This window comes from Neopsephotus bourkii, unplaced genomic scaffold (assembly GCF_033783945.1).
Source record: "Neopsephotus bourkii isolate Nb327-2 ecotype Australia unplaced genomic scaffold, CSIRO-AGI_Nbou_v1 NB_940, whole genome shotgun sequence".
Taxonomy (NCBI): Eukaryota; Metazoa; Chordata; class Aves; order Psittaciformes; family Psittacidae; genus Neopsephotus; species Neopsephotus bourkii.
Genome location: NW_026901434.1, coordinates 3,058,365 through 3,202,543, shown reverse-complemented (window position 1 = coordinate 3,202,543; position 144,179 = coordinate 3,058,365). Strand labels below are relative to the sequence as shown.

Here is a 144,179-nt window from a genome sequence, read left to right as displayed (position 1 = left end):
ATTTGCAGTTCTGCAGCTCAGCTATTGGAGGATTCAGTAGCTGTTCAAATACCAGTAATCTCTTGGGACCCAGGCCAGGGAAGACTTCATCTAGCTTGTGTGGGAGTAGGATGCACAGCACTCCCCAGAATGCGTCCTGAAGCTTCTCTGCTTAATTCTCCTCCTGTATAACAGAGATAATACATTTCTATTCCATAAGAAGTATGGAATTAATACCTGCCCTTCAGGGATCCCTATAGTGTCAGTTCTTTAAAATCTGCTTTACAATTTGTCCTGAGCAACCAGGACATGCAGTAAACTGGGGATGGTAATAGAGTCATTCAGCCTCAGTGGATAATGCATGGGGTTTCTCTTCTGTAATGCCTCTTTTCTAGTTCAAGGAAAAGGTTGATGTTCTATTGACTTTGTAAGTGCTTAATGAAATACCTTCTTTCACCAGGAAGATTGCATAAGAACAGTTTTGTAATGAAGTGTTAATAAAATATTTAAAATGAAACATGACACAAATACTAAAGAATACAAGGTTTAACAAACAGGTTCTAGTTACTAGATGTAATTTGACATTATCAGTTCTAGCTGCCTGGCTGACATGTGCCAGCAACAGGGATAGCAGGGACAAATAGGAGCCCCAGCATCAGTTCCCACAGCACAGCCCAGTGACTTGGTCTCAGGTAACTTTCAGCAGATCTCAGGACATGAACTGAGCCCCCATCCTCATGGCTAGTGGTACTGTGAGGGAGGGTAATGTGGAAAACACAACTGGAACTGCATCTCAGATTAAAACTCTCTAATGCACACCATAAAGAGCAAGCGCTGGGCTCCAGAAGGTTGATGTGTATTGAAGGAATCTCTGCAGCTTAGAGAGGCACTGCTGTTTCCTGTTGCTGCTGTTCGATGGAGTACAGGAGACTTTAAGTGGCGCTGGATGGGACTCGAGCTTTGAGTGCTACTTCATGATCTGAATATATCAATTTCCTTTGAGAAACAAAAACGGGAAGATTGGTGTTGCAGAGAGTGGAAATGTACTCTGATGGGGCAGTTTTCTGTGTTGCTATGGTGAGAGTATGTCCTGCTGTGCTCTGTTGTAACAGCCTTAGAAATACAATGGCTGAAGTCTATTCCAGTGCAGATTTATGAGGATGCTGGATCACTTATTTGAGCGTATTCTTCTGCTCCCAACACTGTAGTCAGTTTTTGTCAATAAATGTTCTGTAACTGTTCCTGTATTTTACTCCAGAAACAGACCTTTAAATGCAATAAACATGGAAATGGGATAAGCTTCTTTTCTTTAAAAAGGGGGTTTTGTTGGTTTTTGTTTGTTTTTTTCCTGTATTTTCTTTGACTTTCCCTCCAGATCTGAAGTTCTGGTTCTAGCCTTGCCACTTGAAATAGTTTGGGTCTTCTATGCCTGTTTTATCACTCCAGCTCACCTTCATTTCATTTGCTGGGAGATGATGGCAGTGTCAAACAGAACAAGGTTTAGGCAAAGTACAGGTACTCACATAAAGTTCCTCCCCCACCAGATTTTTCCTTCCATTTTTTTATGTCAGCAGTCAGAGTTGTGCATCACATACCAAACCAGATCAGACTGAAAACATTATTTTTATCTACTGTGTTTGAAAAAAATACTGGTTTTCAGCCAAATTAGTCCCTTCATCTGGCTTATTAGCCTCATGTGATGTGGAGATGGTGAGAAACAGTCTGGTGACAGAGCAGACTTCAGTCAATATGAAGTCATCAAGCAACAAGAGATAAGTTAAGTGGTTTAAGTCATTCTTCTCTTCTGTAAGAAAAGTATTAGCTAAGTCCTTCACCTTTAAGTTGTCTTTTGGAGAGGAAACAAAAGGGAAGAAGATAGGGAAGGAGGGGGGGGTTTTAGACATCGGCTTTCCCTAAGGAGATGCAGAAGAAAAGTCATAAATAATTCCAGTACAACCTGCAGAACAAATGAGGCATGCTAAAAGCTCAGTTCAAACCTATTTTTAATTCCCTTAGGAACAGGGAATTAAAATTACCACCCAGGTAGTGCGCAGCTTTAGTAGCCTGTGTCAGTCAGTACACGGTCTTCCAGCCCCATGGATTATTGCCACTGCCATCAAGGCAGTTCCTTGTCTTTATTAATACCCTTGTGTGAAACAGAAGCGGAGGTGTCTGCTCTGAGGGGAGGTGCTGGAGGCTTAGTGCCCAACAGCCTGCGGGACCTGGAGGGAATTTCTGGGCTTTATCGTGGTCTGGAGGGCTGGTTTGGTTTTCTTGGCTGGCTTAGCTCTGTCAGAGGTTTGGAGAGGTTTGTCCTTGACCACTCCTCGCAGGACAAGTTTGGTGGCTTAGTGTTTATGATGAGTAAAACCTGGCTCGAAGGTACTTGTGACGTGTTCTCAGGGGCACCCATTTGGTCTTGTTAAATAAACTACTTTTAGATTTGTGGTTTTCCTATACCCCTATAATCTCCATAGTGAGGCAGCAGTGGGATCGGCTAGTTGATACATTCCTCTGCTTCTCATGAATTCACTCGATTCCTTTTCTGAAGTCATGCTTTGCTGCTGTCACCTCTTTTTGCTTTTTCCTTTTTTCCCCAAACTGAACTGTTCTTGTCCACATGGCACAGCATGTTCCCTATATAATGGTTTCTTCATTTTGGGGAGAACCATCAGGATGTATCTCTTTAAAAAGGTGTGTTTCTACTTATTTCTGTCATTTAAAGATCACTGTACCAGGTCCTTACCTGCAAATCAGTGGAAACAGGTTATAAAAATACATATGGGGTGAGAAATGTCTAAATTTCCTTGACTGGAGCAGGCTGAATGTCTTGGTTCACAGTGTGCCACAGCTAGCAGTCATAGGGACGTTAGGAATGAGGATGCTGGAGGAGAAGATACACATGTACATGTCTGAGTACACAGATGCTGAAATATTGGGGGTAGAAAGCTAGTTAACCTGTTTAAATAGTAATATATTCCTATAAATATAGCCTAGAAGCATCACATAGAGTTGAGAAGGGAAGATATGTACTCCTGGTGTTCATTTTGAGGGCTTCATACTGCACGTAGGATTGTTTATAGCTGTTTTATCTGAATTCATGACAGTTAGATTATCCCTTGGTTTTATTGCAGTGAAGAATACTTTTAGTATTCAGAGAACCATAGTTCAGCAACTGTAATCAAATAATTACAGATGCCATTAGCTGAGTTATTGCACCGATCTGGGTGTATTTCAATAGATAATAAATGAATAAAATTAGCACTTAACTTCTGGAGTCTTCCACACAGAAACGAAAATGAAATGAAAGTGCTACTCAAAACTTCCTTCATTAAGAAACTGTGGCCTTGATTAACAGGATCTGAAAATCCAAACATTTAGAACTCATTTTCCTAAATTTCTACCCCCAATGGCATTCACAAGAGGACATCCCATTAAAAATAGAACAGAAACCCCACATTTACACAAACTATGTGTAGGAGGGGAGATGGGAGCAGCGATGCCACCTCCTCCGGCTGCACTCCTGGAGCAAGGAACATGCTGAGCAGTTATCTGTGTCAGACATTTGGATGGCAAGCATGGTTGTACAAGTAGGAAGTAAAAGGAGTAAGGTCTCTGTAAGCAGTTCCTCTCCACCCTTAAAGGTTGTTTGTGAAAGAAGTGGCTCATGAGAGGGGTCAGAAAGACAGGGTGTCAAAAATGTTGGGAAAGAACAACAAAGGGAAAGAAACAAATGGATGCCCAAGTGCCTGCTAGAGTTCCCCTCCAGTGTCTCAGACAAAGACAGAAGGCTCAGGTCTGGACTTGATGATGGTTACCCCTCATGATGACCTTTGTTCTTTAAGATTCAGTGTCTTTGCACCCCATGGTGAATATCGTATAGTTTACAGTAAATGACTCCTTAATGTGTAGCCACTGACAGTGGGGATTTGTGCTGCCCTGTATTTCAAACAGCTTTAAACTCATATTTCTCAAATAGATTTGAGAACAATGGTATAATGGGAACCTGGTCTAGTGGAAGGTGCCCCTGCCCATCGCAGGGGCTTGGAACTGAATGAGCTTTAAGGTCCCTTCCAACCCAAACCACTTTGTTATTCTACCAACTAGATGCAAGCCCCACAGCTGCAGAGCAGCTGAATCTCTTTAGGTGCTTCCACCAGAAACTGCTGGGATGTTGTGTCTCACCTTACCCAGTTCCCGCCCCCCTTCTCTCAGTGTACCCTTCATCCATACACACAATAAAGAGGCAAAGTGTGGCATCCACAGGGGACATGAGCTGGGACATAACCCTGGAGCTGGAGCAGATCAGGAGCATCTTCTCCATCCATTCCTACCTGCAATGCTGATGCAGGGCTGCTGTTCTCTGCCCAGAGCCTGATGCAGCCATTCTGGCAGGGAATGTTTGCACATGGGAAAAAACGCACCTGAGCACTCAAAGGAGGCTGAAACAGCAAAGAATCTCACTCTTGTGAGTACAAGGGAACTGAGATAAAAGGGTTAAAATAACTAGGGGAATCACTGCCAGCACTGCAGTGGGCTGAATGCTTTTGACTGAGGAATTCTCTTAAGTTCCCACTACAAAGCCTGCATGAGTAGGGCAAAGGAGGCTGACAGCTGTCTCAAGCAGCAAGGCAAGTACCGAGTGCATCCTCCCTGATGCACATATACAGAGCAGTGGCTTATGGACTTTTTGAGTCCAAGGTTTCATCCATTTCCAGTAATAACTGTCTGTTAATGAATACTGTCCCTTTATAAATAAAACCAAAATTCTTGGGAAATTGCATACTGTGGGATCATTTTCAGCAAACCAGACTGTAAGTAGCATTTTACCTGTCTGGCCCAGGAATGAGTGGCTCTGGCTATCCAGACGGTTACTGTTGTACTGAGGCATAACTCAACACTCCCCAGTATAAAACTGCAGTGGAAGTTCTCTGCTCTGTGATAAGCAGAAAATAAGGCAGATTTTCATAATAGCATTTCAAGTAAGCATGGGAAAATAAATTGGAATTCTAAGTAAAGGCTTTTGTTGAAGCACTACCCTATTTCTGGGTTTAAATCCTTTCTCATTCTCGGCCCCAGCCTTGGATACAGTTCCTCACTTTCTATGCTGTGTGTTCTGTGTGCTATTAAGGGAATGTTATGTTCCACTTGAGAGGTGATAAAATGAAAATCATATAAATACTCAGGGAAAAGCTCCTTGAGATGCTTCAAGACTTAAAGGGCTATGAATTTGCAAGCTCTATTAGCATCATCTCCTTTTATGGCATACATTTGTATCAAAATATGGTATTCTCACACTCAGATTTGACACATGGATTCCTTCCAACAGGAATAGAGAGATGCCATCAGTCATCTGTATTTAAAATCCAAACAGAGGAAGTTGCATATAGCAACTGACATTAGGTGATGAGAGGGAGGATGCCAGTGATCCCTATTGATATCCTTGATGTGTGACCCTCAGTGAGTCCCTAAACCTTTCTGCGCCTCAGCCTGTGATGCTGAGACACAATTAGCATGTGGACTTTATCAGCAAGGATGTTGTGCAAGTTACTTAATGAATGCTTGCAAAATTATTTGTGGCACTTGAATGAAAGAGGCTGTGTATTTGCCACGCGCTGCTGCATTGTATAACTGTATATGTTGCGGGAAGTGTATGGCAAGCCACCTGCTGAATAGCCCATGAACAAATGATCTTTTTAGCCTGTTACACTGAAGCCTAAGTGTGGATCCTCTGCTTTTCTGGGCTTCCTTGTGTAAAACCTGGTGGTAGAAGCCTGCTACTGAGTGCTAAGCAGGTTTTCATAGTGGTGTCTTCTGACTTGGAATTACTATTTAGAAGCCGAGAAAAATCTGTCAAAGTCGGTAACTTCCATCTCAACAGCAGGGAGAAAATACCACATTTCAAGCATGTTCCCATCAGGACTGAGACCTTGCCACTGAAGATGTCTTCGTCCCATAGGAGTGCAGTCCTTGCATGTATGGTCAGTCCCCTATACTGCTCACACATACAGCTGGGAGGTCAGACCCATGGATGTCTGTTATCGCACAGTACTGAGCCCTTCTGAATGAACATGTATGACAGTGATGAGACTGGTTGCTGCATCTCACTCATCCCGTATCACTTGCCTCTCTCTGCCACCTCTGACTTCAGGGCTGATGCCCTCCCTGATTTCCTGACCCCTGACGTACACCACACACAGCTCCAGCCAATGACTTGTCCTGCCTGTGTAAAGAAAACAACTCTTTCTTGATGTTTGCACTAGAATTCGCCAACTGCAGCAGTGCAGAGAGGAACCACTTCAGCAGTCACTTTTACCACCAGTGTTTCTCCCACACAGATGCCTTTTTGCAGAGTCCTTCTGTTTTAAAACTTCACTGCATGTGTCAGGTGGCTTCGACATTTAACTAAAAGCACAAATGTATTTACTGTTAAAGGAAGTCTGCAGGACCTGGTCCAAGGAGTGGCCCATATTAAGGAGATGAATTCTTACTGATTTGCCCTTTTCCTCCAGCAACATACTGGTTTTATTGCAACTTTCTACTCATCTTTAGAATCTTGCTTGTCCACCTGCAGAGGAGAGGCTGTGTGCATCTCACCCCATGCATGCAGGAGTGCTGGTCACGGCACTGTCACCCCCAGTAGCAGCACTGGGAGCCAACAGCAGGCTCAGTGCTGGGCTTTGTTCTCCCAGTAAATGGGAAATCCTCTATGGGGTCTTTATGTAGTTGTTTTCCTTTGGAAAAGCACTGCAGGATCTGTGCATGTGTGTAACCTGTTTATATTGGATGACTACAGTGGTCATTTCACACGTGTGTCAATCAGGCTTGAAGAAGGGTTTGAGTCTGGCAAGGACAGAAAAGAGCTGGAGCCTGTGCAGAACAGGTATGGCTGCTCTGGCATTGATGGGGTCCTGCAAAGGCTACATTCATGGGTGCATGCTGTGTGAATAGGGGAATCATAGAATCACAGGATGGTCTGGGTTGGAAGGGACCTTAAGGCTCATCCAGTTCCAACCCCCTGCCATGGGCAGGGACACCTTCCACTAGAGCAGGTTGCTCCAAGCCCCATCCAACCTGGCCTTGAACACTGCCAGGGATGGGGCAGCCACAGCTTCCTTTGCCCTGTTACTACATGCCCTTGTCAAAAGTCCCTCTCTAGATTTGGGCAAACATTTAAAACCCATAGAGCATGATTACAGTTGCTATGGATATCCAAGCTAATCTGCTCTGAAAAGGTGTTCTGAACTCTCTTTCGATCACTAGGGAAAAATACTTCATCCACAGCCCCTGGATCCCGGAGAGGCTCCCTGGGCGCAGTGCAGCAGTCATTCATGGTGGCAGGACTGGGTGGCGGAGGAGGACAAGCAGCTGGGCATAGCACCTACATATTTCAGCTCTTCTTCCCTTTAAAAACTAACAGGAAAACTTCCCAGCAGTGCCCCACTGGAACAGAAGGAGAGCAGGAAGTGACTTGTTGGTGCTGGAATATTCACTGCCACCTGAGCAGGCGCGACATGGGAAAACACAGATGTCAGGAGCTGAACCCCAAGGCTTCTTCACAAGCACTGCTTTGTGTTCACAGAGACATTGATGCACTGGAGTGCTGGGTGCATATTTGTTTAGTTTCTTGTATTTCACCTTCCTTTCTCACTGTAGTAGATGAGAATTACCACAGAGCTCAGTTCTGCCTCTTCAGGACAATGAACACTACACAAACACCCCTCAGCTTAGGGTTTAAAAACACTATTTAAAGATTAGCATGCAGTTCATTCTGTTCCATGTGGAGGTATGTGCCCATTCATTCTGAATGTGAATATGAAGTCCATGGATTCCACGTAAGCTGCTTCATTCCTCAGTGTGGATTTCACTGGGATGGAAGGAATAAAGCTGCTGCCCACCCCTGGACACACGCTGATTTTGGAGAGGATTGGCGTTAGTGTGTGAGTTGCTGTAGCTATCTTACCTGTCTGTTTTCTTTAAGGAACTACTTGTGAGCTTATTTGAAAAAGCAGCCCTTAATAATAAGCCCAGGGTGCCTGTGATTGTAGGTGATCTGTTTCTGTAATTAATGCTTTATTTTTCTATAGGATTTGGGGGAAAAAAAATCCTGAAAGAGATTTTTACACAAATCAGCCAGTTTCTTAGGCACATGCCAATTTAGGTGACAAGAAACCTGGGGAGTGACGTTTTACAAGGGCCTGTAGTGACAGAACAAGGGGAATAGCTTTAACCTGACAGAGGGGAGACTGAGATGAGATTTCAGGAAGCTCTTCCCTGTGAGGGTGCTGAGGCGCTGGCACAGGTGCCCAGAGAAGCTGTGGCTGCCCCATCCCTGGCAGTGTTCAAGGCCAGGTTGGACAGGGTTTGGAGCAACCTGCTCTAGTGGAAGGTGTCCCTGCCTGTGGCAGGGGGTTGGAACTGAATGAGCTGTAAGGTCCATTCCAACCCAAACCAGTCTGGAATTCTGTGATAATCTATAAATTCTTATTATTTGTAGCACTGCAGTTTAAAACAACCGTGACTCCAGCATGACCGTTTTGAGCTGTGTGTTAGAGAATGTGCTGTCAAAAATCAAGTCTTTGACTTTTTCTGTGAGCAAATGTGTGCCTTGGGCAGTTTGCCATCCGCCTGGTGAGCTCAGAAGCAGGTCCCAGGGAAGTACCGCACAATTTGGTGTGCTTTGCAGGTGATGGAGCTGAAACTTGGAGGAAAACTTGGCAAACATGAGAAGACTTGGGACTACACAAGGACTAAACTGAGAACAAGGACTAATCTGAGCCGTGGCTCTTCCATACACAAGGGCAGCAGTTCCCTGCTTGTGATCCAGCAGTGAGGTTCCAACACATGCTCTGGAATGACCCAGCCAAAAACTGCTTTCTGTGCTATAAGGCATGTGTACGGGCTTTGAAGGACAAGAGCTCCCGTGCTGTTTGTGTGCAAGTACTTGTGACCAAGAAGTCCTGGACCAAGATGTGAAAGCCCTGAGGTGTGAGTACCCCAATTGGCATGGTCTCCAGTATCACCACATTGTATTGTGTGAGACAAACCCAAAGTTTTACTAAAGGCCAGAAAGATATTTAGCTGGGAAAAATCATCCACTTAAATGGGCAAAATTTTTGATATCTTCCAAGAGGAAGGCTATCTGGGAAAGCATTTCAGATTTCTTCCTTTTGAATGCACCTCTCATTTTTTAGGCCAACTGAACAAAATGTCTGTCTGGAGAGCTCCAGAAAGAGGAACAAAACTATAAATATTCAGCTCTTGACTTCAGGTTTTAATAAATGATGAGCTCTGGGAGAAGCATTTTTTCCTGCAAATATCAAATGACTTGATTCATTTCATAATTTGGTTATATACTGCTTGTCACTTTCTCTCTGGATACAATACAGCAGTCTCTGGCAATGCTTTAAGATGACACATCCCAAAGGAAATTGGGTCCAAAGGTCTAATGAGGAACAACCAGCTGAAGTTTGTATCTCTGTATCTGATATATAGATTTATCTATCTATAAATAAAATCTCCTCCACTGGAAGGTCTGATACAAAACATGATGTTCAAAGATTATTGACCGAAATATATATATAAGTGACTGAGCCGCCAGGGCAGGGTGATGGGTAGAGGCTCACTCTGCTGCTGCTTGCCCACAGACCTAGGCTCTGCTTGCAGCACTGGCACTGACCAGATCACTGCCAGACAGCCTTGCATGGACAGAAACCTGCCATCCATGTTTCCAAAGCACATCTGGCACACCTGGATGCTCATGATTCTTGAAGATGGGTCCTGTGACCCATCCAGTATCACTGGCTTTTATTGAAAACCTTGACATGCAGATGCCTTCTGCTCTAAGGGATGTTATTGTGAAGCCAAAGCAGACTAAGGCCCTTGTAAACTGCTAGTGTTATACTTGCTTATATGCTATACATATGATGTTTACCAAGAAGTACACGTGGCTGCACACTGCAGTGTATTGGCACCACCTGAGCATGCCTGATTCCAGTAGTGACAAAACAGCTATGGTGTGTTGCTGGCTGCTTCCGTCTGCTGCTGTCCACTGCTTCTGCCCACCCCTGCCCACTGCTCCCTGCTGCTGCCCACTACTGCCTGCGTCTGCCCACTACTGACCACTGCTGCCCACTGCTGCCCGCTTCTGTCCACTGCTGCCCGCTTCTGTTCACTGATGCCCACTGCTCCGCGCTGCTGCCCACTGCTGCCTACTGCTGCTCACTGCTCCCTGCTGCTGCCTACTGCTGCCCACTGCTGCCTGCTTCTGTCCACTGCTCCCTGCTCCTGTCCACTGCTGCCTGCGTCTGCCCACTACTGACCACTGCTGCCCGCTTCTGCCCACTGCTCCGCGCTGCTGCCCCTGCTGCCTGCTTCTGCCCCCTGCTGCCTGCTTTTGCCTCCTGCTGTTTGCTTCTGCCTCCTGCTGTTTGCTTCTGTTTACTGCTGCCCATGCTCCGTGCTGCTGCCCCCTGCTGCCTGCTTCTGCCCACTGCTGCCCACTACTGCCCACTTCTGCCTCCTGCTGCCTGCTTCTGTTCACTGATGCCCACTGCTCCGTGCTGCTGCCCACTGCTGCCTACTGCTGCCTGATTCTGCCCACTACTGCCTGCCTCTGTCCACTGCTGCCCACTGCTGCCTGCTGCTTCCCACTACAGCCCACTGCTGCCTGCTTCTGCCCACTGCTGCCTATATTTGTCCGCTGCTGCCCACTGCAGCCTGCTGCTGTCCACTGCTGCCTACTGCTGCCCACTGCTGCCTGCTCCTGTCCACTGCTGCCTGCTCCTGTCCACTGCTGCCTGCTCCCTCTCTGCTGCCTGCTCCTGCCTGCTCTTTGCTGCCTGCTCCCTCTCCCTGCTGCTCGCTGCTGCCCCCGCTTCAGTGTCTAAATCAGGCACCAGCGCCGGGAATCCTGGGCTTCCCCAGTTTACACAAAGCATTTGCAGATGGTGTGTATCCCTTGAGTCGAGCGCTGCGTGTGACGAGTATCCCTCTGGTGATCTTGAAACTTGCTTCTTGTAACTTGAGGCTAAGAGAGATTTTCTGGTTAGTTTAATGCCCACCTCTAGGGAAGGAGAAGTGTGGTCACCCTTCCCCGCGGGCTTCCATGCACTGACCTTCCAGGGATTTTTATGATTATTTTAATATCAACACAATAAGGTATTTAGGAATTTCAAGGAATAACTTTCCTCCCAAACAAATCCTGCCCCACACTGCGTGGGCTATCACACGCCACACCAGGCACTTCAAAGTAAGAAAATGAATAATTAATCCTAAGTGGGATTGCACTGCACGCACAGCAAAACTTCAGAGGGAACACCTTTCCACAGTAGAAACCACCAGTTTAAATTCTACCTGCTGTTTTAAGCGGGAAATTTCAATTTACCCTAAGCGATTGCTAAACACTAACGTAACCGTGCCTGTGGGAATCTGTTTAAAAGTGTTTGTTTCCATGAAAGAAAAGCCTGACTTATGTAAGGAGTGACTTGGAGAGCCATACTACAGAGAGAAAGCCTGAATTACGGATGAGTGTCTGCAGGGCTGCTCCAGGCTCCTCCAGAGAGCTGCCTGGCCACTGGCACACAGCTCAGTTTCCCATCTCTTCAGGGGCCAAGCTCATGTCGGGTGCAGCAGGTGAGGCGGGCACATGTCTGCCCAAACACACCTCTGGGGAGAGGCTGGTAAAGAGAACGCAAAGATCCAGAGAACTAGGGAGAGGTTTGTTACTGGTCTGAACCTTCTGGTTGGCTGCCCCTGTGCAAAGGGGCTGCTGTGCTTGAAAAGAGAGACAGGCAGTGTATGAGAACCTCTGGACGAGCAGGTCTATCCCTGAAGTTCTCCTGGGATGCTGCATCCCTGCAGCCAAAGTGGTCCTTACTGGCTCAGCCTCTCCACCACATCACCTCTGCAGGGGGAGCCGTGTATTTGTTTTCCTCTTCCTGCTTTCAAACACTGCACGGCGCTGTGTGTGTCCACTTCATCCCTCAGCCTCCCAGGGAGGAAAGCAGCTTTGGGAGAAGCTGCTCATTGTGCTGGTGGGCCTCATCCTGAGAGCAATTCCCCAGCTCAGCCCGAGATGAGGAGTGCTTTTGCCCAAGCACTGCCTCTAAAATCACAGAGCTTCACTTTCCCCTCCTCTGAAAGAGCAAGCTGTGGGTTAAAAAAAAATCATGTGAAATCTGGGCTGAAATTCTCACATATTGACAAGATTCAGGCACGTGGAGCTATAAAAAAATCAAATCCCCCAAACACACCCAATACTGTGAAATGCCTCCTATAGTAATTAGAAATTGGCGGCGCTGCAGGAGCTTGTACACCTGAAAGGCCTTTCTGGCCTGGCAGCCTGCTTCAGGTACAAATGGTTGGCTGTTGTTACCAGTAAGATCTCAAGATAAGGGCAGAGCCCAGAAATGCGGGATGTTAATGAGCCATCTCCCGCCCTCTGGCACAGGGCTCTGGGTGGCAGCTGCCCTCCCCCAGGCTGGTCATCACCTTGTCAGCACAAGAGCTCCCCTTCCCACTTCCAAGCTTTTCTTTACTGCTTTCACTCCGCAGATCCCAACGTGCACTATTTTTAGCTTCTGCAAAGATGGACCATGATTTACTTTGTTCTTGAGATTGATGTCTTTGTACAGCATCCTCCTGCCTTCTGCTCTGACTGGCAGCATTCACTCCCTTGGCATAAAGTCTCATTTTTTTGGCTAGAATCCTTATGTAGCAAAGGGGACCTGCATACACTATGTGGTATGGGCTCCTTGCAGGCTCGCTCTCTCAGCAGCTCTTGTTAAGGCAAGTCTGCAAAGGTTTGAACAACCTCCTGTTCCCGATGAGCACTCAGATGTGTTTAAATCCCTTTTTGTGACTCCTGAAGTATGAATGTGCTAAGATAGAGAGTATTTATCATTGTGCACTCTAAATGTTTGAATGGGTGCCATCGCCCGTGGCCAAAACAATGAAACATCTCTCCAGAAGGAGCAGAGATGGCCCTTGCAAAGCTTGACTCTGTCTAACATCAAAGGGGGTTACACAAATCGAAGGCGAATTCAGCAGCTCTGAGGTCCCCCTTCCTGGCCTCACCTTAGGGAACCTTTGTGCAGAGCTGAAGACTTTCAGACAGGGATTCAGGTAGGGAGGACTCGGGGAGCTTGGCCTGGCAGCCACGAGTCTGGGGAGAGGCTGTGCCTGGTGCTTGGCAGCTCAGCACTAGCACCTTTTGCTCTGGGGGAAGGAGGGAGCTGGTCCTCTCCCAGACATGTCAAATGAAGGGGAACAGAGCAGCAGACTGGCACTGAGGACCAAACTATGTCAAAGGGGCTGTATCCCACATGTTGGGTGCTTTGTGGGAATGGAAGAACATGGAGACCATCCATCATTATCCCCCTGTGCTGTTGCTCAGCAGTAATTCAGAGCAGGTTTAAGGTAACAGAGTTATTACAATGTTTTGGTGAAAGCAACTTCCTCGTGGTCACAGCATCCCAGGAAATCCCTGTACACCCATGTTGCTGCCTGTCAAGGAGGTACATGCACTGCAGACCGCAGCAGGCAGTGGAGCACCGGCTCTGTTCCAGGGCCAGCTGCAGGCTGCTCCGCTCTCCAGCCGGGAGCTGCAGGAGCACAGGGCTGTTTGGTTACAACAGACAAGATCCCTTTTCTTATAAAGGAGTGTGAAAGGTCTCAACAATGGGTGCTTCCTCACCAGAAATATTTATCTCCAATTCATTTGTCTTTTGCTGCATAACCCTTGGCTCAGGTTCTTGGTGCCTTGGTCCCTATGTAATTTGTCTAGAGCAATATTCAAAATCCAAGTGGATCAAGAACTTATGTTCTTAAATTCGGTTTGGTTTTTGCTTTGTTTTGTTGTGTTGTGGTTTGTTTTTTTTTTTTCCACTGTGCAGCTGTACAACTATGTCTTTCTAAAGAAATAAGAAAACCAAACTATGATCCAGAATGCTTTAGAGCAGATGTTCCTGGGATAACCAGTGAATAATTTTTCCTTTCTGGGAAGAAATCATTTCCACAGACCTTAATGCTGATCTTTCATATCAAACCTGTTAGAGGGAGCAGAATCATTACACCCATTTCAGTTACACTTAACCTTTTGACTTCCAATACCTTTAGGTTCAGGCAAATTACAAAATCCCGACACATATTAGGACTTCTCATTTCATCTGAAAACATCCATCATACCATCTAGTTTCCTTGCTAAAGGTGCTTCACAGACTCATGTAAGACATACGCTACTGCCAGCTTCATTTCACTGGCTGAAAAACCGAGGCAGGAAGGGATGGGATAATAAGAGCAAGACGGGAGACTGGCGGGGCTGAGCCTGGCCCTCCCCGGTTTTGTCTTCTTACAAAGACTTGGGCAAGGCTCCCTTTTAACCCGGGCTGGTTTCCTGGACCGCTTCAGGGACTGTGATTAGCCAGGGGGGAAAATGTAAATTTGTAAATGTGTATTTAAGAGAGAAAGAAGGTTGAAAAGGTACACACAATAAAGCTAAGTACTTTGGAAATCACGGCCATTAGGGCTGATTATCATTAAATCACAGCTCTGAGCACAGCCCTGGGGCTCAGCTCAGCTCGGCTCAGCCCTGGCGTCATCCCTGGTGCTGCTAGGTTATTCCCGCTGAAGGGCTTTAGCAATAACAGAGGTGTCAGCTTCCTGCTTGGACCACTCAAACCCGTCCTCAACTTGCTATTCAAGTACTAAACCTGCACAAAATAAGTAAATAAACATCTATGGGGTACTGAGAGCTGAGACATGAAACACGAAATGAAGCAGTTGGTAACATACATTCATCTTTCGGCATATTTAGAAGATTACAGCCGCTAAAGGAGTGCAGTGATCTCTCATAAATTTCCTAATGCACTGAAGTCCGTGCCATGCTGAACTGTGGGGCTGGCAAGGCGAGAAGCCAGCTTACATAGGAGAATGACATCACTGTCCCTCACATCATCCCATCGTTAGTCTTAAAGTACAACACATAAATGCCGCTGAACCAAAACTAACCCAAGTAATTTCTCGCACCAAAGGACCTATGGGAGGTTCTATGCTCTTCATGTATTTCAGATGCTGTATTAGGTACATCTAATTTACTGCAGGACCTGCTGCCTGGATGGGGGGCTCAGGAATGGGTGGCCATGGGGATGCAAGCACCCCATCTGTAAGCTTCCACCCGGGATGTCTGGCAGAGGGGGGGCCCCAGGGAGCTATGCTGCACACCCCATAAAGGGGTGCTGCTGGCAGAGGCAGCAGACTCTGCCTGAGTCCTTGAAGAGCGGGCCATGAGCAGGCAGACATACGGGCCCAGCTGGCCAGCTCTGCACTCATTTGGACCATCTTTAAGCACATTTGCGTAGCCTGTGTATCAGCTCACACACGGCCTGTTCACACGTGCTGGATGAGGAGACCTGGAGGGGACTCTGCTGCTAACCTCAGGAATTACCTGATGCCCAAGCACTGGCTGGGAGCAGACCATTTAGTTCCAGCTTTTTAGAAGTCACATCTCCAGAGTCACGGAATGATTAAACTCTACAGGGAGGAAAACAGCAAAAGAAATTAATCTTCTCTAAGGCGAGTAGATGTTCCAATAATATTATTCATTTGGTCAAATAACTGGCATAAAAACAGTATTTCCTGAACCTCTTGAGAGATGTTTTGCTTTAAGCACAGACCTGACAATCAGGAGATCCCAAGGGGTGATAGAGACCTTGAAGGATTCAGACCCACACAAGGACAGAAGTACCAAGACCAGGATCCCCATGAAGGGAAATAATTCTATTAGACATCACTGCTTGTCTCCAGTAAATCTGCGTCAGTCCACCCACACTAACACTATCCATTTTGGAAGTGAGAATCACTCAATAGCTCCAGCCAAAGTGCATGAAGATTTTTTTTCTGTTGGACAAGAAGATGTCAGAAATCATCAGTGTTACCTTGTGAATTCTCAATGTCAGGATGGTTTTGCACTGAATCTGGAGCGTTGACCACATGGGGCCAGCGGGGCTTTGTGCTTCTCACTTCACGTGTGAGTTATACAGGATAGGTGACTGAGGGTGAGGATGGAGTGCATCTCCCCACTTCTTATCAAAGCTCTATGTGCTGGCACAGATTGCAGAAAAAGATTCAACCATAGCTACAGTTAGAACAAGGTTTAGGAGGCACAAGAAGCTTGACTTTAGAAAATTGAAGAAGTGCCTCCTTGGGAATAGGCCTGTGTTAGCAGGGCATTTTGGCCAACTGAGAGAATTTGCATGCAGATTTTGCTGCCTCAACAAAGCAAAAGAAAAGATTTTTCATCCTTTTGGCTGTTAATTCTTCCAGAATTTGCTTGCGAGAGTAATTGGGATGGTGAGTGATTAAGATCTGCTTGCAAACAGAAGTATAATGAGGTTTAATATCTGGCATTTCCACAGCAATACCCTAGAATCCCCATAAGATAAAACACACAGTCAGGAAGAACAACAGACATCTCTTGGGTTGTCACCAAGTAGTCTCTGGCTTCAGTGCCTTTGTGTGGTTTTTAAAAGAAAAAGGAATTGAGATGTGAGATTATAGTTATCCGTGATGGCAACACAATGCTCACAATGAGAAAACAATGCTCCTTGGACTTCAAGCCAGGGCAGCACCCGTCCCTTCCTCTCTCCCTCCCTATAACTAGCTGCATTAGAACTAAAACACGACCCGGAAGAGCAGGCAGGGTGCCCATCGGCAGAGGGAGCACTCCCTGCCCTGCCCTGCCCTGCCATGCCCTGCCATGCCGTTCTGTGCCACCCCAACTCTGGCATGAGGCATCCGGAGGCCCCCATGCCGCAGTAAAGTGCATTTGGGGCCTGTGCCGGAGGATACTGGATTATTTTTTGCTTTGAAACAGGAAGTCTGAGACAAGGCATTTCCCATTCTTGTTCCAGCATTATATGAATGGCCTTTAAAAGTGTTGTGGAGAGCTAAACACAAAGGAATGTCCCACAGAGGAATGGGTTTTGACAAAGCCCCTGTTTTCTTCACGTCCAGCTGCTTGGCTGAGCACAATCCCTCACAGGTCAGTGTAATTCTGCTCGCTTCATGGTGTGGTAAGCTTCTTCCTTGGTCCCCTCCTCTTGATGTCACGAACCATGAGACCCCTTGAACTTTAAAAATGGTGCTTCCTCTGGGGCTTTAGGACTAATGATCATGTTTCCAACAGTGTGTAGGGGTTTAGATCCAGACCCTGGTGTAGGGGTTTAGATCCAGATTCCAGGTGCTGCCAAAATCAAATGTTGAACACTCACTTCAGTCATGGAGGAAGCATCCCTTCCATGCTCAAGTCTCACTGCTGAGGTCCCACCACCTCCTAGACGTGGTTGAACAGGTTTCTACTGTCCTTGATGTGTAGGTAGAGCCTCTTCCAACTCTGCCTCTGCTTTCTGACCCTTCCTAGTTCCTTTCCCCTTCCACAATCCCTCTTTAACCACCTCACCCTCTTCTGCAAACTGCTTTTCTTCTCACACCTCTCTCCCCACCTTAACCCTTCTTCCACTGTGCCTCTAAAATAAGATCTCATGTTCAGTACCACAATTTACAGCACATCTTGGACTCATTCCAGTCATTGTGTCAATAACTGGATGTACAAAAGTATAGTTGATGCCTTCACCATTGCCCATTTCGTCCTCTTCTTCACCCATCAGCTACTGAGCAGGAAAGATGTTGGCTCTGCATCTCAGGAAAAGAGGATCTGTTCTGGGACTGACGCAAGGAGGGAGAAGAACAGGGTTTGCACAGGTTAGTGCTGGACTGTCTTGTTGATAGAAACCTGGTCTTGAAGCAGCTGCTGAGGCTATTTTCAGCTGGAATCCTCTCCTGAGGAGGTTTCAGGTATCCCAGGTCCTGTTCTGAGCAGACAAGGTGAGTCCCATCTCTCTGAATATTCTTATAATAAGAATCAAATCCATGTCAGAAACAGTGAGTGGTAACTTTGGGTTTGTTTGTTTGTTAATGATGACTAACGACAAAGCTGAAAGTTTTTAGCTAACTTGTGATTACAGTCCTGATTATGGCTTATGGTCTATGTTAGATCCCCCGTGCACACCTGTCACTACAAATCCACTGCTGACTGTGTGTTAAAAGGGAATTCAAAGTGATGGATTATGAGATGGAAATTGAGTTCCCTGTCCCACAGAGACTCCCAAGTTGCGCTGCTCTCAGCTTAGCAGCTTCTGATGAGTATATCTCCAAAATGTCATGTTGAAGGCTGATGCAGGGAAGCGGCAAGCACTCTGGATGGCTGGTAGAGCTGCCGAATGGCCTCCAGATAGTTTCTTCCTTTTTATTATCTTGATTATCGTTCACAATGTTTCTGCACTTTTACAGTATAAAACTGCAGACATGCCTCCTGGCTGCCTCTGTACACTGTCCGTTAAGCAGTGCTTAGCTAATTCATAAATATCCCCTTTAAACTCATCTTCCAGCCTTTGGGCTGCTCTGTAAACTTGTCAATGGTGCATTTCGGAAAGAACTTGTAAATTATTCAAATCCCTGGCGGTGTTCAAGGCCAGGTTGGACAGAGCCTTGGGTGATATGGTTCAGTGTGAGGTGTCCCTGCCCATGGCAGGGGAGTTGGAACTTGGTGATCTTAAGGTCCTTTCTAACACTAACTATTCTACGATTCTAAATATTGCCTGAATTTTTTATGAGTCTTCTGCAGAGAGGTGACGTTCATCTGAACAACCCATCTTTAATTTGCACCAAATGGGACAAAAAAAAGTTGATCTGCCTCCTTAAGGTCATGCAACAGTCCATGTAGAGAAGTTTGTTCAGTAGTTTCTTGGCTCTAGTCACGACCTGACCTCAAACCATGTGGCAGGTTTAGCTGCAGATCTGCCACTAACAGCAGCAGTGTCTAGCTGCTGCTCAGACACATTCACCAGGCCAGTCTCACCTTAACAATGTAGCCATCGGTGGGGACGGTTTGTAATCTGTGTCACCTCACCAGGAGAGAAGCGCTCTGTGACTGATTCATATTTTGGTAGTGCTGCATTTTATGTGCTGTATGTCAGGCTTTGGCACCATCAGAAAAAGTTCTAGTGAAACCTTTTTGTGAGAGGCAGAATGGGAGGTGGACAGGAAGATGGCTCTCCCCTGCCCTGGTGAATGGAATGAAAAATATCTCACATTAAAAAAAAAGAGAAACTGCCAGTTCACGGGCGTGTTATGCAGTCTGCCTGTGGCTCTGACATGTACTAAGTTCAGAAACTCTAAAAACCCTGTTTTTTTTTTCCTTCTGGAATCAAGAGAAGCTGTATAATATTCACATCCTTCTTTAACAGACCAAGGGGGTGAGTCACCTCACTTATCTCACACTGTGGTTCCTGACAGCATCACCTGAGGCACTGAGCAGCATCACCTTATTCAGGGTAGGACTGGGAGAGTCAGCACAAGGGCTGGCAGTGGGGACCAGATCCACATCTAGCAGCTGAGTAGCGATGATACACACACAAGAAATCCTGCTGTAGCTGAGGTTATACTCCTTAAACAGGGCATATTATTAAAAGATCTGGGAACTCTCGTTGCAGGCAAAACCCAAACAACTTAAACTTGGTGAGTCAGTGTTTCTTTCAAGCTTTTCACCCCACTTGTAACCTGGTTGGTGCCAAATTGTACTTGAAAGGCAATTTTTATCTGATGCTTTATGTTATTCCACTGGATCAATGTAATATTAGTCACCAGACAGAGCAGAATGAGCTGAAATACAGCACTGAAACTGCATTGCTCTAGTCTGGTGTACTCAGACACAGCTCAGCATCCAACTGTGCCACCTTAAATTGACCTTTTGTTCCTAATCCTACCTTCTCTGGAGATAATATCCAGTGAAATTACTGTAACTTTATCTGGAGAATTGTAATGTCAATCAAAGAACAGGGTACTTTAACATACACATTATGAGACAAATACCAGTCTTAGAAACAGAGAGGATGCAGAGCATGCTACGTCCTTTCATAATGAGCTGTGACAGGGAAATAAAGTTATTCATCTAATACCTCTGAATTTAGGAGGATGAAGAGATTTCAAATAGGTCCTTATGTTACAACAGTTGCATTATTTTCTCACTTTTTTTATATTCTTTTGTATACTAATAGAGACATTTCTACTTCATTTGCAATCTTTTGTCTTTCCTGCCACTGTGCTCCAAATATCCATTTCTCCACCAAGGGCCTTCCAACACAGCCATGTCATCACTGTCAACCAAGCACCTTAATGTTTGAGTATTGTATCATAGTTGCCTGTATCATGAACTGCAAGCTTCTTGGGACAGAGAGTGCAATGCACTTGTAGTGAGAACATGAAACAATGGAGAGAAGATGAAAGTTAGTCTTGATCTAGAGCCTTCTCATGACCTCCTTGCAAGCCCTTCAAACCTCCTCTGCTGCTGAACTTTGTTTCTTACTTTTTCACTAGAGCACTGTAAATCCTTACATCCTCTCAGTAAAGCAGGGCAGCACATTTTGTTTTCCCCCCTTAAAGATGTCTTATGCTTTGGGATGTGAGGCAAGAGGTAAACAAGTTGTTTTTGAAGGGCCTTACAGTCTGATGCTATGCCAGAGCTTATGGAGGTTTAAACAAAAATGAAAAGCAAATGACATTAACTGAAGGTGTTGATGGGAGAGGGAAATGAACATTTTGGGAACTGCCAAATACTTTTTGATCCAGTGTCAACCTACAGGCTTCACTTTCCATTGACTTACCACTTTATTGCTCTTTCATCTCTTGCTTAGTTTCAGAATGACACAGATTCTCCCAGGCACCTGGTAACCAGGGAGAATCCTTCTGTTCTGTAGTCTCGCATGCACTGCATACCTCACACTGGTGGCTTTGCAAGCTGTGATAATGTCCTTCCTGCAATATATCTCAAGAGTGAAATAACAACTGAATGTTGTACAGAAACTTTGGTAACATCTATGTGCATTGATAAAAGTTTGCAACATTTAGCATGTTAAGGGCTTGCCACTGCCATACTCTGGGCTTTACACCAGGCTCTAATTTTGGATCTATGACAAGTTCCTTGTGCTTGGGCAGTATGTCTCAAAGTTTGCCTTTGTATCCCCTACCTTACTCGTGACTGGGAGCGCAGTGCAGCTCTCAACAATGCAGACCACATGGGAGATCTTATAGAATCATAGAAACATAGAATAGTGAGGGTTGGAAAGGACCTTAAGATCATCCAGTTCCAACCCCCTGCTATGGGAGGAACACCTCACCCTAGACCCTGTCACCCAAGACTCCATCCAACCTGGCCTTGAATACTGCCAGGGATGAAGCATTTACCACTTCTTTGGGCAACCTGTTCCATTGCCTCAGCAACCTCACAGTAAAGAACTTCTTCCTTGTATCTAATTTGAACTTCCCCTGTTGAAGTTTAAACCCTTTACCCCTTGTCCTATCACTCCTTATCTTGGGAAACTTACTGCAGCCAACCATTAGGACAAGCTTTTACCTTCGAAGATGAGTTAAAAATCTTCAAAATCTGACATGAGAGTCCCTCAACAGATTTGAAATTTCTCCCTTACAAGAAAGATCCAGAGCTCTTCCTGGCTCTGAGGCAGCGAAGTATTTTCACATGTCTCATAAGAAAGCCAAGCTTTCATGGGATATAAAGTGCTTAAACCCTTCTTCTGTAATGGCTCCATCTTCTGGGATGCAATCAGGGAGCTTTCTAAGTACATTATCAGTTTGATGCCCAAAATTTTCACTGCTCCCTAAGCCCTATAAGCTTGGTAATAATGTCCACTGAAGTCTTTGAACCCGCTGACCTTGCTCCTCAGTTGGAATTTACTAGTCCTGCTGCCTCTCTAGTACCAAGTCCAAACTTGTGAGCAAATGACTCTTCTTTCAGGAGTCCTACATGCTGGAAAGCAGAGATAGTTTCATTATAATCTCCTATGACAGCAGGATGACTCTTAGCCCTGGGAAGAAGTAGGTCGTATTAGGGAGACTAAAAGGTTTATGAGCAGTTCAGTAGGACACTCAGAGGCCTCAGATCTCTCCCCTGCTGCAGCTGATAAGCACTATGCAGCACATCTGAAAGTGCTGAATGTCCCTGACGAAGGAAAGACTTAAATTCTTTTTCTTCAAGTACACACCTATTTTTACCCTGAATAGAGAGACAAAAACAGGCAGCCTCATAATAGGGTCCAGGGAGCCATTGGGAAGACGATGCAAAATGATTCCCATTTTACTCTTGATTCATCTCCTCAAAATTCCCACCGTCAGAGTGAGAGCTGTGAGTATGTGCAGGATGCAAGGCTGGGCACAGACCAAAGTCCCTACTCTAAATCTCCATCCACTGTCATAACAGCAGCAATTATATCCTCTCCACTGCCTCTAGAGGGTAGAGCAATCACGAATGTCTAACAGTGGGCAGGTTGAACAGGGCCATTTCAGGCTCCTAAAAGCTTCACAATTTCCTTGGCAACCCTGCACAAAAATCGCCAGTCAGTGCAGCCAGCTGGCAGCCCTGAGACTGGTGATACAGCAGTTTTGCAGTGCTCTGCCAGATTTATCCCGCTCCAAACATATTCATAGCAGTCTCATGGAAGTCCCAGGACTGCTTTGGCAGCAATTGTGCAGGATAAATAAAGCTCCCATTGTTGCAGATGACTCTGCTTTCAATCGCATGGGAATCCAGGACAGCAGAGACTTCTGACTGATAGAGGTTAGCACATTTGTACTACTTTTCTAGTAACACAGGGCTTCAACAGCAGCACTGAATTGCACCTTTTGGAGTTTGGTTTTGGGCAGCTGTTTCCTAATTCCTTGCAGTATTTTTCTAAGCAGCTAAGGCTCCAATACAATGTTTAATTCTTGTGTCCCCAGCCTTGCTTCACTGCTATTTGAACAGGCATGTAAATATATTCTCAACCATAGGTACGTCTGGCTCTTCACCTAAATACAGAAGAATTTCTACCTTAAAAATCTCCAAAGGAGGAGGGGTTTATGTCATGAGAGCAGAACACAGATCTATAATCAAGGGCTTGTGTGATTTTGGAATTGTCGAGTGGAACAAATAGTGCTCTTTTTATGATATGCTTTGATAGAAAGTCTTTTAACAGTTAAGTATAAGCCGTGCAGGTTCACTTAAAGCAGCCCTGATCACGACCTCTGAACATACTCCTGAAAACTCTTTGGATTTCACTAGCTGTAAATATTCCTTCCATAAAATAAACTTTAAAATCTGAAGCAGTTCTTTGCATGAAACCTTAGCATTACAATACATTTATTTGTCCCTCCAGCAATTTACCAAACTGAAGTTACTGCTCCTGAATATACAGCACGTATAGAATAGAGATACAACCTCTTCAAAGACAGAAAGTGTTCCACCTTCATTTGCATAACTACCTTCCTCCTAAAGCACTTGAGAAACTGCATGCAACTTCCCTGAACCAGAAATTTCCCACTAGCAGGCACCTGAATAATTAGAGGTGTTATTCAAAGTTGTATCCCAGCAATCTGGTTTGCCTATACAGCATGTGGGGGTTTTTGAGCCTAATCAGAGCTTAGAAGGCAGTTTATATAAATCAGCCTCAGGATGGTAATATGATAGTAGCCGCGCTGATTTATAATGCAGCCTTCTACATGGTGCAAAGTCTGAGTTTGATTGTTTATAGCAGGCAATGAAAGGCATACCTCTACCTTGCCCTTTGATTTCTCACCTGATCTGAACCATTAAAAGCTGCAAAAAAATGTTGGCAGCCTTTTTTTCTAGATTTAATTCGCTATGTAGCAGCCTGTAGAATAGAAAAAACAAATGTAGTGACAGTTTTTCTGAAGTCTAACCATCCTCACATGGGGCAGGATGAGAGTGTAAACATGTGTGTCGCTCCATAACAGCATAGGGACAAAATGGACCATTTCACGCTGCAGCGACAGCTGTGTGTCTGGAGCCCAGCAGTGCAACAGCGCATTGCCTGCATGCTGGCAGCCAGCACGCTCAGCCAAACTGGTCCCAAAGAGAAGGCAAAGAGTGGCATTGGGACTGGGAGAGAGTTGTTTGTTTTCCCACTTCTCTGGATGCCAGATGTCTCAATCTGCCTGTAATTTGGGGAGGGAGGGATCCCCAGGGGAGAATGAGGGAAGGGAATGGAGGAGGCTGCTTCCTTTGGTCTCTCAGAGTGGCAACTCATCAAGAATAAGGGAAGACAGACAAAAACGTTGTTAAAATATAATCAATTAGGGCTATACAGGGCCATACAAAAGGAAGTAATATTGCTTATAAACAATACTCTATGAACAGAAGAAATGATGAGACTTGCTTTCTGCATGTTATCCCATGCAGATTCTCTGATGTCTGATAGCACAGTTGTGCTCTTCTTGCAGCTTTTATACTTGGGGAGACATGGCGGGTTTCTCCCCTGTGCAGCACTCTAACAGAGTGACACATGGAGCACTCTGGATTTATTAATTTGGGAACTTATCTCCTTGCTTCTTTTGTGAAAAAAGAAAAATGTGAAGGGCACAGCCTGACCCCAATACAGACACACAGGGCCAGTGCAGAGAGCACTTCTTCACCATTAAAAACAGGTTGGCACACCTGGGCTTTGTCCCCGGCAATCAAAAGTAATGTAATTTGTTTGATTGGGGGGTAGTCTTTGCTTTTGTAAGCTAAATGGCAATCTTTTTCCTAATGGACTTCCCACGGCCCTCATGCAGCTGTGCAGACCATGTGTGCTTGGCCAGAGAGGGCAGACAGCCCTTCCCAGCACTCCTGGTTCACCCCAAGCACTGCACACACAGGGAGCCCCTGTCCTCAAATCACCCAAACCTGCAGCTGGGTCTCCATCAGCCCTGGTATAACTTGCCCTTCTAAAGCTCTCAGAGAACAGATCATTTGACATTATGTAAAATACAACTGAAACACGAGTGGCCAGGACTTGCTCTGCAGTGATGACCTATGGCCATTGTAAAGCCTACGTGGAAAGTCACCTGATGCTGGTGGCTTAAGACAACTGTGGTTTATGGCACATTGTTTTTCCTTTTATTGTGCTTCTCCAGGAACGTGGGGCCACCTGAGATTTGCAAGATGCATATTCTGCGGTGCCCAACAGACCTGCAGTGGGCTGAACTGACACACATGTATTGACCCCATGGAACTGTTCAATTTTATGGCAGCTGAGGATTTAGCTTGCAAAGCCTGTAGCATGTTAGCTGTGTTATCCTTGTAACTTTGTTGTCAGATGATCCTGCAGCTCCCTGGGAAGGGACTGTTCATCCAGTACTGTCCTGTGTTCTCCCCGCAGGATGACCTGGTGGTTGTGAATGAGCTCCCCTTTGGGAAGCTGTTTCAGGCTGTGCTCGCTGTGAAAGACCGGGATATTCAGAGCATACATCCAGGTGAGGTTTTTTTGTTCCCTTTTTTTTTTTCAGTATCTTCCTTTAACCTTTATTTTATATTTATACTTTTGGTACATAATGCCTTCCCTTCTCACTCTGAACATTGTTGACAGTAATAGTGTAGCTATACAGATGCATTGTCCTGGTTGGTATACAACAAAGATTTTAAAACCATAAAGAAAAATTAGAAGTGTTATTTTGGTGATGAGCTCTTTTATTAGAGTGGAATACAAATCACAGAACTCTTAATTTTCTTTACCTTGCTGCCCAGTCCCCTCTCTTCTTGAATTAGCTGTTATTTTTTCCATCTTATCACCAACATGCTAAGATTGCAATAAACTTCACAGCAAATTATTTTGGGAGTGGGAGTAGGCAGTCTGAATTTGGGAACTCTGAATCCCAGATATATTGCAGAATCATTTTACCTCTCTGTTATGAAATTCCTCTGGGACAAACTGAGATTGCTTACAGGTTACTTTTATCCTTTTGTGCTTCTTTCACCTACTTAACCTATTTTTCTGCTTCCTGGATTCAACTATTAAGGTTATCCAGTCCTTCAAGGAAAGATTCAAATTTCCTAACAGAGATGCCATTGATATTTGAAGCCTCTTATTTCTTGAGAGCAGTTCCTCTGGGACCTCTGCAATAGCTGAACATATGTTGGTTATTTTCAGTGTAAGGGTTAAGGAACTGCCCCAAGAAGCAGAGGCAGCACCAGGCAGCTAGCGGCAAACCACCACACAAACCTTCCGTTTGTAATATCCCTATTCAAGTGTCTTTTGCATAGTAAAAGCATTCAACAACAAAAACAGGCCACAAGGAGTTTGTGTCATTGTTTGATACAAGAAATGCCATACGTGAGCATCTAGTAAACTGCAGATACGTTTTTAAATGTCACCCAATGTGTGGTTTGAAAAAGAATCTCTGTCTGCAACTGCAAAGAGAGATGACAGATCTATATGGGAAGATGATCTACATTGTTCCTGCTCTAATAGCCAGTCTTCCTCTGTTTCACTGAGATGAGCCTCTCTCATATAATTTCTATGGTAATTTTTCTGTACACAAACTCCCAATTACTACAATATGCATGTAATTGGTTGTTGTGTTAGTTAATCATATAGCCAAATAATCTCTCCATAAATAAAGCAGGAAGAATCACACCCCATCAATCTAGGAAAGCAAATGAAAAGAAGATTTCTACATAAAGACTTTTAAAAACACTTCATTCCCTTAGTCTCAAGAAGAGAGAACGTGTTCTGCCAGCGATGCTGCTGCTGGGCCTGGCTGTCTCCTCCTCTCCTTGGGTGATGGCCACTGTTCCCAGAGGGATCCTCCTTCCTGGGGATCATCAGGCAGGCTCGGGGAGTATTTGCTAGGCATTAGGAAATATGAGATTTGGTATTTCATTGATCAATTTACTTCACATTTTGTCTTTTGGAAATGGAAAGAGGTGGATTCAAAAAAATAACAGGGAAAGAATGAGGAAGCTCCTCTGGGCAGGAACCAGCACAGAGCTGATGAAGCCAGAAGAACAGGAAAAGCAACAACACAAGGGCCAATAGGCCTCTCTCCTTCACACAGGTTACTGCTATTTTGTCTTCTTCGAAGTCTCATATCCCCAGAAATTACTCCTGAACCAGCCTTGGCTCCCTCCAGTTCCTTCATATGACGTTTTCTGATAGGAATTTTCAAAGTGCTCTGGAGAATTAAGCTTTGAAAAGTTCTGGCTTCCTTGACAACTATAAAATGGTGCACATTTTTATTTACTTAATTCCACACACACACACACACACCCCCAACAGTCATTTTATTTCAAAATAATGGGGAAGGGAAAGTATTGAACCTGAGTTGGATGTAGCAGAGAAAGACAAGAGGGTGAGTGAGCATTGCACAAGGAGCATGAGTTTGTACATCTGCCTGTGAAACAGCAGTTTTCCTGCAGTGCTCCATACCCCACTATCAGGCAGAAACCCACAAGGAGGTATGTACTTTCGCACTGCAATATGCTGTAGATGTCAAGTGACTGTATCGCTCTCCAGAACTGCACCCTGCCACAGGTTGTGGGTACGTGCTGGCTTCCCTGCACACAGGAGCATTCACCTGCCCTATTTCACTCCTCCTCACCAGAACTTCTACCTACCCTTGGAAATTTCCTTCCCTTCAGGTAGTGGGTAAGCCTGGGCTTCCACTCTTGCCTCCCTCCAACAACATACCCTCTGCTCAGCCACTGATTCCCAAAATCAGTGTCCATTCTTACAACCCCTTAAACACCAGGTAGAGTCCTTCCAACTCTGGATCCCTGATGTCCTGCTGCTGTGTGTAAGATAGCTGTTTTACTTTTCTGCTCCCTTTGCTGAAGCAGAAGAGGACTGAGAATGTTCCACAAATTTCTAGACAGCCAGTCCTCAAGCTTTTGCCTGGCATGATTCAAAACTAGCTTATCAGTATGTCCAAACTCTCCACAGCCAGCAGAATCAGATCAACAATCTACCTGGTCTCTAGTACCTGTCACATAGCCCAGAACCTCTCCCTCATGGCTACTATCTGATGCTTAACCAAGCACAAGCTCATCTGGGACAGCAGATTAAAATCAGCAGTCTGAGGTCACACGGCCTTCAGCCTTATTCCTCTCCAAGGCAGAGACATCTGATCCTCTGGGGAATCAGGTCCTAGATTGCCACTGTCAGCCCAATATACTAAAGGAAAGTAACTCTAGCTTGGGTTGGCCTTAATACAGAACTGCAGCAATTCCAGCTCTAAATCATAAAAAGTTGTCCTTGCTTTTGGGGGCCAGTGACACCTGACAAAAGCATAGGAAAGGTGACTGACAGTAGTGGTATCTTTAAGCATCATGATCTTTGCAATGTAGTATTTCTGGGACTGTCTGACATTGCTATTAGTTATTGTTCAGGAACATAAGAAATGAGGACATTGGACTGCAAAAAGTTTCCTACTTCTTTGAAAGTAGAGCCTAGCTGTTGTATTGAGAGATGATCAGTAACAAGTTGGAAGTATCCTTAAAGAACAAACATCAAAATTAAACATAAAGTACCCTCATGTTTAAACAACACTCCCTCTACTATAAATAATTTTCAGCCCTCAAATTATAGGATATAAAGAGGAAGGAAACTATTGCATTAGATTTGCAGGTCTCCAAAAGTGTATGTGTAAAGTTATGCACAGGAGTATCCCCATTGAAAAGCTGTGCCTGTGCCTGAAGACATCATGGCTCATCTTCTTCCAGCTGTAGCCATGCTGGCCAAGGCAATTACTGCCTTCCTCAAGTCCCAAGAGTCTGTGTAACCAGTACTTCAGCCTGTCCTATCTGTTAATACAGGATTGCTTCATACTTTTTCAAACCCTTTAAGGGACATGCATTGACCTTTTTTCCTGGAAAGATATGTCCACGATTTAGTAAGTAGCACTAATAAGACAGTTTTCAAATACTCGGCCCAAAGTTTTGGAAAAATATTCTGTCCTCTCACTCAAATTCCCAGAACAAATAATGGCTCTTTGTTGGTTTGTTGGTTTTTCTTTTTTTTGTACCTGTGTAAATCTGAACTACCTTTTAGAATAATCTGTTTCTGCATTAATGTGTGCATTGTTTTGCCTAGTTGATGCTTTGTTCTCTAGTTTCAGTTAAGCTTTAATGCTGTGAATGCCTAATGACATCTTACACTACACTAGCAACACCCAAACAGTATCAATTGTAAAATACCAACAGCCCAAACCAAAGAAAGTTACTGACCTATAATTTTTGCATTTTAAAAGAACATTCAGGTTCTCATTTCAGTGAAGATTCTCAGTCCTACGTCTTGATCACTCAGAATTAGATAAACACTAACATAATAACCCTGAGAGGTTTGGGTTCATACAGTGGTTGCTTGGTACCAGCGCCAAGCACAAGCTGGTGGTCTCCACAGCTGGATCAGCTGCTCCCAGTTTGAACAGGAGCTAATCTTTTACCAAAGAAATAAACTAGCCAAGGAGGGGAAAAATAAGAGGATAGGAATGGGAAGAGAGTCTGACAGAACAATACAGAAGTTACTAAATCAGTATCTTATTAGACTCTCCAACAATAGGACAGAGGTGAACAGTCTCTTTAAGGAAGTCAGTTCTCATGAGTGGCTGTCTGTCTATGCAGGTCTGTCTAGATTCTTACCCCTGGAGTAACAGGAGGTGACAAAAAGAAGCTATCACAATGAGAAAAGACATGTAACGATGGAATTGGTAGGAGAAATGGATGGATACAGAAGCCAAGACATATTTAAAACAAAAAATAAGGCAACTCTCTGAAAGATACATGTGAGACTACAGCAAAAGAATCTCAGAGCTAAGTAATGCTATCCTACAACAGATGAAGTTTTGTCTGGGTTGAAGAGCTTGATTCCTGTAACACTGGAAACTATTTCCACAGCTCAGGATGACAAACAGAATTTCTTGCTGTAGACTAAATCTAAAGCATAGTGGTTTTGTAAATGCATGGAGAAAGTCCACATAGCTAGTTACCTTTGATGGAAAAATCCCTGAGACAAACAGTGTAAGGGATAGACACTGCTTTGGTCAGATCAAATGAAGTTTGACATAACTTAAAACTTCAGGCCAGCTAGGTGATAAAACCAAAAGGTATTGGAGTAGTTTGGCCATTAGACAAGGTACTGGTAACAGAGTTCCCTGTTGTGTTGATACAAAGTGAGACAATAAGTTAGATAAATCTTTCAAGGGAATTAATTTGCTCAAGTAGCACTTTACAACTGCTTTGTATAAAATATTTAGAACAGGGCTTCATTATAAGATGCAGGGTAAAGTAACTCAAGTCTCCTCCTTGCAGTGATTTTCATTTGAGTTCTCTACCATGTAAAATCTAAGAGAAAATAAGTGACTGATGCATGAAATTCACTCGATGTCACCAAGAAAGTATTTAAGAAACCAGACAATGACTGATTCCAAGGAAATGAGAAGGCCAGTCTCCATAAAGACCCTAGAACAGAGCTTTTTGTAGGAGGTTTAAAAAATACCCATTGCCATATGAACTCATAACAAAGCGTTGAGCATCTACCTTGGAGAAATCCAGTTTAGATAAAACTCGTCGGCATTTTTATATCAAGGAGCCTGACTACTGGGATGTACTGCTTCCCATGTGATTTGAGGAAAGTCAATGCTTTAAGCTTTAGGATCTCATGGACTTAACCACCAAAGAATCATCAAGAAAAGTGTCAGTTCTTCTTTACTTTCAGCTGTAGGTTTTCCCAGATATGAAACCCAACTGAACGTCACTCAAAATCTTCTGCTTGTTCTGATCTGAAGCCAGAGGTAAAAGCTTTGCCTTTGTTAGAAAGCCCCTGCCAAGATCTTTAAATATTCAATCCTCCTGGGGTTTGGTTTGTGTTGAAAGACGCTCCTTCAGCTTCTGCTGTAGAGGACTTCTGGGACTGATCTCCTTGAAGCTTCTCAGAAGCACAAAATCCTATCCATAAAGGAGAATCCCTCTCCCCTGCCGTGACTGAAGCATTCAGCTGGCACCATGAGTTAACCACTGGTAAAAACCTCCAGTTTGATGGTGATAGTGTACAGGGCCTATGGATAGGAATATGAAAAAGACATCCCACTGAGCATGCAGAAACAGTAAATTAACTCGTTTGTAGAAGATACTGTTAAAGAAAAACTTATTGAAAATATCAATGCAAGGAGTACAATGAATACCAACAGCAGTCTGCCAAAACACTGAAGTAGCCTCCAGAAAAGTCAAAGAAATCAAGTGTCAAAGCAGGTTCTTGCATGCATCATATTACTCCAGGCAACAGCCTTCAGCACTGGCAAAGCAGTGATGATTCTGCAAGGACTTCCTTTGCCAGGTACAGTCAGAAAGAAATGATGGGGGATATTAAATATGCATATACTTGGTGGAAAGGGCAAATGATGACCATAGGAATCCTGCTTTTTGCTTAATGCAGCAACTGTAGACATCAAGGATCAAACAAAAAAGTTACTGAAAATTATCCTAAGGATCCCAGATCAAGAAGTGAATTCTGACCAGAGGTGATCTTTGAAAAAGATCAATTCAAGGGTTTTCAATGCGTAGCATATCTGAAAAACTGAACTGATAATTCTCTTTCTTCCACATGCCCTACTGCTACCAACCACACCATGCATCACAAATGTTTCAAATGCAATATATCTAAAGCTGCCGAAAAGATCCTCCCCTCACTCCAATTTTCTCACAAGAATTAAATGGTTTATTCTTACTGAAAACCAAGCTCAGCCAAAATGTACCCTGAGTGAAAGGCCGCTTCACTCCCACTACAGTGGATATAGGAGGGGTTGCCTAGAAAGCAAGGCATGCTGAAATAATGACAGCCTGCTTTGAGCTGTGATGTTAGCACAAACTGAATGTTTAAGTAAGTTTCTATTCAAATAACAAGACAGCTTGTACTAAATATAATTAATATTCATTACTAAATATTGAGAACAAATAAAGGTAGACAGATGCCACATTTTGCTTTGACTTCACCATTGTGGAAATGTTAATTCATGCTCTCATCTTGCCTCCCACACTCTATTGTTAGTTCTTCTTCTACGCTCCTTAAAAGTCCAGCTTCCTGAACTCCTCTGAATGTAAACTACCTCTGAATGTAAACTAATAATAGGAAAAAGTGCAATTATGTGATTCCACTGGCAAACAACTTTACCAGTTTCAGTTCCATTTCAGGATCCTGGTTAAATTCATCCTTCCTATTTTTAAGTCTTCAAATGCAATTGCCCCAGGGAGCCTACCAGATGTTTATCTCTGTACTCCCAGCCCTGCTCTTTCTATTACTCTAATGGGTATTTTACTCCTCTCTGCAACATTCTGCACAATTCTCACATTGCTGTGGTGAGAAACTCCACCTCCTCAAACCCCACATATAGGAGCAGTTTTCTAGCATTTAATTCTCAGTCTCTGCTTAAATGTCTGTAGCAATCACTCCTATTCATATATGCCTCTGAAAAATATCTTAGAGGGGGAAAAAAACCAAAACCCCATCTCATTTGTTTCTTAAGGCTTTTATGACAAGAGGCTGAAGGTATCTTTTTTAATTCTGTTCTGGGTTTTTGGCTTCCTTGCACTTTGACCTCTCCAGCTTTACTAGCTGGCAGATAGCATAGGAAAACCAGGAGGATGACAATAGGGCCGACATATGAACAATCAGAGAGCAAGGGTTTCTAATCAAAACACTTCTTCCTCCTACTGAACTCAAATTCCTAAAAATACTTAGGAGACATCTTAATCTGCGAAAAATTCACCAGTTCCATCTTTATCAAAAGTCAAAGGGCTTTCACTTCAGCAGTTTCTTGAAGGAAAAATGAAGCTTCGTCAGTCTGATACTCCTTTCATACACACACAGAGGGAAAAATATTTTTGTGCATTTTACTGGAACCTTCTGAAATCAAAACTCAAGGCACTGAAGGACACTGCATTGGTTCTTGAATCTGCCTGAATGATCAGGGCTCTCATTTGAAAGAGATATAAAGAGAATTGTGTCTTCTAGGACCTAGTTTATTCACTTCAAAGCAAAAATGTATCTTCTCAAGTTTATCTTTAAAAAGTTTCCATTATTAGTTTTGCTTCTTTTAATTTATTCCCTCTCTAAGATCTTTTCTCTGCCACTTGAACCAAATGGATTAATTCAGCCAATGTTGTAACATTCATTTGAGGTAAAAATGCTAACTTCAGATGTCAGTTCCCTTGTTTTATTTGGTCATTTTGTGACTACATTTTGTGAGGTTTGTAAAACAGCTTAAAAGAATAACCTGTGTACTGGAATCCGATCCACCTGTGCAGACTCCACTGACTTCATTGGATTTACCTGAGCTGATCAAATTGTAGGATCGGTTCCTACATTTATACTGAACTCTGCCAGATGCAAGTAACACATTGAAAAGAAATCAAATCTACCCCTTAATATACCACAGATTATCCTTACATGGTAGATAGAGATTCAGTGTAGCCATAGCATCATCTATGCTTATGCTGTCCCTGCCCAGTTTGTTAAACTGTCAGGACAAAGTGAACACCAGGGTGAAGATGGATCTGTGGCAGACAGGAGGTAATCATCAATGTGGACCCTTGAAAGAAGGAAAGGATTTGTGGAGGCAGGTTTTTCTTCTGAAGAAGGTAGAGGAAGGTGATAAGGAAACCGCAGTGGATAGATGGCACCGTAGGTCTCAGGCTGATGCCTATGCTGCCCTTAGCTTCATGGTACACAAAAGCTAAACGCCGTGTCCAGGTGGGGATGTGATGCACAGCCAAGCAAATGGAGGTGTTTTCATGGAGGAGAAACAGCTCAAATTTTGAAGTACTCAGATTTTCCATGTTATATTCTATATTTATTTTCATTTGAACATAATAGTTTGCATACTGGTTTGTTCGCTTAGCAGTACTAACACTTGGCAGACCTACCCAACATCAGGAAACACTTTATTTAACAGAGACAGTACCTGCCCATCTTTGCAACCCTTTCCTGTGATCAGACAAGCAGAGAACTACATTTGTGGATACACAACTACCTCCTCTAGTTAGCAAGTCCCGATTTAAATGTGTATTGTGTTCTTCTAGATCAGTAATCAGGTGCTTGGTAGAGATGTCACAGAAAAGGCTTGTGACAAAGCCAAGAACTGAAGTCCCATTTCCTAAATCTCAGCCTGGTACTTTAACTGGAAAGTTTCTTGTCTTCAAGAACTCTCTTGGCAAAGGGAATAGAAATTCTTTGGTATCCTTCACAGCCGGATAGACAAGTGGCCAGATACCATTACACGTGATAGTTACTTTTGGTGTCAAAAGTCAAGAGACTTAAACAACAGCAACTTTGCAACAAGGTGATCAATCGCTATGCTGTGTCTGAGAAATTCACCTTATTTTCATTCCACTACTCTGTGCCACCTTTTCTTGTATGTGTGATAGAGGGATGGCTAGAACATACAAACCATCATTTTTTTTTCTAGAAAGACCACACAACTCACTTCTCTAATACATACACAGCTCACATTCTGGCACTGACAGTGAGTTAGCTGCTGTATGACCTGTGGTGCACAACAAGCTACTTCATGTTTTGATGCCCGTTTGTAAATACAGTGATGTTAAACACCTCCCCTCCCTTACAGTGCAAATGTACAGATTATTCAAATTCACCACATGACAAGCACTTTGAGAACCTCTGCTGGTCAAGTGCTTCAGCAGAACAACCCATGCTGCATGAGAGGCGTCAGTTTTCTTATTGTCAGTACTTATTTTCCATTAATAACACATGTATTTTAAAAAGGGCTGTTGCAAGTGTACTTAACTGCATAGGTACTTTCCAGCTTCACCTTCTGCCTTCTACTCAGAGACACCACTTTTACAGCTACCCTTAGTTGTATAGAAAAAGATAGACCAGTAAAGTACCTTCCATTCCCTTTTTAATTTGAATGTGTATCACTGTAACATGTGGCTTCATAGTTTACTGTATCCAACAAAATTTGATGAGAAAAAGGAATCACTGGTAGTAAATAGAGACTGAGTTACCTCCTAGCATCTTACATGTAGACATACAACTTTTTAGCAAAATGGGCTTGGTTTTATTGTGAAAATTAAAGTTCAACAATTCTTCTCTTAAACAGCAATGAAATTATATACCTTGACTCTGTGAAAGTTTTATGAAAGATGTGGCTTAGAATAACTGCTCAAAAATATACTTTAAAACATAAATTTATCATGGAATGCATTAAGTTCTAATGGATTTACCATCTTTGATTATTAAGTAATAATGATTTATGTCTCGCCTTCAAAGATGTTTGTTCAGTTAAAGAGAAATAATCAAACCAAAGATCTCTGAATTGAAAACATCCCTGAAAATTTTGTAATTATGTATTTTACCCTGGTTTCTTGAGGAAACAGCTTAGATATTGCACTGTCTGCCTGCCTGTCACCCTCAACATAAAATGGTAACGGGAGAAGACTGAAAGAAGACTGAAATAATGTTCCTGCAAACTTTGTGGAAATTGCTGCCTCATTAAAGAACCATAGAATTATTTCAGTTGGGAGTGACTTTCACAGCTCATTGGTTCCAGCCCCTGCTCAGAGAAAGACTGGGGTTATCTGGAGCTATTTGTCACTTTGTGGAAAGAAAAGCCATGAAAGTCCGGGTTTATTGCAGATGCTGAGGGTTAGAAAACACCGAAAATACATTTACAGGACATGAAACTTCATCCATCTCACTAACAGCGCAACAAGTTGTTATAGCTACATACATTGCAGCCAAACAAATTAATCTAGTTTTTCCACCCAATTTCATGCCTTTAACAACGTTCTCTGCCTTTTACCTCATATGCTGCAGGAGCTTGTGATTATTTTCTTCCCAACACTCAGCTTGAAGGTGCTTGCAAGAGCCACTGATCACTTGGTTGAAATGAAAGGTCTCTGATTTGTCATTGTGTTCATCTAGAGTGTCCAGGACAATGGATTTGATTCTTTGGTTCCCTAGATAAGATCTCCTGGGATCCACCTTTCACTCTTCAGGTACAAAGCAAGCCAGGCAGCATTAGCAATAGGGCAAAGCATTAGAAGGACCACAAACAAGCAAAAAGAATGCTTCTGGCAACAATGAGGATATTTTATCTACTTTTATCCCTGTAGTACCAACCATCTCTGACCATGGATATGGAATGAAGGAGAAGAACTGTGACAAATGAGAAGAGGCTGCCTGAGTGGGGCAAGCAGCCTGGTATAACTGCGGGTATGGTCCCAGGAATGCACACTCAATGTCTTGTGGAAGCACTGTGCTGGCACAGAGGCACATTTGCATTAATGTATATTCCTCCAGAAACACAGCAGAGTAAGCTGCGCAAACAGCAACCCCAGTTTTGCTGGTTTAATGCATCTGTATTACGTGTGCTGCTTTAATTGCTCTTCTGTCATTAAATGGCTATAAATTTTCTTAATTATAGACACAGCCACCTGCACACATTATGGAGCACCGTAAGTGGTGCTGGAAGTAAGTGTAGAGACTGGTCAGGAGAGGACATCTCTGAAGCTGAAGCCAGGGCAGCAAATGGAGCAAAGAGAGAAGCAAGATTTCCTGAGGCAGCCGAGGAACAGAGAGGAGAGCAGCAGACTGGCAGAAACACTCTTGGTCTAGCTGACTCTGCATGGGGCAGAGAGTGGGACAAACACCTTCCTGCTTTCCTTCAGCCCAGTTTTCTGTGGTTCCCTCCTATAGTTTTCCCTGCAGTATCCATAAGGCCCTGCTGAAGACAGGGGGATCCCACCAACAGGGCAGGGTAAGCCTCCCCAGCTTCAACATGGCTAGAATCTCTCACCTTGAGGGCAGAAACACAGCGCAGACAGAGGACTCGCTCTGGTTCCTGAAGGCTCAGCCTGCCACACACGCAGAGGAACACAGGCTTGAGAGTGTTTTAAAAATAAATAGCCTGAGTTGGATTTATTTTTATATTTCAGGGAGGTTCAGGAGCAGGCCAGCCTCACAAAATGAAGCTCATTTCTTCAATGGCATTTTAAAGATGATAGCACGTCTTTAACTTCATCTCTCATTACAATGACTAATGTGGAGAGAATGCCGGGAGGCTGCAGCCAGACTCACAGCCCTGTTGACCCCATAGCACACATTAAGGGATCTCCTTTGCCTACTAATCTACCACCTCACCTGGAGGATGAAATCCTCTGCTCAGGTGCAGCTTTCACCAGCATTTCATGTGGGCACAGGGGCCAAGAGGGACTGGATTAGTTGACAGGATAGAAGCCTAAATTTAGACCAGATTCAGTAAGTGGGTGTAAGAAATGAAAGAGTAGAAAAGGAAGGACAAGAATAAAAGCAATAGGAATGGATACATAGATTGTATTCATCGTGTTCCCACTTATGATCTTTATTTTTTGAGTATCAATAACCCTTGCCAGAGATTTGCCCAACTCCTCTGACAAGGAATTTGCCATCAGAACTACAGTAGACAGGAATCACTTGCAGAGGGATGTGGCTGTTGAGGATGGGGGGTACAGTGCAGAAACCCATTTATTAAGGAAATAGAAGGCATTTATGGAACAGCTGGAGAAATAAGTGACTGGGTATTAATGCTGGAGTAGAGGTTGGGTGAAATGCGGGCAGCAATGGTGTGTCCAGGTGGTTATACAAAGGGTGACTGTCCTTTCCTTCAAATAACAGAGTTTGTGTGTCTTGTACTGAAGAAAGGTGAACAACATAGTTTCAGGATGGAGTGGCAGTGGACCAGAAAAAAAATCAGCATAAGTATTTTTCATGTAGTTGGGGTAAAACATTAGAATATGTTGAGACCTGCACTTCACCTTAGGCATGGCAATTAATAAGATTTCTATTTCCTGTCTAGAAACAATCCAATCACAGTGCTACAATCACTGTTTGATGGTATAAAACGCCTACTAATTAATTATTTCATAGATGCATCTGAGATTATTATATGCACATACTTAAAATTTATTCCCTCTTAAAATAAGTACCTGAATCAATTCTCAATAGATTTTTTCCTTCTTACTCACGGCTATTTTCACATGTCTTTTCAAAACATTATAAGGTAATTTAGTCTGGATTGTAGCTGGACTCTGAGAAGATAAAAGTTCAGTTAAATTAGGAATATACAATCAAGTGCTAGACTGTGATATGCCATCTTTACACAGCAATGACGCATTGCTCCTGCATCCAGTTACTGACAAGAAAATTCCTGCCTTTCTCTTCCTTACTGGTCTTACCCACAGCAAAAGGTTTGTACAGTTACATTTTGCATGACTTCTACTCCTCTAAACCAGCATAGGAAGTCATAAATTTTGGAAAATCAGTTACCTTAAAATGAACTGAAGCTCAAAGAAGTTTTTGTATATAATGGAATGTGTTTAACACTTACAATAACATCAGTTTATGGTTGACTTTAGGGACTCACTCTGTGCAGCAGTGAAATTGTTTTCCTCAGTTGTTCCCTGCCCACAAAGTCAGTGTCCATGGCTGAAGAATCGGGTAATAAGCTGCACCCACCTTGTTGTTGTGACATACCGGTTCATCCTGTATTGGGGATGGCTTGTGGAGGAAGGACAGAGGGATGAGTTTAAACCTGTGTATGATTTAGGAGGTTGGAATGGAAGTCATTAGGAAAGAGCAATTGTTCTGGGAGGTAATTATAGGGGAAGACTGGCAGTAGGGAATTCAGAGTTTAGGACATTAAGAAACTAAAGATATGTGCATCAATCTCTGTCTGAACCTCTGCCCTAATCCTCCTCTATTGTCAAGATATTTTAAACCCAAATCTAGCAGATTTGGTATGTTTTGGTTTGGTCAATGGTAACAAACCATTTCCAGATTATAAATAATTTTTCTTTAAACGGCTTTTGAAAATTCAGGGGAACAACACGGAAAGTCAGAATGTACTTTTTGGAAGGCAAAATATCAAATTTGCTGTTTTTAAAACCTGATCTTCCCACTACTATTTCCAACTTCCCTTAGTTTTCCTCTTTCTAGAGTTTTATCACTTAAGGCAGAGCTTCAAACCTGGACATTCTTTTCCTCTCCTGCCCACCCCTCCAGACTCCATGAAGGGGCCAGCTGGAGCCCAGACAGGCGGGACTTGTCCCCCAGATCGCTTTTGACTTGCTCATTTTATAAACTAGAAACAAAAATAAACTTTCAGTTCACTTATCCACTTGCAGTCAGAGCAGCACTGTCTGCTTTGGGTACATTTTCAGTCCCTTCAAGAGGCCAAATTTTGCATGTCCTGAACCCTTCCCTTAACAAATGATTCAGCTGCCTTTTCCCCAGCCTGTGAAATAAACACTGGACTGTTAAATACAACTCTCCATTGCCTTCCACATACTCTTTCATCCCTAAGTGAAGTTGCTTCATGTGTTACTCTAACCCCAAACTGGACCAAGTCAGATGTTATTCACCTGCACCCCTCCTTTCTCCTTCCAGCAGACAGATCCCTGCCCATAGCAGGGGGTTGGAACTAGATGATCTTTAAGGTGTCTTCCAATCTGAGCCATTCGGTAAGTTTATGATTCAATGACTATGCTCTCCACACAAGACACCCAGGTCACAAACAGTCTTGTTTACAGCACGTTCCTTTTTCCTCTCCCCACACATCACACAAACTCACCCTTTCTGCCTGCCTATGCCCTACACGTGTGGCCCAGGGCCACGAGGTGCCTGCCAGGCTTACTGCAGACACAGCTGGTGCCTGTGCCCCGGCTTCAAGGCTGGGATAGAGGTCTGGGCAGGCCCCGCCGTGAGCCCCGCACCCAGCCGCACACACGCGGGCCAGGGCACAAGGGGGAAACATGCCCACAGAAGCCCAGCGGGGCCTGCAGAAACCGATACCTGCCGCGGCCCCTGGTAAGGCCCCCGCCACCTCTGCAGTGAGAGGACCCGCGGTAGAGGCGAGGGCGCGGGCCCGGGCCTCCCTCAGGTGGAGCCGAAGCCCCTGCTCCTGGCCGGCGGCAGAAGCGAGCCTCCGCTGCAGAGGTCGCGAGGGGCTCGGCGCCTCGGCCGGTGGGCAGCGGCGGCCGCCCGCTCCAGGCTACACGCAGGTGGCGACGGCGGCCTTCGGGGAGGCCGCGGCGACGCCAGGACCCGAGCCCAGCCGCTGTAGCCCCGCCCCTCCGGCCTCCTGTGGCGGCGGCGGCTGCTGTTCCCGGGGCGGCCGCGGCGCTGCCTCCCCCTCCCCGGCTCGCTGGGCTGCCCCTCATGCGGATGTGACATTTCACGGCGTTTACCGCAGCCGCCATTTTGAGACAAGAGAGCGCTGGCGGCGGCGGAGCGGCACCAGCGAGCCGGGGCACAGGCAACGGGGGCGGCCCGCGGGCCGGGAGCAGTGAGCCAGGCGTCGGCCAGCGGCTGTGCCGGGGCGCTGGGGGGGGCGGGAGGGCAGAGGAGGGGCCCCGCGGCGCCTCCCCGACTTCGCAGCGCCGGGGACACCTCGCGGGGGGTGGGGGAAGCGCCGGGCGCCGCCGCCGGGCCCTGACTCCTGGTCTCCCGTCCCCCCCTCCCCTCCTCCCGGTCCCCTCCCCTCCGGCCCCCCGGGGAAGCCGCCACCCCCGGCCGGTCCCTCCTCCCCACCCCTTTCCCCCGACCGGGTGCCGCCGCCGAGATTGGGCGAATAGCGAGCAAATACGTGCGCGTCTCGCTGCCTCCGCCGGCTACCCGCTCCCTGTCCGCCGGAGCCCAGCCGCAGCCCCCCGAGGTGGGTGCTCAGTACCGGCCGCTGCCGAGGCCCCGCCGCTCCTCCGCCCCTTCCCTTCCCGACACAGGCCTGCAGCCCCCAGCGGGAAAGGCCCAGGCCGCCACCACCGCTGATCCCGAGCCCCATCCCGACATGAACCACCATCAGCAGCAGCAGCAGCACCAGAAGCCCGGGGAGCAGCAGCTGAGCGAGCCCGAGGACATGGAGATGGAAGGTAAAGCCCGGCCCGGGCAGGGCCCGCGTCCTCAACTCTGAGGAGAGTTTCCCCCCTCTCGCCCATCTCTTGCTGGTTCCCGGGGCTCCCCCGCCCGGCGCCGCGTCCCCCGCGGGGAGCTCCCGTCTTCCCTCCGCGGTAAACACGCGCCCAGCCCTTCCCTCCTTAGCGAGCGGACCGGCCGCCCCTCGCCGTCCCGCGGCTAGCCAGGGATCCCCCTCCCGGGACGCGGGGAGCTCCGCCCGGCGGCACTTCGGCCGGGGAAAGTTGCGGCGGTGAGGAGCAGTGCGGGGCCGCGGGAGGCGGCTCGGGGTGGGGGGGCTCCGCAGGAATTTGCATCGCGGGAGGGGGAGGATGCGGGGGAAGCGCTGCTACAAAAGGAGCCCCGCGCCCCCAGGGCGAGGCGTGCGGCCGTGAGCCCGGACCTTCGGCCTGGCGGGGCTGGAAGCCTTCCCGTCGGGAGGTGAACCCGGGAGGGGGATGGTGGGGACAGGCAGCCGCGCCCCGAGGGGTCCCGACGGCCGGGATGAGGGGGTTTTGGGGTTCGTCTCAAAGTAGTTGTGATTTCGGGGGAGGGTTTTGCCTTCTGCGGGGGAAGGGGGCGCGGCTGTCCTGAGGGCTGCCGGGCGGTGAACGGTGGGCAGCGGGGCCTAGCCCGACGCGGCCCGGTGTCCCCACTCCTGCCGGCGGTGGGCTTGAGTCCTGCCCTGCCCGGGGCCGTGCGGGGCGGCGCGGCCCGACCGCTCATTGTATGCAGGCAGCCACGCTGCTCGCCATTTTTAATTAACCCTCCTCTGAGGGTTATTTACAGGAACGGCTGCAGGCGGGCCTAGCGCGGGGTCGGCAGGCAGCGCTGGCCATGTGTAGCGCCTGCATAGCCCTCGGCCCGGATCCTGCACCGTCATGCAGTTGCGCTGGTTTCATAAAGGAGGCACTACATTTTCAGGCTTGTTCCCTCTCCCGTCCGGTGTGGTCTCCGCTGGTGCCTTTTGCATATTATTTTGCATTGTAGTGTTATTTTTACGCACCCTCCCTCCCCCCTTTGAACAATACCTTCCGCCTGGATTCAGCGATGTGAGAATTATTTTGGGCAAATGTATGGCAGGATTTTGTTCCCTGAGGAAGGGCAGCTACAGCATGCTGCTCATACCGATGGAATTTGACTTGGAGGTCAAAAATGCCCAACTACCTAAATATCGTTTAGAATGCCTGGCTGCGAAGATGCCAGTTCTGTTACGACCGTTCTAATCAACAGTGACATAAATATTTGCTAACACAAGATATTTTACTTGGAAACAATGACAATCGACTTAGTAAATATATCTTTCTGCTAAATAATTGCCATTGAAATCAGGAGGAGCAGAGATAGAAGTGGAGTGGAAGTTTGTCACGGTGACTGTGAGATTACATTTCAAGATTAGAAGGTCATTACATAAAGCTTTGCTTTCTTGAGCATAAATCTCTATTTCATGAAATAATAGATAAAATTTACTGTGAGAGTGACTGTTTCTGTTTTTGTTTTGAAAAAATCTCCAAACTGGGGTTTATATACTGTGTGACAAATACATTAAAGGAGGTGACTTTAAGTATACCTAGTATTTCTTTGTATGCACACAAATGTTAACATCTCATGGGTTATATTTTCCAGCAGATTGTTTGATAGCCCGTAGCAAACTGCTTTTTCTGAATACCCTTTTCAGGTCCTTTAGAATATTGACTGTATTTAATGTTTTTTAGTTTGATTTTTGTGTGCTTGATGCCCTACAATGCTGTGTATGCTGTGAAATGCTAAACTTTTTTATGCATTTTAAAGGTTTTCTGAATGTCTCTGAATTGCATCTTCTCTTTGAGTAGCGATACAGGAGTCCAAAATACAAGCAGAAGTCCCTTTGGTTGTGGAAGTCTTACACAGGTCACCACCTCCATTGGAGGGGTGAGGAAAGTCTCTGCATATATCAACATAGCAACACCAAGAATAAATACAGCGTTATCTTGGAAATCTAGTTGAGATCTATTAGGCCACACACAGCTGAGTCTCAGTGATACTACAAACTGGCTAATTGGTGAGAGTTTACAGAACTGTCCATTTATGCAAAAACAAAACTAAGAAAGTTTAGTCTTTGGAGATTTTTTCCTGCAATACTTGATTTTTCTTGAGAAATGTGTTAAGTTTACAAGATAGCAGAGATCAGATTATTGCTGAGTTTTACTAAAAGTTGACATCATGGATATATGTTTATTTAGTGTGTAAAACAATGTTCATTTTAATTTATGGGTGTGCTTTCTTGAGAGAGATGCTTTCAAGCAGTGAGGAAAATACTTAATAACGTGTAGTTAACTTAATTTTAACATGCAGGGAACAGTGTTGGATGCCATTCTTCAGTGAGTGATCATGTTAGATTTAGGAGGTATGTGAAGAATGCGCAGTGGAAAATGCGTATCTTGAGTTAGGTGCAGGTTCACTTATTCTATGTACAGCTATAGCAGATTATTGGTTTTGGTAAGCAAGATAACCATTTCAGGTGTAGTAAAAGAAGTGTGGAATTAAACTCTGTAGGATTAAATCAGATGTATTTTGAGTGTCTGCTCTCACGTCCCTGTTTTTCTCCCTTCCCTTTTTCCCTTATGACTAATTTACTCTTCCTTAATGGCATTATGGACACTGTGTATAAATAATAGTAGTACTAGACAGGGCCATAAGACTAAAAGAGGGAGGAAGAGATTCTCTTTAGAAGGAAAAATTAATTTCTGCATCATGAAGGAAAGAAGCAATGACAGCCTTGGTAAGGGCAGGTCCCCACTCAGCGGGACTAGGTGTGATGCAGGCTCACCTCCTTGCAATGCTCAGAATGCAGTGGTGTTACAAATCACCTCTGTGTGTGTTTAGTCTTCTGTTACCCGTGGATGTTGTTTGTAATCAGCTTTAGCCTTACTGAGGCTAAGCAGCAGCGATACATAGGGAAACTTTAAGGGATGTCTTGAAGGAGGTTGTGTTTCCTAATACAGTTGGCCAAACAGCGTTTGCTGCTGCTTACTTTCATCTTGTGTGCCATGCCAGCTGCTGGGCTGATTCACCTCCCTGTGAAGGTGAAGTCCTCAAGATTAAAAACAAGAAGTGGGGTTTTAATTTGGTTCACCCTGCAGCCCCATTTAGTGTTATATACTTGTGGTGAAGGTTTGGCATTGGGGTGGGAAGGAACAAGAAGGGCTGCTTGAGGCAGTGCAGATGCTGGCAATTATTTGGCCAAATTCTGTTGCTGGTTATGGATTTTGTGTGCGGCCTTGATCCACTGTCATATAAAAGCTTGTGATTCTGGCTGCTGTTGCTGCCTTCGGACTGAAACCACCGAATGGGAGTGTGCAGGTGAGCCGCTGGTGCCCGAGTTTTAGATAAATTAACAGTTTGTGGTGGTGATTAGTAAATTATTCTGTAGAAATTTTGAGGAGTTTATGCTGAATAAATTTAGTGCAAGAAATAATAGTTTTTCTGTACTGTAAGTAGGGTATATAGGTTGCTTTATTAGGCAGAGAATTACAGCTGTTTAGTTGCTAGTGAGTTGCTCTATAAAGTGTAATTGAATCCAAATCCCAGTACTTTTATATGATGTTTCTGTAACATTTTCACAAATGTGTCTGAACTTCAAACAACTTCGTTTAATACAAACCTACAGTTACATATTTTGTAAAGTTTTTTCATGGAAAGTCTCATTTGTGCTTACTAACTTGTTTATGGTTTGAATCTGCTGTTTTGGTAGGTCCAGCCTCTGCCCATAGTTATGTACATGTGTTTCGCATTATGGAAGTTTATTTTCCAAAGTAGCCAGTGCAAGATTACTGAGACACTGTCACAGTCGGTGAATATGTGGTGACTGGTAGTTCAGGTTGCACACTTGTGTTCTCCTTGTGTCACCTCTGCAGCCTCTCAGACAATGCTGTCTTCCAAGTTTTATCCTAGTTAGGGCAATTTAAGGTTCAGGTTTGAATGCCAGCTGAAATTATGCAGGGTATTTACAAAGAACGATAAACAAAAAAAGTAATTGACATGGCTCTGTGCGTGCATGTATGTGAAGAGTGTAAAATTGCACTTTTCTGCAGTTCCTGTGTAATTGGAAGTCTCTGTTGCTTGCTTTTCATTCCGGTTTTGCTTACTACTAGATTTTACTAGATTTCTGACCCACTGTGTGATACTGGTCTCCAGTAAAGAAGTATATTTTTTAAATTTTTCTTTTTTGCCTCTCTTGTGAATGCTTACTTCCCTCTCATGTTTTATCATTAATATTCTCAATTCTTGGCAATTTAATATCATTTGCATATATAAAAGTGCTCATTTCTTTTTTGCCTGCTTCCGTGCCTTTCTCCTGAAGGCCTGTATCTCCTTTTTTTTCCCTGAGCTCCTTTGCTGTCTTCTGTGATGCTGCTAGCTAAGCAGTGATAAAGTGGGGCTATATGTTTGAGAGGAGAATATGCAGACAAATTCACTATACAACCACGGGTATCTGCTTGTTTGTTATGTTCTTCCTGCCCCTTCCCCTCTCCAGCCTTGACATTTTTCCATGAAATGGATGATGCTCAAGTGAGGGGAGATAAAAACGCTGATGCAGCAGACAGCAAGCAAAAAGAAGTTAATTCTGGTGTTATATGTAGAGAGAAGGACCAGGCCTGGCCTCTTATTCCTGGTAATGATCATGTTTACTACCCCTGGAAACATCATGTTTGGCCTTGGGAAAAGATGTGTATTGCGTTATTCTGATGTAGCTGCTTCACACCAATTGAGAAAGCAGCACTGGTGACTTTTAAAGAGTGTCCAGAGTTTCTTCTGCTAGTTCTTTATAAACTGGGTGCTCAATAGGTTGTCAGATTTAGTAAACTTTCTATGAAGGAGAAATGGAAAATTCAGAGGGAAATTTAGATGGCACACTATTGAGGATGGGCTATACAAAACAGATTTCCTTACTCCAGTATTCAGAAGAGAAGTTAAACTGCTCCCTGTCATTACTGGATAGCTGTACTACATAAGTAGCAAGGGTGTGTGTGTGTAAAAGAAATATAAGCCCAAACTTTCAAAAAGCAGATGGAAATAGTTGTTTGAGACTAGCTGAATCAGTTTCATTGCTGCAGAATTAATTTATCACAAGAAAATCTCAATGCTGCATCCAGCTTGTAGCAGTTAAACCAGTTTAACCAGTACATCTTGCATGACATCATATGCTATTTGGGGTAAGGGTGAAAATGAACTGGTTTAAAGCTTGCGAAGTGTCTGATTTTTCTTAAATGATAATAAATTTAAAATAGAGTGTTGTTTGCTTTAGTCTGAGCTTTCAGGTGTTCAGTTGCTTTAATTTAACTTTGTATTTTGTAGCTGGAGAATATTGACTGTGAAGGAGTAAAATACTGAGTAGCTTGCAACACAAAGTATTAGTAATAGCAAGCATGGTTTTCCCTCTCAAATCATACGTATATAAGTATATATATTTGCAATTATTACAGAGTGTCTTGGCAAGTAGAGTGGGGGCTGGAGACTGGCTGTCTTATCTGTCAAGTCATCAAATATGCAGTGCTGTTTTCTGAAACTTTTTTTCATTGGTCACTTAAAATAGTATTTTGCTCCAATAGTTTCAATGTTTTCATTTGATACACTAGCAAAAAGAGGAAGAATGCACCTAGCATAATGTATCTGTGTGTATTGTTGCAGGCTTAGACTTAACCCATCTTAATATTTCTGCTAAACCGTTTTTTATCTTCAGCCTGGCTTACTGCTTATAGTAAAACAAGCTCTGTAAGTTTAGAAACTGAATGGAGTTTGAATGACTTGCCAGCAAAATGAAGAATGGTCAGCTTGGAAGTAGTGTTTTATTCTGACTTGTATTTGTGTAGTTTCCCTAGAAAGCTGTTATTTTGTCAACTAGAGGTAATTAAGCTTCTGGAAATTAGTAGATGGATTTTTGAAAATAGTGAAACTGTACTGAGTATTTGCAGTTTGGGGAAGACACTGTTAGGTTTTCACTGTAGTGCCTAGGAATCCTTGGGACTCTTCAGAATATAAAGCCGTATTTACAGACTGTTTTATGTTGGACTTATTATGCATCTGGAATGCCACGGCTTGGTTATTCAGCGTAGCAGCATTTGCAGATTTGTTAAACAAAAGGTCTTAAAAGTACGGAGATTAAAACTAAATGGTAAATTTTGCTATAACTGAAGTTCTGTTATGTAATCAAGATAGCGTATCTCAGTTTGTGTTTTTAATTTGCTGTTTTAAACATTACCGAAATAAGTAATTCCTGACCCATTTAATAGTGAAGATTTAAACAAAACTATTGTGCATTGTAGCATCAAACATCTTGGGAGAACAGGACGTTCAGTGCCTCCAAACCTGCAGTTCTTCCTGGCTGTAGCTGTAAAGCAACCTCTGGAGTGATGCTACTCAGAGAAGATGTATCAGGAGCATCTTGTTTAAACAGGGGAAGAGAAAATGCTGGTACCTCAGCTTATTCTTGCATATGTGACGAAGGTTTTTTAGTAGTCACACTACTTTGATATGCAACACCATAAAAGTGCTGGAAAACAGAACTTGGAGCTTTATGGTTTGTATATTAAGGGATTGAATTCACTCCAGTAGAATTTTATGTTTAAAAGCAGAAATCTGTGAAAATTCTTACAGTGATTTTCATAATTTCTTTTTTCCTAGTGTGAGTGGGAAAGGATGTGTAGGAGTATCATTGGTGTTCACTGTAGCTCTAAGTTTGATCATTTGGTGCTTTCATATAGTGCAACAGTAAGGATGTTCTTAAAAGCTATGGCATCTCCAGCTGTGCATGTGTGTTTTTGTTAAGATCAAAGGAAGATTCTGGCTTAGGGCTCTAAATGTGATGAGGTACAACCATTGGATGAATTTCTATTGAGCTGTGTTTAAAAAAAGGGAATGGTTGTGTGTTTCCATAGTAGAGATTTTTCCCTCCAATATGTTTCATATGTTTTGGTGAGTTATCTTCTAACATCACGATACTGTTTGGCAGAAATTTGATGGAGATTTTGATAAAAGTATGAGGGTGCAAACACCTATTAAAACTTGGCAGAGGTTTTAAAACCATTTGGGTTAATATGCTTACTGTTAAACAGATCAGGGTGTAACCTTATTTCATAAAATGGCTGATCTGTGAATTATAAATGTACAGACTATGTCTGCAGTAAATAAGTTAATAAATAAGTTCATATAAACATTATTTAAGAAAAGTGAAATTGAATTTTTAAGAATAGAAACTTTCCTAGTGTAAGATGAACACACTCTGTGACTAGGTAGGAAATGTTTGGTGTAAAACTTGGTTCTGAGCCCTGAAGGTACAGGATAAATTGTGGATGTCAGTTTCAAGCCTGGGCCACCTGGTGCCTGTATGTACTCTGGAGCATATAATGTGTGGTTGCCCATGCCTGCAGTGGGACCCAGCAGCAGCATGGGGATGCTCTGTGGGCTGAGGACCCCCAGCTGAGGATGAAGCCACCCTGCATGTGTTGGGGCAGGTATGCCGCCCCCTTCTGTTGTTTCACTCTGCAGATCAGCCCTTCTCTCTCAGTAGATGAGGACTTTTGGGTAGGTGTTTTGAACTTGCACATATTCTGTGGTTCTGCTGTGCTAGACATGGTGGTAGCAGCAACAGTGGGGTTGTGTTTTGTTATGATACAAACATTCTGGTTTGCAGATCTTAAGGTCAGAAAGGATGGCCACTCTGTGTCTGGCATCTGTATTTTCATTCATCATTATTTTATCCATCAGCTGTGAAGGGACTATTACTGATCTGGTCCTGCTAGGCTGCCCCAGCTCCTGTATCAATATAACAGTATCTGTGTTGAATTGTGTTTATTTAGCAGTGTACAGTTTTTGGACAGTAGCCTGTTGCCTTTTATCGTTTTTGTATCTTGATAATCTCTGGCTACTGGAAAAGAATGAAGACATTAAAAGGTGTTTGGGGAGCACTCAGTTTCAGGTTTTGCCTTCCCCCTTCCCACCCCCACGCTGTAAGTTTTGTTTTAGGAAATCAAGGTGGAGTTGACAATCCTATTACTGGAGCATGGTGGTTTCTGCATCATCTTCGGGGGTTTTTTCAGTAACAGAGATCACTTCATTTGGAGGTGGGGAAGAACTTACATTTATTCTCCCTCCTTGTAAAGCCAGGCAGCTCTCCTGATGCGGCCAACCCATTGCTGTTGCTTTACAGTAGTTGTGAAATGCTTCAAACTTGTGTATCACCAGAATATTTCTGGTAACCATAATGAGGTGCAATTTTTAAACACAAGTTTACCTTCACAGTATGTTTTAACTGTTCCATTTAGATAAATGGTTCATTTGCTTCTGTTACGGATGTTACTGCTGACTGGACACTCATGGTGTTGCATAGGTTTACAGGCTTCCAAGTCCTAAGACAGTGAGGTGTACTTTTGTTTAAAAAAGGCAATCTCTTTAAGCAGAGGCTGTGTGAACCCTCTTTTATTGTTCATTAAGTGAAGTTAAGGATAGTTAGATTTTCTTCATTGGGAATAGCAAGGAACTGACCTAAAGAATTTTTCACCTGATTATGTATTTGTTGCTTAGTAATATTGAGGGGTGAACCTGATTTCTGGAGAACAGTAAATACTATTAGAAGTTCGGACACAAGTGTGTCTGTAAATTATATGAATTAAACAGTGGGTCACAAGCCCTCCTTGTTAGTAGCAACTACAGTAGTGGTGTTTCACAATTTTGTTCTGCTTTCCTTTCCCTTGTCACATTCTTCCTCTGTGGTTTTTATCTCCTCTGTTTCAGTCTGACTGGTTTAGATACTTCTTGGACTTCAGCCATGCGTCAGAAAAACAGTCTTCTTAAAAACTAGTGTAATGCTTTGCAGTATCTCCATCATGCCATGAAGGTAGTAACCATAAGCATGAGTTCTGTTGTTCAGGGTTGATTTGTTTGTTTTTCCTTCTTAAAGTGTCCTTACAGATGAGGAATTAAGAATAAGCAGCAGCAAAATCAAACTAAAATGTGCCAGAAATCAAAACTTGCTAATAATTTTTAAAGTAGTTTACTCTAAAAGTTTAACCACAGGATTTGATAATTGATTCTTCAGATGTATTGCTTCTGTTCTATATTGACTTGAAGATATTCTCAGATTTGTCTTGTTTTGTTTTTTTTTTTTAACCCATTTTGTTCCTTGGGCTCATGCTTTTGCTCGTAGCCTGTGCTCTGAAGTGTATCATCCAAAGTAAGAAAGGGTTGGTGTGGAAGGGGTAGAGACCTTACTGGAAAAGATCCTTGGGGCTTCCCTCTAAAGGAGGGAAAGCTGTGCAGCTGCTTTGCTTACTAGTGGAGCTCTGTGGCTGAAGCACTCTCTTGCTCTTGATAATAGCACAGACTAAGTGGAAAACTAACCAGAAAGTTGCACAAAATGGATCTCATTTCACCTGTGCCAGTTGCCCATTCATAAGCAGCATGGTCAGCCATGGCTTTGTTCTGTCACCTCAGCTTTGCTGGAGCTGTGTAGTGTAGCCAGTGGGTTCTCCAGTCCCTGCAGCTGAACAAAGAGCTGAGCTGGCTCTCGCAAAAGGTAGGTTTTTAGAGGTGTGAATGAGCCTGGGGACTGGGTGTGTTAGCATTGCCATGGAGAAATGTGTGTGGAACTGCAGTATCGGTCTCCAGACTTTTAAATTTGGGATAAAAACACTTCAGCTGTATTGGTTGGTGACCTCCCTTGCTGGATTAAGGAAACATTCCAACTAATTCTTTAAGACCTTTTAGCAGCCTTCAATATACTGAACTGAGAGGTGTTAACATTAATGTAGTGAGAGACCAGTGCCTCAGGTGGCTCTCTTCAGTACGTTTATCTGTTAGCGGCCTTAAAAATTATGCGTGCTGCTGGAGTGTCTGTATAAATTGATACTGCAGACTAATAATAAAAGATGAATCAAAATCTAAATACTTTGTGGCACCTTAGAAGAGCAAAACTGAAGTCAAATCCAAGAGAAGTTCTTGGTTGCTTGAAATACAGCATAGTCAGGGTCTGAATCATAGAATAGTTAGGGTTAGAAAGGATCATCCAGTTCCACCCCTCCCTGCCATGGGCAGGAACACCTCACACCATGTCACCCAGGGCTCTGGCCAACCTGGCCTTGAACACCACCAGGGATGGAGGATCCACAGGAATGGAGCAACCCATTCCAGTGCCTCACCACCCTTACAGTAAAGAACTTTTTCCTTATATCAAATCTAAACTTCCCCTGTTTAAGTTTTAACCCGTTACCCCTTGTCCTGTCACTACAGTCCCTAGTGAAGAAGTCCCTCCCCAGCATCCTTATAGGCCCCCTTCAGATACTGGAAGGCTGCTATGAGGTCTCCACGCAGCCTTCTTTCTCCAGGCTGAACAGCCCCAACTTTCTCAGCCTGTCTTCATAGGGGAGGTGCTCCAGTCCCCTGATCATCCTTGTGGCCCTCCTCTGGACTTGTTCCAACAGTTCCTTATTATTCTTATGCTGATGACACCAGAACTGTACACAGTACTCCAAGTGAGGTCTCATGAGCAGAGTAGAGGGGCAGGATCACCTCCTTCGAGCTGCTCCTTTTGATGCAGCCCAGGATATGGTTGGCTTTCTGGGCTGCAAGCGCACACTGAAGCCGGCCCATGTTCATTTTCTCATTGACCAGCCACCCCCAAGTCCTTCTCTGCAGGGCTGCTCTGAATCTCTTCTCTGCCCAGCCTGTAGCTGTGCCTGGGATTGCTCCGACCCAGGTGTAGGACCTTGCTCTTGTCATGGTGAAACTTCATGAGGTTGGCATCAGCCCACCTCACAAGCGTGTCAAATTCCCTCTGGATGGCATTCCTTCCCTCCAGGGTATCAACTGAACCACACAGCTTGGTGTCATTGGCAAACTTGCTGAGGGCGCACTCAATCCCACTGTCCATGTCAGCGACGAAGATGTTGAACAAGACTGGTCCCGACACCAATCCCTGAGGGACACCACTCGTTACTGGTCTCCAGCCAGACACTGAGCCATTGACTACATCTCTTTGTGTGTGGCCATCCAGCCAGTTCTTTATCCACCGAGTGGTCCATCCATCAAATTGGTATCTCTCCAATTTAGAGACAAGGGTGTTGTGTGGGACAGTGTCGAACGCTTTGCACAAGTCCAGATAGATGACATCAACTGCTCTACCCCTGTCCATCAGTTCTGTAGCCCCGTCATAGAAGACCATCAGATTGGTCAGGCAGGATTTCCCCTTAGTGAAGCCATGCTGGCTGTCACCAAGCACCTTGTTGTTTTTCATGTGCCTTAGCATGCCTTCCAGGAGAATCTGCTCCAAGATTTTGCCAGGCACAGAGATGAGACTGACTGGGCTGTAATTCCCCGGGTCATCCATTTTCCCCCTCTTGAAAATGGGGGTTATATTTCCCTTTTTCCAGTCATTGGGAACTTCACCTGACTGCCATGATTTTTCAAATATGATGGCCAGTGGCTTAGCAGCTTCATTTGCCAGTTCCTTCAGGACCCGCAGATAGATTTCATCAGGTCCCATGGACTTGTGCACGTTCAGGTTCTTAACATGGTCTTGACCCAGTTCCTCTCCTACAGTGGGTCCAAGGTCTTCATTCTCACAGTCTCTGTGTCTGCCTTCCAAGACTTGGGTGTTGTGGTTGGAACATTTGCCATTGAAGACCAAGGCAAAGAAGTCATTCAGAACCTCAGCCTTCTCCAAATCCAGGGTAGCCAATTCTCCTGATGGCTTCTGGAGAGGGCCCACATTGTCCCTAGTCTGTCTTTTATTCGCAATGTACCTGTAGAACCCCTTCTTTCACTTCCCTAGCCAAGTTTAATTCTAACTGGGCCTTAGCTTTCCTAACCTGGTCCCTAGCTTCCCGGACAACATTCCTGCATTCATCCCAGGCGGTCTGTCCTTGCTTCCACCTTTTATAGGCCTGAAACATGAGCATAAGAGCCTTCCTAATGCCGTGTGTCCAAATGTGTGAACACATGCTTTTGCTGGAAAGCTATACTAGTAGCACTGAATGCAACACAGAGCATATCTTCACGACCCATTTTATTAATAATAATATTACTATTACCTGTTTTTGCTTATAGTGGAAGCCCACTTGCATTTAGCAGGGTGCATCCTAGAGCTCTAGAGTAAGGGGAATCAAATGTCTCCCTCATCCAAGGAGCGTCTCTGGACTGGTGTGGTGCCAGGTGGCTGTGCTGTGCACCTGAGAATAGTGCCTGCAGAAAAGGGAGTCTAACCCAATGTTGAGCACAAGCTGCAGGAAAGATCCTGGATTTTGATTTGGACACTAGACTTCATTATATCATATGACTTTTTTATGCTCCTGGGAGCCACAAGTAGAGTTTGTATCTGTTTGACTCTTAACACTGCTACAGAGAAGAGGTATCTTCTAGAGCAGGTTTTTTTTGACCTCTGCATCTCCCTATTGCCTCCTCACTTGCACTGACACCATTGCGTGGGAGCACGTGGTAAACAAGATGAATGAAGATATCTGAATTTAAATTAACTTCCTTATTTTGGGTTTATTTTTAACCTAGCTCAGTTCACTGGTCTGCATTATTGTTTGGTCCTGTGAACAAGTGGGTCAGCTTAGCTGAGGATGCAGGAGGGAGAAGAAACTCTGAAGCCATTGATAACTTCTCTAACTTCTTAACGTTTTTTAAACTTTCCCAAGACCCTTTATTTGACACTTGGATCTGTCTCCCCCAAGAGCTGCATTAGGGGACAGGGCTATAGCAGAGTTCCAAGGATGAATATCAAATCCAAGCTTACAGAGCACTAGGTTTTACCATTGTAAAAACTGAATGCCGTTCAGCTGCAGATCACTTCTGGGGGTGAACTTGTGCCCGTTGCAGGTCTGCTTCTGAATTGTCTTCAGTTGCTTTTTTTTTTTTTTTTTTTTAACCCCAAGGGTATTCCTTGCAGCTGAAAATGTAGTCTCTTGCATTTTCTAACTTAAAGTTCTATCTGAAGCTTGCCTGCTTTCTCACCTGGAATAAGTGGGTTACTATTTTCTGATTTATGTACCTATTAAAATCTCAGACAGTTACCTCAAATCATAATCTAAATGTGTTGGGGGGGGGGGGGGTTAACTTTCTGTCCAAACTAGCTTTTCTTCTGATATTTTCAGTGCAGTGATAAAAATTTCCAGGTCACATTCAGACTTGGAGTTGGTGCTTACTGCAGCTGTTCTGTCAGCCAAGCTCTCTTGCCAGTGTCATGGTCCTAATTTAAGAGGAGCCACTGGTTTCTGGAATGTGGTTGGATCATACAAGGTTTTAGCAGGTCTGTTAAAATAATTTTCTGAGTTAATCTGCCTGCTAATCTGGGAAATTTGCATGAGATGATGCATGAAATTTTGGTAATTTTAAATTCAACGTAAAGTATACATATTGCTGTTAGCATCATGTTCACAGATGAGACTGAAGAATATAAAATGGCTCAGTACTGACTGGCTTAATGCTAGACAGGATCTAGTTAGTATAGCTGGAGGAGAATACTGGCAGAGATTAATGGGGCTAATGTTAATTTTTGATCTTTCATTTTTAATATACCTTGACATGCACAGTAACCACCTCAGATGCATGCTTTGTTAAATCAAAGGAAAGGTGTACAGTAAAAGTATTTGAAATTTTGGCAGGATGCAACTTTGTAAATAGAGGTATTTGTGTTTTCTGAAGTAAGAATTCCTTTTTAAGTAAGTGGAATTCTTGACTGATTTATAGGTCATTTCTACCCTAAATATGGACAGCTGCAATCTCTGAGAAGCTCATTAAACTCTCAGTATTATAAACCCATTCTTGGTGGTGGTGTTGCATTTTTGATTTCTACAGCATGCTCTCAAATTTGGGGAGGGGTTATTAATTAATTTAGCAAGGAAACCTGCTTCTCCAGTGGGGATGCATCTTATTACTGGCAGCACTCTTTCCTTGGGAGCAACCTCCTTGTGGGTTACGGGGGGGGGATAGCAGAAGCTAGCTGGTATGCCTCTGTGTTTCCTAGGTGAAGGGTGCACCAGAGGCAGGGGGAGAAGTGCCTTGGGAGAATAAGCTTTGAAAATAGGTTACTACTTCCAAAAGAATGATTTTGCCCTACCTACTGGTCTGGTTCAGCAAGGCACTTGAAGAAGTGGGCAGCTGAGAAGGCTTTGGTTGCATTTGGGCTTGAGCAGACGAGTGGCTGGAGAGGGTATCTGTTGCTTTTCCCCTGCAGCCAGGGAGAAGATGGTAAGTTAGCTGCCTGCCAGGCAAGGAGTGGTGGCAGCGCTCGGGTGGATAACACAGGGTTTCTACTGGTGTTATGTTAACTTCAGAAGTTCAGCTTGCATTCGAGAGATAGCTGTATAGCTGATTGAGATGGGCATGAATTTTCTGAGAGGTGGAATGCTTTCCTCACCGTACCATATTTCTCTTCCATGTAAAGTCACTCACTGGACTCTGTAACTTGTGTCATGGTTGCATGTATGCAGCTGCCTCCTGGGTCTGCAGAGAAATTTGGACTGTCTTTGTGATATTCATCAGTAGCAAAAGCTATTTTAAAATGATATTTTAATGGTAGTTCAATACTTGGGCATGCCTGAATAATGTGGGGTTTGGCCTACCCAGATTGTTTTACTACTTGCTGTGTTACACGATTTAGGAGAAAATACAAATACAGGTGTGCCAACTGTAGTGGTGTGAAATACCTTCTCCTTTCCACAGAGCTCCACCAGTTCCTTCAGAAGTGTTTTTCAAGCAACAATAATTAAATATAAGAATCAGAGTTAAATTGTTGGAGCTGTATTGGAATGCATGTTATCACTGTAAAAAGTTTAAAGAGCACCAGTGCACTCTGCAGCCCAGCAGGCTTTTCTAATGCTCAAAATGCCATTCTTCTAAAAAATATTTAATATTTGTCCATTAAAAAGATAACTAGGGAAATATAAATAAATAAAAATATTAAAAATATAAATAAAATAAAATACAAAACTATAAAACTATTTCAGGAGCAGTAGTTGTAACATGTAATTAGCGTAGCACAGGCAATGCCATCACGTAACAGGAGTTTGTAACTTAGTGCAGGTTCTTAACTTCAGCTGTGGAGGGATGCGATAATCCTGATGGAGCACTGTGGGCATCAGTGTCTTGAGTTTTAGTTTATATGTGTGCAGATGGATAGGAGGTCCATTTACTGGTGGATCTGGAATAACCTTTCCTTTTTCCCACTAGCTGGAGCTTGGCATTCAAGTGGATGTTCCCTGTCCAGTTCAGAATTGCTGTGCCAGAGAGTGAAGGTTGCAGAGACTTGAAGTGCGCTCAGACATCAAGAGTGCTGGATTATATTAAATGATAAGGAATAAGCACTGTTGGCATTAATTCTTACATTTATAGCCTTTCTGTTAGCTTGTGGAATTGATGAGTTGGTTGCTAATAGCATTTGCAGAAAATAATGGAAATAATTCCTCTCCCCCGCCCCAACTTTGTGAAGACTGCATCAATTAGGTAAGTATGATGGCAGAATCATAGTAAAAGGCAGAACTGGGTGCCTGTAAGATACATTTGGAGGTGTTTCTCTTTGTTCTGGGATCATTTATTCTGTCTCAACACTTCGAAGCAAATATTTTAATTTTCAAAGAAGAGAGGGTAGCATTTGAGTGGTTTGTACAATGAAGGAACATGGGTTTTGGCTTGGTTTGTGCAACCTGGCAGCAGTGGCTGTGATACTTGTGCTGTGTGTGCAGTTTGGTCCCTGCGATGGGCTTCCTCTCTCTTGCCATGCACATGGGTTAAGTCCCAGGGCATTGCCTTGAGAAGGGGGTATGGGGAGATCCTACAGCCTGATAGAAGTTCTCTAATAAAATCCCAGAGATCTCTAGCATCCTGCAGATTATCATCTGGTTGTTTAGTGGAGTCTCTTGTTTACCCATACTGTTCAAGCCAAAGTGAGACAGACATCTGCTCACCCTGCCCCTTTTCTCTCGGTCTCTGTGGTCTTGTGGGGTTTCTTTGATCTTAAAAAGTGTGCTGAAAACGCATCAAGACTAAAACATCTACAGGGACATTAAAATACCTGGATTTGGCCATATGAATTAGGGCAAATTAAAACATGTGCATGTTTATTTCTTTATTTTAACATTTTTATGGTCAAAGGATGTAATGGGGGCGTAGAATATCTGCTAGGTAAAAATCTAGACAGTATATTGTGTCTGGTGGGGCTTGTGAACAAGCTTAATCAGGTAAAGACTCTCCTGTTACATGTGCACATACTAATTTCCTTTTGTATAGCCTAGCTGTTAAAAGTATGCCAGTGTTGTGTTACCACCCTGATAAACGCAACACATTGCCATTTACTTGTAGTCGCCTGGGTTTTGTAGGTGAAATAATTGAATATTGTATCAAAGGGTTGGTGTGGTTCTTTTTGTAGTCTGAGTGCTGTGTCCCAGACTGCAGCTTCTTCTCTCTGCTAGCCATCAGCAAAATAGCTATTCTCTTTTCAGTCCCAATCTGTTTTGTCTTTGGGTTTGTTGGCTTTTATATCTCTTATTATTCTTTGTTGTAAAGGTATGGCATGTGTCTTCCTTGTTTTCTGAAAGAAAGTTTTACCCTTTCAGAAGGGGAAGGGTATTCCTGCATGAATGATGGTTGCAGTTAAATTATTACTGTCTCTAGTAATTCTTAAATTCTGGTCTTCTTCTGACTTTGACCAGTTAACATCTGGAGTTCATTTCAGGATTGGGTCAGACCTCACTATAATCACAATTAAATTGGAGCTCTGCTTCAGTTCTGTCAGTTCTAGGTATTAAAAAACCAGGGACTTTTAGATGAGAAACCTTCAAATAGTGCACTCTGGTTGCAGATACTTATAATTATTTGTTTGTTTGTTTATACTTCTGTTTCTTAAGCAAGATTTTTAGTGGAAAAGGTCTGGAGCTGAGGAAGCGCAAAGGAATTGCATACTAGTATGACAGCTTGTGGTGTACCTCTATGTTTGGATGTTTCTCTCTTCTCTGATCCACTGCCATGCACTGTCTCATGCTCATCTCCTCTGAGAACTGTTAGCATGGAAAAGTAGTTGAAGAAAAAGACAGGAAATGAGATGAGATGAGGATCCAGTAGTGGGGAGGACTGACAAAAAAAAATCTGCTTTTATGTGCTCCAGGAGTATACTCAAAACACTGAGAACATGTAAATGGACTAGCTAGAGCGAAAGAAGTACTGAGTAGTAAGGGTTTCTGTGTGTGTGTGTGTGTGTGTGTGTGTGTGTGTGTGTGTGTAGTGGCTGATGATGACACCGTCCACAAATGCTGCATTATTGAAGAGAAAAATAAAGGGTGGGAAGAAAACTTAATGGACTTATGGTTTTCCTGAGATGAAGGAAGAATCATTCATCATCAATAGAAAAAAGGAATCAGAGATACAGCTTAATTCGGTGGTGATGTTTATGCCAGCTTCCACCCAGAGGCAAAGTAGGAAGGCAGTAATTAATTTTGGAAGTCCTCAAAATTTGCTTCAGGTGAGTGGTGCTAGCAGTGAGACAAAAATAGAAGTAGTTGGGGAAGATTTGCCAGAAAGAACAGGGTATTAAGATTGTGTATGTATTTGTAGAATGAGGGTCTTCTGCAGAGCACAGGATGGAATTCACTGAGTGATACACAGTAGTCAGCTGTTGTAAAACGCATTTTCAAGTCTGGTTGTTGCTTTTATCCTCTTAAGAATAGTCTACCAAAAAGCTATTGAGATACTGTGTGAGGATTTGGCTTATGAAACAAAAAAAAAAAGTACAATGTGATACATAATAAGAAAGTACAAGTCCATACATAACAAACATCTGAGTGGTGAAGTACAACTTTCCTCTTCAGAATGTACGTTTGCACAGAAATATACTAGTTATAACTGCTGCCATGTGTGAGGTGACTGCCTTTCTGAAGAAGAAAGAATAATTTCGGACAACTTTGGTCTCCCTTTTCATGGAAGAAGTAATTTGGGTGGTTACTTGGGGTGGTGACACATCAGGGCATTAATGAGAGTGCTGAAATACATGAGTCCCAGCTTCATCAGGAGCATCATCACTCCACCCTTCAGCCACTTGGTTGCACTGCAAGACAAAATCTAAATTATATACGTGCAGGGTCTTATTTCTTGAATATGTGTCTCCATTCATGTTTCTGAAGTAGTTGTTTGCGTGATTTGCATAGACCACATGTTTTTGAAGTCTGCAGCTCCAACTCTTACTGTATGATGTACATGGCTCAAGCTCTGTCTGTGATAAAGAACAGTTGTAAGAATGATTGCTGCTTTACAAGTGTTCCAGTATTTGTCAGTGGGTTGTATTTTTTTCTTATTATTCTTGTTTGTGTTCCAAGTAGCTTTATTTTGGAGATCTGAATTTAGCTGTACTCAACTGATGTGGAAGAGGATGCAGTAGTTGCTTTGCCTCATTTATTTCAGTGCATTTTTATTTGGATTTAGGCTCAAAGTGGGGATATGGGTATGCCCTTTTTTTGGGTGTATATTGTTTTCTTTGGTGAAGGGTCTGCAGCACAAATGTGATGAGGAATGGCTGAGGGAACTGGGGTTTAGACTGGAGAAGAGGTTTAGTGGTGGACTTGGCAGTGCTGGGGTAATGGTTGGACTTGATGGTTATAAAGGTCTTTTCCAACCTGGTTGATTCTAGGATTAATTTCTGATTGCATTTTCTTAGCCAATATGTGGACTTGGCTGTATGGTTCTGTGGCTGCATGGTCCCACGGCAGCCTTTTTGGCACCAGAACAACAGTGAATAATAGTTAAACAGAAAAAGGTTGTTTGTTGTTTGCTTGGTTTTTTTTTTTTTGTCATTTCTTAGAAGTTTTGTTTTCATTAAAAAGTGACTTAAAGTCGCTGTCTGAAAAGTGATAAAATTGTCAATGGAGCTTAACTGAGGATTGCAAAATTCCCATTCTGCATTCTTTTAAGAATTCCTTGGTAAATGATGGAAGCTAAAGCCTGAGGTTCGGTATTTCTATATAAAACCGTTTTTCAGCTGTACTATTTGTTAGAAAAAAGTTGTTCTCCAGGTAGACAGTATTAAATAATTAACACAGTTCAGTGCTAATTTTGGTGTCTGCTCACATTTGGATGTTTTCAGTAGGGTAACTTATGTCTTCAAAGCAGTAGATAAGCTGATCTTCAGAACATTTTACAACAATAGTAAGCTCTTCCTCAGAGCCTAAGTTGTTATTTTCTTGCATTAGCATGTGGGGGTTGAAAGGTTGCTGTCAGAATGGGAAGGGAAATTAAAAGTTAAATCTGATCTGAAGGTGAAGGCTGAAGAAAGCCTGAACTGCTTTGGGACCTAACGGTTCTGTTGTAAAGGCTGAGGAAGTCTCTTGGTTCATTCCTCTGTTAAGACTTTGTAAATAATGTCAGTGATTGGTAGTGCTTGTGCTGCAAAGTAGAAGGCAGAGTAGCCACCTGGCAGATGGTTCAGGGAATTAAGGCTGGCCAGTAGTAACTTAATGGCTGTGGTTTCTTGGGAGTGTGCACGCCCCAAAATCTTTGTGGAGACTGGTCAAAATGGGGACACTTGTGATGTAGGGAAGGGGCTGCTTGTGCCAAATGGGAGCAGGATGGGGTAAATCACCCCACAGCCCCAGCTCCCTGAGACATCATTACTAGGCGCACTGTCCTGGCTGGTCACTGCTCCCAGGTAGAGTCCTTCTGTGCTTGTCCTCTTTGGCTCAGTGGGGTTTTTGTGCAGCATGGAACAGTGCTAACAGATGAGGCTGGAGAATGGAGCTTATGAAGTAACAACCTCAAAAACTCCTGGGACAGTGTTGTTTCAGGAATTTGGCAAACTGGTGAAGAATGGAAAGCTCTGTCTGAGAGAATGAAAAAGCAGCTTTTCGTCCAGCTCATTGTAAAACATCCCGTTTGAAAAAGGAATGTTTTTGGTTTGCTCATTCCACAGTTGTTAATTTTAGATGAAAGCTGAATTACTTCTTGTTAATTACAATGAAAACAAATGGTAAAATTAACACAAAGTGTATAATTTTGGGTGGGGTTTTTGTACTAGGAATCTCTTAAAATCATAGTTTACCATTACACTTGAAATGTATGTGCTAGTAAACATATGAAAACTCAGTTTCAGTAGAAAAGAATGATTTTACCATCAGTGCTCCTGGTATCCCTGGGAGGAAACAGCAAATATTCTGTTACCAGGATCTGCACGTGTGCATTAGTACACATTAGACTTAACAAAAAAAACCCCAAACCACCAGTCTCTGAAAGGTTTAATTGTTGCTGTAGTTCTCCCCAGAGCTAATCTAAACGTGTAAAAGTGACCCTGACTTGAGGTTAGGACTTATCGCTACTAGGCAGACCCATGCTGATTCGTTCAGCTCTGTGCTGCAGTACTGTGGCCACTGATGTGCTGTGCCGTGGCTGTTCCTCTGGCACGGAGGAAAGTGTCAGGAGCACCAGCGTTGGGCTGGGAGGTGAAGCTGAACCTGGAGCTGGTGCTGTGGGTGTAGGGCTGGAGGGGATCCTGGGGCTGGTCCCACTCGCTGCCCCACATCACCTCCGTGCTTCTCACCAACTGTGTCTGTCTTCAACTCGAAGGAAAGCATGGCTTGGGTGCACTTTTGTTTTAAATACAAAGTGCTAAACATTTCTGTGATAGGTGTGTGGTGTTTCTGCAGTGAAGTTTATAGCACAAAACTGTGTTGTCAGGAATCTAGGATTTTTTTATTTTTTTTTAATTTCTTTTTAATGTTGGTTGGTAACAGGTTTTCCAGTGTGAATGTTAACAAGCTGCTTATGGAAAAACCCTGTATATTTGCATGAGGTTAGCCATCCTGGATTGAGCAAAAATTATTTAACCTGGTGTGTTGCCTCTTGAAGTCTGTCTATAGCACATGCTTACCTTAAATGTTAAGGCAGGAGGGTATGGTGAGTTCCCCTCCCTTCTCTGCTACCCCTAAGGGTGTCTGGGCCTGGCCAGGCTTCCTCCTTGCCTTTTCACTGCTCCTGATGGATTCTTCTTTCATTCATTGCTTTGCCTTCAGAAGCAAACAGGGAATAATGCATGCTTTGTGTAAGTTCATTGTGTGACTGTGCTTCTGCATCTTGAACACTGAGTACAGCCTGACTAACAGCCTTGCTTTCCTCCTCCATTAAAAATAAAAGGTATAGGAGAAGTAAAGAAGTTACTATAAAAGGGACACTGGGGGTAAGCACTACATAGGGTAGGAGGTGTCCGTCTGGATAAGGGAGGGAAGGTGTGCTGAAGTCTGGAAAGCACCAGTGGCAGAAGAAAGTGAAACAGAAGCAATGTAAGACTTGGAGAATATGGAGTATAACCTCAGAGGGCAGGTTGAAAACAGAGTTATTTTGCATAACGTAGTTAGACTATGGCACTCCTGGCTGTGATGTTGTAAATACTAGTGGTGTCTGGTGGTTTGAGAAGTGGGGGCATTTTGAAATGCAGAGACACTATCCATGAATCAGGCAATCCCAAAGCCATGAGATGGGGACCTGGGAGGGTGCCCTGCACAAGTGTCCCTCCCCATTCCTCTTCCCTTCAGCCTGCCACGTCTTCCTTTGTTGACTGGTATCAGACCTGCGTACTGTGCTTCGTGGATGGACCTCCTGTTTTGCACCACTGATGCTGCCTTTGAGCCAGAGGGAGCTGGGGAGGTGTCTTGGCCTGTACAGCATCTTTAGACACAATGTTTTCATAGCTTTCAGAAGTTTCAGGTGCAGCATGAAAAAGCATTTTGTGTCCTTTAAATTCGCATTCTGGCAATTTCATGTAATGCCTTGTGTATTTGAAGTAGTAATGTTGTTCTCTGATGGGGTTTTTACTTACTGTTTTCCCCATCTTCCACCACCATGTTATTCAGGGTATTTGTCTGGTGTATCCTGTAACCCGCACCTGTTTTAGTTACTTTTTCTCAGAAGTGAATATCTCTCTGTATTTTCTGTCCTCATTCTTAACCTGTTTCTGTGTTACATGAAGCCAAAGCAGCATACACGGCAGGCTTTATTGACAGTTCTCCTTTATAAATAGTATGTTTCTGCTTCCATGTTAATTATCCAGTGCGCTGTGCAAGTTAGAGCCCATAGTAGTTCTTTATAGAAGCACTCCTTCAAGAACAATTTAGTCAGACACTGCTTTGGAAGTGCCAAGACCTTCCAGCTGTGCATCCCAGCTGAGCAGTGCGTGCATCATGTGGTATGGCACGGCACGGGTCACCACTGTCTGTGTGCCCACAGCCAGTTTTACGTTGCTGTGGATTTGCCATTGGTCTGCCAGATCCAGTTTGCAGATGATTTGGCTTGTGTTTTGATGCTGCTTTGCTATAATAGTCACCTTTGAAACAGGTTTTGTAGTTGCATAGTTATCCTAAAAGGAATAATTTCTTGTGAGTATATTTAGACTCTTACTATTCAGCAAAGAAGCCTGGATTTAAGCTTGTTTGTATTGTCAAATGAGAAGGAAATATCATTAACTCTGCTTGCTTGCTTTATCACAATGATGTAACAGTTTTTGAAGTTACTGTCCTGAATCTGATCTGATTGATTTTCTTCTCACAAAAGCCTAGTCTTAGAACTACTAGCTATCTGTAACCACAAAGTCAGATTCCTGTGAACCTACTTTATGAATCTGTCCATTTCTGTGCACAGCAGAAAGCATAAGGAAAACAAGATCAGTGTTAGCAAATCTCCAGTGATAAAGGAAGACATTATTGAAGGTAACAGGAAGAAATGTTGAAGGTGTTAGAGGTTTGGTATGAGGTCTCTGATGTTCCCATTGCAGTTTCTGTAGCTCAGTAACTGAATGCTTGTTACATACTTATGCAGCAAAAGGTTTTGTACCTTTGACAGCAATATAAAATATTGCCTTACATAGGTGTGTATGATTACATATGCCAGCTGTCCTGTTTAAGGTATAAGACTAAAAGATGTTTTAATTTTTTTTCCTGCTCATGTCTAAAATCTACTGCAGTGCAAAATCCGCATCATTATCCATTGTTGTTCTCTGATAGGAAATTATTTTTTGCATTCAGACTCTTAACTTGGACAGATCAACAGTGTTTCAACAGGTAAAAAAAATCGTATCAGAATTGGGAAAAAAATATTTTGATGCATTCCTGCTGGCTTTCTGTGCTGCTGTTAGTGTGAGCAGAGCTCAGCATGAGTTTAGACTGAGTTTAGGAGTGAGCCATTACCATCAATCCGTTCTCAAACAGAATTTCATAATCTGAAATAACGGCAAATAAGATTTTAACTTTATAACAAAGTACTTAGAATCAGTCTGCCTTCATAGCTAGTTTGGGCATGTGGTATATGTAATCATACAAAACCATGTGAGGCAACATTTTATATTGCTGTCAAAGGTGAAAAACCTTTTGCTGCCTATGTATGTAACAAGCATTCAGTTACTGTATTCACTTTAGGAGATATACCCCAAAACTTTCTGACACAATAGTCTGACTTACTCACCCAAAGTGATACAGAAAGTAGTTCTGAAAATGTACGCAGCTGACAGACCCCTAAAAGTTATGCTGGTCCAGGTGGTGAAAGGTGTTTGCTTTTCCATACTTTAACAAGGAAAGGTGCATAATCATCAATCCCATAAGGTGCTCATATTACTATCCAAATAAACTCATTTTAATTGCTATGTAGTTGTCTTTTTTAAAAAATGCCAAGTGCTGTAGCATACTGAGTATAGTATCAGGTACAAACAGAAATGCTCTGTGATGCTCAGAATGCCCTGGCTCCTGTTGCAAGTATATCCTTTTCTTCCCTGTGTCAGAAGTTCATTTTAGTTTGAGTAGTTTTTCATCCTTTCTAGTGATGATTGCCGAAGAGCTTAGCGTTTGTTGTTGCAAGAGGTAAGTCCATTACTCAGTAAAGCAGTAAAATACAAAGCGGGGTGTGATACTGGAAAAGCACATTGTTTAGGGTGTGTTCAGTAGGTTGGGACCGAGTGCCTTGTCTTCAGCAAAGATGTAATCATATTACCATCTCTGGAATGCACGGAGACAAGATGTGACGAGTTAGGATAGTTGCTTCTGTAGCCTTGCTGCTCTAGATACAGCGAAGAGAAGGTAGTGCAAGTCCCGTAGCTGTTGCCATAATAGGTCACGACACTTCTGAGGTTTCAGCCTTTCCTTATTGTGGAAGGAAATAATTTGTCTTGTCAGCTGTTCTAGTTACTGGGGTTTGGGTATTACGTGGGAACCAGAAGCAGTCTTTCTTCCTTTCCTTCTGGTCTGATAGTTTTCTAGAACTGCAGCCTAAGCTAAGAAGGCTCATCAGTCTAAGAAAAGGACCTATGAAAGGTTTTTCAGCAGACCTCTTGCCCTGATGACTGCAAAGGAGGGGTTGTGGCACTGAAGAATGGGTAAAGCCAGGTTAGTGTCTGAGGCAGGCAGGTTGGTGTCTAATAAATAACATTGCTGTACTGAAGAAAAACTCATGCTGGTGTTGCTGTCTAGCCAAAGTTATTAAACACCTGAAGCTTAAAAAGTGTATGAAAAAGTTCTTAAAGGCTGCACCAACTCCTTCAGCGAGAGCATGAAGTTGTAAATACGCTGGATAATTACAGGTTTGTTGTTAGTGTCCAAACTGAACTCTGGTTCGTGCAGTCTTTCATTTGACACTGAATTATTCATAAAGCAATGAGTTAAACTGCTGAAAGGAGACAATAATGTAGTCACTGCTTGTTTTAGTAAATTCTTCAGGGTGACTTCTTAAATAGAAGGTTTTGGTCCACTGAGTAGTTGCACTGATAATACCCAAAATGCTTTATGCATGTCTATAAGAAGTTGATCACTTTTTTTAAGGCTTAAAATTTTGTTTTGTGAAGTGCCATCAGACACAGATAAGCAGATAAATGAGTTGTTGCAGCAAATTGCCTAGTTTATAGAGCAATATCTACTTCTGTGTGGGTTATTTGTTCTCAGCTGGTTTTCTATCAACAAAGTTACATTGTACCTCCCTTTTATTTTCACATAAAGATAACTCAGTAGGATGATGTTTCAGATCTGATTTGCCTTACAGACTGGTATCTTTCATACATGGTGTTCAGTGTTCAGGAGCTTATTAGAGTAATAACTTGTTTTATCCAAGAATAGTCATGTAACCTATTAATAACTTTATTTTCAATTACTCATTAGGTAAGCAGGCACAATTTAAAACCAGTCAGACCATCCTGGGTTTTGTCAACATGTTCCTTTTGGACAGGCAGACATAATGATAGGAACATAAGGCAACAGCAATATAATGATTGATCTCTGTAATAAGTGGTGGCTGCAGTGTTACTGTCTGTCCAGTCATTGCTATATGTTTTGTAGACATGGCAGAGATGATGAGTCTGCTTGCAGGAAGTCGTCCTATCCCAGCAATGTTTCCTTCTTTATTTACTGTCTTGTGTAGCATCATTTCCTCCTGGGGGGGATTTGCAGTTCACAGTCAATAATGCAGTAATTCTTTCAGGTGGCAATTAGAGGGCAAAAGACTTCTGTATAATACTATTTCTTTTCTGGCTTTTGATTTTTATTTATTTTTTTAAAGACCTGATGTTGCTCTCTAGTAAATAAAAGTCATTTCTGCAATTTTTTTTCTTCCTTCCTAAATTTGCTAAGGAAAATTTTGAAAGCATTGAAAAATTTAAAATCTTGTCTCCTTAGCTACAAATCATCTCACTTCCTGTGCTCATAACACCTTTCTCCCTTAATCTGTAAACTTGCCTTCTGCCTCCTGATACTTCTCTAGAAGCGTTTTCCCCTTAAGTCTTAGTCATTGGCCTTCGTAGCTTTCTTGTCTAGAGGTTTATGTTGTGAGATACACCTTTTGACACCAGATCAAGTAATGAAAGCATGATGAACTGTGAAGGAAGAAAAATAATAAATGAAACAAAAGTAAATTACCCACCCTTTTGCTGATCTGAGAATTAACTTCTAGCTGATTTTTTTTATAAGCCATGGAAAAGTCTGTGGCAGAGGTTACCCACACCTTGACATCAGTACTTCCCTTTCACCTCCCCCCATGCTACTGGCCAAATGAATCCCTGTTTCTGTTACTGTTTCATCCTTTAAAAATGTTTGAGATGGATTGCTTTACTTTTGGGTGCCTTTTGAAAGGCAGCCACACTACAGAAATCAGTTCAGAATTTCATTACAGCAACTTAGGACTGTCTTGACAAAATGGAACTGTGTAGAACAGTTCTAATTTGATTCCTTTTCTCCTGAGTCCTTTTGTGCGTAAGTGGTGATTGTACTGTAACTGCTGGTAGGGATCACAGGCCAAGTAGTTTCTCTTACTTTTGAAAGGCCAAGTTCTTCAAGAGCAAGTGGAAGTGCTTTGGTTTGGGGTTGGTTGGTTGGTTTTCATTTGCTTTTGGGTTCTTTTGTTGCTTGTTTTTGTTTTTGTTTTGTTGTTGTTTTTTTTTGTTGGTTTTTTGTTTTGTTTTTATTATGGGGTTTATTTTTTTTTATTTATTTTATCAGGAGACCCTGTCTCCTGAGAGTAGTGCTTATTAATCTGGCTTTTCTAGCAATGGTTTCCAGATTTCTGGAGAAGCAAGTTCCTGGAGCCCACAGGTTTTCTTGTGAGCTGCTAAAAAAGCACTGCCACTGGTTCAATGGAGTAACTGTAGATCGCTTAAAGGCATGGTTTGGGGAGTCTGCCACAGGGAGTTGTGAAGTTACCAGTTCTCATTGCCTTTCCCAGTTAAAGACAGATATTTATTCTTCACCTTCTTCATGTTAAGTTTTCTGTTTGCTTTCAAGAAGCAATATTACTGCTTTAAGGCTTTCTGGATGAGTCTCATCACTGTCCTCTCTGCACCACCACAGTTCAGTAGCTGCTTCAGAAAGCACTGAATTTACTATTTCAGGAATTTTTCAAGTACATGTTTTTATATGCTGCCCCATAGTTAAAATAGAAAAGGTCAATTTGGTGGAAAAAGAGGTTATATTTAATATAATGCTTGAAATTATTAGTTTAATTTTTTATTTTCCACTTGTGTGGTGTTATCCATGCGAGACTGACATTCTGAAATGTGCACTGAAATAGTAAAACTTATAGATGTTTATTTGATGTATTTAAAATACTGATATACTTAGAAATGTCTAGGTTTAAAACTCTTTTTAAGAAACTGCAAACTTTTAGAGGCTTGTTTGATGTATTTAAGATACCGATGCTTTTAAAAATACCTGATTTTTGAACTCTTTTAAGATGTGATAGTATGTTTCACAGCTGAAGAGGAGTTAGGCTGTTAGAGAGCTGCAGATCAGTGGCTCAGTGGGGCTGCCTGTGGATCCTTACCGGTTCCTCCTTTCTCAAGTGGTCCAGTGGGTTCTGACACTGAGGTGCAAAGCTGGACCTAGACTACGTGTTAGGCGTGCAATTGATATCCTTTGATGCCGATGTAATTTAACTGCTACAAGACTGACTACTCATTTTTCAGTGAGATTTACATTGTCACACTTCACTCTTATCTCATACAATCTTATATTTTTGCTCAGTGAGTCCCTTTTCTTAGTGTTTACTGCAGCTTCACTTATCCATCATAATTCATGACTGCCCAATTTATCATATCTGTCCATACTGTTCTGTTTACATTTAAACAAAAAAAAAAATTAAAATGCCCTTTAATATCTATTATAAAGGCTTTGAATTTGAACGTGCACGTAGTCCAGCAGCAGAGGAGAAACTTGTGTGCTTTCAGCTTTCCTCCCCTAAACACAGAGTCCTGGATATGAAGTTTGGTTCATCAGGCTTCACGCTGCAGGCAGCAGTGAATGACTGACTTCTCTTCAACCTGATAATGCCTGGTAATCTTTAACGCAACTCCCTCGCTGTTTCTGGGATTGCTGTGGCAGCTCTGCACGGAGGCCTGTGCACACTGTAGTGACATGTAAAAAGTCCTCAGGACTAGTGATTTCCATTGTGAGGCAGTTGTACATGGTAATTGTAAGCAGGTTTTTGGTATCAAAATTGCTCCTCCATTGTGGTCTCCTTAACCTCAAAATGAAAAAGAAATGTTTCATAACCAACTAGAGCGACTGCTTCAGTTTCTCCACTGTGGCTGCCAGATCCGAAAGCTAATGACAAACATAATGTTTCAGAATTTGAATATTTGGTGTGATATGAGGCATGACTGAAACCTATGAAGTCAGGAGCTGCTGTCATCATTGTTAAAGTAGTAGCAGTGTTCTGTAATTTAACTGCTGCGATAGTGGAGTCATTCTGTTGCTTTTGTCTGTATGTGACTGCAAGCACGTGTTTACTGCTGAGCAGCATAGCCTATACCTTGGGGAGAGATGAAATCCTGTGGTACTCCTGTATTGTAACAACACTTATGTTGTGTCAAAAGCCATATGATCTTGACAGAAATCTGTTCTGCTTTCCCATTCACAGGAAAAATAAAAATAGCAAACTTTCTGAGATTCCTTCCCTGTAGCTTTAACTTAACTGTAAACAGTAGAACAGTAAAGCAGTAGGTCTTTCAGGGACATTGAGTTCATTTTATTAAACCAGCTGAATCCATCTGAACAGCTTTTTTTCGAGGACAGTCTCTTTTAATTATTGGTGCTGGTTTTGCTCTGATTACTTAACAGTGTATTTGAGTATGATAATGTTGAGGTCATAGTCCATAACAAGGAGATTTTTATTTTAGTATTTTCTGTAAGGTCATGGCAAGATCGTAGTTCTAGAGAATTTTGTCATGTCTTTTTCTTCCTTCACATCAGTTGCAATAACCATTTTGCTTTCAAGCTTTCATCTCAACACCTCAGCAACAGACTTAGTTGATGAGCAATGTGAAGTGTGCACTAGCAGAGTTATTTATATGTGAGCCAGTGCTTTTTCTGTGTAAGGTGACTGACACTTCTTACTAACTTTCCCAAATCTGTTGCCATGCTTCATTTTCTTTCCTGTTACACATGCCAAGTTTTAGACTTGATTTCATCTCAGCATTCATGATCTTTCAGTAAATAAGTGAATGCTCTCACTTTGCTCAAACCATTAATATCTTAAAAGCCTCTTCTTGGAAGGCTTAACCTCCAAATGGCAGAGACCCCCTTTGAACACTTCAAGCTTTATGGCTTGTTTTTTAGTTCAGTGGAATGGGTAGATGGAAAGCTATATATAACAATAAATCTTAGATGTTTTGGAGGAAATTATCATCAGGTCATGTTGCCTTGCATTCCTTTTTGTAATGGAAGAGTGTCTACAAAGTTGCGTATGTTGTGTTTTGGGGAGGTAGAAGACAACTTCAGTGCTCTTCACCAAACACTGACAAGTGTCCAAAATTCTGGGTTTGGAAGCTATTTTTAGTTAGTATTTTGCAGTACTGTATTTAAAGAGTTAAAAATATTTCTTATTCATAAGGTCACTTCATGCTTTGTTGTAATACTGTCTTAATTGATGTGATTTACTTTTACTTTTGTTTGATTAATGCACTGCATCTTTATACCAGGGATATGGTTAAAACTGGATATTCTGGTCTAGAACTGACAGCTGACATGACTGGGGTGATGTTGACACATGGTGTTTTAAGCTGCATTAAAGACAGTGCTGTATGAAGTGATATGCTTGGTAGGAAGGTTTTTCTGGACAGTGTGGACAGGTTTTGTTTTGTTTTGTTTTCTTAATCCTGTATTGTATGATTTGAATAAGTCTTTGGCATCATTCTGCTTGAGGCAAACAGGTTTCTTAATTAACTCTTGGTAGGATTTGACAGTTCTTTCGTATGAGCTGTGAAGGACCAGAGAAGAAAACATGAATTGCTGGTTGTCAGTGCTGAAGTTGAAAATAAATTTTGCCATCCTGCTTGCTAAGAAATGTTAAACAAGAACTGTTTTGCTCGTTCAAATTGTTTACTGTGATAGTTGAATTCTGTTGGAAGTTAAACATGTTCCTTATTCACAGAAGCCACCGTACGCACTAATGTTGTCTGGGTTTCATATCTGAAAGCTTTATTACAAGATGTGTCAGTACATGTCTGCCAGTGCTGCTTTTTCTGACGTCATGATTAAGTTTATCATTAAATAGTGTCTCTCAGAAGCTGCCTCTGTTTTTTAAGTTGATTGCTTTTGCTGTGATCTCTTTGGCATTTTTTCCCTCCGTCTAATGCCATTCATACTTTTGGGGAATGTAGAGCATTATCTCGTAGAAAGCCCTTCATTTTCTTAGTTAAGGACAGTGCTTTCCCCATAAAATACAGCATCAATGTTTAAATCCTGTTAAAAGGAGTATTTTGAGTGAGCTCTTAGTGAAGAACTGACTATTCCTCAGGTGTTTGCTTCATTTTGCTTCTAGATACTAAGTTGCCTTGATGACAACTTTACAATTAGTTAAATAAAGTCCTAGTATTAATTTTGTGTAAGCGATTTTTGGGTTGCTGTAGGCATGCTGTATGCTCCCAGACAGGAGTGACGTAGGGGACAGCTCCCTTGTTAGACTATCAATTTGTCGTTCAAAGATAGCAAGGGAAAAGGCAGGCTGTGGAAATCCGCAGGGATCTTCCCTTCATACTCTTCTTGTCACTTTTCCTGTTCTTTAGTTGCAGCAGTTCAAACCTGTTCCTCCACCCACCCTTAATTTTGTTGTAATTTGGTTCTGTTTGGTTTAAGTTTATTAAAGTTGCTGTTCTACTGGTGCGGTGACAGCTGCTAGTGGGGGCTTCTGCAGCTGCATTGCTCAGGAGCCCATCTTCTGCAGAACTTTTTATTAGAAAATTAAAACTTTAAATCATTCTTCATTTTACTTTTGTACTCATAATAAGAAGGGTGTGCAATTTGTTGCAGGTGCTGCACACTGTGTTTCAGCGTTCACATTTCACTGGTGCCTTAGCAGGATCTGCTGCACCCTGGGAAGCTTTTGAAAAGCTGTGTTTGAGCGTTAAGTGCATGATCTCTTGTAGCTCTAATCCAGAAGTAAATCTCTAACTTGATTTGTTTCTGTTCACGCTCAGGGCAGTGGTTATTAGTTCTGTGGTTTTACTTGAAGGGTAAATAATCAGGCTAGGAATGTTGGTTGTGAAAGTATCTTGTGTGCTGTGAATTGGAATGAGGCTGCAGGAGCTTGTTGCCCGCACCTCAGCGTGGCTGTGAGGAGAGGGTGGTCTGTGAAGCAAATGCAACTGGTCCTGCTTTGCTTTTTGTGTGGCTTACAATGGCTTTTGGCATTAGTTCCCTAGCTTTGGAAAGGGACCGGTGCCCGTCACCGATGGCCCGTAGGCGGGAGCATGGACAAGGCCGGGGGGGGGGTGGGGGTGGGGGTGGGGGGGTGGCGCTGTCCGTGGTGCTGACGGGCAGGGGCAGCACCGTGACCAGGCTCCCGTTAGCAGAACTCGTGGTGTTTCCTCGGGAGCAGTTAAATTATGAAGGAGAAGGTTACCTGCGGCCCTGATGACCCACACAGCCGATAACTCGTGTGTAGCTTTTGTGTATAAAATTGTTCTTAGTCACAGACACCAGTGACTGGGCATGGCGTGGGGTTGGTGTGGTGTGGTGTAGCAGAATATGGAAGTTAATAGCAGGACTGGTATTATTAAGAAAAACTTCTCAGAGAGTGGTTTTTAAGGTGTGTTTGACCTTGGGGTGGGTGCAAGAGATTATAGGTTTTACACTTTGATTACAAAAAACAGTTTATTCAAAAATATATCCACTTCCCTGCAGTTACATTAAAATGATCCATCAGCTTTTGGTACGCAGCAATAGGAGGTGTTGTTCTTCAGTTGCTGAATAGATCAGGAGGATGCTTGTTCAGTCAAAGCAATGTATCTTTACAGTCAGGGCGGGCTTACTTCATGGAGTTGTTTCATATCTCTTCAGTGGTGTTTACATATGTTTTAAACAGTTATTGGAGCAAAACTTCATAGTAGTGATGGCTAGGAACTGGAAAATGTTACCTCTAAAATGTTCTGTTCCTGATAGTAAAAGATTTCCTTTCCAATTTTGCTCAAGTAAAATATAAATCTTATTGTTACATTTGATTAAATGTTTGGGTTGCTTGTTTGTTTTTAAAGTAACACCAAAGATATCTTAAAAAATCAATTTAGAAAGTCTCCTATTTGAAATTTGTACCTGTATAAAAATGTGGAACTCCAGAAAAAGTAATTTAAAAGTTTGTTTTTATTTAATGAGACTTGATGATAAGATGCTGACTGTAAGACAATTTGGAAACTTCAGAATAAGTTTCTGTTCTTTGTATTTGTATTCCATATTAATGTGGACTTTTTCTTTCATCCATAGTTACTTACCTATTTGAGGAATTTTACAGTTAGATGGGTATCAGTACCATTGTTTTGTGTATGCTGTTTTGCACTAAAATACACCATTTGCATGTCTCATAAGCACTGTCTGAAACAGAAATGTTAGTGTAGCTGATTAATTGTTCCTTTTGGGGTTTTTTTCTGTGTTAGCTGGAGATACAGATGATCCTCCAAGAATTACTCAAAATCCTGTCATTAACGGGAATGTAGCAATGGCTGATGGACATAACAACACTGAAGAAGACATGGAAGATGGTAAGTAAATATTTGCTAAAAACTTGCGGTTTGTTGGCTTATTTCTATGATTTTTGAGGATAAAATGGTCCCAGTCTTACATGTGTCATCTGAGCTGCAGCTCATAAAAAAAATGAAACCCTCTGTAGTTATGGCTGCTGGTTTTCTGTGTAGGCATCCTTTTAGCATTGCTATACAGTAGGATTAAGCATCTGAGGGCTTGGGTGTTTTTTTTCTCTCTTACTCCTTCCAGGCAATTTAAAATTGCTGAAAGTGATACTGTCCATTGTTACGTTTTGTGATAAATGTCCCTTTAAACAGCCTGCAGCTGGTGCTTGGCTGAATGGTAATTGTAACAGTTATGTAGTTCCTTCAGGACATTTAGAATCCTTATCTGTCCCACTCTCTTGCCAGGTGGCAGCTGTGATCAGTGTTTGTCTTGGTATGGTAAGTCAGTGGTAACTGTTCTGTTGAGGAACATTGCCCCCCTGCCCCAGGTCTGATGCCCTTTTACTTGCAAACGCAAATGAAGATGTACTAATATCCAGTTAACAAATGGGGATGTGTTTGTGAAACTTTTGTTGGTCTATTCAATGAAAATAGGGGTATACAGGGTTTTTTTCTTTTGCAGAAGATCAGATAATTTTGAAGTGGATGTGTCTGGGCTTATTTAAAGAAGGCTGATAAGTTTAATTCACTTAAGTCTGTTGTTTAGTGAGGAAAATGTACAATGGTTTTTTTTATATGAGAGGATATTCCAGTCTCTAGCATACTGTGATATACTTTTTTTTGAAGAATTACATGAAATCTGAACTGGAGAAAGGAGACGAAGTATGAGTTGGATTTCTTCCCCTTTGATTCTTTATTTCTGCTGTCTTGTGAGAGGATAGTATATTCAGGACTAGGCTTAAACTTTTAGTTAGATTTGTGCAAAATGTTGATCAGTTTTGGTTAGGAAAAATCAGTTTGTGGTTAAAGGTCAAAAATGTGCTTACTTTCATGTATTCAAGAAACATATAATAGAATACTGATAGAAAACAGTAATGTTCCATGAAGAGTATATGGTTTAAATTCAGGACAAAATCATCTCATGGTTAAATTTCCTCCATATCATTGTCAAAGAGAAAGTTTCCTATGGTCATATGCTCAAAATAAAGTAAAAATGAGGTCTGATGAATCTATGAAATATTTTCATGTCATTCAGAGGGCTTTGATTTCTTTCTCAGAGTAACTAGCTGAGGCTGAAATAGGGAATTCCATTTTTATCACAATCAAATTACCTGTTACAAAAGAAGCTAAATGTCATCGTCAGGCCATGGCGTTAGGAGGTAACATCACATAGGTGGACAGTGACAGGCAAGGACACTTCTGTTGAAGCTCTATTCTCAGTAATGTTTATAGGTAGAAAGCCTGGTAAGTGTTTGCTGTCAATAGAGCTAGTAGATAACATGCCTGCCAATTAGCACAAAAATTTGTCCAGAAGTTGGTCTGTATGTGCTTGAATAAATGAAGCAAAAGAGACTTAAGCTACAGAAATAGCTGATGAAACCCAGGCCATGTCCATATGTACTCCTCTTCATTCAGAGTAACAGCCACTTTTTAACCAAAGAGCTACTGTCAGCCAGTTTTCTGTCATGTATCAAATAGTTGACTCAGCTCAGAGAACTGGATATGAAGGAGTCACAGTAGGTAGAAGGGAGTATCTGAAGGTAGTCAGCAAAAACCTTGTGGAAGATTCTGTGTTTATGGTGGTACTCACATATTTGTGGACTTTCTGTAGGGTCAGGAGCTTTGATGCACTCTGCTGTGGGATATCTTTTGGGGTTCAGATGTGATTATTAAGCAACCTTGTAGGTCCTCGTTATCATATTTGCATAAGGAGTGTCTGGCTACATCTTGGTGCTGTTAAAGTGTGTATTGACACATGGAAAATAGTGTTATTGCAAAATGTTATAAATGCAAAAACATTCCTGAAGACTTGCATCATGGAAGTAGATGATGCCTCTTTTCCAAATCTTATAAATCAGATTAGTTGCCTGCTGTTGCGTTATTTGCACATGAGTGCAATTGCTCTCTTGCTGTTCTCTTGCTGTCCTGGTTTGCATCATGATGTACACAACTAATGGACAGGTTGGAAATTCTCAAGATAAGAAAAAATGGAGGGAGACATTTGATAAACATGTTGTGTTTTCCAGTGCTGTTATTCATAGCAAGTGGGATCAATCTGAGCTGATAAAGAATGCATGAAGAGAACTTAGGTACCTCTTCAGTGAAAGTCTTAATGAGTTTAATGGTTCCCGTGAAAGAAGTGAAGAGTAAGATAAAAGGTTGAAGCTTCCAACTGGATCATAGAAACCAGCTTTCTGGTGAATTTCTGAGTTCAAGAGACTTCTGAGGTTATTTTGTTCTTTCTGCTTAGCATAAAAAGAAGTTACTGGTAAGATAGGGGGAAGAGGGGAAGTGCAGCTCTTGCCCCCTTTGCTAGGCATTAACCCACAGGCATTGTGAAGAACATGTAATGGGAGCAGCAGTGGACCACCCAACAGGACCTTCAGATAAGACTGTGTTCTCTCAAGGGGTTTGACTAGAACTTGTTGTTGCTATGTATGGTGTCTTGCCAGTTAAAAAGAACCAGCTGAAGGAATGTGTTATGCTTTGTACAGAGAATGACTTAATGACCCAGGCTTTGTGATCTGGAATAGCAGCTTCTGCAAGTAAGGTAAAAAATAATAAAAACAAGGTTCTGATAAAATTTTGTTTGCAAGTGCATCAGTATTCAAAACAGCACATAGAATAAATTATCGTAGAAGTTAAAGTTCAAACAGAAGGTCCCTAGCTAGACATAAGCTCACAGCTTTGCAATTACCTACTGAAGTCTCATTTATGTGAAGAATTGTAGGGGCTAGGAGGCTTTCAGAAGCATCAGTCTTAGCCATTTGCTAGTATTGCATGCTGTATGTGGATCATTATTAAAATATTCATAGAATATTCAGCCAGTTTCTCCATTAATAATTCAGGTTCAGAATATTTTAATAACCTCAGTGTACTTTAAAGGTAGCCACATTTACTAAGAGAATAAAGAAATCTGCTTAAAGTGTACTTCAGTCTTAAAATGGATCACGTTCTGTAGATAGATCTCTGATTTGAAGGAACTTTGTAACATCAAAGTGCTAAACATGACATTACCTCATCAGTGAAAAAATCTTTCCCGTATAGCAGATATAAGCCATTGCATGTAACTTCACCAAGTGTGGTCACTCGAGTCTGTTCTTTTTACCTTGTGTTCAGGACCACGTGTCATATGTTTGTAGTTCAGGGGTTTATAGAAGCCTTACTCATCAACTGCTACTATATCATCCTGCTGCCAGTTGCAGTCTTTTATGGAAACTGGTGGACATGTTTGTGAAAGTAGTGAAAAAGTATTTATGTGCTCAGTACATTCATCAAATGTTTTAATCGATTACACTCGCTGAAATAAGGGCTTTCTGGAAGCAAAGGGAGGTTGTTATTTTGGGGGATTGTGTTTTGTATTTTTAAAGAAACTTCTTTTTTTAGGGTTGACTTACATTATGAGGCTGCATTTCTGTGGAGTGGTTACTAGTCACTGCTCAAATATTTTACAGGGAATAATACACTTTCCTGGTGAGCTCTCATGCATAGGCTTTCCTGAAAAGACATCAAGAAATAAGGCAAACTTTCTCTGAAGCCTCTGCAGATGCTGCGTGGGCTGCTGTTTTTAGCTGACACCATGGCAGCGCTGCTGCATCCTTGTACTGAAGTGCTCTGAAAGCTGCATCAAAGGAGGCAGAAAGCAAGCTTGGTTGGCTCTTTTTTTTGAAGCTTAGACTATGCCCAGAAGTACCGATCTTTATCGTGAGCAGGGAGGCGTTCTTGAGCTGGTTTGAGATACGAGTGATGTAGGATTGATCTCTAACCATTGCCAGTCAAGTGTGGGAGTGTACAGCTCCTTTGGGTGCAACCTGTCTGTCTCTTGGATGTAGGATACCAGCTGTCTACTCTTGTCAACAGGCAGTGAGTAGGTAAAATGGGCAGGGAGCAGTTTTTGGGTAGGTGATAGACTACTGGTTAGCTGTACTTGCATGCAGGGGAAAAGAGGAGAAAATAATCATTTGAACACACCTGTTACTGAGGAAGCTGGTAGCGCACAGTGATGTGAAGGTTGTCACAGGTGTAGAGAGGAGAGGAAGCTAGTTTCTGCTGTAGTACTATTACTTTTAAGAGATAAGTGGGAATGCGTAGTGCTGTCAGGCCATACACAAATAAGATCAACTGTGTTGCCAAGATCAAGGTAAGTAGGACAAGAGCTTGAAAAGAAAACTGGTTGGCAAGGGAGAAGAATCTGCCAAAGCTCCCCAGCAGTGGTGGGCAAAACTTGTTAATTTTCTGTATTGAAGTGTATAGTCGTTACACTGTTGCATGTGGTAATCACGAGAGTTTAATCTTTTAAGTAAGGGCTTGCTTCTTTTTTAATAAAAGTCACGCACCAGTGTCTGGTGCCTTGCAAAGCTTTGAGTGAGGGACTGCTTTGAGTGTAGGGAAATCCATGTTTGGATTCTGTGCGCCTTGTCACATCCTTTTGTGATCTGATTTTTGGGATCTTGGTGGTGTTGTACATCACTGCTTTGGATTTCAGATGTCACTGTGACGTATCTGCTTGAGCTCTGCATCTCCCATGGGTGGTGCAAGGATAGCGGTCTGACCATGGGTGCTTGTTTGCTGCCCTATATGGTACTCAAACCTCTGTACACACAGTAGCAAATCTCCGAGTTACATGGGTGTGAAGTTGGAACCATGGAAAAGGGGGAGAAGTGTCTTGTGTGTACTCTGGTTTATCCCTGCCCTGTAAAATTCTTGGGATAAGTTGCAGGGTTTTCCTCCCTGTATGTCAGTGAGGCATGTCACAATAAAGAGAGCCCAGCTTTGTGCCTTCCTGAAGATGTCGCAGTCTTCAGCACCCTGTTATAGCTGTGTACAACAGCAGAACAGATTGTAGTATATGAAGAACTGGGGATGTGGGAAGAAGGCAAAATTAGTTTAATTGTGTGCATCAAATTAAGCCCTTTTAAAAAGAAGTGTCTCATTTGTTTTAGATCACTAAGAATCTTTAAAATGCTCACATACCACAGTGAAGACTCTACTCTAGAGCTATTCTCCAACAAACTGGTATGAGATTTTAAAAAAAAAAAAAAATCCAACAAAACCTCCTCAAAATTTGGGGCTTGAAAAGATACTTTTGCAAGAAGTAACTAAATGGTGCCTTGGTATTGATAGGGCATATATATATCTATATATCCATATCGATAGTTGGAGAGATTGTGAAAATCCTTTACACATCTTGGTTCATGCAAAGAGCTAACTTAAATTTGGCTGGGAAGATACTACACAACAGGAAGAGCTAGAGTGTGCTATGATTTGAGTTGTAAAGTGTTTGGCTGTACCCACTGCTTTAGAAGAAACTAGAGTGGTATTAAGTGTTAAAGAATTACTTAAGAAAACAGTGTACAAAAGGAATGCTCTTCCAGTGCTCTGTTTTCCTGAAGGATGTTGCAGTGTTTTTTAAAACTAATAATCAAAATTTCAGTTGCTCTGTGCCTGTCAGGGTCTGGGGTTTTATTTGATTGCTTCCAATATCCCACTATATAAAACATGTTTGTGTTGTGTGGTTGTTGAAAATGACATTTTGGAGTGAAGAACATCTCTGTTTTGGTGTTGGGGTTTTGGTGTGTTTTTTTTCTTTTCAAATAATTGTGTATGTGTTTGTTCCAGACACAAGTTGGCGATCAGAAGCAACATTTCAGTTTACAGTGGAACGCTTCAACAGATTGAGCGAGTCAGTTCTCAGTCCTCCCTGCTTTGTACGGAATTTGCCATGGAAGATCATGGTTATGCCACGACTCTACCCGGACAGACCACACCAAAAAAGCGTAGGATTCTTCCTTCAGTGCAATGCTGAATCTGATTCCACGTAAGACCCTTCTAATTACTGTATGGGTCCTCATGTGCTACTAGCTAATCTGCATTACAAGAAATGCAAACATCTAAAAAGAATATTTTACCTCTCTGCAAGAGGAAGGAATTCTCACAGGGATTTGATTCCCCCTTTTCCCCTGACCTTTCTAAATCCCAAAGCATAAAAGTAATCCTCTCTTTAGGAGCTAAAAGTAGCTTGTGTAGCCTCAAGTTTGTGGTGGAATTCTGATACATTTGTTTGATTGCTCTGGGCATGGAGAAGTCTTTGACTGACAGTTTTCTTGGAATGGCAAAAGTTCTGGGTTTATTTCAAATGAAGGTGGTACTGGAGCTTCTCTAACCCTGCACAGCTAAAATCCTGCCCTGTAAAGTGTATGAGCAGGTAATTGTTTACAGCTGAAGCAGAGCAGTGTATGAGGTAGTCACCTCTTGTTTAAGGAGTTCATTGCCTGTCAAGCAAGATGTGAATATATGCATGTAGAATTGTAAATAGAATGGTTTGGGTTGGAAGGGACCTTAAAGCTCATTCAGTTCCAACCCCCCCTGAACATGGGCAGGGACACCTTCCACTAGACCAGGTTGTTCCAAGCCCTGTCCAACCTAGCCTTGAACACTGCCAGGGATCAGGAAGCCACAGCATCTCTGGGCACCCTGTGCCAGTGCCTCACCACTCTCACAGGGAAGAGCTTCTGCCTAAGATCTAACCTTAATCTCCCCTCTGTCAGTTTAAAGCCATTCCCACTTCTCCTGGCACTACAGGGCCTTATCAAAAGCCTCTGTCCAGCTTTTTTGTCAGCCCTTTAGGCGCTGGAAGCTGCTCTAAGATCTTCCTGGAACCTTCTCTTTTCCAGGTTGAACAAGCCCAGCTCTCTCAGCCTGTCTCCAGAGCAGAGGTGCTCCAGCCCTTGGGGTATCTTCATGTTCTTGGAGTCCTCCATGCTATCTGTGTGAATAATACAGAAATTTAAAAGATAAATGCAAACTTCCGGGACATTACTGCAGCTTATCCAGCTAGAGTGCAAAACCCTCATAGGTATCCTTTCCGATAGGGTAGCTCCATTCTGTTGCCAAATTTCACACAACTTGTAGTTCACACTGAATAGTAAGTTGCTCTTTTCCATCAGTTTTGTAATCTAAAAGGTGAGTGCTTGGTGCAGGCAGTAAGGAAGAAAGTTGTGTCACAGCTAGTGAACCACTAGTCACAGAAGTGGTTCACATGCAGGTAGTCACAGAAAAAGGCTGATGTGATCTTCAGATGAATCAAATAAGGTGCAGCTGGAGGAGCTAAGCAAGCAGTAATGCCCCTGCATCTGGCAGTGACAAGACCACATGTGATCTGATGCTCAGTCTGATTGTCTTGCACAGGTGGGATGAATTTGAACAAGAATGGTTATAAAGGAGTGCTTCCGAGAAAATCAGTTTGGGGAGTTTATCTTGTTGGAGGGAGGTTAGAATTGCATCCTCCTTTCCTTATTGAAAGGCTGAGTTAACCACACTCTGTAGACAGACACCAAGACTACTTGGTGACTACTATGGAGAAGGCCTAGCCATCTGTATTGCAGTACATCAGAATTGGATCACATCAGACAGCATTTAGGTTAAATCACTGTTACCTGCAGTTGCTTGACAGTATTTTCTCAACATTGTTGCCCTCAGAAAATCTCCATTCTGGATTCATATTCATAATGTGCCTTCAGAAAGCCCCAGGGATTCACGTCCTCGATAACAATTAACCAAATCTTCTAATAAAGGGGGGGGGGGGGGAATCCTGTATGTGAAAGTAATGTCCCATAATCCCTAACAGAAGAAATAATTCAATGAATATACAAAGCTTGTTTCTGAGTTTCAAATGCTTCTTCTGTATTTATAGGTCATGGTCTTGTCATGCACAAGCAGTTCTCAAGATAATAAACTACAAGGATGATGAAAAATCATTCAGTCGTCGTATTAGTCACTTGTTTTTTCATAAGGAAAATGACTGGGGCTTTTCCAACTTCATGGCCTGGAGTGTAAGTAATTGGACGTGTATTAACCTATTGCTAGATAGGAGCAGTTTTGAACTTGCACTTGTGGGTACTAAGATACCTATAGAACAGGATTTTCTTCAAGCTGTGTTTTTTTCTGTCATTGCTGTAGATTCTTTTTCAGTTTCTCATAAGATCCTGTACTTAATTGTTGTAGATGGCTTTTACTTATGTTGTGATTTAAATACTCCCTCGTTACTATTTCCTACATACCTAAATGCTTTTTTTTTGTTTTCACTGTGATAGTCAATGTCATTCCAAAACAACATAGATTTTCTTGCATTTCCTTGTATTTTTGTGTATGTGTACAGATATTTAATGCCCTAGTAATAAATGCTACTGAGGCTTATCTCGAATTGAGACAGCTTATTAAGCATTTTCATGTCTGAGATATTGATGAGAAGCAGCAGAGCCTTTGATTACTGACTCTTACTGTCCACAGAAAATTGAAATAGTACTGCAGAATATTAAAAGCCAGGAACAAGATTTCTGACTTGAGACACAAAAAAAGAATTAAAGTATATTGAGCTGAAGAACAGTTTTATTGTTGCCCTTCAGTTTTTCTTCTTCATTTTACTATTGTTGGTAGCTCAGGCCTGCATATTAGAAAGTGATGCCTAACTGGGTGCTTCACTACAGTCTAGTTGCAAGTTCCAGTTTTCATGTTCGTGTGTTATTCCTGTTTTACAGGAAGTCACTGATCCTGAAAAAGGCTTTATAGAAGAGGACAAAGTTACTTTTGAAGTCTATGTTCAAGCAGATGCTCCACATGGAGTGGCGTAAGTATCTTTGTTTAAAAATAAAATTCTTTAATATTTTTATGTAGCTCAAAATTGTTCAAGTATTTTGTGTTATTAACATTTGTAGCTCTCATTAGATGTTCTCACTTTATCTCCTTTAATTGATGAATTCTCACATGGCAGTATTTTTCATTAGTTACACAGATTTTTGCAAAGGTTAAACTTCATCTTGCATTAGTCAGCATAATGTTGTGGAACTTTTAACTTCTCTATGAATTTATTTGTAGTTTAACACTGTCAATCTAGCCTCAACTTTTCTGATCTTAGAGCTGGTAAGGGTTTTAGACACGTGTGGCTCTGCTGTCCAACTTGTCTTGCTTTACAGTTGCTTTAAAACTGCCTCACCTGAGTCGTTCTACTTAATGTCACTTGTAAACAGTAGTTGTAACTGAAATGCACACTTGCCATTGAAAGTACAGCTCTGGGTTCCAGTGCACTTTCACTATACTTTTTTTTTTTTTTTACCATATATCACATCTTTAAAAAGAAAACAAAATTGCAAAACATTTGATTGCAGACTGTTACCGGCAGGCAGGAGTGAAGTGTAGTTAATCGGAACCTGAAGTAGTAGCGAAGAGTAGCTGATACCTACCAGCAGTACTACCTTAGAACAAGTACTCTTTGTTATAAAGAACTATCTTGTTTTAACAACTGACTATTTCCTAGGTGGGATTCAAAGAAGCACACAGGATATGTTGGCCTAAAGAACCAGGGAGCAACTTGTTACATGAACAGTTTGTTACAGACTTTATTTTTCACAAATCAGCTACGAAAGGTAATTAATATGTGAAAGAAAATGAGGTTGCTAATTGAAATATACAGTATAAATGCTTCAAAACAGAACTGTATGTTCCTTTTGCCTCCTTCATCCTTTTGGAGAAGTGACTTAAATGGTGATACATGTTTTACTTAAGCCTGAGTGCAGAAAGCTCCTTTTTTAACTTCTGTGGTTTGTTGAATGTAAACTTTTGGGTTCTGTGAAAGTAAACAGAGTACCTGGTGAAGATCTGACTTTAAGGAGTGTTTCTTAAACTGTATTATGGGTTAATACTGCTACAGATTGCTGGGGGGTGGGGAAGGATGACTACGTCATGCAGGTCAGAGATGAAAGTAATTTCTCCTTCTTGAAATACTTAAAATAGAGAATCAATTATGACTTCTTAGCCCGTGAACAGTGAGTGTAGAGAAAAGATAAACATGTACAGCCTTTGCGAGTTTTTTTTTCTGCATTTTAATTTATATTGTGCTGTTGAATTTCCTGCTGTTATGGTTAGAATCTCTAGTTATGGAAAGCCATATAATTTTAGTAAACATAATTTTGTATTTGCTTCATTCGTGTGTATTTTGCCTACTGTTATTTCTTTGCTGGAAAAACTTTAAATATCAGCTTAATGAGTATCTCATTCAAACCCAGGATGAAATATTCCAGCTAATGTATCATTTTAGAATAGTGCAGTAGCCTTAATACGATAAAAACATAAACGATGACTTGATACTGGAGGTGACTATCTGGAAGAGGGGATATACTTGGGAAGAAATGTAACTGCACCATTTAGTTCATACTGGAGTGTCCTATTTATCCTGATTCAACCTTCCGCACATTCCTGTGCTTATTGTATCTCAGTGAAAATGAGCTGTTCTGACTTACACTTTTTTCTGTGTATACTAATTATTACATTTCCATTTCACTTTTTTTCTCCAAAATTTCCCTTTTTAATGTACCTACTTTCCACTATTTTGGATTTTGAATCATCATTATTTAGATCACTGGCCTTTAAGTGTCCCAGTTGGGATTTCTTTTTTCTGTTTTGCAACATGCTGCTTACTCTGAAGCATTGCAAAAAATAGCACATCAAGCTCCAGTAGACTGTAACCGAGATCTTACCAATGCCATGCACAAGGAATAAACACTTGTTTCACATGATGCACCTGTTTCTTCCTTGCAAGATCTATAACCTACTCATTCAGCTTATCATTCATTATAATGCATGTTCCTTTTGTTCAGCACTCATAATGTTTGTGCATTTTATGTTTTTGGACAACTTCACTTGGCTCTTGAAAGAAAAATGTGTTCTTATAATAGCTACATCTAATCCAATTGAGTAGTTTCTTTCAAGACTGTCTTGTAGTCAGTGAATCAATATGAACCATGAAATAATCTTCTTCTGTGAAGAAGAAATTCTTTTTGTGATACAGATTTGTTTCAACTGAACTAATCTTTTCAGGCATTTCCCTGCACTTCTCCTCCAGCCCCCAAATAAATATCAGCTTCTAGGGAGTGTTAATATCTGAAGAGTGAACATATAAGAAAGCTTGATTTACTAGCTGGTAACTGCAGGTTCCTTTATGAAAATGTTACTGGACATCAGCTGAAATGCCTCATTCTTTGCTCATACTTAGGTTTTCAGATCCCCCACAAACAGAACAGACTAGTGGTAGTTTTAGACAGTTTTACTTCTTGCTTTCCATTATTACAGATAAGGGAAAATCAGTAGTTATCTTGTCTGAGAAAACGAATTTCTACATTCTTGTTTTCACTTTGAGCAAAGTTGTTCCTCTTAAAACAGGAAAGAAAAAAGAAAATGTGTAGTATATTCAGTTTGCTTATCACCAATTCCATTATTTCTGTTAATCCTCCTGATTTAGAAGATATAATGATTTCTATTGCTGTTATTTAGAGCTTTGTTAACAGAGAAGCTGCTGTCAGGAGTAGATCTGGAAAAGCAATGAACAAAAGCAAAGGCAAGCACATACCTATGGAAAGTCAGCTTCTGATGAAGCATAGGTGGAGATGGATGGGAGAGGTCCTTCCTTCCTTTCTGTTTCCAGACAACAAATGGGAAGGTTCTTAGGTACTTGGAATGACATTCTCCCTTTATTAGCCACCAGGTCCCTTCAGTGGTAGGGAACAAAGCAAAAGAAATTTTTCTTCAGAGAGTATCTTCACTTGTCTGCCTATAACTGATAAATGCATGCTTAAATGTACTCCACCTAGGCTAAGGACAGTGGTAACTTCCCAAATTGGTCCCGGTTTGATAATGGGCCATGTTTACATGAGCCTTTCCATGTCTGTCAGTGATGCCTTAAGTCAGTACGTGTGGCTGCTTCCAGTGCATCTTAAAACTCTCTTCTGTTTCTTTGAAAGATTCCTTACAGTTCATTGCAGAATGTTTGGATAACTGTATGTCGTGGTTTAAACCCAGCCAGACAGTTCGTTCACTCACTCCCCACCGTCTTGCCCTCCCCCTACTCCCAGAGGGATGGAGAGGAGAATTGAAAAGAATGCAACTCCCACAGGTTGATATAAGAACAGTTTAGTAACTAAGGTATAACACAAATCACTACTGCTGCCACCAATAATAATAATGATAAAGGAAATAACAAGGGAAGAGATTACAACAACTCAGCACCAGCTGACCGATAACTCACCCCACCCCACCCTACCGAGCACCAACCCATGCCTCCTCCAACCTCATAGTGCCCTAGCCCTTCCGGGTAACTCCCAGTTACATCCTGAGCATGATGTGCTGTGGTGTGGAATACCTCTTTGGTCAGTTTGGGTCAGGTGTCCTGTCTCTGCTTCCTCCCAGCTTCCCCTCCTCCCTGGCAGAGCATGAGGCTCACAAGTCCTTGGCCAGACTAAAACATCAGTGTTATCAGCGCTGTTCCCAGGCCAAAAGTCAAAACACAGCGCTGCACCAGCTACTAAGAAGGAGAAAAATGACTGCTACTGCTGAACCCAGGACACTATACTAAAATCATGAATATTGGTCCAGTACATTTCTCCCTGATGTGGCTCTCCTCAAGTTGTCCAGTGTATTTTAGCTTATATTGGAATTTCATACATGGTTTTTCTTCCCTTCTTCAAGTAGTCATCTTGACTTGAAGCAGTATGTTCAAGCTTATCAATAGCATTCTTTTACCGTATCAATATCTAAATTTTTTTCTCGTATCTCTGTGCCTTTTGCTTATAGCCATTGCCTGTACATGTTCTTGTCACTCTTCTGTGTTTGTTTCCTGAGGGAACTTCTCAGGTGTTAAATTAGACATTCTGCTTTTTTCAAATGGATCACAATCCTCTCTCCTTGTTCTTGAGGTGAAGCTTTCAGAGTTGGGAGGGTAAGGCATAAAAATAAAAGTTTGTAGAGCATTGTATTTGAAAAGCGTTTGGTTTAAATTGGAGAAACACTTGAGCTTTGAGAAATGGGCTTTGATACTGTTTATCTACATAAATAGAATGAATTACCAAAGAAGGGCTGTGTTTTAAATGTTTATTTTGTAGTAACATGTTTAGGATTTCAAAAGAAAGCGGTGTTTTTATTCAATGGTAGCTGGAATGCTGTAATTATAAGTAAATTGTAAATTATGACTTTAATGTTTCTTGAGCGATACAGGAAAGGAATTAATTGTCCAGATGGTATATGAAGAAAGCAAATTAGAACTAAATGCAAAGGATCTAATTTTGATTAACTATCAAGGTAATCTGAACTCGCATTTAGATCTTTGTGATAAAAGAGTCAACAAGTAGGTTGACTTTGAGCCTGCTGTAGTATCATCTTGGTTTGTTATGAAGAATATTTAACATTTTAATATTTATGAAAATGCATCAGTCCTGGCTGTATTTCTATTTTTTTATTATGTGATTTTTGTATCTTCTATTCATTTAAACATAGCAGGTAACTTACTACTTATTTGGGGTTTGAAAAGCATTAGTAAGATGTCAGAAACAATTAATAGAGGCTGATTAAAAAGGTTTGGAAGATTTGAGGCTTGGTCATTCAACTAGTTCCTGTATCTACCTTTAGCCAGTAAAGACCAGCTCGTAAAAGGGTTCAAAAAATAGGGGCAGCAAGAGGTTAAATTCACTCTGCAAGGTGCCAACTTGATGTTCATATTTTAAAGCAAAAAATAACTTTAGGTTGTAAAATCAAAGGTATCATTTTAGCTATTCATATTTGAATTGGAGTTTTCCCAGATCAGCGTGGTTAACTGTAACTGCATTTGGATGATAAAAACAGAGAAGCAATTGAGAAGAATTTTCTTTGTTAGCTTTATGTTCTGATCTTAGGAAAGGAATTTTCATAACATGGGTGGCCAAAATTTACAATAGGTTAGGTGGAGAGGTTGTGGGATCTCCCTTCCAGGTGTTCAGAGCTGAACTGGGTATGACCCTGAGCAACTGGACCCAGCTTTGAACTTGGCACCTCTATGCACAGGAACAGGGTTCAAAACCTACGGAGTTCTCTTCCAGACTGAACTACTACAAACTCTAAATTCTTAAAGCAGTTCTTGGCTTATAAAAAAAAATTGCTGGTGCAGCTACATAAAAAAAATACTATTTGTTTTTCTCTCAATTTTTCCAGACTAGGCAGACAGTTAGCCAGATGGGTTGGCAAAAATAATGCCAAAAAAAGTTCAGAAGTTCAACTTGTTGCTAGTGATAAAATTGAAGATGCTATTTACTTCAGTTTATGAGATTTCAAAAAGCAGTTTAAGTAAGTCTCAAAATTAAAGCAGAGCAAAGAAAGCCTGTTTTGCTGCCGTAAAGGTGGGGCTGGGCTGTTCTTAAAATTATCTTAAGGAGGTAAGGTTGGCTCTCCTTCAAGAAAAGTTGATGATAACTTTCAGCTAATTTCTATTTATGTTTTCCCTCTTACGTACATAAGTACTTGCAAATAAGTAGAAACATAAAATGTGGAAGTTGCTATTGTTCAGTAGTCATGATTCTTCTTTAGATCATCTCTGTTAAATTTTGAGAGTTGCATATAAAACTTGAAAGATGAAAGTCCTGTGAACTACCATATTGCTTAACAGTTACATAATTAAACAGTGGTTTTCTATCTGAATATAAGGGATTTTATTTCTTTATGAAACCTTTTGATATTTTAGTAACATTATTGTACTGCTGATATTTTATATTATTCCAAGTATTTATGTTGCTGTATTTTTGAAAATTTTTGTGGATATTCAGAACTGGAATAGGGAACTGGCGACTTCTCAACAACTTTCATTGCCTTTTCTCTTTCTTCTTTCCTTTTTTGCCACTCCCTTGTGTTCTTTTGGCATCAGCTTTGTCTTTATCTACTGTCTGTCTCATCTAGTTAGCACCTCTGTACAGAGCTTTCATACAATAATGAATATGTTTCCCCAACAATTCAGCTATGTACTTGAAGTATTACCGTTACTCTCTATATAGCAAGCTGAAGTGCAGGACAAGTTAGAGGTGGTGGACACCTCTTGAAATCTAGGCTGGTGCAGAAGAAGAGTGAGAACTATTGAGATCCAGTTAAGCTCTTGTAGAATTAATTCCCTGTTACTTCACAGACAAAAAATCGGGTGGCAATTTTTCTGTTGCTTAACACGTCATTTTCTCATGTGCTACTAAATACGAGTCCTTATTTTTTCATGTGTTGTTACCTAATCTCTTTCCAGAGTTGTCAATTTCTTTTTTACACTTAAGCTTTCAAAATTAACATCTCCCTGTAAATACCTTTTCCTTGCTGCTACTTTTCCCTAGATATATTGGTGTACACTTTTAAAAGTAAATCTCATTTCAGTGCCTGTTGAATTCTCCTAATCCCCGTTGGGTCTGTTTGTGTAATTTCTTTGTTCTCAATCCCTCCCAGATCAGTATAATCAGAGAAGTGAATTGTTAAGCTGTTTATTTGTTGGACAGTGATGACATCAAGTAAAAGTGAATGTATTGGGGAATCTCAGAAGCTTCCTCTGACATCCTTCTCCTCTCTTCGGATAATTTCTGTTTTCAGCTGCTTGCTGCCCTTTATTGTTTCATCTCATTTTTTGTGGGTTTTTTTTTCCCCACATGCACTATAGGTGACAGTATTCACAGATAGCCTCAACTTTGTGCTGTAGCTTGGCTGTTTTCTAAAGCCTATAGTATTGATCTGTATATGGTTTCTACTGCAAGGATTGTGTAGACATGCCAGGAGTGATAAGTTGTTTGAAGGTATTAATGCTTTAGTGCATTTACTTTTCTAGGGTGGAATAAGAGAACTGTTCAGATAAAATAACCATGAATGGAACCTGTTCTTTGCATCTGCCTAACCACTGTGTGCTAACAAAAGCCATTCCAGACAATTAATATTTTTACACTACAGGATGAGATTTTTTGTAGTCTTCTTGGAGCGATGATTAAATGAAGTGATATGAAGGAAGTCACTGAAGAGGAAATAATGTATTAAACAGTATGAGCATTAAACTTTTCCTTAGATATTAATGGAACTAAATGCTTTTCCAGGCTGTGTACATGATGCCCACAGAAGGAGATGATTCGTCCAAAAGTGTTCCTTTAGCATTGCAAAGAGTGTTTTATGAGCTGCAACATAGTGACAAACCAGTTGGAACGAAAAAGTTAACAAAATCTTTTGGGTAAGTTGTGGAAATTTGGACTATTTATTGGGCTGTTACAGACTTCATGAAGTTTTTCTTTTAAAGGGTTTTATTTAAATCAGAGAGATAATTCATTTTATTTAAATAGAGAGATGCAGAGAAGGTTTAATGTGTTAATGGCTAACTTTCCTTAGTTTACTTAAATAGGTTTGTATTTATAGTTAGTAGCAAAGACAACTGATATGAAAGTCAGATTATTTTTTTTTTGGGTGGGGAGAGAAAGGTACATGAGCATAGCTGGTAGTAGCAGGGTTATAATTTACCTGCTACCTGAAAATTGCATTACACATTTGACTTATGTAAAATTGAGGACAAAGTAAGTTGTTGAACCATTGTAGTTCGTGTGTTATTGTTTGGGGGCTTTATAATCTAAATCCATTTTAAATTTAGAGAAATGGCAGGAATTTGCATTCCTCTATTGTTCTGCATTGATGACAGTTGCAACATTTTCTTACAGCACATCCAAGATGCATGTATCTTTGCTATGCGCAATTTCTGCACTTAGTGCTGTATTCTGCTTTGTGATTCAGAGCTTAAGAGGAGTATCTGTTGCATGAAGTAAAGGTGTTTGAGCACACACACAAAAGGAATTCTTCAAGTTTTCCTCATTCTAACACCCTCTTTTCCTTCATAAAACAATATGAAAAGGCTTGTGTTATATTTTAATTTTTGCCTAGTATCCAGTTCACTGGCTGGTATTTTTTCCAGTCTGGTGGTACTTCTTTTGATACTCCTTGTGAGATGGTGTAATTTTACGTCTGGAACATCTAGACATGGAATTCTGGAATTGTGCAATATAGCTTCATTGAGGGTGTTGACTTTTTTTTCTTTACTAGCTTGATGTTTAAGCTCAGCACAAGTTAGAACAGAAGATTAAGATTAGCATAACGTCTACAAAGCCTTCTTTTTGCATGTTGTGTAACAAGGAGTAGGATTTTATCAAAAACTGGTCTAAAAGATTATATTTTCATTATTTTGCCCAGTATTTGTAGACTTTTGTATTAATATTGACAAGCGCTTTTTATTTAAAAACAAGGTAGGAAGTTTGTATTGTCTTTTTCGCATAGGGTCCATCCTGCATCTTCTGCTAAAGCTTGTAGTACTGCTCTGTCCGGATAAGACTCTTTGTAACCTTGCATCTTAATAACCTTTACTTTTCACCTTTTGGAGAATTTTAAAATGAGACCACCTCAGCCACCTCATTGTTGTATGTTTATCTGGTCATACTCTCTTCCTACTAGCACATTGTATATTTAGTTTATTTAGTTTATTTTTGCTGTCCTGTTACACTGGAAGGACTTGCTGATACTGTCAATATTTAATCTTAAGATCCCAACTGTGCCATCTTTAGTAGCATGAAAAGGCTTTTTCCAAGGGTGTTGCAGTTGCTTAATTTTGTATTCGAGAGCAAGGTTTAAAGGTGTGTTCATGCCTGCCTTCATTCTTGGGAAAGAAGTTTAGATTATGCTTGAAGATTTGGTCTTTCTCACCATATTAAATCAGAGAGGGCTTTCTGGCCTTGTAGATAGAGTTCTACCGACATGCTGGACATTGAGAGTTTTTAAGTAAGTTTGGATGGTTTGAGTAGAAAGCAAATCCATTGTCTGAAGGAACCCCATTTTATCCTAATAGAATGTAACCTTTAAGATGGCTAGTATTTAAAGTCTAGGGAGTCAGAAGATTATTTTCCATTCTTCATTCTTAATTATCCAAAGGTCCCTTCCTTCAGCTTAAGTGTGGGCCATTACCCAGTTGTTTTGGCACACTTTTGGGAGTAGTATGCGGCCTGTGAGTTAGCGAGAAGTGGGAGGGGAAGGTAAAGTTGGTATTGCTCCTGATCACCCCTGTGATTATGGCTTCAAAGGCTGGGGTAGAACCTCATACTACAGTAAACATAGGTTATTTCATATGGCTAGCAATGATGACTTGAAAATTAGTTGTCAGAGACTTAAAAAGCATTCTTGAGTTTAGGTTACAGAGTTCATAGGATAAAGGATTTCATGTGGAAACTAAAACCACTTTATGATGCTTTTTTCATTCAAGGCAGTAGTGCTGAATCCCCTTGATGCAGTGTGCCAGGCTGTTCTCACCCCTCCTTTGACCTGACTGTTCTTGCATACGGCCAGTTTGGGAAGCCGGATGTCTCCTTGGATCCTTGAGGCGCTATGAGTTCAGGATTAACTGTTTAGATGAGCACAAAGGAGCCAGTATTTCCTAAAATCCGTTTTCTACTTTTCATGTGCTGCAATAATCCCTCAACACTACTTCACTGCACCTGAAGGGCTCTCAGGAGAGAGGCAGCTAGAAGCAAACTGCTGCGGAATGTATTCTGACAGCCTTGAATTGGTCCCAGACCTTTTCCTCAGAGGTTTTTGACGTGAATTTGAGACTAGGTTGTGGACGGGAACAAGAATTCTGCTAGCAGCAGCCTGCCTCTAGCTGGCTTCGGCTGCCTTCCCAGTGCCTGTACCCAGATCCACAGAGAGGGAAGGCAGAGAGGGCATGACTTGCTGCCAGAATGTCCTACAAGTCCACTGCCCCTTCTTCCTGCCGAGTAAATGCTACAGGACTAAAAAAAACGGTGCATCAGCCAGTACTAAATCTCAGGCGTCTTTACATCTTGCTGAGTATTAAATTCTTGATCTGCCAAGAAATCATGAAAAGGTCTTTTGAGCTATAAGTTTTCTGCATAATATACTAATTTTGTATTAATTTGCCTTACAAAGGTGGGAAACTTTAGACAGCTTCATGCAACACGATGTCCAGGAATTATGTCGAGTGGTATGTTTTTACTATTTCTTACTAAACTGTGATGCATAAATTTGTCTCTTGATATTGTGTATACAAAATAAAATGTAGTAACAGTCCCAGTAGTACTGGCATGTACTGATTAATTTAAGCTAAGTCTCCCAGACACAGAGGTTTTGCTTTGGTTTATTTCTCTTTTTTAAGAATGGGATTGATTGTGGCTTTTTGTGGGTGAGGAACTCATAAAGGATAGAGAAGGCTGAAAATAAAAGGATTGTATGCTTGTGATCCTTGCGTAGTCATGGAGCGAAATGCAGTTTTGAAGACACAAATATGTTGTTACATTTATGAGTTTTTTCCAGAATGTAGCACTGTAGTTTTTATGGGGAAAACAGGGATTTGAAGGATTGTAAGTAAGAGTAGACTAATATTTCATTTTTATGCAGATGACTTAATCGGTGAAGTAGGCACCAAAACCTGCAAGTTTATCCTATGTAAAAGCTAATTTTTCTTTCAGCTGCTTGACAATGTGGAAAATAAAATGAAAGGCACATGTGTAGAAGGCACTATTCCTAAACTGTTCAGAGGGAAGATGGTGGTATGTATTTAATCCTTTAGGGTTTTTTTTATTTAAATAATTTAAACTAGCAGTTACTTGTATACATTGGAACTGTGTGTTTCTCTTTTTATTTACAGTCTTACATCCAATGCAAACACGTAGACTATCGATCTGAACGAATAGAAGATTATTATGACATCCAGCTAAGTATAAAGGGAAAGAAAAATAGTAAGTGATATGCATCAGTCAAATATTTCAATATCTTGGACATCTTTAGTGCTTGTTGATTTCAAATGGTTTTCCTGGTGCTCAGCACTTTGAAATATCATTGTTTTAAGACACGTCATTGAAAATATTTTCTGCAGAAAATGTTATTTGCTTGTGTTACCTTTTTTCCCTTCTCCCATTTCCCTTCCTCTGTAATTTTCTCACTTAACCTGTTTTCATAAAACTATGAGTTTTCCTGGTGCTTACTGTGCCATAGTGGGAACAGTAGTGTCACAATAGGTTATCATTTATATCTGAAGTTGAACTTGGAGGTAATAGATTCTCCTTTAGACCTGACCAATAAGCAAATAAAAAGAACGAAGTAATTGGAGCAGCATAACAGTGATCCCTATCATCACTTTACCAAGTACTTGGCAAACAAGACGCAAAAAAGGCTAAGTAAGAGTCTAGCAAATGGAATCATCTAGCCTTGATACTTAAGAGTTGCAAAGTGAGAACAGGAGATTTGGCGGACAGCTGTAACTGTGTGATTTTAAAATCTGTTTGTATTCTCATTTGCAGTGAGATTTCCTACAGTTTGGTGCATTTTGTGACATTATTAAGCAATATAAATTCTTTAATTTCAATAAAGACAAATACTCAAACATGAACTCATGTTTTAATGTTATTTGATTAATACATTGTGAAGCCGTCAGGCTTAGAGTGCACTTACATTTTTCTTCCTTATTCCCTACAATTCCCTCATCTTATGTGTTCTTTCAGTTTTTGAGTCCTTCATTGACTACGTTGCAGTGGAGCAGTTGGATGGTGATAACAAGTATGATGCAGGAGAACATGGCTTGCAGGTATTTTTTTAAAGTTTATTTTATTTTTCTGTCCTTGATAAAATAAGAAAGCTGTGGTAGCCAAAAACTGTTGCAAAACCCATTCTAGGTTGTATCAACTGATTTTGGTGATGCTTCTCCTTATACAACCTTTTATGTAGCTCCTCTCAGTATCTGTTACCTTTCTTAAAATGAAGCTTGGATTTTAAAACAATATAATTAGCAATGAGTTTTATTCTTATACGTGTGTTGTAGTGACTAGAATGCTGAACTTCTCTGCTGATCTCAGGTCTAGAAGTTCCTCCTCTAAGAGAAGTCTGTTCTTCTGTGTATCTTGTAAAATGGTGGCATATCTCTTAAAGTAATGTTAGGGAGGTCATTTTTGTATCCTTAACAAGAACACCAAATGAACCCCTGGAATGTCACACATTTATGTGTGTGCACATGTTTCTGAGCTTTTCAGCTGCACTTTGCTGCACCCATTGCAGGAAGCTGGAGTCCCTTATAAAAATATGGTTTACCAAAGCTTATTTCTCCAGCTTCCATATACCAGGCTTTGTCAGTAACATAGTATGTATTCTTCAGCTGTTCTTAGGTGCAGCGTGGTAGCCAGATACTTGTTTGCAGGATACAATGAATGTGAAAATTTTAATTGATCAAAATAGAGTTTTTACCTTTCTATTTTCTTTTATTTATACAGATAACTCACCCTTGTTGCAGTGAGGTGTTCACATATACTTGTGTGAATGGCCTAAATTTAAATGAATTCTAAGTGTTATTGGAATAGCTCTTGGGAAGGTTGGTGCCATGTTACGATAGTTAACTTCCCCTCAGGGTTTGAACTGTTCTTTGCACATGGTGTTGTCAAGCTTATAAAATAAAAGCCCATAAGAAAAGTGTCTGTAGCAAACAAGTATTGAGAGTTGCTAAAAATGTTGCAATTTCGAACATCTGTTTCCTTTAAAATGTCTAGGAGGCAGAGAAAGGTGTGAAATTCCTAACATTGCCACCAGTATTACACCTACAGCTTATGAGATTTATGTATGATCCTCAGACTGACCAAAACATCAAGATAAATGACAGGTAACTTCTGGTGGTGTTTGTTGTGCTTTATGGGGGGTGGTGTTCAGTGTAGCATTTGGGCCTGTGAATGTGTTTTGCCAAAAACCGCTTTGCCAAAATCCTATTTTGGATTTAACTCTGAGGAAGGTGCATGCAGTCACATATGGTGGAGATCCCCAGAAACTGCATTGATTGTATGTTCAGGTTCTGAATAACAAATTCAGTACTCAAACAGCTATTTGTAGCTGTTGTTTTGAATACGAAGCAAGTGAATGCATCTTTTAACACTTAGTGGAACATTCTTTGTGGCACGTGTGGGAAGTTGCTACATTCCTGTTGGCTGTCACACGGGTAAATAGGATGAATAAGTAGTCCTCTGATTTTCCTGTCTTATTTCCGTGCCTGCTCACTGTGAGTAGAGGCTCATGATTTCTCAAGGAGGTGTGCTGTTGGTTGTTAAACTAAATCTGTATTGCAACAGTTTCAGTCTCAGCAAGAAAGGTTGACTGCAGCAGCTGAAAGACATCTCAAAATCAGGTTCCAGTCCAGTGTTACCTGTGCTGTATTTATGTACTAGAAAATAACAGGTTCTGAACTTTTTCCTTTGACACAATGAATCTTAAAACCAATGCTATTTCAGTTCAGGTGCTCTTACCCTTGTAACTGAGGACATATTTTTTCAGAGGTGCTTATGAAGGTTATTCTTATTCCATATTAAACCAGTATAAAATCTGCCACTGTAAGCGGTATATCCTGGATAGAAATGGCATTGTAGCAGTAACTTGTTCAGGTTTTGTAGCGTGCTTTAGGAGTAACTACTGATGTATGTAATAACATGCATCTGTCTTAACTATGAATATAACCATCTTAATTCTTTTCAAAACTAGGTTTGAGTTTCCTGAACAGTTGCCACTAGATGAATTTCTGCAAAAAACAGATCCCAAGGATCCTGCAAATTACATTCTCCATGCAGTTCTGGTACACAGTGGAGATAACCATGGTGGACATTATGTTGTTTACTTAAATCCAAAGGGGGATGGCAAAGTGAGTATTGAAAAGTGCCTGAACATATTTGTGCTTTGTGAATACTTGCAGTTTTTGTAATGGGCAAATCTTTGTTCTTTGAATATTTGTTCCCTAAAAGGAAGAGTGTGCTGGCACACTCACCTCATCACACAGGGGGTTGGCTTCGTTTAGTTCTTAGCTCAGTACTCTTTCATTTGGTGCCTGTTCAAATGTATTTGGAAAACTTCCTTCTTATTTACAAAAAAGAAAAGCCAACAACAGCCCACGTGTCTAGTTTTTGCTCTTCGGGGAGGAGCCTGTATTTGAAGGCAGTAAAACAATCGGTTGCCTTCTTAAGAGGAGCAGCTTCAGCTTTGCTGTTACAGGTTTTGGGCAAAACTTTAAAGAAACCCCTTCAGTTGTGTGTGTATATGCACTGAAGTTGTGCTGCAATCAAATTTTATCCAGCATTCTTTCTTAGGCTGACTTCATGCTGAAGCAACTATGAATATTTCAGGTGTTGCCATGACTCAGAAGTTCAATATCTTAGCATGTCCCACTGTTACAAGTTTAGGTGAATTAATTGTATCTGTTTATAGCTCAGATGCTTCTTCCCTTAAGTTGACTGCATTTGTGTGTATATGACTGTCCACAGTAAAAGTAGAAGTCAGATTTTGCTGTGAATTTCTTACTGTTTGTTTCTTAATTGCCTTTATTGTTTTAATCAAAAATTTGCTGTAAATTACTTTCAGTGGACAAATAAATACTAGATATCTTGTGCATCACTGCTTTATATATTATTTTACAACAAATAAGATCAATTTTCTAATTCATATAGAAATGTTTGGTATTTAAATAGCCGTTTAAGATAAAATTCGTTGAATAATTATTGGGGTTTTGATATTCAGTGTAAAATGTTGAACTATTTCAGTAAAGATTTGGTATTTACAGCGTGCCTTATGCTGAGCACCAGTAGCAGGTAACACAAATTATAGTGAACTAGGATTTTTTTTAAGCTCAGGCTGCTTGAAGAGCTGTTTTAATTACTCCAAGGAGACATGTCAGAAATAGGAGTAATTTACCATTCAAGAACGTGGTTTTGTGTGGTGTATAAAATTATATTTATATAATTTTTTTCCTCTAGTGGTGTAAATTTGATGATGATGTTGTATCACGATGTACAAAGGAAGAAGCGATTGAACACAACTATGGAGGTCATGATGATGACTTATCCGTACGGCACTGTACGAATGCCTACATGTTGGTTTACATCAGGGAATCCAAATTAAGTATGTATGCTCTGCATGTGTTCCAAGTTAGCTTTTACATACCAGGATTTAGGGCTGTATTTTACATATGAATTCTTAACAGTCTTCCTATACAAAAGGACTTCATTAGTTGCAGTTAGACTTTTTAGATTCCGTGGGATCAACTGGCCTTTCTGTCTTTTGACAAGCATGTGCTAATGTAGACGTCTTGTCTTAGCACAGTAAGGCAAGATTGTATATCTGCAGAGTGCCCAGCCTTGTTTGTTTTATAGGATAGAAAAATTAGTGAGCTAAAAATCAGTGATCTACCTTCAGTGATGGAAACTGAATCAAATTAATTACAAATATGCAAAACAAAACAAATTGAGTGGCAGCAAGTATTCTTTTAAACCCTGAAATGAATATTTAATTCAGAAGTCTATGATAGATACTTATGGAAGTACTACATTTTGGCTTGGAATAGAAAAGGCTTCTTTTGCCAAAACATGATGATATCAAACCATGTTTTTAAATAAAAGATGAAAAAAAGCTGGTTTTGACTTCAAATCAGAGGAGAGTCAAGTGTGTCTTGTCAAGTGTACAAGTCAAGTGTATCCAACCCTGTTTGATATAAATCTTGAAATGACATCTTAAAATCTGCTTTGTAGGTGAAGTTTTGCAGCCTGTCACGGACCATGATATTCCTCAACAACTTGTAGAAAGGCTACAAGAAGAGAAAAGAATAGAAGCACAGAAGAGGAAGGAGAGGCAGGAAGCTCACCTCTACATGCAAGTGCAGGTCAGCTTTTGAAACAGATCAAGTTGCAACTATCTTACTATTAAAATTCAGAATGTTGAGGCACCGAAGACAAACCTTGATTTTGATTTTAATTTTTTTCATTTGTGTTTGGAAGTAGTGTTTGAAATGGAATTATGATGTTAGTGATTGTAAGTATATTTACATATGCAGTTAATCCTAATGAAACAATCATGTTGTAGACATGTCTGTTTCCTCTAGAAATTAAGTGGTTGCAAGTGAAGGTGGTAAGTTCAGGTGAGAGGAGGGAGGACCAGGTTATTTTAAATGGCTCCCTGCCACTGCAGTTTTATCTCCTTCAGGAGTTATTTTCTAAAATTAGAATGTATCTGCCCATAGGCTGCAGGCCTGGACTACTGCCAACCTGAGCTCATCAAGTAGAAGCAGAAGGAGAGAGTGGTTATATTTGCAGTTACCTTTTTGGAAAAGCCAGATGGACTAGATTGTTATGAATTGCCTTAAGGAATCCTGTTTATGGGTCTTTCCAGAGCCCACCTGGCACAAGAAAATAGAACCCATTTTCCATTTGCCTCCATGTTTCCTTCCATCTTCTTTCTGGTGCTCATAAGTACACATATCAGTGAAGCTTTACTTGTTCTACACTGCAGTTACACTAGAGCTGTTTTCAGTGGAGAGACTGGCAGAGTTGCACAGTTTGTCTTTCTGTTGACCAGGAATGCATGGGAGCTGTGGACTATCTAGGAGATGTTTTAGGCCGGCCTCCTTGCATAACAAGAGTAGAATAATTATGTAGCCTTTTTTTAAGTGCCAAGATTGTTAGAGCACGTTTTGAAGATTGGAATCTAAGCACAACTGGTTTTAATTGTGTGGGATTTGTAAGATTTAATGTATTTTAATTACTTACACTGATTTGACTATCAATCACAATTTAAAATAATTCATTAGAGTCTGTATACTTGCAAATTTTCTTCATGAGAACATAAATATTGTTAGCACTGTGCCACTATGCAGAGAGCCAGTGATGTTGCATAGTAAAGCATTGTAAGAAGCTATTGCATTGTGTAGTTAGCATGAATAGTAACCTTTAAATGTAATTTTCCAGATAGTGGCAGAGGATCAGTTCTGTGGTCACCAAGGCAATGACATGTATGATGAAGAAAAAGTAAAATACACTGTTTTCAAAGTATTAAAAAACTCCACACTTACAGAATTTGTTCAAAACCTCTCTCAAACAATGGTAAGTTTTCTGTAGCTGAATATCCATGTATATTTTATTACCTTAGGATTGCTTTGTGGTGTTTATCTTCTCTAAGTATTGGCAGCAGTAATAATACAGACCTTTTAACATAGAAGAACTGTTTGGGTTTAATAAATGTATCACTGCCTATTTGTTTGTTTGTTTGTTTCCTGTCACAATTTCTGTTTATTTTAGGGATTTCCCCAGGATCAAATCAGATTATGGCCAATGCAAGCTAGAAGTAATGGAACAAAAAGACCTGCAATGTTAGATAATGAAGCAGATGGCAGTAAAACGGTAAATATTCACTGATTGAGGACATTATTTCTGTAAATGACCCTCGATTTTTAGTCCTCTAAGAATGTGTACATTTGGGGCATCAGAGTTTTCGGGGGTTTGATTTAACCTGTATCTGGTAAAGCTTAATATTTATGATGACTTGAGATTTAGTGGATTGACTTGAATGGGAGGCAGGAATGTAGTCAGTGATTAATCTTCCATAAAGAAAAAAAATCATGAATTTTTACATCCAATTTCAAACAAAAGTGTCTTTTTGAGTCCTCCATTATTTGGGCAGTGACCTCTGGATTAATGAAACGTGTTGCTTAAATTGTAAAACATTGCATCAGAGTATCACAGAAAACTGATTTGGTTTCACTGTCCTGTTACTTCTCAGAAGTAATTTTCTTGCCATAATAAAAACAGCTGTAGGTGTATTATTTAAATGACAAATAGGTCGGTTTTAAACAAAACCTATCATTTGTGCTTAATGGAAACTTTTTTGGTGTTTTTATCTCTGTCATCATTTCTCTTAATAAACTTCATAGAACTTCCGTCATTATTGCAACTAAAAAAATTAAATTTCCCACTCATAGAATCTCAGAAAGTATCTGATGAAAATGCAGATATCCAGTTATATAGTATATTCTCCAGAGAGTTTTTTTTCTTCTTCCATATCTTTCTGTATAGATGATTGAGCTCAGTGACAATGAAAATCCATGGACAATATTCTTGGAAACAGTAGATCCTGAGATGGCTGCTACTGGAGCAACATTACCCAAGTTTGATAAAGATCGTAAGCATATATGCTGACACTTGAGTAAATACAAAATACTTTTATGTTGGGTATATCTCAGAAAATTCACATGTTTTTAGAATCACTGAAAATATGTATAAAGTTGGCTTATAAAGAAATCATCATTTAAGATATTCTTAAGGATGCTGATAAAATTAATAAATCAGGCATACCTTTCTTACTGTTCAAAGAAAAATACTGAGGTCATATCCCCACCTTCACTCTCCAAATAAGCCTTACTTAATTTTAAGTCTTGTTTCTTAATTTGTAGATGATGTAATGTTGTTTCTGAAGATGTATGATCCGAAGACTCGGAGTTTGAATTATTGTGGACATATCTACACACCTATATCCTGTAAAATACGTGAGTACTAAAATTCAATTTCATGGCTACAATTGAAACTTTTTGAAGACAATGGATTGCATATCTTTTGGGGGTTTTTTAATATTTGTTCTAATTTTATTAGTTTTAGTATCGCTGTCCAGGTTTTTTTCTATTTCAAGTGGTTTTGGTTGTGGAATTTCTTCCTGCAATAGCTTTTAAAATAATTCTTCTACAACTTTTCGTTGTGGTCACCTGAGAGCAGCTGCTCAGGCTGAATTGGTGTGAGCCTTGGTTTTTATACGGGTCCATGTAAAGAATTCAGCAAATGTCCACGGAGTAAAAATACTTCTGTTTGTCATTTGGAATGTCTCATTTTGTTGAATTGAACATACTTTCTGAGCTTTGTATTTTAGTGTGCTCATAAGAGATTAAATATTTTCTCTGGGGAAGGAGCAGTGCTACTTATCTCTTTGATCTTGGATGGCCTTGCATGTATTTTTTTTGTTATTGTTGTTCAGATTAGGTGGAAGGAAAACTTAAAAGTCTGTCTTTAGGTTGAGTGTCAATAAGGGAAGCTTTAACCTGGAAGGCTCTCAGGCATTTTTAAACTATTTATCCAGGGTAGAAAAATACGTTCTCTCCTTTTGGCTGGAGGTCTCAGTAGCTGTTAAAGTGCAATACATTTCATGATCCTTTTCTTTTGCTATAGGTGACTTGCTTCCAGTTATGTGTGAGAGAGCAGGATTTCCACAAGAAACTAACCTTATCCTCTATGAGGTTTGGACTGAGATTTTTTTTTTGTAACATTTTTGTCTTTTATGTGGTATAACTAGAGGGGGAAAAAACTTTATTGGTTAAAAAATAAAAGGCTCATAACAGTGCTAATTTATAAATCGTAAGCACTCTGTAACATGTAGCTGTGAAGTCTGCAATGCTGCAAGAGAATAGCAGCACACAGTTAACTTCAGAACAGATTTCAAATTAACCATAAGTGTGAGGCTTTAAAACCAAAAAAACTTCTACATGAAGTCCTGCATGAGCAGCTTTGATGTGCTGAATCTGTGCGTATCCTCTCAGTCGCAGAGTTAGATGAACTAATACTGCTAACATTGGTGGCCATCATATTTTCAATGCCCCCCTTAGGAAGTGGGCATGAGAAAATGTTGCATTTTCTCTTTCCTTCCGCAAGTCAGAAGTCGGCAAACAAAGTACTTAGTCTGGTATATGTTTTTGCCCAACTACAGAAATAACTTTGTAACTGCTGTATTTAATGAATGCTGAAAATGCAGATCTTGCAAAGGCAAAGTCCTTGCTATAGTAAGAACAAGCAATTGTTGGGTGGTTTCAATTGTGAGTTTTGTTAGTAGTTACACTACTCTCTCTGGTTCCAGCGCAGCACATACACTTCCGTCCTAAAAAGCAGAATTGTCAGTTTACTCTGCTATCTGCCAGTCGGCTGTAGATTGTTTAGACAGGTGTTTTTACCCCAGGAGGCCAACTTACAAGTAGAAGTATGTAATATGCATATAGGTATTTTATACTATGCACGTTTTTAATATGGCTTTGTTTTGATTTCTTGTCTTTTTTTTAATTAAAAAAGGCAAGTGATTTGCTATACAGAAGTACTGCACTATTAAAATAAGTGAGCATAATCAGTGTTCTCTAGCTTCCTGCAAGCTGCATCAGTAGCAAATGAATCTCTGAATTTTGGAAAGTTTTTAGTGCTAACAAGATAATGCTGGATGATAAAATACTTCTAAAAATTGCAGTAAATTGAGGGAGACTCTGAAAAAAATGAGCAGCCAGCTTTATCAGTAACAATTAGATGTATCTGAACCTTAGCTAAGATTACATTTGATTTTGTGTGTGTGTTTGTTTCAATTGTAAGAAGATACAAGTTACTTTTATGATTTCTTCACTATTTTGACCTTTACTTGTGTGGTTTATTTTTATTCTGGGATCAACAGTTTTTTGCTCTTTATTGCAGGAAGTTAAACCCAATTTAACAGAAAGGATTCAAGACTATGATGTATCTCTTGATAAAGCTCTTGATGAACTCATGGATGGTGACATCATAGTGTTTCAGAAGTATGTATTTTAAGGGGCTGGCTTATCATTGCAGTTAAATCACCTTGTTCACTTTGAAAGCAGAACTTCTTTAACTCAGCTTTCTTAATAGCAAAGTAGTTTTCCAACAGTAGACATGTTCTCAGCAGTTCTTGTTTGTTTATTCAAAGGGGAAACAAAAATAAAAATTCTATCAATATTTTAATTATCACATGCCACATTATTCAAGCAAAATAAGGTTTTGTCCCAGTTCATAAAACTAGTAACTGTATAAATAGGTGTTAATATTACCAAAGAGTGTGGTTCAGCAATGTGTCTGAGTTCAGCATCTTTTTACTGGGAGCCACTGTAATTCAGACCCTGAATGAAGAGCCCACCAGCATTTCAGCTCTCGGGCTCACTACCATTGCCACTATATACAAGGCTCTTGGCTTGGAGCTCCTTTCAGCCTAGAACTAAACTAAACTGCTTTCCCTTTTTTTCCTTTTACTCACGCTCACAGTAAGGTCCTTAGTCTGCGGTGATGAAATGCTCCCAGTTCACCTGAGCACATGCAACTCATAGGTGTACTGGTGCTTCAACTGGAGCTTTCTCCAAGGCAAAAGGAGAACTCCTGCATCTTGTATCCATTAAAGGGATCTTTCATAAGCTTGTCAGGGCTATAAATCAGCATTTCAATGCTCTCACTCCTGATGGTCACACCCAACTGTGTTGCTCTGTTTCTCTCCATGGGCTGACAGTGGGTGGAAGCCAGCTAGTCTATCTTCAGCACTCTTACCCCAGATTATGTGAGATGAATGTATTTCTCATGTCATGCCTTGGAACTCGCATTCCCTGTTGACCCAGTTGGTGTTATGCACCTTTGGCTGGCTGCTGACTCCTGGGTAAGTGCACAGCTTGTACCCTGGTGCTATTTCTCTGCTGAGAAGATAGGGGTACCAGTCAGTAGTGACCCAGACCAGTGTCACTGTCAACTCTTGCTTCTGTGGTTCAAGGAGTGCTATTGTACATCTGGCCTCTGTGCAAGGCAATTAATGCAGTAGTACCTTAATACAGGAGTACCTGGAAAGCTGTGGCAGCGTTATAGTACAGATGCACAGTGATGTGCCAGGGTGGGAGGGAGGGACGATAAATGCTAGAATGCTGCTGCGAAATGACTGCATCCAGGGTGTTGCCAGATTGCCCAAGTGAGCACAGTGTGTAAGTGTGTTTGTCCTTGCACCGCACAGAACTACTCAGGGGTGTGGGTCACTACTGACTGTATTAGTCCTACTGTGTACAAGTGGTGGCTCTTTACAGAGGTTTCTAAACTTTATTTCTATGTATCTCAACTGTTGCTGATTTACCATAGGACATGTTTTTAAAAGCCCTAACTGCTTCTATATGTAACAGTGTGATATGTAATGGTATTATTGTTTGTTTGCTCTTGTAGGGATGACCCAGAAAATGATAACAGTGAGCTACCAACAGCTAAAGAATACTTCCGAGACCTCTATCATCGTGTGGATGTCATTTTCTGTGATAAAACCATCCCAAATGACCCAGGCTTTGTTGTTACTTTATCCAATAGGATGAATTACTTTCAGGCACGTGTCATGTTTGTTTCTCTGCTTTTGTTTCCTTGTTCTGAAAGTAACTTTTGCACTAGTTCACAAGTGCATTGTATTATGCATACTTTAGAAAAGAGTCAATCTGTTCTTGTACACTAGTTTTTGGATTGTGCTAATGAAAAATTTAAGGAAGCCACTAATGTTTGTGAGAAGAAAACGCTCCAGAACCTCCTAGTTTTCTCAATAATGACTTATTTGACAATAGCATTCTTTCTTGATAGGCCACTCTGCTCTTGTCAGGTAATTTCAGTAGCATAATGTATTGGTGTGCAATGAATGACTCTGTGATTAGAGAGCAATATCACGACTGCCTGTAGTAATTCAGAACGTACCAATAACTTTATTTGCAGGTTGCAAAGACAGTTGCACAAAGGCTTAATACGGATCCAATGCTATTACAGTTTTTCAAGTCCCAAGGGTAAGATGAATTTTGTGTCTAAACTATTGTTTTAAAATGGTTATTATAGTATTTTATAGATAGGTGACAGTTACTTTGTAGCTTTTCCAGGTAGTTAACTAACTCTTCACAAGTGAAGTGCTAGTGTTCTGGCATGCATGCACAGCAAATTGCACAGTTTTAAGTGCTACAGTGAATGGCTTTAGACCCTCAAAGAATTGCATGTTTTAGAAGAGATCTAAGTGTCACTGAAAAAAAGCTGGAGTAATTATTTAAATTTATGAAATCATTAATTGTTTCAAAACCTTACTGTAAGGGACCAGTTATTAAATTAATATATTTGCTGTTTCAGTGAATGCAGATTTCCAGAATGGGGGAGAGCAGTGCACATAAAAGCAGGGGTTTTGCTGATTTTACAGGTTTAAATACAGAAGTTACTCCACTGATTATTTCCTCTCCTCCCCCAGTGTCTGCAAATGAGATTTTATGAAAACGGCAATGATCTAAAGAGTTCACAGCTGCTTAAAGGGATATTTCTGGTTAAAGTGGTGTTCTCAGGCACAGTTGTGTAAAACTGGATTTGAGTCTGCATAAAATTGTAGCAGAAAACAGTATATTTGTTGTTACATGTATATGCTGCAGGAGTAATGCACACACAAAAATGACATAATCTTTTTGTATTCATGTAGATTGGTCTCTATTAAGCTGTAGGTATCTCTATCACCACTGAGTCTGTCCTCATTTGAATAGCTCTTTATAGTTGACAGTGCTGTGGTCACTCTGGAATTTGCTGGGTCATAGGGCTCAACAAATTAACCGTTCACAGGCTAAAGCATGTGCTGCTGTACTAGTAGTTTCAGAGAAGTGTAGGTCTGCCACCCTGCAGCATTAAAAGTGAGCTTGTAAGTGTCCAAGAGGGTTAACATGCACAGCAAGTTGTATTTCTGTTTCCATATGCTCACCTGTTTAGAAATGACTAAAGCACTGAATAGAATGCTGCTTAGGCTGTGCTTGCAATTATGTAAACTGGAAGCCAGGAAAAAAAATGTACTTGATTTACTGAACAGTGGTGGACTGTAAAGAGATACTAGTGTTTTTCTTTTTCCTTCTGTAGTTATAGGGATGGCCCTGGTAATCCTCTTAGACATAATTATGAAGGTACTTTAAGAGATCTTCTGCAGTTCTTCAAGCCTAGGCAACCTAAGAAACTTTACTATCAACAGGTAAGAGTCTTCTGTTTTTATTGGTGTGAATGAAAAAAAAAGATAACTCTACCCTGTACAAATTATGCCTAAAGTGTTTTTTCTTTTCTTCCTTAAGCTCAAAATGAAAATAACAGATTTTGAAAACAGAAGAAGTTTTAAATGCATATGGCTAAATAGCCAGTTTAGGGAAGAGGTGAGTGAGACTGGTTGTTCTACACGTGCTGTCATTTCTGTGTCAAAGCTGCTATGGCTGTGATTATAGTTTACACACTGTTGTCCCTCAACAACACAAAATTAGAACAAAGTTGTAGCTTATGTAAGGTAAAAAAAAAAAAAAAACCAACAAAAAATCTCCCACAACCAAAACACCAAAACCCAATAACAAATAGTCGGGTCAGTTCCTAAAAATTAAGGTAACACAGGTGTTCACTTTCATAATTATTATTTGTTGAAGATGAATTTTTGATGAAGAATCTTCTGTATTCTATGCTTTAATATGGCTGTTTGCATTTCCAGATTTACTAACGATTTTCCTGTTTCAAATTCTCTAGGAAATAACAGTATATCCAGATAAGCATGGGTGTGTGCGGGACCTGTTAGAAGAATGTAAAAAAGTTGTAGAACTCTCTGAAAAAGGTTCAGGGAAATTAAGGTAAAGCTGGAAGATTGTGATGTCTTTTATGTGATCATGTGGATTTTACACAGAAAAGTATCCGTAGAATTTAAAATATTGTGGAGAGCATTATTAGCAAATAATAGTCTGTGTGAAAAAGCTTCCCGGTTCACATTGTTAATGCAGTTCTTATTACCTGAGAATACAAATTTTATATAATTGTTTTGTATTTCATAAAGTTACATTCTTGAGATGTATAATTTCGTCAGTTGCATTTGTTACCTCGCAATGTAATAATTGCTTCCAATTCAGCATTTCATGCTGTTGTTCACTTTTCAGATGTTAAAAGTGGGGTCATTTAAAGAGAGTTTTAAAAATAATATAAATTTTAGAAACCCTTTGTTTTGTAGTTGCACACAATGGGTCTCTGTTTCACCATGAGCTAGTAATTCCTTTAACTTCCTTTAACTTTACAGCTTAATTTTTACTAAAGGCTGAATTCAAAGTTTTACAGATATGGTTGTAGCATCTTGTTACATACTGACTACACTAATCCTCAGCGTCTGAGAAAGAAATGTTGCATTCATTGGGGTTTTTATTTTAATTTGATTTTTTTTCCTGCTTTAATGCTTTTCCTATTTGTGTGTTTTTAAGGCTGCTAGAAATTGTAAGTTACAAAATAATTGGTGTCCATCAGGAAGATGAGCTGTTAGAGTGTTTGTCACCTGCAACAAGTCGAACGTTTCGAATAGAGGTAAATACTACTTTCTTACAGAAACTTGAAAACTTGACTCTGAGAGAAGAAACTCTCTGAAGTGACAATTTTCCTTGGCTGGATTCTGATTTTAAATAATGTGATACATGCAGCAAGCTAGATTACGTTAGAATATGGATGTGTTTTTAAAGATAATAATTTCTAAAACTTTTCTTTTGTTCCATCTGCTTTCCCTATAATGATTTCATTCTTGGATTTTTTTTATGTATGTTTATTATTTCATGAAGACTTAGCAAGGGTCTGTGCGTAGGCCATTTGCTGCCTTACCAATAATTCCAATTTGAGGATTTATGATATAAATGTTTATGCTTAGAACCTGCTTTCATACTCCAAAGTTAAGTGTTTAAGAATACTTCATTTCCTTTTTTGTTACGTTTGAGCTTCTTGAGCCAAATTTGAGCCTTACAATGTGATTTTTTTTTTCTTTTAAACATTTCATCATTCAAATCTGTTAACTTGCCTCAAAGATCAGAAATTTAAAAAAAACTCCAAAAGTTTCCAGTGTAAACTTAATGAGGAGATGACAAGAGGGCTTGAGATATTATCAGCTACTACTATGGCTGACAGATGATTGTATGCCCAAAATGCCAATTGGGAAAGTCAGGAGAGTATTTACTGAGTAAGGGAAGCTGAAATGCTGTCCTGCCAGGGATGAGCGACTCCTGTAAAAAGACTCTGTCAGACAGCATGGTTCTTTTGGTTGCTTTCAAATAGACTTGTCTATATCAGTAACAGTGCATGAGTTATGCTGTTAGTTACTTGATAAGTTTCTTTTTAGGGAAGTTTTAGCTGATTGCAGTTATAACTTTATGTCTGGATCTAGGAAATTCCTCTGGACCAGGTAGATATAGATAAAGAAAATGAGATGCTAATCACAGTGGCACATTTCCACAAAGAGGTTTTTGGGACATTTGGAATTCCATTCTTGCTGAGGATACACCAGGTACAGTATGCATTCATTTTCTCCCCGTGGGATTATACTGATGATGTTTTCTTAAAGTACTGTCAAAGAAATTATAACAAGTGTATAGAAAAATAGTGCTCTAGTATAAAAGGTTCTGCTCCATGTATGCCTTTTTACACTTAAATCGTTTACCATCTCAGTTCTCTTTTACGTATACAGACTATTTCATGTTTCAGTGAGCATGTGCAATATCTAGAAACTACTCATTGCATTGGCGGAGGACTGGAAATGCTATTAAAACAGTATTACCCTTGACCCCCCTCGGAACCTTCCTTCCTCTCTCCAACGAAACAGAATCCTATTTGTAGTACCACTTTAATAACTATGGTGCAAACTTATTGGCAAAAGTAGCTAGGCAGTGGTTGCTTGGTTTCTTACTGATACATGTGATGATGAAAATGAGTTTGCTTCCTTCAACATTTTGTAAGATGACTTTGCATTTCCTAGCCTCTGTGATTTGACGTGCTTTATCTTCTAGGGCTAGAAGCAAATACAAGCGTGAAAGCTCATTTTGAAACCTTTATTTAAATTCTTAAGGTTTTTTATGTGATGCTGCTTCAGCTGAATGTCACAGAGATTCTTTGAATATCAGAGTGTGTATTTCTGGGGAAGTTAGCAATTTCCTTCTAATCCAGCTTTAATTAGTTTGTATGAAAATTACCTACTTTTCCTAAAAGTTTGGAAATGAGAAATATGTCCACATCTCTGCATCTCATAGAATTTTACTGTATTTCTATTTTATTTTTTTTAATCAATATGAAGTAAAACCTGCCTGTTGATTTCTGGTGGAAACCATTTGCAGTGCTTCCACAACAGTGTGTGTGTATATATATGTATTAACATATATATGTATATTATATGTATATTATTGATCTTTAAGTTGGTGGTATCCATTACTTTTTTGGCAGCTTATATATACAGCATGCAGAAACACACAACAAAAGGTTATTGATTGAGTGGGAGCATCACAGGTGTAGAGGTTTCTAAAAAGTGATGTGCTTAGAAAGGATATGTAAATTTTATTTTTCCAAATTCTGATTTTGCTGCTAATATTCTAACTTTTTCTTTAACCTGACTTGCACATATCGTTAGCAGTGCTTGGTTGATCTGTGGGACAGTTACTGATATGTGATTATGCAAAGACTTAAAGCGGATGAGTTTACAGCAAGTTTTATGTTGTTAGTCCATATTTTAGAGGATGATGTTGACACTTGTGTGGTTTTGTAAATAACTGAGATTAAGGCAGTGTATTTCAGTGAAGGTTGAAGCAGGAAATACTAATAATATCCCTGTATTTTTCTGATGTGGAAATTTTGTTGAAATTTTTAGGGTGAACACTTCAGAGAGGTTATGAAGCGGATTCAGACAATGCTGGACATACAAGAAAAAGAATTTGAAAAGGTAATGACAAGTTGTGAGAGTTTAATTGCTGATTATAGACCCTTAAGGAGTTTATTTTAAGAAGTTGAAAACCACAGAATTGGGATAAGTGTAAGTTTTGATCAATTGAACAGTTGATTGACTTAATAATGCTTTTTTTCTGAGAGTTATTAGGTAGGATATGTAGAAGTGTTTTTGTCCTGCATCAAAAGAGGTACCTAGCAAAACGTTAAAGTAACCTACGAAAGTTTAGGTGGTGCAGGACCCCTAGAAGCCACCTACTTCAGGTTCTTGCTTGGAGCAGAACTAGCTTAAAGCTAACTGAGGCTGCTCAGGGTCTTACCTCGCCGCAATTTGAAAACTGCCAGAGATGGGAATTGTGTCATGTTCTGGACACTGTATGTTAACAGCATTACCACAGCCATCGTGAAGACTTTGGTTTTCTTTGTATGTAGTCAGAATTTTTCATTTTGCAGCTTCTTGTGATGGTTGCCTGCTGTCTTTTTGCTGTAGAGCTCTTTGAGAAAAGTCTGTTTCTGTGTACCATCCCACAGTTGGTGGAAGACGGGATGCCCCAGTTAGCTTTTTCTTTGGGCTGAGCAGATTCATTTCCCTTAACTTCTTATATGTTCCAGCCCCCAGCTGCTTGCTGGACTTGCTGCAATTTGTTGCTATCTCTTTTTCCCTGGGGGACCTGAACCTGGACACAGTACTCCAGAAGCAGGTTCATGATTTCGTGAGCATTCATTTTCTCCCATTATGCAGGTTGTTGATGAGCATTTTAAATAGGATTGGCTTTTATCAACCCCTGAAGAATACTACTTACAGTGGGCTGCAAGTTAGACTGTGAAATTAGACCTGAAGGCTTTGTTTTAATATGGTATCTTACCAGCTGGCTTTTTTATTTCCCTTTTCATAGTTTAAATTTGCAATTGTAATGATGGGCCGACACCAATATCTCAATGAAGATGAGTATGAAGTGAACTTGAAAGACTTTGAGCCCCAACCTGGTAAGTTGTTAGATAACCTCACTATTCTTTTGACCTGCTGAAGTTGCTCTGCCAGTTGTTACAACGTGATAATCCTTAACTCAGGGTGCAGAAATAGTTTGTTCTTGTATATAAAATATATGTAGTAAATAAGCAGGTATTTGTATACACTTGTGTACACACTTAAGTGTATGTGTTAGTCTGAGAATTTGTATTTTACAGGCATACAAATAACTAAATCTGTTTCCTTCCAAACTTAAAGTTTGCATTTGAGTGACTCAATGGGTCAATATCAACATACTTTACAGAAGAGAATAACATCAGTTGTACCTTATCTGTACTGTCCATCTGCTCCCTTGTATGTTTGATTCTCACATTGTTACTGAAGTATACGCTCCTTTTATTGCATTAAGGTGCCTTATCATAAGATCCTTATTTTGAATGTGCTGCAAAGAGGTATTTGAACTCTCATATTCACTGAAGATACTTCTTTGTTCTTGATATCTTCAATGAATCTGGAGAATCTAACAAGAATATTGTGAATGTGAATAGGGTGCTGTTTAGATTATTTTCTTAAGAGCTGATCTGCCAAGCTACAAATGCAGGTATGTTCTGAATTTGTCTGTGGATGGTTTCCCATCTTGCTTACTTGGCTGATGTTTAAAGTGTATTCTTGGAGGGATTTACACATGGGAGAAACTAGGTTAATAATTCCAAAATTCTACCACACTGGAATTTGGGAGTTTCAGTTGGGAATGGCACCATTGAATCTGCAGTCAGGGCTCTGCTGAAAGCTGTGAATTCATTGGGGTATTTCCCCCCCTAGTTTAGCTGAGTGTTCCTTTTTGTGAGCTGCTCTGTCTGGTAGAAATGAGATTGAGGACATCTTGCTCTGCAGTTCTGTTTTTCTGACAGCTACGAGCTCTGTCTTTTGTTGGCAGGTTATGCTAGGACCAAACTTTCACTCGGGTTTTTGGTTTGTTTTTTTTTTTTTTCAAGCTGTGTTCTGGATTTATGTAACAGTTGTAAAGAAATCGTGTAACTCGCTTTATTTCAAAACCCACAGAGAGCCAGACCTATACTATTATTGAGTACTTTGCAGGAAGCTAGCAAAACATTCTCTGGTTGTGGTATGCTACACAGCCAGGTTTATGGCTGTGAATACAAGAGGACTTGCCAAAGCTTTGAATGCCTGCATCTGTCTGCACAAGTCATCCGTGAGCAGAGGCATGTGTCACTGGAGAGATCTCTTTTTCCGCACTAGCTGTGAGGAGTCTCTGGATGATGAAGTCAGAGGCGGACAGTTCTCCATGGGCACATAAACTCTCTTGTGTGCTCAGAGCAGGCAGAGTCTTGATTTTATTCTGTGAGTCATCTTCCGTAGGGCAAAGCAATAGTCTGAAACTGTTGGACATTCTGAACAACGTAGAGCCAGTATTGCCAAAACAGTGTGAAAGAGTAACCAGGTAACGAGGTCAAGCGTACAGAACATGGCAGAAATTGGAAAAGGGAAAGCATGAACTGTTTGTAGGAGTTGCAGGGAATGAGATATTGAAGGGCTTTAATTTAAGAGCTCATGGGAAGTTGCCCCTTTGATAGAATTCATTCTACCACCACTGGAGTTACTGTATGGGGTGATATGATGCTCTAATGCCTTTTAATCTAAGTAGTATTTTAAGGAGTGGGGCTCACATGTTTCTACAAATACCAAATTTGAACACATGCTGGACTGATTAAACCAAAGCTTTGGCGTTCTCTAATTTGATTGATGTAGCTGATGTCAATAGTTTCCATCTGCTTTTATAAAGATGCACTCTAGCAACAATTGTGCTGGCACTAAGTGTAGGACTTAATTTCTTTTTTTAAAAGACATTCAGGTGATCTCAGCAAGATTGGCAGTTCTGGTTTATGTTTGGCATTGACTATTATGTCAAAACAAAATGACAAATACTTTTGACAGAACAAAACATACCCAGAAATGCAGATGCAGGCAACCAGAAAGGTCAAGTGTTTTATGCTTTAGTGGTTGCATTTGATGGCTTTGAATGTAGGAGTGTGCTTTTCTTGCTGGGGGGCTATTTTGTTTCTGCCTTTATCATTTCACTTCAAAGCACACTCGATACTCTGCATTGAGGACATCTTAAAAGAGAGAGAATTTTTCCCATTTGCAAGAAGTATGTGCACTGTGGATTTTCATGAAAAATGGTTGTAGGTAAAACCTTATTGGGTTGAACAAGAGAAAAAAAATCTGTATGCTTTCTGTACAGCCTAAATATGACTAATTTTTTCCTTGGAAGATAAAGAGGAGGTCAGTTACATGACTTGTTAATGGATTATGTGCATTTTACATGAATTTAGCAAATATTCCCACTTAAACCAGGTAATGAGAATAAATTAATATAGCAGAGAGAACTTCTAGTATGGCAAAGATTATATGTTGTCATATTTGGGTGGTGGATGCCTTTGTGTTTCAGAGGCTCGGCACTTTGATGGAAGCTGGTACTTTGGTGTGCCTGTGGCCATAAATTATAACAGTAGTTCTCTTTAGTGCTCACTTGACTGCTGTAAGCTCCTGGAACTGATTGAAGAGGAGAGAAGTCAGCTACCTGGTCCAGAAACGGCTGTCAAATGTGTTACTGGAAGAACAGCAGTGGTCAGGAATGCCACCCTGTTGGCTGTGGACTATAGGGTTATTCTACAGTCCTCTTCTATATACATTGGGATTCCTTGCAAACTGTGAACAGGGCACACACAGTAGCTTGTGTAAAGGAAACTTTCCAATTTAGTCTTAAAGCTTACTACTTTTTTTTTCTCTCTTTTCTTTTCTAGGCAACATGTCTCATCCAAGGCCATGGCTAGGGCTTGACCATTTCAATAAAGCCCCAAAGAGAAGTCGCTACACTTACCTTGAAAAAGCTATTAAAATCCATAACTGACTTACTTAACCAGATTGTCAAGGCAAGGGACAAAAATAAGTGTGTGTGTGCACCTTTTTAACAACTGTAGAACTTTGGTACACGTGCACTATATCTGAAGTCTTCAGCAAGAGGATTTGCTGCTGATGTTAATTTTATTTCGTTGAGGCTGTTCAGTTTGGCTTCTCTGTATCTATTGACTGCCCTTTTTGAGCAAAATGAAGGTGTTTTTATAAAGCTTGGATGCCAATGAGAGTTATTTTATGGTAAACATAATGCAAGGCAATTGTCAGCATAATGAGGGAAGAGTTTAGTAGAACAGTTGACATTGGCAAAATATTTGTCTGTAGTACGTTTATAGATGGCATAAGCTGGCTGGCTGCCCATCCCAGTATGGTGTCCACCATCACTGCAGCTAGTAAGTCTTATGTTTAGACTCACATCAGATTTATTTCCTTCAGTTATACTTTAAATGACTTTTTTGTGCATTTGTAAATGCAAAAAAACTCACATCATCAATAAATAGCAATCTCTACTTCATTGTGTACATTGTTGGCACTTATTCGGGATTTTTGTCTCCTCCAGCTGCATAGAATCTTTTTTAATAAACTAGTTTTTGTTTAATTTAGTCACTACTTTGCGTCCCATTTTGCCAAGTGGATGCCCCGAGTCATAAAAAGAACGATATTTGGGTCTTTTTTATTGAGTTTTCAACCATTGATAAACACTGTTGCGATTTGTTATGCCATCTTCTGGCAAATAGAATGACAGTCCAAAGTTGGCAAAAGCAAGTGAAAAGATTATAAATACCATTAATTTAGTTATCATGGGAAGAGATGGGGAAAACACAGGAACTAGCCTTTTAGCACAGAGGGCATGCTCACTAGTGTTTAGTAAGCTGTTGACTTTGTATAAAAAAGGAATAAAGAAAAAAAAGAAAAAAAAAGAAACTGAAATTGTATATTTAATGACTGAACATGTACAATTTAACACTTGGAGGTTAATTTTATTGGGTGAGTCTGCAAGTGAATTTCACTGATGTTGATATTCATTGTGTGTAGTTTTATTTCAGTCCCCAGACTGCTTCCTTTTCTTTTGGAGCTAATGCCAGCCGCGTGTCTAGTTTTGAGTGCAGTAAGGATAGAATCAGCAATTCACACTTAATTTTACATTCTTTTCCAGTATTTTATTTTGTTTCTGTAGCCGCAGTGTACAACAACTCTTCCTGTATATTGCCTTTTTTTGCTGGAAAATGTTGTATGTTGAATAAAATTTTCTATAAAATTTTTTTGGGTGAGTGATGACATGGACATTGAAGAAGAATTTTCCTCTCCTTGGAAATAGAGTTTTGGGAACTGTTTTCATTTGTGAGGTTTTGCTTAAAGGTGTGGTGTTTTGTTTTTAGTGTTAAGAATAGTGTAACTCTCGTGTTATTTGTTTTGGGGAAGATTTGTGGGATTTTGTCTCATTGTTTTGGGCTTCGAGGGTTTTGGGTTTTTTTTGTTTTGCTTTTGTTTTGTACCTCCTAACTAGTCAAATTTGAGCTTCATCAATAAAAGGTTTTCCAGGGAGGAGCCATGTACAAATAAGACAAATGGAAGAATTTATTTTACTAGTTTGTTTGTAAAGCTTGTAGTAGAGTTTTTGTGGTAGACTTGACTCTGCCTGCCTGTACAAAATTTTGTGGTCCAGATTCTCAAGTTTAATCCTATAAATGCTGTAAAGTGAAATCTGGAGTCTCTAAAGGTAAGCTTCATTAATAGAGTAATAGATTCCCACTGTAATGTGTTCCCTGTATTCATAACCAAAACAGAAAATGCTTAGAAGCTTCCCTTTCTCAGACCTGTCAGTAAATGTTTAGTAGGGGGTGAGTACATACGATGGCCTTTATACCTTTTGCTGAGATGCATTCTGGTGATTACTGAAAACACCAGCAAGGATTTGTAAATTTAATTTTAAGATCTAATTCATTCTTTTACCTTTAAAATCAGTTAATTGCGCAAGTTTTAGGCATGTTTGGTTTTGTTTTAATTTATATCTTTCAGTGCTTTTAACTGTCTGATTTCTAGTCAAGGCTTTTCTTTTTTGTTACCTGAGTGCAGAGCTTCCAGGTGGAGGGAAGTGCTTTAAATGACTTGCCTTATGTGGATAAAGTTTTCCTTTAATTTGTATTTGCATCGAAGTGCTGAGAATTACAACCCCATCCAAGTGGTGTTCTTACTAGTACTTGGATTGTCTCTGCAGGCTTTCAGTAAATGTCAGGATTTGTATTCAAAACATTTCGGTAGAATCAGAGACTCTGGTCAGCAGTAGTAAGCCCTAATTATGTTTTGTGACTTTAATGTTACAGTAACTGATCTAAAATTGAGTTTGTAGCCAAATGTCACTAATTTTTCATGTTCATGCATAGGATGTTGGAAGCTTTTAGGAAATACCTTAAGGAATCACAATACTTTCTATTTCAGAAGAGAATACCACTAATGAAGTAAATTTTGGGTGCCTTTTGAGTTTTTAGATTGAGTTTTAATGTTCGTCAGTGTTTGTGCTGTTGCCTCACTAGTTTTGAAGTGATGATACATTCAGGCATTCCAGATGCAGTTCTCAATAACTGAAGGGTTTTAATGAAAAAGTAATTTTTTTTTTGGAGCACAAGTAACTTGTTCAAAAGTTGAAACACCTACGAAGAGAAGAGGAAGACAGGAGGTTTCTCAGGTGCAGTATATTTGGTTCATTCTAAAAAAATTTACAAGAATACAGTCATCAAAATTACCTTTCTTTCACATTTTTTATTCAGATTTTTGAATTATCTGGATAATAAGCAGTGAATGCATTAAATGAAGTTAATATAAGTGTTAAGCAATAAGGATGTAATTTCATGGTACAGATCATCAGAACAAAATGACATTAAATGGCACATCTGAATTCTCCCTAGGAAAATAGCAAACATTGTTCCTGTAGATTTGCATAGTGCCTTTTATCCTAAAGGAGTCCAAAGCATTCTGTGAGATCTAAGCAAATCACACCAGTGACATAGCTGCTGATTAGAGAGTGACAGCCAACCAAATACCCTGTGTACAAGAAGGCCTACTGAGCAACACCTGGACAAACCTGTGCTGCCCTAGGATGTGTTGGAGGGATTGGGCCGATGTGCCGGAGGATGTGCTGAATGTGCAGTGCCTCCTGCATACTGGATCTACCTCAGCTGCTGCCCCTCCAGAGCTGGCATGCCAGCATCCTGTCCACATCCCATCTGGCATCCCACTGGAGCCCGGACCCCCTGCCCCGTGGGCTCTGTGCTGGCTGCAGGTGTCAGGGCCCAAATACAAGCTGTGCCGTAGTTTTGCTGGTGAATATCCTTTGTGAGAAATCATTTTCTGTAGGAACTGTATATATTGTAAATAAAGTAGACTAGGATAAACACTGGATTGGTGTCCTGTCTGTTCATTTTGGAGAAGATGGGGTATGAAAGCTAAGGAGTCGCTCAGAAGTCAGGGTGATTTTGGTTAGACCAAGGAGGTAAATTCTGCAAAATTCAGCTGACCTGTGTGTTAAGAATGACATTCACAGTGTAGCGAGAGCTGGCCACGAGGCAGATGTTGACCTCTGTGGCAGTTCCCAGTTTCTGAACTCTTGTTTTTTTCTTGGAGGAACTAAATGATGATTTGGATACTGAGGTAGAGAGCATCAGTGTTTGGTGAGTGAATGGTGTGTCATTTATTGTTGGCTTTTAAACCAGCCTGGTCTTTAGGGTCAGAAAAAGGGGAAATACCTGTGCTGTGCCCAAATCTGGTTTCAAATCTGTGCTCATCATTCCTGTTCCAGGTGGTGTTGAAGTTAGCCATGTACCAAGCACAGCAGCAGTAAATTACATTTGCCAACCACCAGGCTGTGCCTGGAAGCCTGCATTTTGTTATTAAATACTTGCATAAATTGTTGTTTAAACATCTCCAGCTATTGATGTAAAAATGATCCAACTACTTCTGTTAAATGATTCCTGCACATCTTAAATCATACAAATAATTTATGTATATATTCATGTGGGGTTTTGCTCTGTCACCTTTTCTCCTGTTACTGGTTAGATGCATTTTTTTTACCATTACTTCACAGCAAAGCTTGCTGTTTCACAGCCAATTTTTAAAATGAAGAAAAATCTTAACATTTAAAAATAATGTGTGAAATGGCATGAAACCTGTTGGGCTGACATCTTCATGAGTGCTTGTGGATTTAATCTGTGTGGTGTTATTTCACCCTGGGTTGAAGTGGATGGGGCGTTACTAACCTGGCACAACAGAAGGCACTTACAATTGTACCACTGGGCTGGGAGGTGGAATGTATCAGCCTCGACAGAAATACCTCCCTTCAACTACACTGCGGAGCCTGTGCTTCTCTTGGAGGTTGTGAGTTTCTAAGTGTGCATACACCAGTAACTCACCCAGGGGATGGGCAGTGTGTTTCCAGGTGGCTCGCTTTGGCTGCTGCTGTGCTGAGGTCTTAAGGAGAGCCAGGTCTGCTCCAGGTGCAATTTCTTGGTCCGTGTTGGCTCATCAGCACGGGTTGGCCCATGGAGCTGCAGGTGGAGCATGCTGAATCATGCTGTGCTTGCTCTACAGACAGTTTGTGCTTGGCTAGTAGCCACGGTTTCCTTCAGCAGTGTCCCTCAGTGCTGCTGTTCTCACCTTCAGCAGGTCACCGTGCCTGGTTGCGGTGCCTGCCACGCTGCCCCAGCCTGATCTCCCTCTCTTTGGTTTGAGCTCTTGGAAAACGCTCGCTTTACGTTATCGCTGGCGTTGATCCAATGTTCGTTCAGGACCGCGGCTTGCGCTGTCCGAGGCCTGGAGCTCGGATCCATCCACCCTGCTGCAGCGAGGGGCCCCACAAGGGGGCGCAGTGTGGCGGGAAGGGCGCTGCCGCGCTGAGGGCTCTGTGTGTGGTGCCTCTGGCGGTGCCGGCTGGGCACGGTGCGGTGTCAGCGGGGAATGGCGTGCTGCTGCGGGAGGACAGCGAGTGCGGGCTGCCCTCCCGGAGCGGCCTGCGCCGCCGGGGGAGGCTGCCGGGCTCCCTGGTGTCCCCCCGGGATGTCCTGAGGTGAGGAGGGTTCTGTGCGTGCCGGTGGTGGCAAACCCCTCCTACGGCGAGTCCCGGCGTTGAGATCCCCGCTGAGCTGGAGCCAGTGTGACTAAATCGCTGTTGAGGGACACGCTTTTCTTTTTGCGGCTTAAACGGATTAAATAGCTGCAACAAATAACTCGATCAAACTTAATGTCAGAAGAACTGGGAAGTTTAAAGGTATTTTTAACTGCAAGGTGGCTACGGGTACCTCATCCATAGTCGGACAATGTCAGGGGATCAGCCTGAGTGCTGCCAGACACACACCCCGCTTGCCACTGAAATTACAGTACTAACACGAAAACGCTTGTGACAGAACGTTGAAATCAAGGGTTTCTTACATTCTTCTGTTGACTTTTCCAGCCAGCAATAAACAGCAGTTTTCTGTTTATTGCCGATCCTGTCAGTGTTGAGCAGGTTCTTGGCACCTTCTGGGCATGTAACTGCAGAGATTTGGTTTTGCAAGTTAAGTGTCTTTGGGTGAGAACTGTGAAAGCTCTCTGCAAAGTGTAAAGCCCTAGTAAGCCCTTGTCTGGGAGGTGGTGCACTGCAGTGATGAGGCGGAGAGATAAAATGAAGGCCTTGAGTTGTGGTACTGGTGGCTTTTTTCCAAGCTGTTCTTGCTGATCTTTCTGTGTTTGCCTGCTGGTTCTTGGTTTGTAAACGGGGTGTCCCAGGCTGACCAGTGTCTCTGCTCTGGATGCAGTGGGTCATGGAAGCAATGCAAACAGGAGATGTTTTGCCAGTATTGTTAACAATAACAAGTTTATTTTCTTACCTTGTATGTAATACAGTAAAGACAGTTTCATAACTTAGTGTTTTGTTAATAAATAATCAGCTACACTGTACCACCCACAGCTCCGCAGGGGTAGTACTATGAAGAAGAGCAGAGAAAGGTGAAATCCCAGCCAGTCAGTTCCAGTGCATAGGAGGTAAGTGCTTCTCTAAAATACATGTGTCCAAACCTCTCAGTTAGTGATGGGTTGAAAAGTCCAGAACAGTCTGTGTGCCAGCTGGTTTGGAGATTTGACAGCAGCAGTAATAGAACTGAAGTAAGTACTCATGAGCTGGTCAATTCAATGAATCAAATAGAGCATAAATACAAGTGATGCTAAATTAGTTTTCAAGACTTTTTGTTTTAAAGTAAGTCCAACTATGTGATGGTAAACTCCAGATGGATTCACCAGCAAGGGAGTTGTAGAACCTAAGCCTACTCCTTTATATTTCATACCAGTAGTTTTATGTGTAGGATCTTATGCAGTTAGGAAACAGAGACTTGATGCCATCTGGTTGCATAAACTTTGTTTCTATAGTCTTTTGTATCTATAAATATGAAAATGGCAGCATGGGCAGTAGTGGTCTGCGTCCTTGAAGATCCTCACAAAGAAAGGTACGAAGCAGCATCCAAAACAGCACCTACAGCCAAGGAGGAGATGGACATGCACAAATGATTTACTTACTGACTTTGCTTTCTGCTTGGCTACATCTGTGGTTTTCTTCTGCCTTATTCTGTCTGCCCTTTCACTGCATAAATCTCAAGTCTTCTAATGTTTGAGGTATCTTCCAAAAAATTGTCTTCACCATTAACACCTGATGCATTAGTCTGATTCTGAGCCTGAATCCTAAATTGTATTGGGGCAGTAGACAGTGTTGTACTAATTTTTGCTTGTCAGTTAAGTCTAGCAAGTTTGCATTCCCTGTAGCCATGATTACTGTATCTAGAATAGACAGAATAACTAATTTCCAAGTAGAGAAGGGTAAACCATCTATACAACCACTAGCTAGAACTTTGGGGTTTTAATACTTTTATAACCTTCTGCTATGAAGAATCTTCAAAGCATGCATGAAAGCTTACCCAACCATGCACAAGCTGGTGCACAGAAGGTAGGACAGTTTGCCCAGTCTGTAGGTGACCTGTGTGGTGATGTGCTGGCGGCAAGAAGGGCATATTGTGGATGTTGGTTTGCTTGAGAAGATGCCTGCTACGATGATTGGAGGCTGAGACACCATATAAACTGAGAGCAAGGGGAAATGAGAAGGAACAAAATTAGAAGTAAAGGAAATCTTTTACAAGTGATAAAGTCTTAATTGGAGAACATAGGTTCTCAACATGGCTGATCTAGAAGCACATATGTTCCTATTACTGATTTTAAGTATATTGATAAGAACCACAGTATTGCTTGTTCTGTGTATCCCAGTGTGTTGTTTCTACCCACAGCAAGTATTTACCTGGATAAGGACATACATAAGGAATTGCCTATACGATAACCCCCATTGTCAGGCAGTCTCCACTAGCCACTCTGAGAATTTATCTTCTGATACTTAATATGAAAAAGCGTGTTCTCCCTGAAGAAGAGATTTGAAGGCTGTAGAAGAACTTTCTGGATGAACTTTTCCATAGTTACAAGAAGTTCATCGGGGTAGTTATTCTAACATATAAATGTCATTACTTATATGCTGGTGCTGTGCTTAGTCAGTGAAGTCTATAGCTTCCCTCATGTTTTTTCAGTCTGGACCTGACTGTCATACTTCTTGAAGGGCATGGCTCTTGTAGGTACATGAAGACTGTTTTTTCAGAAATGTTTTCAGTGAAAACTATGATTTTAAACATCCTAAACCAAATTTAGGGTACATTCATACTGTAGCCTGAATCAAACTTTCAGAGTGGGAAGGTATGGTCTGTTAGATACATAGGATATAGTGTATCTGAGTTTAATTGTCTTCTGGTCTTAGGGGTTTTTAATAATGTTGTGTGTTTCCTCCTGTAAATGATGTTATTTGACTGTTCTTTGAAGCCTTTCCTCAGCGTCTCCTTTGAGCTTCTCCACTTCCATAAAGGTGACTAGAACAGGAACAACAAAATACACTGGACTTAAAATTATTTGTTCTGAAAGTCCTAGTTCCTAGCTGGTTAAAAAAAAAATAAAATAAAAATTGGGATCTTCTGTAGATTATCTAATGCTGGAAAACCAAGTCCGAATCTCTCATCTTAGTTTATCTTCCAACATTTCTAGGGAAATTTTACAGCCTCTTAGATTGGGAGGGGGGGTGGGGGGGGGGTGTCAGAAAACTCCATCTTCTGTGTTGATTTTAAAACTAAAAATATTTCACTTTTGTTGTTAGCATGTAGAACCTTGAAAATTACCAGAAACACAGTCCCCTGGCAGTTACCTGGTTGCTCAATGGTGGCGGTTTCCCGATAGGAGTAAGGTGGGGGAGCAGGATACTCATAACCCCCTGTACAAAGAAGAACAGGGAGAACCATAAAGATGTGTACAGCTTAATGCTTCCTGAAAGCCCCATTCAGAGTCTGATAAGAAGCTGCATTGGGGGGTGCCTTGCAGGGTGGGCCTGATGTAGCTCAGTGAAGTACAGGGCAAAAATGCTGTGTTGAACCATGGAATTTTAAAGGCAAAAGAGCCCACAGTGGCAAGCTGGCCTCATTTCCAATATAACATAAACTGAGAAACCAAATCGGTTTTTCAACACAAAGGCAGTAAATGTATCTGTTCCAGCGTAACATTGAAATGATACTTGGTTTTAATTTAAGGATTCTATTGATAAAATATCCACTGTACCTCTAACTAGTTCCAGTGATACACTGAAATTCTGTTAGTATTCAGAGCCTTTTTTCAAGCTTGGATTTTATCTGCCCTCAGCTTCCAAGTAATTTCATCATACCCTTTGTTCTAGAAAAAAAGATCTTTTTACTTTTGTTGTGGAGAAAGGAGAAAGGAAGCTGGTGACTAAGACACCTCGTGCTTTTCTAGTTCTTCAGTTCTGATCTCACAGATTAGGAGTGTAATCAGCTTATGTGAGTGTGAAATAAATGAATGTGTAAAATATAGATTCGTGAATACATTCAAAATAAATTAATGTATAAAACTTTACAGTCAGCTGGCATTGATGTGGTCTGCAGCAGGAGAACAGTCCCTGTGAGAAGTCTTGTTTGATCAAGCCTGCACAGCATCGGAGAAGCTTTCGCCCCCAGGCAGAGCAGCATTGACGTGGCAGTCCAGCCTGCACAATTGAGCCTTGCAGAAACAGTGTGAGTTCAAACAGGGAATAAGCCCACAGGGATACAAAATGAGATAAAAAATTGGATTTTTCCAAAATGAGACAAAATATGGTGGCAAAGTTGAAAAAATGGTAGCAATGTTTCCTTGAATGGCTTGCCAGAAGTGGTAGAGAATTGCAACAGCATTTGGTTTTAATGGTTGGGTTTTTATAGTTGCCAGGTTGGTTGTCAGTTTGTTGTTGTTGTGGGTTTTTTTGTTTGGTTTTTTTTTTGTTGGTTTTTTTTGGGTTTGGGGTTGTTTTTGGTTTGTTTTTTTTTTTTGAGGGGGGTTTGTGGAAAAACAAATTTGTAAAGAAATTAAAAAGTAAAGGATTTCCTTCTGATTTAGAAGAGGAATATTACCAAAAGTGAGATAACACTTGATGTGTTCTTGTGAAGGATCTGCAAGGACAAGACACTGCAGCTCAGTGTTAACATGTGTTGAGTGCCCATCCCTTGGTTGAGTAGTTCACAAGTGACTTTTTCTCCTCAGCCTCTTGCAAGCTCTTCTGATTTTAGAAAGAGGCCAGAGAGGTCTTTGAAGACAAAAATACTGAGAGAGCTCATCAGAATAAAATGCTCTGACAATGAGTCAGGGTTAGAGGCGCAACACTGACACATCTAGCCTTATCAGTCACCTTCTGACCTCCCATTCTGGTTTTCTGTTCCAGTCCCCTCTGGTGAATGGCAATTTCCTCAATAGCAGGAAGGTAACAAAGGTAAAATCACTGATATCTCAGTGTGTCTTTTAATGTGTGGGCTTGAACAAGCACAAAACAAAGAGGTGTTGTGAGGTAATTATGTAGGTGTGAGAGCAATGCCTAGTTTCAGAGGGAAAAGCCAGCCCAGCAGAGCAGCAGCTGTTCACACTTGCAGTCATTGGGCTGAATTGTCATCACTCAGTCATGATGTTTTCCCCATGGTACAATACTGGGGAGGGGCTGTTCATCTCTATAGAACCTGGCTGCAGAACTGACTCATGTAGGGAGGGCAGCTCTGGGCAGCAGGAGCATTTGGGAAAAGGCCAGTCCTCTGGAAAACTAGATTACAATTCAAGCAAGACTTAGCCTATCCATGTACAGTTTGCTGGCTGAACATTTGCTTTGCTGAAATTACTGTAGAGATACAACTGCAATTCTTTTTCCAATAAAGTATATGTTGTTTCAGAAATTATTAAATAAACTGACAAAAATGTTCTTTTGCCATTGTAAGTGAAGTTGCTGTTAGGAGATCCTATCAGCCTGCCTACCCCAACCCTGGTTTTATATGCTGGCATAGGTACTTTCTAAACTCATCATGTCCTGGCTAAGCTGGGCCATTTAGAGCTGGCTCAGGTACACTATCAATGTTTGCCACACAACCACGAAGAGGGTGCTCTTTTCAAAACCCTCCCAGTGAAGCCTGCTTACCTTCTTGACTGCAGTACTCTGGTGCAGAGGGTTCTTGTGCATAGGGCTCATGGCGTGGTTCATACATAATCATAGGGATTTCCGCACGTGCCTTCTCAGTGGGCATCTCTGCAGTTCACCTGTCAAAAGCAGTGCAAACTAAAATCCACTGTGACTTCCAGTGCCCTGTAATGCCTGCTTCTGTAATTCTTAGTTCTCACACTCAGATTTTACTTAGAGGAAAACCAGCAGTACTCATATTCTGGCTTTTTTATAGACTGAAGTGCAGTCAGTTCCTGTTACGCTTCATGATGAGGGAGATGGGAAGGGAGAAGAGAACATACCATTTTTACATATTTGTGCTGTAAAGCTAAAAATGTTCCTCCAGGAAAACACACTAGTCAAAGTGTGTAAACTCATGACTGGAAGTGTTACCTTTGCAGAAAAGCTAACCTGATTTTTTCTATGGGTTGTCAAAGCAATCAAGGAGGGCTAGAGCACATTTGAAAAACCTTTGTGTCATTAAGTCAGACCCGGCAACAATGCAACCAGTGGCAATCTGGATCTGTCTTTCCTTGAGTTGTTGTGCAACTTTATCATCGTCATTATCACAGTACTGTGAAACTATTGTTTCATCACTACTGTGACAGGCTTTTGTTGTGCAAGATCATTATTAAATATGACTGCACTGCCTGAGGCTCTGAACAGGATCAGGCCACAAAATATATGTGTTTTGCAGGTGTTACCAGGAACTGCTCCTCACAGTAAAGGAGAGTGGGAGGAAGAGAACACAGATGTGTCTGCATTACTGCAAGTGGAATGGTGTTAATTATTTCTAGCTATCCCTTAAACTAGTATCAGCCTGTTGGTTTCCTACTAACGTTAACTGTAGGAGTCCTTTGCAAAAGAAAGTTACAGTCTTCTGCACAGATCAGCAAGGAATGGCAATTTTGTGAGAAAAAAAGGAGGAAAGATCTTTATGAGAAGCTTCTAAATGAGCCTGATGCAGGTTTAGTGACTGCTCAGGTAACTTCATTTAACTCGTTGCATTCCAGCTAAATGTCCTGTGTTGCTGTGCAGGTGCCTTCCTTGGTTCAGATCAGGACTGTGCCCATCTCACTTGCTCTCTGGTGATGCAAAAGGGAGGGGTTCTATTGTTAAAAGACACTTGGATAAGCAAATAGAGTCTAAGAAATGTAGCCTTTGGCAAGTCAGCACAAGCTGGCTGAATATGAGATCAAACTGGTGTAGGATAGAAATTGCTGAACAAGACAAGATGGTCTTAACAGGTCTGTTTTCAAGGAGCACTGGAGAGGAATATGGATGGGGGAGGCCAAAAAGGGGGGGAGTTAGTAGTGCTGAGATAAAGCATAAGTCTTTTCAGGGAGGAAGAAAAGGAGAAATTTGAAAATACTACTAGGGAAGAAGTGTTCACAAAGAAGAATTTTCACAAATCTGTATGAATTGAAAGTGATACTGGAAAATGGTAGAAGAATTAATACTAAAGGGAATAGGTAGAATGATGGCAATAAAAAAAATCAGAAATGCAGCATTGGCCATGTTAAAGCCAAAGATGCTGGAGAAAATTGCTAATATCTGTATTGAAGAGGAGGGATGGGTATACTTGTTATAAAGAATCTAAAATAGGTGATTGGGAATGTCAGAGGTATTAATAGGCGATTGCTGAAGCTTCATGAGGATCCCACTGAGAACAAAAAAGAAATGCTGAGAATCAAGAACTTGGGTAAGACGAAGCTATTAGAGGCAAGGAAGAGTAATGATTACAGAGAAGACAAACTGTGTCAATACTAACTGTGGGTTCAGGAGTGTGCTGGTAGACAATATTGCATTAGCCAGTGTTAAACAAGGGTTGTTTACTTGGGACAGGGATCAGTGGGCAAAATTATAGGGAGTCTCTAAGTTTTTGGCTTACTGTTATCTTGGTACTTAAACACCATACACTAAATACTGGGTGGTGTCGATTTGGGTGACATTTCTGCTGAATTCATCTCATTCACTGTGAAGCAGGGGAAAAAGGAAAGGGCTTTTGGATTTCATCCAGTGACTATAGGCCCAGGCAAAAGGCCTGTTTGTTGTGAGGCACAATGTAAGAGGGAATTATAATGGTTAACATAGTGAGAGTGTTGCATATTAACAGGTGAATGCAAGCAAACACTGACTAATTCTTGCTCCACCCAGTGAGGTATTAGTATAATATCACCAATTATAAATGTATAGGACAAGAGATACAGAAGTGAATCAGCAGCAGAGCCAGGAGTAGTGTGGGAGTCCCACTGGATGCCAGGTTTGTGCTTGATCTATTGAGCCATCAAACACAGAAGCTGTGGGCCATAAACTGTTGATAAAGTTGGTGCCCTGAATTTGCTCACTTACAGTGTCTTGATACGTGCTTCTAATAGCGCTGTCAGTAGCTCTGTGTGTTGTGATAGAGGACCTGCCTCAGAGCAGATGAGCTGTGAGATCTGGATGGGCAGCTGGGCTCCAGCTTCTGCAGAAGCTTCTTCAGCCTACCTGGGAGAAAGCACCAGGCTGTTTGATACCCTCTGGGCCTGAATGCTGTAAGTCCAGAGGTCCATGAAAGGCATTCTGTAGGATGTTTTATGCAACAAAGTAGATTCTTTCATTTGTTATATAAGTGGTTACTCTCAGTTCTTGGTTGCAACAATGTCTGTGGTACCCAAGAGCTCTCTGGGGCTGTGCCCCCAAAGCCTATGTTATTGCCATAGATCAGAGCTAGAGACCTTCATCTCGTTTATGATCATCTGCTGGGTATACGTGATGGGTATGGAAAAGAACATACAGTGTTAGTAGTCCTGTAGGAAAAAGATGTAAGGAGAAATATTGGTCAGCAGTTCCTGAAGAGCAGGAAAATGTCCTATATACTCCAAGACCAATACTTAACAGCTAGGGAAGTGATGTAAATTGCCTCCTCTGCAGTCAGACTGAGCAAAGGGAGCTCTCTGCAAGGACACAGCAGACCCTTAAGCACTCCTGAAGTGGGGGCTTTGTTTATCTGAAGCACTCAAGATTGAGTCAAACAACTGCAAACTGCTTGATTTGCAGGCAGGAATATGAAGTCCCAGGGGCACCAAAACAAGTCTGTGCCTTCTCTCCTCTGAAGTTTCAGTCTCCTCTACATATTGAGTATAATGGGTTTGCACTGGAAAATAAAGCTCACTTGAGTCCTGCGGAAATTACTATAGTAAAAAAAAAATCACACCCAGAGGCACATTCACAAAGAGGTAATTCAGGGAAAGGGAGCTGGAAACGACAAAGCCGTTCTGTTTCAGGAAGGACATCTCAGAGGGGAGGATGGACAACAGCAGTTTCCATCATCTTCCTCTGCATTTGCCCCAGGCACTTGTGTTCTGGTGTGAAGAGCAGTGTCATGCAGCCAAGGAAAGCTGCTGAACTGTCAGATTTCACAGCAGGTCCCAACTCTCATCCGAGCCTCTGCACGTTCCCTCCCAACGTCCCTGATGGCTACATAATATCACAGATGAGCATAGTCTGATGTGTGCCTGCAGAGAGGCACAGGTGCTGTCATTTTTGCTTGGTAAAGGGGAAACTGAGGCACACAGAGGACAGTCTTAATCAGGAGTCCTGACAGCGTTGTCATTTGGCCTCCCCTGTGTGGTTCAAAGAACCATGGCTTTCCTCCCCTCTGTGGTATTTGTTGGAAAGGTTTTTCAGGTGCTGCATGTTTACAGGGGTGGGTAGAGAGAAGGTGCCATCAATACGTATCATTTGTCACCTTTCAGAAATACTTTGTTCAGTTTGATTTCAAGTTTGTTGGAAATACGCTTTTCTCACAAACACTTCTTCAAAGGTGACATTGTGGTATTTGAAATGGAAGCATTCAAGAGCCTCAAGAGTCCAATGCAATTCGTGCCTGGTTTGACCTAGGTATAGCTCAGCAAAACACAAACTGGGAGCTACTTGACAGTCATCTCAGAAATCTCATTATTTGAGTGCTGATGCATCTTTTTTTTAATCTTACAAATGTGCCAATGAAGTATGTATGATTTCATTTGAAAACTGAAGTTCACTGCAGTACTAATCCTTCTCCATTTAGATTTGGAAATTACAGTCTGAGGAGAGGAGGCAGATGGGATTTGGCATGTGTATCAGTTTAGGTAACATTTCCTTGGAATTCTGTTCTCTTGAAGGAATGATGTGGTACTTCTGTGAAAGCTGATAAAGATTTACTAATCTATTACTACTATTACTATTAATAATAATATTAATTTATTCTTTAACTGGGGTTTGTTTTAGCAAGATTAATTGTTGGTCTCATACTGCAGACTCCAAATGAAGTTTCAAAACAGTTTTCTGTAGTGCTTGGCACTGGCCTATCTCTATTCCAGTTAAAGCAGTGGAGCTGCTCCCAGGACCCAGACCTGGATGTAACTGCACAAAATACCTCATGTTTCTGGGATTGGAGGGGAAAATGTAGGGACAACTTGGATGTGTGAGAGAGGGACTAAAGCTGGAAAGGGCTGTTTCTGTGCCCAGCCTGTACTACAGCTGGCTGTAAGGACTGGATTAGTATCATGTCACCTGGCATGTGGTTTTCCTATTTGGCTATCACATCATGTACCAGGATACCATCCAGAATCTTAGGCAGGACAAGAAGCAGACACTTTATAAGTGTTTAATCTGCATTCCAGCTCCAGCTGATATTAATGTGAGATTTGCCATTGACTTCAGTAAGAGCAGATTCAGAGATGGAAGAAAGGGAACATAGAATTTGGGAGGAAGCATTAAGTGATTCATGGATTTGAAGAAGATAGAATAATGCACTCAAAATTTCTGTGTTTTGTAAGATTAATGTTAAAATATTATAGTAAGTGATCTTCAGATTTCATGGATATAGATTTCATCTATACCTCATGTTGAGGTATTGATGTTTTCACCAGTGATCCGTTGGCTTTCAGGATGCTAGCCCAAAGGCTTTCAGTTTGCTCTAATATGTTCTTGTTCTCCTGTCATTACTAGTTTAATGCTTTCTTGGGCATTTAGCCCTTCCAGCTGCATTTATGAGACAATTTAAGTTTCTGCTATTTTAAAGAGTGACCATAAAATGCCATTGTTGGCATGCCATTGCAGCTACAACTTGACCAATATCGAGTGCCTGTGTTTTACTTTATTGAAGCAGTTAATTCTAGTTTTCAGCTAGCAACAAAACACTGAATTCCTCAGTGGAGAGATCTTTTCCCCCTAACTCTGAGTTGACTGTTTATCGTAACATTCACAATGTGCTGAGGCTTTTCAGATGTTCAGGAAGGAAGATTTCCAGCTCTAACACAGCTAAACAAAGATTTGGGGGAACAGCATTCAAGTATTTGTTTATTCTTATTCTTAAAATAGAAGCTAAAAGAGATTACTGCTGGCAGCAAAGTAAAAATTGGACATTAAAAGGTATTCAAGATGTCTAAAGTAGACAACCTTTTCAATGAGATGAAGGATGCTCTGCCAATTCCCTGCTCTTTACTCCCAGATTTAATTTTAAATTCTATTATTATTCTGGCTTTTAAGCCTATATCAGGCTACCAGCTTCCTTTCTCAAACGGAGAGGATGTCACTATGGGGGATTCAGCTGAGTATGAACTGTATTTCTCTTTGTAAACTCTTCACCTAGTTCCTTTGGCTTGTCTGTTGACTGCATTGACTCACTAGCCACCATATAAGGTCACTGCTTAAAGTGGTCAGTGGAACAAGTTGGTGGTTCATCTGTTGAAGTCATCAGGATGTTTTTTGTTATTGAGCCAGGGAGCCTGAGTAGAACCTAAAAAGTCACTGTGTAGATATGGCTTCTCCTCCTCTCATGTGGAAAGGGAGATATTTACATGTAATCCAAGTCCCTATGGCTTAAATGGAAGTTTAGACTAAAATGAGCATAACCATTATTCATAAAATCAGGAGGACGCATATAGTGAGCAGTGAAATATTGGTGATCTAAGCTCTACTGAGAAATAGCTTTTTGCTTCTTCCATTTTGGAGAAAATCTTATCTCCTCCATGGTATTGTAAATGGTAACACAGAGGCAAAGAGATTTGGAAGGTTTGGGGTTTTGTTCTGGTTTGGTTTTGTTTGCTGTCATGTGTGCCCAGAGGGCTGGTTGGTTGGTTACTGGGCTTGTGCAAGCAGCTGCAGCACTTGTGCATGCAGATCAGCAGCCTGGCCCTGTCTATGTGGACTTGCAGTCCCTTGCTGGATAGGGAAGGACTCCCTGGAATTTCCAGGCCTGACCCAGAGCATATGTTTATGTTAGGTCACTCCTTCATGAAGGGAGCTCTGGTCTATAATTCAGTACATTTACTGCTTCTGTTGCTCTCACCTTAAATCCATTCAAAATACTGTGAACTTTCAGAAACCACCTAGCCTGAAATTGTTCATGGTAGTTTATCCCTTTGTTACTGTGCCAGCATCATGTGTCTACAGAAAAACCTTCTCCCCTTAAGACAGCTCAGAGAACATTCCTGGCTCTCTGTAGCCTTTCCTTCACAGGGCTAAGCAAGCTTTTGAGTCCTTGTTTCTGTACAGTGAATTAATCCTTAACTATGAGCAGCCAGTGAGCTCTGTCCTCAGCCTATATAATGGTATGAATGTCATCTTATATTTAATGGAAATACTGGGTTTAGAACAATCCAGTAGCACTTTTTCCAAAGCCATATTGGGCTGATAGTTTGTATTTATGCTGTTATTGACCAGCAGTAGGCCTTTCTCCTCTAATGTCATTTTGTGCTAATGAGCTCCCAGCTTGTAGCTGAAATTCCTGGTACAATTTTCTAACCGCACTGCTTTGTAGCATTATAACACGAATGAATTCTGTCACAGCATTTCTCTAGGTTTTCTTATTCTGCGTAATAGATTTTTTGCTTCCATGATTTATTTCTTTATCCATGCATTTTATTAGCCACTCCTATGTTTCTGTCAAGGTTATAAATTAAATCACTGAGTAAGTTCCATCACCTTTGATTCAAAACAGATGTATCTCTTAAATACTGTTCCTTCATTTACTCTTTGAGGTATAATCCCTTGCTTCCCTCAGATGAACAACTTTATTCAGATTTAAAGGGCCTTTATTCTGAAGGATGAGCATGCCTGGGCCCTGGGATTGCATTAGAATTTGTCCCTCCCTAATTGCCATTACAAAAATAGAGTCCCAACCTCCCCACTAAAAGGAAGTGTTGTCCAGTGGTTTGTGTATTAACTGGAGTGTGTGTGTGGGAAAGATGGGCTCAGTTCCTGTTCTGCAACAGTGATGATGAGCAAATTAGTTAGTCTTGGTTTTGCTTACCTCTGCTGTATACGGAAACCCTGTACTGGGGAGACACTGTGATCATTCTACAGTGTCATGGTCCACATTTGGTTATGCCTTGTCTTAAAATCTGAGCAAACAACAGAAGATAGGAAATGCTGAGTTGTCCTCTACTGACATGATTTTGTCTTTCACATTCTCTTCTAGCTGTTGGAATTGAGGGAAGCGTTATGCAATTGTTCCCAGCAGTTCATCATTACCTTAAAATTTGATATTTGCCATTTAATTCTTTTATGGATTAACATTCCTTTAGCAACAACATTGAATCATGGGTAGCCAGGATTTCTTTTATACCCATGTAAAAATAATGTCCATAACTTGTCCTTCAATTGGAAACTGACCAAACAGCTTAAGTAACATGTCATATAGCATCTGGACCTGGTTTAGCAACTTTTACATAGTTATTATGAATAAACATTCATTTGAAGAAAGCAGGTATGTGTCCTGCTCTTACGCGTAAGCTAAACCCATTCCTACAGAGGATTAGTTTGACTTTCCATTCTTATTACTCTTCCCATCTTAACCTTATCAGAACGCTTGTTTTCCTCTTTTCCATGTCTGATCTCTTCTAGGAAAAAGTTAAAATATTCTGAGAAAAACCTTTGCCTTCACATTTTAGGAACATGGGAGAGATCTTGCAGATTTCAATTCAGTCATAAAGAGTTAGCATTTACAGCAAAGAGCCACAGCTGTCATGCTCCTTGAGCTCACTGCCTGGTTTAATCCTTGCCACTTCCCTTCCTTTACTCCCTAAGGAGCAAACACAGTATTGATCCCAAGTCACTTAAAAGCTCTTACCTTTTGGTAGCTCTGGCAAATCTTGGGAGCAAAACCGCTTCAGGAGTTGATCACTTCATCCATGCCTTTTCGAAGTGTCTGTGTCTAGGAAGGGAAGCAGCACACATGACCTGCCGTCATGCCTCGGCGGTGTATCCATTTGAAGATGCTAGTCAGCTTGTTACAGTGTATAATTACCCCAGTTTGCCCACAGTCCCAGCCTACTGCTCACACCTGCTCTGCAGCAAAAGGAATGTTGTGTGACAGGCTTGCATGAGTTTGTTGGTTTCTTTTTTTTTTTTTAATAACAACCCAGAAATTTGAGTTTGTGCTAACCTGGAAGCTAGACAAAGACAATTAGAAAAAGCACACGAATAACTTGAGGACAATGGAGAGAACAGTATATGTCTTAACCCATAGTGCCTCCATACAAACAATCATGGAGAATCTTGAAAAGCAACAGGTACAAGTGTATATGAGGCTCTGATATTGTATTAGTGAAGTCAGTGATCACTTTAACTTTCTGACCAGTTAGGTGTTTGTGCTTAAGTTAGCAAAGATACCTGTTGCAGGGTGGTAACCCTTGACATTATCTCTGAGATCTTTTTGGTAATCATGTTTGTGGCTGAACTGAACTATTTGTTAAATAGGTGCTTTGTGGTGGGTTGACCTTGGCCAACTGCTAGACTTCCATCCAGATGTTCTGACTCTCCTCCTCAACAGGAAGGCAGGTAAAAATAATGGAAGTGTTCTTTGGTTGAGATAAAGACAGGGAGATCACTTACCAGTGACCATCACAGGCAAAACAGACTCGGCTTGGGGTAAATTGATTTTATTGCTCATGGCTGGTGAGAAACAAAGACAAAAATTGAAACAACTCCCATAGATGCCACAGATTTGGCGTCTCCAAGTATAACAGTGGCTACGTGAACTTCCCATAAAGGATCATTCTTGCTTCATCCAAACCTACTGCAAAACTGTTTGGTGGAAAGACTGTTCTCCACAAGAGGAGCCCATCCACAATGTACTGGACAGGGACAGAGAATGATGCATTGTGTTTTGCCTGTTCAAACCATGCTCTTTGATTGGCTCTTGAGCAAACAAAGTCTTGACCAAGAAAGGGCCATAGCAGTGCAGGAAGCCCCTGACCTGGAGAGGTTAGGATTGTGCAGTAATTAGCGAAATAGTAAGTTATGGCTGAGGAACTGCCAATGGGTAAAGGAAGAAGAGAGTGAACAGCTGAGCATGCCAAGTTTTCATGCTGCTGTTTTTAATAACTCTTTGAAGAAGAGATTGTTGTTAATGGATGGTTTGGTGTTACTGGTGAAAGCACATCACCTGCCTCTCACTCAGACTTGAAGGACCAGGTACAGAGTCCTTGCTCAAATTTGCCTCACCAGCAAGAATGGATACTTAGCACTTTGTACACTATACACGTGCTATGATTTACCTTTGACCACCATCAGAATAGTTGTGAACTCCCATGACAAGAGCCACATCTCCAGGCTAAATGAAAAATATGAAAGGATGGCTGAGACTAACCATGGCTGGTCTGATTTTTGCTTTTCAAATATTTGCTCTGTCACAGATTCCACAGATTTTCACAGATGTTGGGCAAGTTAGTCACTCCTCTGTGTTCTCTCCATGTAAAGGAGGAAATAGACTGATCCTAATAGTACTATGCAATTTAATTTTAATAGAGAGGTTGAAATGCTGCTTTATTGAAACTGAAATGTTTTGGGGAGGTATATTATTTTGACATTTTCTCAGTAAAGGTGTTATTTCTCAGGGTTCACTGGTCATTTCTGCTGAGGGAGTAAGATCATTGCTCCCATGTATATGTCTAAGTATGCTAGCGTTTTAAGATATTTGATGAGGTTAAAAGCCAAGAGGTATAGCTATAATGCATAAATACAACAGGTAGTAATAGGGTATTGAAGAGGCTGCAATATGGAATAAGTAAAAGGAATGCTGATCTATAAAAACATTACTAATTATGTATATTCTTATATGTCATGAAGATGGTAGCCACTAGCACTGAATCCTTTCACTCCTTGCTTTTCAGCGACTGTAACATTGCAATCGGAGGCACTACAATTAAGCAGGAGGTAAATCTGTGGGAGAAAGGGCCCATTTCTTTGGGGAAACCTGTCTTTGTTTTTACTTCCCTGAAGAGTAGAAGAAAGAAGGCGATGAAAACATGACTGAATCCAGAAACGCTCATGCACAAGAAATTCTTACTGTGGTATAGGGTGGCTTAAGTGCTTAAATATTTGGAACAGCTTTAATATGCTTAAGATGCTGCCAAGCTGACGCTCATGAAAGATCCTGAAGTTGTTTAAGCTCTTAGGGGTGTTTACAGGCGTGTAGGACACATGCAGTCACCATTTCACCTATTCCAAATGACACTGTGCACACACATTTTCACACCTTCAACCTTTATTATAGGTGAGGTGAGAGGAAGCAAAGAGCCTCTTGTCTCCTGCCATACACACTTTTCTCACTGCTGTGGTCACCCACCAACCTCACTGTGATTCTTCAGCTTAGGAGAGAAGTGAGTGATTTTAAACCTCGATTTACATGCCTGTCACTGACTTTCTTTTGCAATCTTAATTATGCTGTTTGCTCTAAGAGGATTTGTGTGATACTTAGCAAAGATGATATCAGTCCCCCTGAATCATTATATCAGCCCCCTTGAATCATATATATCAATCCCCTGAATATCACGTATGCTATCAGAGACAAACAAGGGTGTAATAATTACTATAAATGAGTCCATCAAGGGCTGACTGCTTTTCCTATCATCACAGAAGATAGCCTCTTATTGCATATAGGAGCTCCATTAACAATTATTTGGGACTTCTCTCCTGTTTTACCTTACAGTATCTCATATGATGGGACAACTGCATTCAAGACTTTCTTCTGTGTGTAGTTGATAGCCCTAGTTCTGACTGTAGATGTGGTAACCATGGAGTTAAGATCGGAAGGATCATTGTGTATAATAAAAGCTGTGAAACCTCACTTGGGGATTCCTGCATAGCTGCTGGTGGAGCCAAGAGCACTTCTAGATACTGTGCCTTACACAAACCCATGTGTAAGGTAGTACCATGGGGAAGCTGCACTAGTGAAAGCTCTGGGAGGTTTGGAGCCTGGCCCAGGCCGAAGAGCATCCTGAGGTTGCACACAGAAGAGAGCACACAGCGGTGCAGCAAGACCCTGCTAAGGCAGGGCAGCTCTCCTCCTTGGCCAGGCCACATATGAAGGTGGAATGGAGCACACTGGAGTTCTCTGTATCTCTCCATTGACTTTAGGAGTCTTCAGCCAACTAGCTCATGCTGTGCTCCTCACTTGTAAGTGGATGAAACTGTGAGGTGTAGCTCTCCCTTTGCTCCCTTTTAAATAGTTTGTATGCTCTTTGAAACATGATTATCTCTTTGTTGCTGTTTGTGTTCAAGGTGTAGCACAGTTGACTGAAACCTTTGTTGAAGCATGAAAGAATGAAGTTGAATCAAGATCTTATTGCAGATAATCCATATTTTTATATAGCTTCTCTGCTACTGGAAAACTAACAATGAATAAAGGTTTTTTATGGTTATAAAAAGCAGAGACCTTGTGCACACAGTTCCCCTCCTGTTTACACCAGCAGTTATTTATTTGCAGTCAATGGTATCTGGAGTTGGAATTATTTTGTAATTCAAGAAATCAGCATCTGTGAATATTCCTGCAATTGTCTACCATAAATAGTACAGGTAGAAAAAAAATTCTCTTCCAATTAAAATGTCAGTTTGTCATAGCTGAGGATTCATCCTATTGACTGGGAACTTGCCTATCCTGTTTGGTATCTGAATGCAACATATTTCTTGGAACATTGATTACACAAGAAGGATCAGTGACTCAACTATGAAACATCATTCTTTTCAGATAAGGTCTAGAGATGTGTTGCTTTAGTATGCAAAGTAAACACGTAAGTGTCACATAGTACATAGCTCAAAACAAAGCAGAAACCAAAGGTTTCCAAATGAAAAAAAAGGATCAGCAATTTGAAAAAGTATACACAGGCTTTTTCCAGTAGTTTGCCTGTTGAAATAGGACATAGACAAAAGCACCAGCCACGTGCCATGCAGCAACCTGAAAAATCACTGTACACTCTGCAACTAACCTGCTATGAAACCCCAGCCTGCTGCAACTGGACTGTGTGCCCAGCCACAGTCAGGACACTGGTCAGCTGAGCTAGTAGTACAGAAGTCATGATTTTCTTTATTTTTCCCCTTTTAATGTAACAGTTCTAAAAGCTCAGAGCCTGGTGTCAGAAAGATGTTTGCAGCTTTTTTCTAGACTGTGACTTTGACAAAAAAGTTTGGACCAGATGATCCTTGAGGTGCCCTTCCAACATGGTCTTCTGTGATTCAGAGAGTCGTACTGATTGACAACCTAAGGCAGAGAAAAAGCTTAATTCAAGATGAATCACTGAATCAAAGGAAAACTAGGAAACCTAGGCCTTGGTTTGCAAGGAATATCCTTATGAAAAATGTTTCATTGTTTTCTTTTTTATCTAGGTAATTTCTGAGAAGTCAAGTCCTCACATTCACAACAAATTCTACTTTCATGCTAATACACTCTCGCCACCAATGGTAATATTTGTGCTTCCAGCTTGGCACCATGTGGTTCGGCTTGGATAAGGCAGGCAAAGCTGCCAGCTGAGACCTGTGCAATTACTGCTGAGCTTTTCGTGCCTTGGAGTAACAGACCACAGCATGAAACCCTGCAAATCCTGCTGTAAGAATGAAATTGCATCTACTGGTTATTATCACACCTTAGCAACTGCTAGAGCCAGAACCATGAAGGAGAAGACTCACAGACTGGAAAAAATACATAGTTCAGAAATTTCATGCAGAGATGACAAAGCCCATTCCGCTGCATGACTGTGGTGCTGAAACCAGTGATTATGCAGTTGGGCTGTGTTTGGCATGTCCAAGAACTGTAAAAGCTTCTGCTTAATTTGATGGACTTTCTGACTTTTCTAGACAATAGGAATTAATAGGATTCCTATCTGTATGATGTATGTGACAAAACCACCTTAGAGATCATCATAGTGATATCAGAAGGAAGAGGACTTGACCATTAGCCCTCAGGAAGTAATTAACTTGAATGGTAAAGCCTAAGATGCTGGAAAGGTGATCACTAGAGCTGGCTTGCAAGCCAGCAATGTTTCTGATGTAAGAAGAAGTATGTGGTTGGATGACTGAATTATTGTCTAACTACAAACTTGATGCAGTCAGAAGAATAAGTATCTCAGTATTTCAGTTGTTCCTAGAATTCTACATTGCTTTAATTATAAAAGCAGACAATGTGGAAAGGAAATCTGACATAGTTTAAATAGGCCAAAAATACCTGTTTCTTTGCAAAGGTTGTGTTGACTTTGCACAGGCTTTGCAAAGACTAATTGGAAGTGCAATCAAAATACTTTAGAGGTTGCTTCCCCTCCAGGGCACCCTGCCATACACAACAAGGTGAATGCACACCTATGTGGTTCTACAAGGAAAAGGGATGTGAAATGCTCAAATATGCAGAATCTCATTGCTGCTATCACTCATGAAGAGGGGCTTCAGGTCCCTGCAGCCAGGAGGGGTCCAAGGGTAAGGGAGGTGCTGTGTGATCCAGTGCCTGCCTGGGGGATGTTCCCAGAGGCTATTAAATCATAGAATACTGAGGATTGGAAAGGACTTTAAGATTATCGAGTTCCAACCCTGCCATGGGCAGGGACACCTCACACTAAGCCATGTCACCCAAGGCTCTGTCTAACCTGGCCTTGAACACTGCCAGGGATAGAGCATTTATAACTTCTCTGGCCAACCTGTTCCAGTGCCTCACCACCCTGTGACTAAATGGGCCATTAATTAACCTCAGATTTTTGTCTTAGATTAGTTAACCTCACAGATTTTTGTTGTTTGGGTTATTTGGGGGTTTGTTTGTTTGTTTGAACAAAACAGATATTCCATTTTACAGTATATGTTCGTATATTTTTTAGCCCTTTCATGAAGACGGCATTGCTGAAAGAGTAATTTATACAAGTTACCTGCAAAGTATGCAACTAGAGTTACATGAGAATGTGACAACAATCCATAGCAAAGTCATAAAGGTCAAGAACTCAAATACAGATTAATGATACATTGATTAGTAGAATAAATATTGTATTAAAACAGGCAATTCAGACTGAAACTGTACAGATCCTAATGCACTTGCAGTATAGGTTGTGGACTGAAACCCAACAAATCCCGAATTTACTTTCCTCTGGGCTCAGCTCACCCTGCAGCTGGGTTACTGCATGCTGCCACCTACAGTCTGCATTGCTCCAGATCTCTGTTTCAGCCCCTGACAAGACAAATACAATCTATCACGTCTCTTTCTCATTTTAGAAGCCTCAGGTTTTGTCCTGGTTTAAACCCTTTTTAATGCAGTCATTATTCCGCAGGCACCGTGACATGAAAAAGCAGCCACATACTCTGGAGAGGTTGCTAGTCGTGATCACTATGGTCAAGTGAAAACCAGACTAATCCACTTTCTTTTTTTTGGCATGAAGAGACAAGCATTGTGCCTGTACATTGTTGGTACCTAGCTGGCTGGGCTACCGTGTCTTTCACTGGGAGAGTAAGCTGTTCTGGCTTTACTGAGAGAGCCATTAAACATCCCTTTCTTTGGTGATAGCAAAATAACTGAAAACCACCACCCAAAGACAGAAATTACACACCCATAAAAACTGATGAGGCTGGTTGGGCCAGTAAGTGCAGGAATTAATTGATCTGCATGAGGGTTGTTAGGAGGAGCCATCATAGAGATGAAGGTGTCCTTGTGCCAGCACAGGGTATCTCAAACATAAGCTGAGTATTCCACTTATGAAGTTGAGTTTTGAAGTCTCTGAAGCTCTGTAATGACATTTTAAAGTGTTTTTGAGTTATGGTAGGCTGAAATAAAAAATATACAGAGAACTGCTTCAGCATGGCCTGAGTCAGCTGCTGCAAGTTAGGCTGTGTTGGAGGTTGAAGCTGTTACTTGGTTAGGAGTGATTCAAGTTGAAGCAGGGTCCTGAGAAGTCCTCTGAGGCAAGGTGTTGGCCTCAGGAAGAAGGAAATGCTTTTGTGACGGTCCCAATATGCACAAGTGTTTCTCCTACTTAAACTGGGGTGTAAGTACTAAGTCACCACTTCAATATATTTTTACTTAAGGATCATTACAGAGAGCAGTATTTTCTATGCAGAAACTTAATCAAGAATGTCTCTGCTGCCTACTTTGCATCTGTGGGCAAATAAAGATCGTGAGCAGAGAGAAGTGGCAAAATCATTCCCTGATAAAAGAGGTTTGTCATTTGTTTGCCTTTCATCAAAGATGACATACAACAGTCATAAGCAGTCCTTCCTTCGGGGCCTGAAATCATGAGCACTCAGCCACAGTGCTATTACTGGGACACTGTGGCACCAAGCACATCATCATTAACAGAGCGCAGCCAGCCACATTCATTCCCAGATATTTCCTCTCTTTTAATATGCACTGTTCTTAGGAGGATTTCACTGCTGTACACAAGGTGCTGTATTTGCTTCTCAGATATTTCTCACAGACAAGACACCTAGTGATTAGGTACGGAAGGATCAAAAGACAGACTGATGCACCTAACCAAATGGTTTCACTTTTGGAGCATAAGGAATTCATGCACAGGACAGATCAGAGAGTAGGTTAATTTTAACACAGTGTGCTACTCTTGAGCAGCCCTGCTTGGAGGGGGGAGCGTTTCTTCTCAGAAAATACTAATTGAACAAGAGTAAGTTAGATTATGTACATCTGGAAATGCTTTGCACTGCTGTGTGTCTCATTAACTCTTGCAAAAATACTGGTCAGAACAATATATTATAATGCATCTGTTTCTTGGTGCCTTTATCAGTTAGGAATGTAACAAAGAAAAAGCAAGAATTTAAAAGATAATAGAACCTTTTGTTGCTGAACCTGGTCTTTTTTCCTTGTTCCTGGCATCCAATTAATTTTATTTTTCAGGAAACAGTCAATGAATTATTAATAGATCAGCCAGTGCACTGTTGTGAAATACAGAGGTTTTTCTGCACAGCAAGAAGTATTCCTCTTGTTCTGCTGTTTGAGTGCTCTCTTAGTGGCTTATGGCACAATGGTTAATAGTTTCCTGTAGCAGTCAGACAGGCCAGTGCGTTGAGCAGTGCAGAAATACTATTTTTTCCCCATATCTGTCAGCTGTGACACTTTCCCATCTGCCCCTGCAACCTGTCTCTGGACTGTTGTAACAGCATTAATCAGCAGAATCAACAAAACCCAGATTACATGACTGACAGCAGAGAAAGGCCCAGATGTTACCTCATCGATGTTTTTTGCATGGGCTGATCAGCCACGTTCTGCCTGGTCTTGTCAGCTTGCTACTCTGAGCAATGTTCTTGCACTGGGGCATAGCGTGGGGCTTTGCTAGGATAGGATAGAGTGTGAAGAAGAGATTGAGAAAGTGAAGAATGGCTTTACAGATCCAAACAGCCTACTGTCAGATCTCCCTTTTTATGGTTTAGGGAAGGTACTTCTGGGTATTTCAGTAGTTCTGTGAAGAAGGAGACCCCCAAGTGATCCAGAGTTGGAAAGTTCAGATTTGGATTCCCCCTTTTGTTGTCTCATAAGGAAAGACTATAAGGAGATCTGCTGGAAGGAGATGTGTCCGTAGCATATGTCAATCTCTGCAACACACCTTTTGCAGAGGAAGCAGTGAAACTAAACTGGCACGTACTCACACACACACACTATTGTGACAAATTATATCCTTCCCTGTTAATCTGGAAGGATAGTTTATCAGTACCCTGTCCTGCAGGCACCCTCTGAGAGCAAAAGTTGCTTTAAGGGCAAAACCAGGAAATGTTGATTTAGGCCTTTTACATGTACTCCTGACAAAGTCACTCACTATGACCACAAAAACAAGGCTGATGCAGAAGGCAAAGATGGGTTTATCTGTTGTTGGAAACCCAGTACCACCATCTTGTCCCCCCTTCTGAGACAGCTTGGTGTGCCAGCTAAGTAATACAGCCTTTCTGGCTTAAATTTAGAACAGGATTTAAAATCTTTTGGAGTATTTTTTGAGTAGTATCATTGCCCTGTGATTTAGAGTCTATAGCATCTAGTCCACCACTTAAACTTAAAAATGGTTTTAAGAGGCAGAGCTGCAGCATCCTAATCACTGAGGGATGGTTTGTGCCTACAACAAACTACACCCAAAGACAAAGCTAAAAGCAAATGGCAGTTTCTAATGATGATATGAAGTAGCTAATGTGTTTAGCCTTAATTGTATTTACGGTAAGTGGAGCCCTTAAGGGAAAACCAGTTTCCCTGTCAAAATGGAGCCATAAGACAGGCCTGTTGTTTAAATTCACCATCTGCTAGTGAGCTTTTAAATCTTTTAGAAGAGGGGAGCTGATGTGTGACAGTTGCAGAGTAAATGTTTACTTGTTTTGGTGCTGCTGACTACAGAAGGCCCAACAATAGTGCACAGCATAGGCAGAAATGAAGACATTCTGGCCTGGCAGCTTCCCAGTTCTCCTGACCATGAGATCACTGAGCTCTTGGCCCTAGGACAGTGAATTTGCACTAATTGACAGTATCTTACTTTTCTGTGTTACCTTAAGGAATAGTCCATAGAATCCCAAATATTCCATATTCCAATATCCCAAATTAAGAACTAGTCCATAGTACCTCTGCAGATCACAGACTTCAGAACACTGGTATAGACTAGACTTACATAGCAACATAAGGAGCCCCAAAAATAATATCAAGGTTGCTCTAGTGCAAGTGTTTCCCAGGCTCTGTGGAAAGAGTAGGTACACAGCTAATTCAAAAGATGAAAGAAGGAAACATGAAAGTTGTGAAGCTGCCTTGTCAAAGGGACATTACTCCTGAGCTCACTCTTTTTACTCCACAGAAAACACACTGAATCGTTTACTTTCTGTGCCAAACTGACTGCCCCCAGATGGTCTGTTCGACAGACAACACAGTACTTAAAGAGCAGAGAAATGTGTACACTTTGAGAAGATGGAAAAGCTGCATCAGTCTGCCTGGTACACAGGGAGGGGGAGTTGTTTTGCATGTTCAGCACAGCTGTCCCTCAGGTAATGAGGTGTGAGCTGGCTGATCCAACCCCTTATGCTATTTAAGCTGAAAGATCTGCATTCTGAGTTCTCCCACATGATGCTCTGAAAACTGCTATACAGAGTGGGCATCTTCACCAAATTAAGGAAAATTAGGAGACTGAATGCTGCTGCATCCATGATCATGGAGTGTTTCTGTTGATTACTAGTTTTAAACAACAGGTCTTGCTGTGGTATCTGAACACTGTCAAGTTTAAATACCTTTATCTGCAAGTCTGCTTTGTTAGCTCATTTTCCTTTGCTACAAAAGGAACCTGAGTTATTTACCTGAGTAAATAACTGTGAACTTGAAACTGTAATTAATATCTGTTTGGGGTTTTTTTTTTTGGTTTTTTTTTTTTTCTTCTTGACAGAAATGGATTGTAAATAACTTCAAAAGTGAGACCTGAGACCAGCTTATTTCTTCAAAATTAAAACTGAGTCTGTAAGTCATCACTGAGCAATTTGGTACCTGGCAACAGAGTGCTAAGGCTGAAGGGTGTTTTTTCTTTTGCATGGTCAAAGTGAAAAATTGAACACAATTTCACTTTGAATCAGCTCGAAACAAAATATGAACTGAATTCAGAAACATAGATTGCATGAAATAGAACACTGTATTTGGCATAAAACATCTTTACCATGAGGCAGAACTGAAGACATTCACAAACTGATAATAATAATTAAGCTGTTTAAACCTATTAGTGAGGTGGTATTGCCAGAGGCTGTTGAATGAGAGCTTTGGTGGAGTTGCAGCAGATTTAACATCAGAGTGGGGAATCACCTCATTGCTGACTGTAATGACTCCAGTGAGCACTTCTTTTTGTGTCAGCCTGAAGACTGTTTTTTAATCTCATCCCACTGAAACATTTATGTGTCTGGGCTACGTGTTGCACCACATACAAATATTTATGTGATCAGTAAAAGCATCCTTCATACAGCAAATTCTAGTCTGTCAGTCCAGAATTTGAGGCTGCAGGTGGAGGATTAATGGAAAAGCACAAGGCTACTGTCCTTAGCAGTAGAAAATTTAAAAAAGAGACAAAGAAGTGTGCTGCATTATTGATGTCACCTCTGGTACATGGAGAAACCCTAGAGATGAACAGGAGCCCTCTTCTTTCTTTGGTGCTTGTTACGTGTGACGTTGATTCTCCTGGTGAGAACACTGCTATTTAGTTCAGCTGAAACTGGAGTAAGTTTGGGATCATTTTAATCTGTAACTGAACTGAATACAGTGTCATTCTGAAAAAAATCAGAGCTGGTAAGCCTTTCTGCTTCATAGGTACTTTCTGTTTTCCACAGGCTTAAGGATGTAAAAGACCTCTCAAAGCTGTCTTCACCATTAATACATCTAAAGCCGAGTATGTATGGCTGTGGGGTTACTGTTCTTCAGTGTTACCATGCAGGAGTGGCTAGCTATAGACTTACTGTGAAATCTTCTCCAGAGTCAAAGCTTTTTAGAGATTAATGGGAAGGAATTAAACACCTGAAGACAGCTATGGGGCTGTAAAATGAGAAACACAGATAAGGTGGAAACTGACCTGATGAACTAGTAGGAACTGTTTAATTGATTTCCTTTTAAAAATATAATTCAATTTAAGCAATGTATCTGGGAATTTCTTATACTTTCCCCCTGATTCTTTTTTCCCCTGAGGAAATATGACTGGCGGAAGGACAGAATAGTGTAGAAAATTACTTGATCAGAGCACCCTTGTCTTGGCCTTTTCCTTGTCATCTGCCCTGATGTTGGCATTAAAAAAAATGCAATATTCTCTAAGAAAACAGCAAAGATGTGACACTTCTGCACCACACTTTCCAG

At 41.1% G+C, this 144,179-nt stretch overlaps 2 protein-coding genes and 1 long non-coding RNA gene across 3 annotated transcripts; 1 reads left to right on the top strand and 2 right to left on the bottom strand.

The window, feature by feature from the left end:
• Window positions 1-37,366: 37,366 nt before the first annotated feature.
• LOC133214899 (uncharacterized) lies at window positions 37,367-39,662 on the bottom strand. Its single transcript, XR_009726260.1, has 3 exons — window positions 39,550-39,662; window positions 38,281-38,448; window positions 37,367-37,549 (listed from the first exon to the last, which is right to left on the bottom strand). It is a non-coding gene; the product is annotated as an uncharacterized LOC133214899 (long non-coding RNA).
• A 560-nt stretch (window positions 39,663-40,222) lies between these two features.
• On the top strand, window positions 40,223-114,804 carry USP7 (ubiquitin specific peptidase 7). Its single transcript, XM_061358288.1, has 31 exons — window positions 40,223-40,783; window positions 73,204-73,308; window positions 79,075-79,273; window positions 81,149-81,287; window positions 81,993-82,081; window positions 82,769-82,877; window positions 89,361-89,491; window positions 92,239-92,293; window positions 92,778-92,858; window positions 92,957-93,047; window positions 93,810-93,892; window positions 94,845-94,954; window positions 95,821-95,977; window positions 97,083-97,227; window positions 97,854-97,984; window positions 99,066-99,200; window positions 99,396-99,497; window positions 100,170-100,275; window positions 100,547-100,639; window positions 101,310-101,377; window positions 102,588-102,688; window positions 104,100-104,253; window positions 104,628-104,695; window positions 105,789-105,897; window positions 105,995-106,072; window positions 106,431-106,531; window positions 107,147-107,246; window positions 108,091-108,210; window positions 109,561-109,632; window positions 110,531-110,621; window positions 113,430-114,804. Exons 1-31 carry the CDS (start codon window positions 40,702-40,704, stop codon window positions 113,534-113,536), a joined length of 3,312 nt encoding a protein of 1,103 aa, XP_061214272.1. The 5' UTR covers window positions 40,223-40,701; the 3' UTR covers window positions 113,537-114,804.
• A 4,960-nt stretch (window positions 114,805-119,764) lies between these two features.
• Window positions 119,765-124,331, bottom strand: LITAFD (LITAF domain containing). Its single transcript, XM_061358308.1, has 4 exons — window positions 124,088-124,331; window positions 121,793-121,858; window positions 120,477-120,636; window positions 119,765-120,037 (listed from the first exon to the last, which is right to left on the bottom strand). Exons 1-4 carry the CDS (start codon window positions 124,191-124,193, stop codon window positions 119,929-119,931), a joined length of 441 nt encoding a protein of 146 aa, XP_061214292.1. The 5' UTR covers window positions 124,194-124,331; the 3' UTR covers window positions 119,765-119,928.
• Between the last annotated feature and the right edge of the window lie 19,848 nt (window positions 124,332-144,179).

Excerpts from the sequence above, each read along its gene's own strand:
- USP7 (XM_061358288.1), top strand. The coding sequence starts at position 40,702 with ATGAACCACCATCAGCAGCAGCAGCAGCACCAGAAGCCCGGGGAGCAG. Across the intron at positions 81,288-81,992 it reads CCAACTTCATGGCCTGGAGT|GAAGTCACTGATCCTGAAAA; the intron begins GTAAGTAATTGG and ends CCTGTTTTACAG. Across the intron at positions 100,640-101,309 it reads ACCTATATCCTGTAAAATAC|GTGACTTGCTTCCAGTTATG; the intron begins GTGAGTACTAAA and ends CTTTTGCTATAG.
- LITAFD (XM_061358308.1), bottom strand. The coding sequence starts at position 124,193 with ATGCCCACTGAGAAGGCACGTGCGGAAATCCCTATGATTATGTATGAA. Across the intron at positions 121,859-124,087 it reads AGAGTACTGCAGTCAAGAAG|GGGGTTATGAGTATCCTGCT; the intron begins GTAAGCAGGCTT and ends TTCTTTGTACAG. Across the intron at positions 120,038-120,476 it reads ACCAGCTTGTGCATGGTTGG|GTGCTGTTTTGGATGCTGCT; the intron begins GTAAGCTTTCAT and ends CCTTGGCTGTAG.